Raw genomic sequence first — 122,353 nt, forward strand, 5'->3', positions numbered from 1 at the left:
AAGAAGAAGAAACTACAATGAGTCAATATTATTTTAGAAACAAAGCACACATAAATTTTGATCAGCTTACGTTTCTGAACACATTCAAATCACGTTTGTTACTTAACCACCTCACCAAAAACTACAGCGGGGTCGCACAGTGGGGCCTGACAGCACTGTGAGCTCTGTCAAGTTAGTTACACTAGAATAAAAGATTATATGATTGTAAGAAAATAAAAGTGTTTTATTTCCAATATGCAGACAAAAAAAATGAAGACTGAAGGTCTAATTAATATTTTTATGCAAAATCGGCTTACATGTAAAAAGGTTTCTGTCGGCTGGCCCCAAAGGTGTGACTTCCGGGCTTGATTGGCAAACTGAGGAGATGTGCATTAAACGGAGGTGGTGATTTATATATATATATATTTTTTATTTTCTTAGCGGTGCAGAGCATCTTCTGTATTTTATTACCAATGAAATAGTTATTGTTATAAAGATAAACTAAATTATTTGATAATTTATTTATTCTTAAGGAAACTCTAACAGCAACGGCCACTATATATTATTTTGAAACGCCCAACCGGAACTTATTTAAGCAATTACCTCGTTTGCTAAGAAAACGCTGTTTTTTTAAAGGGAAACCAAGGTTGTTGAGGTCTGTGGTGGGCATAGCAGGTGGAAGGTAGGTGTAAACTAATTTTTGCACTATAGCTGTCCAGTTACCACAGATGTTCTCAGTCTTTAATTTTTTCTTGTTTCGGAGCTTATCGCTGGGGTTAGCGGAAACCGAGATGCGTGCAGGTGTCAAGTCAAACGAACTGGTAAAGTGCGAGCTAACTAGCTAGCTAGGCTGAAGCTAGCGAGGCTAACGGTTGGATTTCCGCGGTTTGCAAAGAAGGCTGCCGTGCTCCGGGATCTTACTGCCTTTGGTTGGCCGGAGTAGACAGTGGAAAAGTTAGTGTTGTTGGCTGTTCGCAAAAAACATACTGTCACGGTTGTATTTTGCCTTTTATAAGTACAGTGGCGAATATTTGCTGTGAGTGGCTGCGGGCGGTAAGGGGGGCATTTCCTTTACATAGACGGTTCTGTTCAGTATGCTAAAGTCCTTCTCCGTAGAGGCGAGGTAAGAATAATAAAAGGCCAGTCATCCTCTTCATTACAGCATATTTTACGATGTTACATTTATAAATGCTAACTTTTAGTAGTTTTTCATAATTAAAATTACTTGTATGAGTAAGTATGTATGTTGTGAAGCCAATTGGTCTCGTCAAACAAACAGGCAAGTTGTGTTTGGCAAATGCTAAAAGATAGGAAACCTAAATGAGTGATTTGGGATTTTTTTTAATTTATTTTTTTAAGTTGTAGAGTTTTGTAATTGCAAATGGTAGGGTGTAGTCACTGTGGGAAGTTTTATTATTATTGTTGTTGTTGTTGTTACATTACATAGTAGAAAAAGAACAATCATTTTAACACTGCTTCATTTGTGGGTTCAACCCTTCTTTGGGTACAAGAGCTTCTACTCCATCTAATGCCACTGTATAGTCCCTCTGAGCTAAGGGCACACTTGTAACTGTACCCTGTGTAAAGTGATACACATCTGTGTTGGGGCATGCTTTCCTCCACCACACAGCTGACCTTGACCAAGTCTACATTCTCAAAAGGGTACACCTTTCCCAGACAGTTTAACAGCTTCATGTTGCTGCTCATTTCTTTTCTAGAGGTGCAGTCAGTTTTTGCGTCATGTGGGGAACAGATGCCGTTACAAATGGACATTGGTAATGGTGACATAGGGCAGTCTTACGGAAGATATTTAGTGAATGCAGTGAGGTTTTATTGCTGAATGTGTGTTTTGTTTACTGTAAATGGAACAGTCTTGCATGTAAACTTTATTTTGCGCTGAGGTTCATCAAGAATCTAAGAGTCCCTAAAAGAGTTTGATAGGCTGGCCATCCTCCATTGTTTTGTTTGTTTTGTTTTGTCTTTTTTTTTTCTTTCTTATCAGCATGCTGGGGACCTTCAAGTTACTATAAGAGTACGCACAGTCACTGCTTATTTTGTCCCTCGTGCCACACAAGCACAGTGTGTATGTGCTTAACAGTTGGCCGCTTGCATTTATGTCTTAAAATGCAACCATTAACAGAGCATGTGAGGGAACTGAGCTTTTTTTTTTTTCTGTGATATGCATGCCAAGGCAAGATTTTTCCAGATGATATAACACTGAAGATGTGTCTGTAAAAAATCTATCTGAATGCTTCATCTGTTTAATAAAATTGTCCTTCTACTCCTCACCTTCTTTAGGGTTGCTGCTGTTTGCAGGAACGTGTGGAGCAGAAGAGCTGTGCCATTCCCCCTTTTGCCCTCTCATGCCCCCCTTTCCCCCGTGTGTCTCCCTGTGTGTTAGTGCCCCCACACCCCACCCACCCCCAACCTGATCCGTTGCTGCTCCAGCCCAAAGTCGCCCTCTCACCCCATGCTTGGGACAAAGGTTGCTCACTGCCAGCCCAATGACTGCCTGGATTGTACTACCTGTCAGCTTGTCTGCCTTCTCCATCACAGGAATATGGATAGTGTGAGTCACAGTGCCTGGGTCTTGTATGCTGTCACATTTAAATGTGTTACATGATGGGTCGATTAATTGAAGGGTTTGTGGGAAAGGACGGAGCAAATGGGCTTTTGTCATTGGGGATTTGTTTCTTTCTTTAAATTATGGTGGGTTTTTTACTCTACAGGTATGCCATGGCTGTGATGAATCACCATGTGTGTCCTGTGGAGAACTGGTATGTGATTTTTCTTCTATGAAGGTGATGAAATGGGCTAAAATATCTAATGGGTTACAAAAATAAACCAGAGCTAACTCCATAGCTATGAGCAGGGAATAAACAGAGCTTTTTGTGTCACTCCTACAGGTCTTACAATGTAACATGCATAGAAGAGCTGCCCCGGCCAGGCTTCCCGAAGTCATGCTGCACCATCCAGGACATCCCCCTCATCAGGTCCCTTTGCTACACTTAATGTCTTTGTTTCAGAGTACAAAAGCTATTTTGTGTTAGCAAAGGCCTCGAAGCATGAATTATCATCTTGTTATGTCATCGTTTTGCATAAATTGCATTTGTTTAATTTGCAAATACGCCACTTACCACAGGCGAGTACAATAGCGCTCTTGTAAAAACTAATCACTCCAAACAAGTTTTTGCAGTCCGTACGTTTAGATGATTTCTCATCTAAGTTTCAGGCCGTGTAAGCCGACATTTGGTGTCATACTTGAATTTATTAGAGAAGCTTCCCTTGGCAGAAGCATACTGTTAAACAGTGTCAGGTAAAATACATGCGTAGTCCTTTTAAAGTAAGTCTCACTATTCAGCAGCCATCTTGTCATCACCTCAGGGAAGTTATTTGGGCATTTATCTTAAAGATCCTATCTAAATGAATGGGGAAGGGGCCATGGCTAGTCTTATAAATAACTGCTTAAGACAGTGTTTCCTCCTTCTCACACCAGATCATTGAACAAATGGATGCAGTTAACAAAAAACAATAAGTACACTTTTCCATGTTTTTAGTATATCGAGTGGTTTGAGAACGGTTTAGTTTTGAATCTCAGTATGTGACACTGCAACAACATGATTAACTCATGTTTTTCAGTTCATTACATTGTTGATTTGCTCTTTAAGGGTAGAGGCAGGACAGCTGCCATCTTTGGCGTTTCAGAAATTAGAATAATTTATGTAATTTTTGTTGTGTGTGTGTGTCTTTGTAAATACTGTCTATATCTTGTCTTCACAGTAAATGTGGCTCCTACCCTCCTGAAAGCTGTCTGTTCAGCCTGATAGGCAATGTTGGAGCCTTCATGGGTAAGCCTAACTAAACGCAGTATGCATGCATATCTTTACAGTGTGAATAGATGTCGATGTAGCTTGCAGTGAGTTGGCTGAGTGTGACATGTAGTCTGTAAACAATGGGGAAAATCTGTTCCTCATTATGTTTTATGTTCTATTGTTATGTTAAGTTTTAGCAACACCCAACGACAGGGTTTTAGTGTTTATGTACTAGTGTTAGCCAATGTATCACCAATTGAAGACACCAGGAAGCGACTGTACCCAAGTTTTACTTCCTGTAAAACTACCAGTTGACATTTTAACACTTCCTTTTTTTGTTGTTGTAATGATTACATAATCATTTTAAGCTACTTTCTGTTTCAAGTCTTAATGTTAAACTGAGATAATCATCTGTAAGAACATCAAACTTATTCGACTAGCAAGAATGATACCCTCTGTAATTGATTACCAAAGTATGACTTGGTGTATTTTTTTTATTTTATTTTTTTAGTCTTTAGTGTCTTAAAACATTTAAGAGCATCTTAAATGACACACAGAAGAAAGGTGTGGGGTCATTTCATAAGGAATAAAAGGTGGACTGGTTAAATTTCTAATCTGTCTTTATATTCATTACCAACACTTGAGTGAAAAGCCTGTTGGCTTCTGTTTGTTAAACAAAATTAGGCAGTAGACACCTTTCATCTCAACACTGTCTCCACAGTCCACTCTGTATATTTTATTAATTCTCCACAGTTTCCCACAGGCACAGACGTTAGCCACAAGAGTTATGCAGGGGCTGGAAATAGCCTGTGCTCTCTAATCAATAATGAATACAGCTTTCCTTCCCCCTCTGTCCCTTCCCCTTCATTCACCTTCTGTGGCTTTCCTCCATTCCTTCTCCTCCCCCTCTCTTGTTTTATCACCACTCACTTCTGTCCCAGTTTTCCCACAGCTGCTTGATTGCTTCTCTCCTGCAGCTCTACTTCATTATTCACGTCACCTTTACTTCTCATATGTCTTTCCTTTATATTCCAGCTGTCATGGTTTTATTTTGTTTCCTTGCATTTTTAGTAAATAATGCATTTCTGCAATTCCTCAGTAGACCAGAAGCCATTTTAGACCCTCCAATTCCTTCCTGTTGGTAGCTTGTGATGTTGGGCTCTGTTTTACTGACTTGCAACCTGGGTTTTTAAGCCTGCTGAGAAAATTGACCCTTATGCAAGCAGAGATGTCAGTATTTGAAAGCCAGCATCCTGTCTAGGGCAGCAGTTACATGAATCACATAGTCTAACCTTTGGAAGAATGCGTGAAGCTACTTCCCAGCTGCCTTTCTCATGATGCAGAACAGCGAGTGTCCAAATCTCAGGCGTTCAAGTTTATTCTAAAAAATTAGGAAAACAAAAGCATACTTTTCATACTAAGACCGCTTCGTTCCAATTTCAAATCAAAAAGATTATAGATTATTAATACTTGTTAAATTTGTTTCCAACAGTTGTGATGGTGTGCTTTTTGCGCTACGCCCAAGTGATCGAACACAGCCACAGATGCTGGGTCAACACCAGCGCTCTGGTGTCTGGCTGCACCAATGCCATTGGTCTTGTCATGGTGGGCAACTTTCAGGTAAGTAAAGAAAGGAATATAATGATTGGCAGATATCATAAACCTGTTTTTATTCACAATAGAAACCCATCTAATGTTTAAAATGAGAAAATGTACCACTTTTAAGAAAAAAACCCCATATTTGCTCATTTGAATGTGGCGCACAAAAGCGCCCTCGTGTTTTTCCACGATAGTCTGTAAATATCTGAGAACCGAGGAGAGCAGCTGCTGAACTTGAACAGCAGTATTCTCTCATTCTTGTCTGAAATAGATTTTTCTTCTGTTTCATGATCCGTCAGATGTTTTTTAGTTGAAGGGTCTGGACTGCAAGCAGGCCAGTTCAGCACCTACATTCTTCTGTTCTCATGTAAAAATGGCTGCAGTCGGTGGTTTAACAGTCTCCGCTCAAATTTGCATGGCCTTCTCTTTTAAAATAAACAAAACAAAAGCCATCGCCTGAATGGGAGGATAAGTTTCTCTAAAACCAGTGTACATATCATTCAGTATTGATGGGATCTTTCTGTTTGTACAAGCTGTTTATTTCACAGGCACTGATGTGCCTCAATACAATCTAGATGCAGACTTTTGAACTGAGTGCTGCTGATAAGCTGGATTGTCGTCAGTTTGTCTGACCACAGAGCATTTTTTGTTACCAGGGTCAATTTTATATCATCTTTAGCCAGAGAAGACGGCTATGTGTTTACTCACATGTTGCTGCCATCAAATTTAAAATGACCTTAATTTCTAAAATGATACATTTTCTCAGTTTAAACATTTGATGTTTCAGTGTTGTGAATAAAATGAGCTTATGAGACTTGCAAATCATTGCATTCTATTTTTATTTTCATTTTATAGTGATGCTGATCACAATAAGTGAAGACCTCGTGGATGTCACAGTTCAAACGGCTCTTCTGACATTGTTTCCATCTGACAGGTTGATCATGCCAAATCTCTTCACTATGTGGGAGCGGGTGTGGCCTTTCCAGCAGGGCTGCTGTTTGTGTGCCTGCAGTGTGTGTTGACCTACCGTCTGGCTGTCACGGCCCTCGACTACTGGATGGCTCATTTCCGAGTGGCTCTGGCACTGGGAGCCATGATCTCCCTCGTCTTCAGTATCCTTTCCTTACTGGAGTGAGATCCTTGTTATTATGCAGATAAACGTATGAATGTGGTTCCAGCTCTTATAAGCTTTTTTTCAGTTCCTTTAAAGCCACACTGATGATTTTGTCATTTAAAGGCATGGTGGCTCTGTGCCTTACAGTAAGACCGTCCTGGGTTCAAACTTAGACGAGGCCTTTGTGTGCTCCATGGATGCTCTTGCTCCAGTTGGACCTCGTGGTGACCTGAGCAGGGTGTAACCTGCTTTTCTCGCCACCTCACCTGGGACAGGAACAATCTATGAACTAAATAAGAAAAATAGCCTTTGATGTCAAACTGCCTACCTGCCTACTCATTGGCTGATTGGCAACAGAAATTAGAACCGTTCAGCTCCGTCCTCATCAATCCTCTAAGCTGCACGTGTGCGCACTGCTGGCACGGTCTCTGCGCACAGAAAAAAAAAATCTAACCTGAATTAAAATTAAAACTATTTTTCTTGTAAAACAACGGGGGGGCCTGGCAAAAAAAAAAAATGGGAACGACTGGATTAGAAGATGCCACCTTATCCCATAGTCCAGCCAATAATGTGATTCACATTCGTATACACGCAGCTAATCAACGTGGCTGACAGGCTATGACAGCGTCCTTATGTGCCGACACCGGTGTTTTAGCTAGCAAAGCGGCGTGGCTGATGTGGAGTGAAGCCACGTTAATGACAACGTGCACAACCATTGGAGCAGGACAGACGGAACAATTGACGGAAAAAGTGTGGACTTTATAACAGTTTTTAACTCTGTGTAAAACCAGAGTTATGATAAAAATATCTGCAATGTTTGTTTTTCTTCCTGAATACTGTCGTTGTTTATATTTACTGTGGGAAGAAACGGTAAAAACTGCGTTTTATAAGGAAAACGCTCAAAAGCCTGTGAGCAAAAACACCAAAAAAACCCCACCCTTTCCTATTGGTGGAAAAATGTACCGTGTCGACCAATCAAAAAACGATATAGCAACATAGCATTTAGTTGTTTAGGAAGGGGGGAAGTTTTAAGAGTGACGGCGTGTTTTGAGATGTGAGAGATTTGCGAAGTTTAGGTGTAGTTAGTGTGTAGTTAGTGTGTAGTTAGTGTGTAGTTAGTGTGTAGTTAGTGTGTAGTTAGTGTGTAGTTAGTGTGAGTGTAGTCATTAGTTTTGTTGTGTGTCAGAACAATGAGGCAACTGCTGAGTGTTACAGGTGTTACAGCAGTGATACATCTCCTGTTGTCAGGCCTGCAGGTATCAGGCTGTTGTTCTCCTTCATCTCATAGTGGACAGAAATTATTTTTTGCAGCGGCACAAATAATTTGTGTGGCATCAAATTTAATGCAGAACAGCTGATTGTTCTGTAAATAGTTTAAAATGTTTATTTAAAAAAAAAACAAAAAAACGCCTTGGCTGCATTTTTAGGTAAACAGCTGCAAAAAACTTTGTTTGCATAACTCAGTTACTTTTTTGAAGAAGTAACTATATAATTAATTGCCCATCATTGGTCTTTATATGCTGTATTTTGCAGACAGAGTTACAGGACTCTCTCCCAGACCACAGACTCATAATACAAGTCAAGAGTTTTATTTAAAAAAAATTTTGTTGTTTTCAAAATTGGAGTTCAAGTTATTTTTACTTCAATAGTGTTAACATCCTACACAGGTCATGAACAAGATTTTTTTTTTTTTTTTTTTTAATTTCATTGTAAGTGGGCTAAAGCAGTTAAATAAAGTTGTCTAACATAAGTGTAAATGCTGTAATTTGATTATTTTAATAAACCATGTAACTTTGATTCGATGCTGGCGTGACCACAGTGCACACGTGTGCTGTTGCTCACAGTGGTCCAAGGGACGCTCAGGGAGTTTGTGTGTTCACTCAGATACATGAAATATTGGAGGGAACATTGGTCATTATAAGTAAGCCTACTGTGGGTGAAGAAAAAATGAAGACACCAATCATTTAATACTTTAAGTCCATCTGTTTGGTAGAGATTTGAATGTTCTGTCTGCTTCAGTGAGGATAAATGCTCTGTTCTCTCTACAAGAGCCGTTTGTCATCCTTAACTTGTCCTCCAAGGCGGCATCTTCTTCATTCACGAGAGCTTTACCCTGCAGCACGCCGCAGCCATCTGCGAGTGGGTCTTCACGGTGGACATCCTGGTTTTCTACGGGACCTTCACCTATGAGTTTGGCACAGTCACCAGTGAGACCATGATGGCAGGCTTGCAGCAGAGCCACCACGGCTCAGGGGTGATCATGGGTTCCAGGGGCCAGGGCTCAACATTAGGAGGGGCAACCAAAGGCCTCAAGTCCCCTGGGGGAAGCAGCACATCGACACATCTCAACTGTACCCCAGAGAGCACAGCCATGTTGTAGCTGTGCAGCCCAGCCGAAAGGTCTGAAACATCACCGCAGAGGTGCTTCACGGGCTCCCACAGGAAGCCAAGCTGACAGAGGCAGCACGTGGAGGAAGAGGAGGCGTTTGGATATCCTCAACCTGTTTTTGTTTTTAAATCTCCACTGTTGGCGTGACCTGCTGCAGTTGTTTCCTGTAGTGTTGTTGAAAGTTTGGAGCCATGAATGTTCCTCGGAGGCTGTTGATCTGGGCACTTCTGCATTAGGTAGGGTGTTGCCTGACTGGGAGAGAAGTTTTTATTTTTTATTTTACTTTCTCCAAAAGTTGATTCTGTTCATCTGGCCGTAGCAAAGTCCAGATGAACAGAATCAACTTTTGGAGATTTACTTTCCTGGATGATTGAGGATGCATCAAGACGTTTATTTTATTTTATTTTTTACTCTGCATAGCTGATCTCTTGTTGGTTTTCTCCTTCTCCCCAGACTCCTACACAAAACCTTGCGTGGCCGACCTGCTTCGGCCTTTTGCTTCTCTGCATGGCACGCTTTTCTTTCTTTCTGTCTTTTTCTTTTAACAGAAGAGCATTTCATGTTTGATTTCTGAGTTTGTGTAGTAGGTAGGAACCACTGAATGTCTGAGAAATGAATAGTTATGTTTTACAGTTTGAGAGCGCACAAGCTTTTTTTAATCAATCAGGCATAAATTAATTATCGCACCTGCCTTTGGTTTGGTTGCACAGATAATTTGAATGCAGATGGTGAAGGTAGTTTTTAAATAATTAAAAAAAAAAAAAACGTGTAAATGTGTATGTTGGGCCTGCGTCCCTCGTGTGACAGCAGCATGGAAATGAATCAATCACCCTTAGCTGATAATCGTCATCTCCTGTATGTCGTTCCATAAATGTGTTGACAGTTTCTTTGAAATGCTAACATTTCATGTCACCCTTTATTTCACCGATGTCCACGCAATAACTGCCATCAGTCATGTGATAATGAGTTTAACGCAAACCCTCTCTTTGCTTCTGACAGATATTTAAAGCCCATTTTATGATAAAACAAGAATCGACTTTGGCGTTTGAGGGTTCTTGTTTGCACATTGATTCCAAGCTGGACCCTTGGAAGCCTTATTTGAGTTCATAGACCAGCGTTTTGTTTCAGTAAGAAGTGATGTGAAGCCCGAGGTAGTGTGATTTATTCACAGGAGAGGTACATATGATACAGGCTGTAGACTGGTGTCAAAGTGCTTTATGTGATGCGTTTTTGTTTTAAATTGTGTTGCCAATTTCTCTTAAGTTATCTTTGTAGTAGCTCAACACCAGACTGCCACACATCACCACTGGTCAAACTGCAGCTGGCTAATGCCGCCTGTTTAGGTTACATTTCTTTATGTTGGAGTGAGTGAGGTGTGTTTCACAGATGCACAGTATTCTGCCCTCTGCATAGTGTTGAGTCATTTTAAACTGTCTGAAACACTGGATGCCAGCAATATATTTTATTTTTATTTTTTATTTTTTTAAAAGGTCACCTACCTCTCTTATTTTTTATTTTATTTTTTATTTTTTGTCAGTTGGATGTTACTAGAAGGTGAAAGCTTCTGGTACAGAATACAGTTGTGAAACATTTTCCATCTGGCAGCGTTTGAGGTATTTAATGTGATGGCGAGTGGGCAGTGTGCGACTCTGTCTGCAAGTGTCTGTCCTAAAAAGTGTCAGCATCCTGTGTAACGGCACAGTGGATGCAGTTACACAGGATGCACAATCATGTGTCTGTTTTGTCAATCCTGTTTGTCCTGCAAAACTTGCCAAAAAGACTAAAATCTACTCCAGGTTGAGTTAATTTTTTTGTGTCTTTTCCGTTTTAGCATTACATCTTGTACTTTTTTTTTTTTTTTTTCTTTCTTCTCATGTGTTCACCTGTAACCTGTTTCGCCATACTGTTACTGAGTCATGCAGTTTGACTCCCAATGGCAGCTTCTTTGAGTCCTCACATTGGGGTTGGGATTATTCTGTTACAGCATCTATACCATAATGCCATCTTCCACAGGCCAAATATTAAATTAGTGGATTTCATTAGTTTGTTTTTTGTTTTGTTTTTTTCTTTCTATCCAAATGTGCACTTCAATAAGCAGTCAGATCATTGGGTTGTTTGTGTAGGAACACTGTATTACAAAAAGCTGCCTGAACTGTACGTCTTGAACTTTAGCAACACAGAAAAACTTTACTGGTCCTGTTTTCCTTTTGAATTTGAAGAGTATGTAAATGAATGGTAATCACGGAGTCTGACAAATCCCTGAAATCAAGTCAACACAAATTGTTTGTTTTTTTTTATAAATTCTGTAAATATGTATGATTTTTGTCTATCATTTAGGTATTTTCATTTGACAGAGATTTATATTCAAATATGAAATAAAAATGATAAATTATTAGCACGTGGCTTTCATGGACTATTTTAAACGCACAGATTTCCCTTTGTTTCCTCAACGTTACTTTCAGCTGCTGTGTCTTTGATTTAGAAGATTATATTTCTTCTGTGTGGGATGGCCTTCCTGACACAACCCCGAAGGAATTCAGATCTCCTCCTCGGATCAGACCGGGGCTCTTGTTGGGTGAATGTGTAAACTACAACATTATATAAATATAAATGAGGAGGAAGCATAGTCCTAAACAGAAGCCCCAGGTACACCACCAACCCGTTCATGTGTCTAACCGTTTTTCCCCACTCGGCGACACACCCGCCGGGGGTCAAACTCTGGTAATTGGCGATTCTGTTCTCAGACATGTGAAGCTAGAGACACCGGCAACCATAGTCAATTGTCTTCCAGGGGCCAGAGCAGGCGACATTGAAGGAAATTTAAAACTGCTGGCTAAGGGTAAACGTAAATTCAGTAAAATCATAATTCACGTCGGCAGTAATGACACCCGGTTACGCCAATCGGAGGTCACTAAAATCAATATTGAATCGGTGTGCAACTTTGCCAAAACAATGTCGGACTCTGTAGTTTTCTCTGGTCCCCTCCCCAATCAGACCAGGAGTGACATGTTTAGCCGCATGTTCTCCTTAAATTGCTGGCTGTCTGAGTGGTGTCCCAGAAACGATGTGGGCTTCATAGATAATTGGCAAACCTTCTGGAGGAAACCTGGTCTTGTTAGGAGAGACGGCATCCATCCCACTTTGGATGGAGCAGCTCTCATTTCTAGAAATATGGACAAATTTATTAAACCCCCCAAAATATGACTATCCAGAGTTGGGACCAGGAAGCAGAGTTGCAGTCTTACACGCTTCTCTGCAGCTTCTCTCCTCCTGCTACCCCCCCAAAAACCCATCTCCATAGAGACTGTGTCAGCTTCCAAAAAGACAAAAAACAAACTAAAAACCAGCAACAAACAACTTAAACATAAACAATCACAAAGAAAGAACAATACAGTATCCACATCTGAACCAAAGAGTAAAACAGTGAAATGTGGATTATTAAATATTAGGTCTCTCTCCTCCAAGTCTCTGTTAGTACATGACTTAATAATTGATCAACAAATTGATTTACTCTGCCTTACAGAAACCTGGTTGCAGCAGGATGATTATGTTAGTTTAAATGAATCAACACCCCCGAGTCATTCTAACTACCAGAAATCTCGAAGCACAGGCCGAGGGGGCGGTGTGGCAGCAATTTTTCACACCAGCCTATTAATTAATGAAAGACCAAGACAGACTTTTAATTCATTTGAAAGCCTGATGCTTAACATTGTCCACCCCAGCTGTGAAACTCAGAAACCAGTCTTACTTGTTATCATCTATCGTCCACCTGGGCCTTACACAGAGTTTCTGTCTGATTTCTCAGACTTTTTATCTAATTTAGTTCTGAGCTCAGATAAAATAATTATTGTGGGTGATTTTAACATCCATGTAGATGCTAAAAATGACAGCCTCAACATGGCATTTAATCTGTTATTAGACTCAATTGGTTTCTCTCAAAATGTAAAAGAACCCACCCACCACTTTAACCACACTCTAGATCTTGTTCTAACATATGGCATCGAACCTGAACATTTAACAGTGTTTCCTGAAAACCCTCTCCTGTCTGATCATTTCCTGATAACATTTACTTTTACAATAATTGATTACACAGCGGTGAAGAGTAGACTTTATCAAAGTAGATGTCTTTCTGAAAGCACTGTAACTAAGTTTAAGAATATAATCCACCCACTGTTATCATCTTCAATGCCCTGTACCAACACAGAGCAGAGTAGCTATCTGAACGCTACCCCAACAGAGGTCGATTATCTTGTTAATAATTTCACCTCCTCACTACGTACGACTCTGGATACTGTAGCTCCTGTGAAAACTAAGGCCTCAAATCAGAAGTACCTGACTCCGTGGTATAATTCTGAAACACGTACCCTAAAGCAGATGACTCGTAATCTGGAGAGGAAATGGCGTGTCACAAATCTAGAGGATCATCATTTAGCCTGGAGAAATAGTTTGCTGCTTTATAAGAAAGCCCTCCGCAAAGCCAGAACATCTTACTATTCATCACTGATTGAAGAAAATAAGAACAACCCTAGGTTTCTCTTCAGCACTGTAGCCAGGCTGACAAAAAGTCAGAGCTCTTTTGAGCCAACCATCCCTTTAACGTTAACTAGTAATGACTTCATGAACTTCTTCACAAATAAAATTTTTATCATTAGAGAAAAAATTACCAATAATCATCCCACAGATGTAATATTATCTACAGCTACTCTTAGTACCATTGATATTCATTTAGACTCTTTTTCTCCAATTGATCTTTCTGAGTTAACTTCAATAATTACTTCCTCCAAACCATCAACGTGTCTTTTAGACCCCATTCCTACAAAACTGCTCAAAGAAGTCCTGCCATTAATTAATTCTTCGATCTTAAATATGATCAACCTATCTCTAATAATCGGCTATGTACCACAGGCCTTCAAGCTGGCTGTAGTTAAACCTTTACTCAAAAAGCCATCTCTAGACCCAGCAGTCTTAGCTAATTATAGGCCAATCTCCAACCTTCCTTTCATATCAAAAATCCTTGAAAGAGTAGTTGTCAAACAGCTAACAGATCATCTGCAGAGGAATGGTTTATTTGAAGAGTTTCAGTCAGGTTTCAGAGCTCAGCACAGCACAGAAACAGCTTTAGTGAAGGTTACAAATGATCTTCTTATGGCCTCTGACAGTGGACTCATCTCTGTGCTTGTCCTGCTAGACCTCAGTGCAGCGTTCGATACTGTTGATCATAATATCCTATTAGAGCGATTAGAACATGCTGTAGGTATTACAGGTACTGCGCTGCAGTGGTTTGTATCATATCTATCTAATAGACTCCAATTCGTGCATGTAAATGGAGAGTCCTCTTCACACACTGAGGTTAATTATGGAGTTCCACAGGGTTCAGTGCTAGGACCAATTCTGTTTACATTATACATGCTTCCCTTAGGCAGCATCATTAGAAGACATAGCATACATTTTCACTGCTATGCAGATGACACCCAGCTCTATCTGTCCATGAAGCCAGATAACACACACCAATTAGTTAAACTGCAGGAATGTCTTAAAGACATAAAGACCTGGATGGCCCCTAACTTTCTGCTTCTTAATTCAGATAAAACTGAGGTTATTGTACTCGGCCCTGAAAATCTTAGAAATATGGTATCTAATCAGATTCTTACTCTGGATAGCATTACCTTGGCCTCCAGTAACGCGGTGAGGAACCTTGGAGTCATTTTTGACCAGGATATGTCCTTCAACGCACATATTAAACAAATATGTAAGACTGCTTTCTTCCATTTGCGCAACATCTCTAAAATTAGAAATATCCTGTCTCAGAGTGACGCTGAAAAACTAGTTCATGCATTTATTACTTCCAGGCTGGACTACTGTAATTCATTATTATCAGGATGTCCAAAAAACTCACTGAAAAGCCTTCAGCTAATCCAAAATGCTGCAGCAAGAGTCCTGACAGGGACTAGAAAGAGAGAGCATATTTCTCCTGTTTTGGCTTCCCTTCATTGGCTTCCTGTTAAATCCAGAATTGAATTCAAAATCCTGCTCCTCACATACAAGGTCTTAAATAATCAGGCCCCATCTTATCTTAATGACCTTGTAGTACCATATCACCCTATTAGAGCGCTCCGCTCTCGCTCTGCAGGCCTACTTGTTGTTCCTAGAGTATTTAAAAGTAGAATGGGAGGCAGAGCCTTCAGTTTTCAGGCCCCTCTTCTGTGGAACCAGCTTCCAGTTTGGATTCAGGAGACAGACACTATCTCTACTTTTAAGATTAGGCTTAAAACTTTCCTTTTTTCTAAAGCATATAGTTAGGGCTGGACCAGGTGACCCTGAATCCTCCCTTTGTTATGCTGCAATAGATGTAGGCTGCCGGGGGATTCCCATGATGCATTGAGTTTTTCCTTTCCAGTCACCTTTCTCACTCACTATGTATTAATAGACCTCTCTGCATTGAATCATATCTGTTATTAACCTCTGTCTCTCTTCCACAGCATGTCTTTATCCTGTCTTCCTTCTCTCACCCCAACCGGTCGCAGCAGATGGCCGCCCCTCCCTGAGCCTGGTTCTGCCGGAGGTTTCTTCCTGTTAAAAGGGAGTTTTTCCTTCCCACTGTTGCCAAAGTGCTTGCTCATAGGGGGTCATATGATTGTTGGGTTTTTCTCTGTATCTATGAAGCGCCTTGAGGCGACTTTTGTTGTGATTTGGCGCTATATAAATAAAATTGAATTGAATTGAATTGAATTGAATATAAACGGCAAAATTAGTTCAACTCTACAAATCAGCTTCTATTTTCATTTCACTTTTGGTCTTAGGTGCTTCACACTGTGGAAAATGTCAGGTGGAGTATTTTTAGGACTCCCCTGTTCTTTAATGCGGCCGTTCACACCAAATGCTGAATGAATTTGTGGCAGTTATTGCTTTTTTTTTTTTTTTTTTTTTTGCATTTGGCAAAAGAGCTTGTAACCCAAATTGTGCACAGTTACTGAATATACACAGACACTGTTCCTGGTCAGTTGACTCTCAAATCATTTCTCTCCCTTCTCATTTTTTACTTTTTTTTTTTTTTTTTTTTCTAAGGATGAATTTTTCACAAAATGCATCGTGTTGTAACACATTTGGTGTGTAATGGCCTTTATAGAGTGGCTTTGCTTGATTTACAGCTCAAAGCCTTATATATCTCATAATGAGCTTTGATACAGCCAAGACTCATGAGATAATGACACGAGCTTTATTTACCATCTGAAACAAGCAGTTTTAGATTGCCTTTCATCAAGGCAACTGTCTTCTGATTGGCTGCCCCTCGCAAACAGATATTCGGACAGCAGGTGGGTGGGGCTTCTGTCTTCACATAGCTGTGATCGAGATGACTGTAATGAGATCTGTTCTCTTTGTCATACCGAGCCAAGAGTAAAACCAGAACGTCAGTGACGTAGTAGCTCAGCTGGCTCATGATCCATCATAATTCACAGGTTACTGTAATGTATAAAGTGCAGAAAGACAGTGAAGAGTTTTGTCATTGCTTGGATGCACAAACCAATGAAAAGTTAGAGAAGCTTTAAGTCCGTCATATCCACGACACATTCATCTCATGTCACTAAAGTCTGACCGCCAGTCTAAGACTCATTACGTCACTGTGTACTTGCTAATAGTGGAGGGACATATGGACAGCTGATGAACTTCTCAGCACTCCATGAGTTCACTGATCCTTTTGTCTGAGATGGTGTTTAGAGCAGTCTGAGCTTTTGGCTCACAGGAAATACTTGTACATACACCGACCTCACAATTTAAAACTTTAAAACAAAGACCAACATGGCTTCCTAATCATAGCACGCCGTACTTGTTAGATAATAACAGCATCACTCTAACTATGGTTAGTGTTCTATACGTTCTAACGTTTTTAAAAATGGGCCAGCTACTTATTTGCAAGCATAAATAGAAACAACTTTGGACAGAGCAGCTGACACAAATAGCTTCATAATTGGTTAAAAAAGAAAAGAGAAAGCCTGTTTAAATGTTTCCCAGATTATCACTGTGACGTGGACGCAGTTTGAAGATTGTCATATGATTCAGGAGCATTAAAACCAATTCTGTGCAGATTGTGTTATTAATATTCGCTCCAGATAGGCTACAGGACAGCCAGTGTTTTTTCTAAAATCAAAACATCATGGGACCAGCTGAAGGGGAACTCCACAAATCTTCCCAATTACAGATCAAATTACTCAGCATGAGGAACAGACAGAAAAATCTGCTGAGACCGCAAATGTACAAAAAAGCCCGTTCTCTACTGCGAACATGGAGTTTGAAAGGTGCGGGCATTTATCAGTGAACAATGGGCAACCCAGAATTTGACGTCCGCTAAGCTTGTTGGCGATTCTTTTAAAATTAAGCTTTTGATTAAAAAAAACAAACAAAATAAAATCAATTTTTTCAATTTTTATTTTTATGAAGAAGTAAGAACAGCAGCAGACAGATCTTAAAATCATAAATTACAAATCATAACTTCATGGTCGTTGAACAAATACAGACGAACAGATTTTGTCCATTTATAGCCTACAAAGTTGTTGTTTTGTTTGTTTTTTTTAAAGGAAAGGAAAAAGCAGCTGCTGTGTCTGAGAGCGCTCTGCTGGCAACAGGATGTGGAAGTATAATGGTCCTAGCTAGTGAGAAAAAGAGCATTTTAAATGTTTAATGACCTTGTTGCTTCCACTGCATTCACACCACGTCAACAGAGTGGGGAGAACAGGAGCCTGTTTACATTAATCCTCGACAGTCATCCCGATTGCCCGACATTAAGTCATTCCAGATAACCCGATGTGTTTTTTTTACTGTGGTCCATTTTTTCATTATTACAATTTATGTAGGATTTGCTGATATTTTGCCAAATATTTCACACTGTTTCCCCATCCTTGAGCGTGAAACTACACTCTGTTTGAAATGGTGTGCGAATGCAGCTTTATGCACTTCTCAAGCTTTCATTAAACTAAAATGTCAACGTGCCACAACCTTGCCCAACAGCACTGCAGCGTCATGTGTACATGGCTCCATGCAGGCCCTCCAGCCGATGCTCGCTCTGTTTCCTTCTCTCCTGCAGATCAGAAAAATAAATAAAAAAACAACAATATAGAGCTAATGCCACGATAAATGTACGGTTAAACGTTAGGACACACTCAAACACACCCACCTTGTCTTTTTTAAACTGCTCGTAGTCTGCATTATCGGTGGGTAATTCAAGTCGGCAGAGCGGACAGGAGTTGGTCTAAAGTTTAAAGACGACAAAGAAGCAAAAAGGATTTGTAAGAGGTCACGCTCGTGTGTTTTCTATTTCAAAGAGAAGCACAAACACGGGAGCGTTACCTTGTCCAACCATGGCAGTATACATCCTGAGTGGAAAAGGTGTTTGCAAGGCATTTCTCGAGCCGTTTGCTGCTCCTCAAACTCCAGCAGACACACAGGACACTTGAGACCTCTGCCTGTGAGAACGAAAAACAAAAAGCCACATCAAAATCTCAGGTGATATGCACGCTTACGTAGATTTTACATAGATCATGGGCTGATCATCAACCTAAATGTCAGGGCAGTTAATTCTCATGGTTCTGTCTACCTGCTTGTTCAGCAGTTATAACGATCACAGTGAGGGTCTGAACGGCAGTTTTGGCAGCCGGAGGAGGAAGCCTCTGGTCCCAGCTTGACATGCCAGCATAGCGTGCATCGATCCAGTCCAAGCCCTGTATCAAATACCTGTAAACACCAACGCAGGCACCAACAGTCAGTCAGAGCACTGCACACATGAGAATAAAGCCTCTCTGTTTGCTAGCCCTCACCTGGCCATCTCAAGGAGAGCATTCTGGCGGTACTGCTCCTCGGGGTCGGTGGGCTCGCAGTTGTGTTCATCAAAGTAGGATGCCATTTCCGCCCAGTACGTCCTGTTCACAACAAAAGAAATCAGGCATGAATGAGACGTGCTGAACGAGAGCTTGGCTCTACAACAGACAGTGAAAGTGAAAAGCTGAGGAATGCGATTGGTGAGTGAGCACCGTGCAGGAAAGTACGAGAAACACAGCTATGCCAATCATACTGCAAAAGCAGATATATGTGCTGCCTTGATGGCAGGGACTGATGTTGTTTTGTAACAGTTTTGTTCTGGATAAACATTCAAAGAGAGTGTGATGGGGATCTGAAAGATAGTCCAGTCATGTTTTACAATACAGGCTTTTCTTGGGAACACAATAGAGGGGGAGGGGGGCAGATAACAACAACAACACGAGCCAGCGCAGATACCATCGACCTGCGCTACTTGCTTTATTTCGTGAAAACAAAAGAGAAAAGCGCTCAACTTTAGCAAATTCCGTTCACGTATTAAGGATATAAATAAAACTTCAAAATATAAAACTGAGACCATCGCAAAAAGCGTTTTCCAGCCGAACTGTGTAAACAGTGAGCCAGCCGCTTCGACGTTAACGACCAACAATGGCTCAAAGGCTCTTCCACATTACAAATAGCCTCCACACGGAACTACCGTAAACACCAACCCTTACACGAGCTTTGTACAATCATAAGATACAAAAAGAATTTGTTGTCTTAAAACTATTCTAAACCTGATAAATTTGGTCGACTCACCTGAAATCTTGCAAAGAAACATTTGTCATCTTTCCGGGTACGAAGATAGCCACGTGACTCCTCGTCCAATCACAGTCGAGGTTTGGTTTTCCTCGTCTTCTGTTTTGTTTGTCTACGTAAGCGTGCAAAATGTCTCACTAGCGCCCACAACCGGTGAAAGACGTTCCCAAAACTTTCAAAGGGTTTCTGTACGAAAACGAATCATTTATTCATCATTTTTCTTATCTGAAGGTTATGAATAATACGGGCCTTCTGCCTAGACTCTGTAGAATTTCTTAAATAAAAAGGGCTAACTTATCATAGTGAGTAGGGACAGCAGGGTGCTGTGAAGGTTGTGGGTTTGAATCCTCTGTTCCTGCGTGTCTTGATCCCCATTGGTGATTTTATATTTGCTGAAGGTGTAAACGTGAGCATGAATAATCTATGCATTAGCTCTGTGACCTCTCCAGGATGTACTCTGCCTATCACCCAGCTGTGACCCTGAAGTGGATAAGCAGAAGAAGAGGGCTCTTACCTCATCCTGAAAGAGGTGCTCTACAGCTGGACTAATGTCTGATTAAAGTGGACCTATGATGATTTTCCTTATTTTATATTATCCATGTAACTGTGATGAATTAAACTTTACATAATGAAGTCGTCGCGTGTACAAACAATCTCTGAGTGTTTTTGATGATTTTAGTGAGAGCAGGTATCCTTAGTAAAGCCACACTCATCTTCTCTTTAAACCTTTTGTCTGCACTATTCAGCCAATCAGAAGATGGCTAGCTTAAAGGGAAGGACTAGAAAGCTAAAACAGCTTGTGTAAGACAGTGGATGCTCTGAGGGACTGTACCAAGATAAATAAGGGTCATTTTTACCTGTGAATCATGCAAAGCTTCTCTAGAAGCTGAGAATAAAATTATAGCATTGGAAATTGCAAAGCTTAAGGGTAACAGCTGCACACAAAGTAAAAGCTTAGCATAAATTAGACCCTTGGATGACATTTTGATACCAAAACTGAATTTATTGGCATAATCAGGCTAGAACAGAGGAATCTCACTATTTGTATCTATTGACATTCAAAGTGAAAAGAAAAAACAAAGTGAACAGACAAGAAAAACTGAAAGAAGGTATGGCTTTGGTTAAATAACCTCTACGAAAGTCATTTTGAAAAGACGACTGTTACAGGATATCTTAAATACAGTGAGAAAAAAAAAAAAAAGAATTAAGGCTCTAGAATTCCCTGAACAAGACAAAAAGCCAAATCTGTCTGCTGTGTATGAATAACCATGTACAGAACCCCAACCTGGTGGTCATACAGTAGATGCTACTCAGACGCTGAGGGAGACAAGTCATCCTAGTCCTACCAGTTATTCTAGCAGACCACCAGGCTCTCATTTTTACAAACTCACAGACTAATAACATGAAAACAGAACAGCGGACTCTTGACCTGCTCTCAGTATTTTTTGCTGAATTTGCCAGTGTTATTAGACATGATACAATGGCACAGACAGCCTAAGAAATAGATGCTGATGCTGAAATACAAAGCTGTTAATCCACAGTTGCATAGTTATCGGAATATCACAGGCAAATTGTGTGTACGGTTTGCATTCTCTCAAAAACAAACATTCATCAGCTTCTCGATACAGTAATATCAGCAAAGACATCCAAATATCTCCGCTATGCCTTCCAAGCAGCCCTTTCCTTCTTTTAACGAGTGGTTATTAAACACATGTACATGCTTACAATGTAGCTGCATTGGACATGTACAAAAAACAACAACAAAAATTCTCAGGATGTACTCAGAAACAGTAAGGGTAGTGTAGCACAAAAACACTGTACACCCAATATCTCTGTGCAGCTTCACTTTACTGTACGAGGCAAATCCAACAAACTGCTTTTAGACTCGCTTTAATTCAGAGGAACCAAAAGGAATGATTTGGCAGCACATGTAATGAAGAGTGAACACCGCAGTGACTGCTGAGTCAAATATTAATCCATGCTCAGTTTGCCCTTGACTGCTTTGTAACACAGTATGCACCTTTAATTAAAATATGACATACTAGAAAGGGGTTTCTGGTCAAGGGACACTAAAGATGCATTTCACCATAAAACACAACTCTATCAGTTATATAAAGATGTGCCTTATCTGACTTTATACTAGGGAGGAGAGAACGTAAAAGGCCTTTTATCCTGATCATTTGTTAAAAAAAAGGTTTATATTGTGTAAAAACAACAGGTCACCTGTTCCCTGCCATATGTTCATTGTTTTGATTTCTAAAATGACGCACTCAACCAGTGAGTAACTTTACCACACACCGAGCATTTCATAGATCAGAGTTTCAGTGTGCTTAGTAACAATTTATCACCTTCTAAAAAGATAAAAAATAAAACGATTTGAGGGTTACACACATACACATACATACACACTCAAAACAAACAAGACAGCTGCTTGTTTCAGCACATCTAAGTAGACTGGGAGAAAAGTTGCTGTCTTGGAGGGGGGGGAAAAAGATTTTCCTTTAAAGACCGAATATACCTTCATCCGATATAGTCACCCGCTCACAACACATAAAAAGCTTCACAAATAAACTGCTGTCAATCTAAAAATAATAATAATTCTGAATGACATGAAAAACATTTAGTCTGGCCGAAGCAGCACACCGCTTCAACCACATGCACATACTTAGCCCATACACACTTCCAACGCCATCATCCAGAGACGGCTTCCTGCGATACAAACTAAACCCGTTCTCACTCTCCCTGTGCTAGAAATGCTTCAGACTCTCATTTTAGCCCTGACCCAAGTGTGCCAGTGTTAAACGTTCCCCCTAACTCTCTAACTGAACAGCTTGATGAAGCAGCCGTGGCAGTAGGGTTTGTCGTTTTGCTCTTTAAAGGTGCCTTTGTTGAGCTGTTTCAGGCAGAAGGCACAGACAAAATGCTCCGGGTGAAACTTCTTGGACATGGCTGTGATGCAGCGCCCCGTGATGGGCTTCTGGCAGCCGGAGCAGAGGGAGCCGCGGCGCTCGTGGTAGTGCACTTCACAGTAGGGTTGGCCATCGTGCTCAAAAAAGCTTCCATTCACAAATGGGGTGAAGCACTCCTGCAGAAACACACACACACGTTATTATTTTAGTACTCTTTTTCTTACAAGGCATGCAAACTATTATAGAAAAGTTCCTGACTAAAGCATAACACTAACCCTGCAAACAAAACACTCGGGATGCCAAAGACAGTTCAGAGCTGAGATGTAATTTTCCAGAATGGCTCTGGCACAGCCACCGCATTTCGGTGCAAACATGTCAAAGTAATCTTTCCTGCAGTATGCCTTTCCATCCTTTTCATGAAAACCTGAAAGTAGAACGAGACAAGAGATTATATCCACTCTAAAGTAGAGAGAAACTGCTAAGCAGTATGATTCAAAACATATACTTGTATCACTTTACCCTCAGGGCCAAAGAAAGAGCCACACTGAGCGCAGAAGAAGTGTTCGGGATGCCATGTCCTATCCAGCGCCGTCACAACTTTCTGAATGGACATTGAAGACATTTATAGGCTGACACGTCTACAGCAGAGACCACATGTGTGGAGAGCAGTGACTCACATCCAGTATGGGCCCGTTGCAGTAGTAGCACCGCGGAGAGAACAGATTGTGGTAATCCTTCTCACAGTAGGGCTGTCCTTCACGTTCAAAAAAGTTCCTGGAGCCGATTTCCTCTTGACAGTGTGTGCACACAAAGTGTTCGGGGTGCCATGTGCGGCCCATGGCGGTCACCACCTAAAAAATAATTGACAAAAAACAGATAACCAAAGCATGATTAGAAAACATCTATTTATGTTACAGACAAAAGATTACCTTAACCGAACCATCTCACCTGTCCCACAATCGGCTTACAGCAGGCTCCGCAAACTCCTTTAGCGACTGTCTGCACGCCCAGTTTGTTGAGGTCAGACTGCAGGCTGCCAAGCATGTTGTCCAGCTTGTTGACCTGTGTCGGGGGTCCACCGGAGACACCACCCTTCCCTTGGGCCATAATCTGAAATGGTTCAGTATGAAAATAGTTATTTACTGTTGAAATGTAACAAAAATATTTAAGTTTAGGGTTACTTAACTTTAAAATAAGTGTGAAAAACAGAAGGAATAAAAGAGGGAGGGGTTCATGCCTGCATTGGAGGGAAGATGGGGTCATACTCAGTTTGGCAGCCTACAGAGACCAGGACTTTGGGTGCAACTGGGGGAACCGAGTCCACTGTTGGTGGCTGGGTTGGGGTTTTTAGGACAGGAGGAGGCGGCTCTGGTTTAGGCGTAGAAGGGTTCTGAACTGGAGCCGGTGGAGGTGAGGCTTTTATGAACTGCCGAGGTGGAGCAGGAACTGGTTCGTGAATGTGGTGGGTACGTTGTGGAGGTGGTGAAGGAGGTGGAGGAGGTGGGGGTGGTATTGGGACAGGGGGGTGCTGTACAGGGAGGGGTCGCTTAGGTTCTTCTATGACAGGGGGGCGACGAGGGGTAGGGGGAGAGGGAGGTGGCAGCACCTTCCTCACAGGGACAGGAGACTCGGGGGGAATTATGATCTGAAGAAAAGAGGAAAAACAGAAGGAAGGAGACAGGAAATGTGCAGAAAAGGGAAACAAAAAGTGAAATAATTGCGAAAGGAGAATTTGTGGAAACTGTCAAGCACACTGAAGCCAACCTTGTCGACCTCACTGCCCGCCCCATCGGGACGATATCGCTGAGGTTTGGACGTGACGATGACACCCTCCGTCAGCCAATCATCGGACTGTTTGCGCCTCCGTTCTGAGCGGCCGATCCCAAGCTTACCCTGAAGCTCTTCTATGAGACGGTCCTGGGAAGAGTTCTTGTTTACAATGATGGGTCCCATCTTCCTGCGCAGGTGAGCCTCTCGGTACATGGGGTGCACATTGGGAGTCTCCTTAGTGCGCCTAATAACTGATTTTATCTAAGAGCAGGGAGGGAGGGAGCGAACACCTTATCATATGTCCACTCCAATTTACAAGCTCAAGCACTTACAGCAGAGCACTGAGGCAGCAGGTCAGTCACACCAGCCGTTTTCAAGTCACTGACGTGCCGGCAAAGCAGTGGTCACGAGCTCGGAGTCCCATATTAGGAACTTCATGCATGCTTTCAGCAGAAGCCACTGCTATCGATGATCTAACTCTCATCCTTCAGTTTCTCAAGCAGCCACATAAACATCAGGTCTCAGTTTGGTCCTTCACACAAATGCAGTGGTGCCATGCAGAGTGCTGGTGCTGCCAAACAGCAGGTTAGTTGTAAGAGTAGTTTCCAAGCAAAATCTATTAATTAGCTTGCTTCAACTCCTTCAGCCTCTTCCTTACAAGGCATTTTCTTCTAAATAAATACATGTAGTTTCTACATATCGATCAAAGCTTAAAAATTTAGCGTTTTTCTGCCTGGTTTATTTGCCTGGCTAAAGTAACTGGGCGCGTCTCCTCCAAGGTCTGTTTACAGGGATGAAAAGAATCGAGCTCAAGCCAATCACAGCCCTGATGATACTGAAAGCTAACAAGTCAATCATAATCGTATCTGATGTAAGGATCATAGTAGTGGTCAAAATAGCAGATAAAATATTAGATGCCATGTTTTAGTTTTTCAAAAAACATGCAAGATAAACCCTTGCAGCAGAGGCTGGGATTTAAAGGCGCATCAGTCTCATTAGCTAGCAAAGCAACATTTTAAAATCAGGCAGGGCCGGCGAAGCGTACATGTCCAGACGCTGAGACTCTGTCTATAGTGGGAGTCTGAAGCAGGGGCAGGTCCAGGGTGACGTCAGGGGTCCCGGGGCATGATGACGGGGTCATGGACTCATCCATCCAGCTGGCCTCTGTCAGTGGGGTCATGCTGCCATCTGTATAGAGCCTCTCAGTGTAAGGGGTCATGGTGCCATCCAGACCGTCATGTAAGGACATGGACAGCTCTTCGTCTGCCCAGTCCAGGTCTCCATTCCCATCTGTGCCTCCGTCCACTGAATCGTCTGTAAAAGTGTTGGTGAAAGTGTCTGGCTGGACGCTGCTTCTGTCCAAGGGTAGGATGAGCTCCTCGTGCACCTCCTGCATTCCTCTGCCAAGACACTCTGCATCATTCTTCAGCTGAGGTCCATCCACATTCGCCATTGTGTGATTTTGTGAAAAACTCATTGCTAGAAGCTTGTCTAGTGCCTCATCCAGGGATGGCTCTACCACAGGGGGTTGCTGTACAGTGAAGTTGGTGGTTGTATGGGTTGCAGGTGGTGTCTCCAGCAACTGTCTGTTGTGGTTATTAAAGGCCATTGGAGAAGAGACTATTAGTGGCGAGACTGGAGATGGTGAGGATGTTTTTGAAGGTGAAGACAGAGAGACAAAAACGGGGAGGGGTGAGGGGGCTGAGACCTGAGGGGTGAAGTTTTGGGTTGTAGGTAAAGACGAAGAGGAGAAACTGACATCGAGATCATAAAAACAAGGAGAACCCTTGCTTACACTCTCAGGAGCACAGGAGGATTTACCTCCAGAAGCTGAGGGTGAGACCCGTTCTACAGATGGACTTGGGGACTTGGAGGACTTGTGATCCAGGACAGTGATAACTGAGGTAAGTGAAGGGGTAGTGGTATTGGAAGGACTTGGGCTACTTCTTAGCAGGTTGGAGTTCGAGGAAGCAGACTGAGAGAGGACTAGCAGAGACTTGGTTTGAGATGATAGCATGATGGCAGAGACATCTATGACAGAGTCCAGGTCTAGCTCACTGGTTGCAGAATATGAGGATGTAGGACTGTGTGGAGAGAGATGGCTAGGGTGGGGTCTCAACATGCCACCATCTCCTCCATCCTCATCTATATGTAGCTCTAGCCCAGCAGGTAAAGAGAAGAGAGGAGAGGCACAGGCAGACGGATGAGACAGACTCAAGGAAGGAGAAGCCATGGGGGAAATGGAAGAGGACATTGGAGTGTGGCAAGAGCTGGAAGATGCTCCTGCTGGTTCAAGCAGAGAGCCTAAAGAGCTAGGCTAGAGGAACAGAGAAGCACAAGTGAGAGAAGAAGAAGAAGAAGAAGAAGGCAATCATGAAGAACATGACAGGAGAAGCTTGGGATTTGTTGTTTAAATAAAGCCTTTCCAATGCTCCCTCATACCTTGAAGTCAGACAAAGAGGCCATCAACTCATCGAGCTCTCTGGTGGCACAGGAAGCTGAAATTCTGGCCTGCTGTTGAGAGGATGTGTCCAAGTCACTGTGACGAGTGGGGGGGCTGGAAAACACAAGTCATTGTGATTATTAAATCCATGCAAACACTGACTTTTGTTTTTAATAGTGAAGCTCAAAATTGTGTAAGTTGATGATTTCTAATTATCAAAGCAAAACAGGTGCTGTGTTGCTCCACAATGTCTCAGTCTCCCCACGGCAGCTGTCACACACAAAGCAATACAGCTACCATTTAATGCTGCTGTAAACTTACTTAATCTTTTACTGCGCATGGAAAATGCATGTATTTGTTAAGAAGCTGTAAATGCTAATACACATTCAGAAACCTCAGATGTTTCCATTTGCTCATACCAGACCCAATATCAACACTCTCACATACATTTTAAGTATATATACCTCCCTGTGTGGAACTTTTCTGGAATCCTTTTCAATAAGGTCGCATGAGGGGAGAAATTGCACACAAAAAAAAAGAGCCCAACATCTGCAAATATTTTTTCTACTCTTAAGTCCTACACAATGACAAAATGTCATTTTGTCATTGTGTAGGACATTTTAGTTTAGCGCATTTTAGTTCTCTCCCTCAAATATCTTGAGACAGTGGATGAACTGAAGGGGCTACACAAAGACTCTGTATCAGATATATTAGGATTAATTTAATCTGCAAATCATGCAAAGCTATTCTAGTAGAGTCTAGGGATAAAAATACAGAACTGCAAATGAACACACAGGTCTACTCTGCCAGGTCTCAGAAACTTTCTGCTGAAGAATATAAAGACCGTTTTTAGTGTCCAACTCTGAACTAGTATAGTGAATCAAACACAAAACAAAAAGGAACAAAGTCTGCAACACTGATTAGAGGGGACTTTAATGCCAAGTTAGACCCCAGCTGTAGTGGAGATACCTGGGTGAAGGCACCGAGCCTTCCAGCTCATCCAGCAGACTTTCCACAGTAGGTCGGGCGTCCTCCATCCTCCCATTCCTCTTTGGTTTCTCCTGAGGTGGTGGGCTTACCAAGATGTCAGGTGTGCCGCCGTTCTCGTAGTGAGTGATGCTGCAGGATGGCAAGGGAGGAGCTGCCTCCTCTGTGGACACATAACATTGAAACTAATGATGCTCAATCCCATTAGAACCGATAAATCTGAAGCCTTTGTCTCTACCTGTAGTGGGAAATGAAGGGGAGCTCTGTTGCACAGCATTAAGTTCCAGCAGAAGCCTGTCAAGCTCTGACAGATTACTGCCCAACGCAGAAGTCATGGCTGTTGTAGAGGAATCTGATGTCTTCTGTTTGTTTGGGAAACTAAAGAGACAGAGATAACTTACCGAAAGAAACTAAAAGTTAAAGAAAATGCCAGATGACGCAATCAGGTTTATATACACAACATCCTGAGTGTGTGGAAGTTACCTGTAAACGTGGTCCTCTTCAATGTGAGATAATGGAGAACTGCTACTGTCCCTTGACCATGAGCTCTTCTGTGCCGAACCCAGTGACTGCAGAGAATACACCAACCAGTAACTGCTGAGGTTTTTTTTAAATTAATGTAACATTTACTGTTTCTCATTTGAAGAGTCTGATATACTAAGTGAGATCAGATCACAAACATTGCAGAGATCTACCTGCTGAGAGGAGTGGTGGGAATCAGGCTGATCTCTCAGGGACCCGTTCAGAGCTTCAGCTGAAGGTGGAGGAGGGACCGGAGGTGGAAGTGTAACATCTTGGTAGGGCTGTCCTCCTGTAGGGATGGAGTAGGGCGTCTCGTCGGGCAAGAATACAGGTCGCTTTGAGATGTGGGATGTAGTAGATTCCAGGTCTGCCAGCAACGCGTCTGAAAGATGCAATTCATTCATGTTTCAAGGCACAGTGAGAACATAAAAAATGATCTGTCCAACCAAAACAACAATCAGAATAGATCTATTTGTCTAAGGTAAACAAATTCTAAAGGTCTTTTTCCAAGACGTTTTAGCCTGCAAACATAAAAACCAATCACACCTTCAGTGGGATCTCCCTTCTGTGTGAAGAGCAAACATAATCTCCCAGTGTCTGTGTAGGTTTCCTCCCACAGCTCAGAGAATATCAGAGTAACCGGTGATTTTATACTGGCCTTAGCTGTGGATGATATAGTGTGTTATCCTTGTAAGCCCTTGCAGCTCTTGCTGAATAACTGGTTAACAAAATGGGTGGACAGACGGATGGATGGGCACTCTGAGGTCACTACTGATGTTGGCGTCAGGCTGTAACAGACAATGCCAGCGAGTCTGAGCCCTTCATTCCAGCCTGTTAACAAAACTGGTTTCTCCTCACAGGTCATCCATGCTGTGGTGGGTACATGGCCAAATGTGACCACCACAGCATGGCACACTACAACACCTACACCCAATTTCTAAATCATAAAACATCCCCCAGAAACTGGCAATGTGTTTTTCCCACAGTCCACATTAAGATACAAACTTGAAGTCAATGAGAGCAACCATGCATTTGATCTGCCAGCTCCGTGTGCCATGCATCCAGTTCATGTCTATGATTAGTCTTAGTTTCAAGAGCCTGAGTGTGAACTTCGTGAGACAGACTGATAAAACAAAGAAGCAGAGAGACAGAAAATGTTTCTGAATCCGGTCCAGGGTTGAGGGGGTACAGTGTTACCCTGGCGAGTGTTTGGTGGAACGCAGGAACAAAATAGACTCTTACATCACACAATCCATCCATCTGCAGCATGTCTAGAATAGACCGCAATCCCTGGCTGCATAGTGTTACACTACAGAGGCTTGGCCCTGTTACAAAGAATAATATCTTTGAAAGGCAGGATGGAAAACTGTCCAAATATCCAGGAAACAGGGAGCTCTTACCACCTGTCTGTCTAGCACAGACTGGCTCTCTAGATTTGGATTTGTTAAGTTTTATTTCCTGCCTCTTCTGAGTTTATATTTTAATCTCTTAACATCAAACCAAGTCACTGGTGAGATAGGATTAAAACTTGCGCCTGTTTAGAGCAACCAAAGGGAAAATATCTAACTCTAAAGTATTTGAGAGCTGACAAGTTAAAAAAAAAAATGTTAAAGAAGTTAAGAAACAAGATTCATCTGATTACATATCATTCTGGAAAACTTCCTAAAAGTTTATATTTTACAAAATAATTCAAATTCTCAAAATATTCCACCACTAAATCCCAACTTCATCCCGAATGAAGTCAATGGAGAAACCTCCAGCATAAAATACACAAACACAGAGAGAAACGCATACATGCAACACAACCATATAGTTTTGAAATCCTGACAAAGTTCAGTATCTGTACTTACATTCTTTCCACCTGTATCTGTAATATCCTTCATGAAGGACTGTGACTGTGTGGGTGCCAATGTGTGAGTGTGAGCAGCGTGAAGCGATAACAGGCTGCCAGTCTAATGGGGGAGTGGTTTAAGGGCCAAACAGTATCCTCTCAGTGCCCTCTTATCTCAACACAAACGCTGAAATGAACTTTGAGAGAGAGAATGCATTAACAAAATATGACCAACAGATCTGAGCTTCACAGGTGTTTGGTCAAGAGCAAGAATAATGTGTGACAAAAGTTTAAATCTTGTACATCTTCTAGCAACAGAGCGGTCTATATCGCAAAAAGAAAACTCACACCTGTCTCCATCTTTCAAATTTCATATATACTCTCTCTCAACCCTTCATCACAGCCCTCAATCCACAGACACTGCCACAAGCCCTGAAAAGTTTGACATAAACCACATGGGAGCTCTAATCTATTTAAAGCGGGAAGCTCTGTGAGTAGCCCATGTCTGTGCAAATGTGCTGAAATATCATGACCAGCCCAAAATAATCTGCACCTGGTGCTGACATGCTGAGCAAGGTCTCACTGAAGTTGACTTTGTCACTCATGAAACAAAGCCGCTAGATTAAAAAAAGAATACCACAACTGTGTTTTGGGACAAAGGTGAGTCATGTGAAATATAGCGCATTTAGGTACTGATCTACATTTCTCATGAAGCAGCAGCTTAGAGCCTTTCAAATCAAAATAAATGAATAAATAAATGCCTTAGGTTACTAATTATGGCCATGTATTCCTAGAAAGTTCTTCACAGCCTTGACAGAGAGGGCAGCCATGCTGCCTCAGGCCCTCTGAGCCAAGTTTATAAGACAACTCCTTTCACAGCAACTCTGCACTTATTATTCCTTTTCCCAGCTGGTGATACTACACATGTATGCCTGACACAGGACCATGATCTCCAGGATAAATATACACAGAGTATCCATAATAGGAAATACATTTTAGTACATTTTACTGTGATAAGCCAATATTGATACATCAGAGTTTGTTTTCTGAATGTGACACTAGTTCAATTATCAGTACAGTAGTATCTTTTCAGGAAACTACAGGGTATAACGATTCTCTAAAACCTGAGGCTCTATTGCTCTTTACAAGGGAGCATTCATTTTTTAAAAACCTATCGATTAGTCACAGACTGGATAACATATAAACTCCATTATTATGATGCATGGGCCTTAATGATACACAGTTCTCTTTCAACCCTCATTTGCTTTTCAAAGAACTGGGGTTATGCTAAATGTTTGCACCTGAGTAGCATGCTCCTCGTGTTGTCATTTTGGTCCCAGTTCCAAACTTGTTACACCCATAAAGGAAAAATAGGCACAGCAGCTCAGCTAGACTGCTCCTATCCATATATGCAACGTATCATAGCTACTCTAGATCTGATAAGTTTGTGTTTCTTTCATATGACAGAGTTCAGTGCATGTGTGTGGTTGCATGTAGGTCACAGGTTACTGTCAGAAAATATAGGTATAGCCGTTGCCATAATGTAGACACTTTTTGGATAGTACAAGTCATGATGGCTATTTAAAAAAACAAAAACAAAAAAAAAACAAAAGAAGAAGAAGAAGAAGTTTTTTTTTTAACATTATGGATTAACGCTATAAGTGGGACACAGACTTCCTCTAACTACACAGACAGATGGTGTTACAGAACATGGGCAAACATATCGAATGTCTTTCATTATTTATAAAGCTGCTTTGATATCAGATTTATTATACACATCCTCAAGCAATCAGTCCCAATAAATCACATTTTTTCTTCTTTTTGGCCATGGACACAGACCAGTGTTTTCATATCACTTCTGTCTGATGTTTTCTCCATTGCATATGTGTTTGTGTGCATAGCCAGGGAAACAGTCCAGCAGATAGTCACTAGGGGAATGGAGTTCTGCAGGTAAGAACCTCCATGCAGCTGTACTTAAACATAAATGTACATTTTATTATACCGGTCAAATTTTCATAATATGTTATTCTGTGAAACCAGTATAGCCAGAAACCAGAGCAAAAACGATTGCCTAGTAAACTGACTGACAGAATGATTCTGTTTTAGATTCAAGTTAACAATTATTTATATTATAGAATAATCTCAACTATTTATCTTCTCTTTTAATCTGTTGTTTGGTTTGTAAATATTCTGATGCCTGTAATTTAAAACATTTACAAAAAACAGTTGACAGTTTATATAAACTGCTAGAGAAGAATTTTTGACACGAAACATTTATGTGCTTTAGGTTAAAAACTTGAATTTGTAAACAATAAGTAACAATAGATGTGAGATCATTCTAGGGAAGTAAACAATATTTCCATCTGACATGTTACAGAGTAGAAGTAGAAAGTATGTCTGAGGAAAAGAAAAGTACCTTAAATTTGCTCTGACAGTGAAAACAGAACATTAGGAAAGAAAATCCAAAATTTCCATCACACATCCTTTTGTGGCTTTTGACTAAGCAGCCTGTAATCCACACACATCATTCTCAGTGGGTGGCCTGTAAGCACATCTCTGATGTCTGTTACTGCAGCTCATAAAAGGAGAAAGAATGAAAATGGGAGTTAAACTTGCTTGCTGCTCCTCATTTCCCTGACGAGGGCAGCATTGACTGTCATGAGGACAGACAACAAGCCTTCGCCAGCCTCAGAAAACTTAAGTCCACAAAGAGTTAGAAACACCGAGAATCCAAACATGCACTGTAAGCCAAGCAACAGGCTAATCTTTTCCATTCCAGACAGGGGGTAGGAGCCACAATGGACAAAGTCCAATTCTGCTCTAACAGCATCCTGACTCAATGGTCCATTGTGCAAGATCTGGAGAATGAAGCTGTCATCTAAAAGGGTGTCTGCAAAAGTCGTGAGCTATGATTTAAACGCTGTGTTTCACAGTGAATACAGAAACAGGTTCGACATCCAACAGTTTAAAGATTAAACCATGTCATTACTCCTCTCTCACAAAGAAGATGGAGAAGAAAGAGACTCAGGCAATTTATTATACAGCATATCGTGTTTTACCTGTTGCTCTGCAGGTATTAGGTTTGCCTGCTTCATGTCTCTGAATAGATGAGAATGATTAAAGCAGCGATACACCAGTGTGCAACCTGAAAAGAAAGCAGGACAGAGGTGTAACGTGCACCAACTGCTTCACTCGTACAATGTGCTGATTTAAACCAACAGCAGCGCTTTCAGGGGATTCAACTGCGGCCACACTGTGCCAACTAATCTTTATTATGTTCAACAAACAACTGAAGTCATGTGGACACTGTACACATTCTTGTGGCAGTGGGCGCATGTACAGTCTTGTCTGCACCCCTATCCACCCACCCAAAGCCATGCCATCGTCCTGCTGTGTTTATCAGATGGGAGTGAAGGTGCAGGGGGAATTCCACACATTCCTCTGTCCACTTGGCAAAAAGCAAGCAGATCAGGCAGGGACGCAGGCAGAGAAGGTGGCTCAGGAACAGGAGCATACAGTCACCCTAATCCAATGAAAACTCATTTTAAAAACCCAACCAGTCTCAACTGGAATCTAAATGACGCTTTGTGATCAAAGCTACTTAAGCAGGACATTCCTTCAATGCTGCGGGATCCTAGGTAGTGAGCCTGTGAAGAATGTGCTCCGATACAAAACACCATCTGTCAGTACAGAAAATGAAATAATGTGTTGACAATTACAGGATGGATTCCACTAACTGCAGCATGCCTTGAATTCCAGGATAAGGGAGATGTCAAAATTTCTACTGCCCATTGCCCACAGAGTACCGTGCAGGGTGGAAACCAAGGCTGCCTAATGTTTTCTATTAACATGTGGGCAATGGTGATGGGCCGCTGAGGTCTACAGCTCACCTGTTTATAGCCAGGGAGCAAAAGAGCAGAACTGGCCACAATCCCAGGGTGAAACCCTACCCCATCAGGCCAACCCAACATGATATTTATATCAAACAAGACAGGCAGGGGCCACGGAGAGGGGGTGGAGGGTTAGATGCCAGCGAGACAGACAAGGAAGGCTGTGTAGAAACCACAGAGCGGGAATGTGGGTGAGAATGAAAGAAAATGGACCAAAAGCAAACTTGATTAAATAGTGGACCAGGGGAAAAATAAAGGTCAAACCTTGCAGGGGCTCGCACCCTGTCTATACAGTACAACACACGATCCCAAACAGACAATGGATGAATGAATGGATCAGAATGACTAAAGCATTGTAGGGTGATTACTATCTAAAAATATCCTGCCAAGCAATCCCATATCCGAAAGATGACACTCCTCTTGGAGGGAACGCCAAACCAAAATAAAAGAACTTCCCCACAGACCAGTAAATCAGATGACATGGCACCATGTGGAGACTGATGTAACACCCCAGTCACTGAGGACACATTCATAGCCATGAATGTAGATAAATTGCATGTCAGTGAGCAGCCTTTTGTGCTATAAGAGTGTAATTGGGTAGGATGAGAAGAACGGTCAAAGAAAGACCGTCTTGTCCCTCTTAAACACCGACTGAAACCAGTCACCCAAGCTTCAAACTAACAGGGCTTAATGCTTTGAGTTAAACACTAAGAATGTACAGTTGGGACAAAAGAAAGTGTCATAATGTGAACAATTATTTAAATATGGAAAGTGTACCACCTGTTCCAACTGAATTTTTGTGAATAAGTAATTATTATATTACTTTAACCTCATATGTACACTTGGTGGTTTTCTCATCTTCCCATATAATCAAGTTGTAGTTGCAAGTCAGCTTTTGTGTATGAATATAATCCTACTACCGTTTCATTCACACTAGTTTTTTAATAACATTTATAACTAATAAAAAAAATTAAATTAAACTTAGCTGTAAAAGTAATAATTACAGCAGTAAAGTTACTCTAAATGTTATGATGTATTTCACTTTAAATGTCTACATGAGACAGAACTGTTGAGCTGAGCCTCATATCAGTTTTTTAAAATCACAAACACTAGTGAAACTCTGACACACTCTGGTTTAAGCTTCAGTAGGTGAAGCGTCTCCACATCACCTGATCTGGGACCATATTCCTAAAACTGTGCATATAGAGGTTCATGTTTTCAAACTGTACAATTGTGACGATTTTGCATGCAGGGAAAACCCTGATGACGATGAAACCATGAAACTCAGACACTCACTGGAGAAGTGGAGAAAAAAGGAAATGTGCAAAAAAAAAAAGAAAGAAAAAAGATCAAGTTTTAAAGAAAAACTACTGAATGGAGAAAAATAGCAGTTCAAAGAAAAGAGTCCCAGCAGAGATATAAAGAAAATTGACTACAATTTACTGATAATCTTATCAGTTCATACAAGAAAAGCTTGTATATAAATGACACAGCATTTATAGAACTCAAATTATCATCATCATCATCATTATTATTATGCTACACGTCGTCTTTTCCTTCTTTGCCAACACCTCTTCACTTCATCAGGTTTGAGCAGCTCTCAAACTCATGTGTCGACATTTGCTGAAGGCAGCATGTTTACTACAGACTGCAGCTCTTAGTTTGGAACCAAGAAAGCTGGAAATCATTTTGTCACCGTCAGAGTATCAGTGTTTGTTTCAGTCTTAGTAACAAAATATGGACTAAAACAAAACGTAATGACAGCATAATTACTCTTTAGAAAAGAAGTGAGATTCCCTGCTCCGCTTAAGGAAACACATTCCCCTCTCCAGAGACTTACTGACAGCTAACCCCTGAATAAGCAAGCTTATTCCCCCCAAAGGAATAACAACAGGACAGTAATATTTTTTTAGCTGGGATTTCATTTACTTAAGTAGAAAATACATTTTTGTTGATCACATAGGCAGGAATAACAGAAAAATGCACCCGCTTCCCTTACATAAGGCAGTAGAAGCTCTTTGCCTTTACTATAGACAGATCAATTATTCCTAGGTGCGCTGCCACCCCCAAAAGGCCCATTTTTTCCAAAGCCAGGAAACCCCCGATATGCCCCGGAGGTCCCCGGCTTCAGTAATGTTGGAAGAATACAGCAGAATCCCACTACATTACCCAGACCTGTTAGGAAAATAATCAGCATTATTCTCCGAGAGAAGTTACAAGAGTGGGGAACAGTGAAGGCATGGAAACAGTATGGCAGGGAGGGAAGAGGAAGGGACTGAAGGCTGCTGTGAGTGGAAAGAACAGTATCGTACAACAGCATTTAATAGTGGAAAGGCTGTTCGAGCAGCAGGATCACAGACTGAAGGCCCCCCAGCTGCCCCCAGTGCTGACTCTGCTCATTGTTTTTCTCCTCTGTTTCCTGAGGATGTGGGGCAGGCTCTGTTGCCCAAGCGATGAGGTCAGCCACGCAGCTCTTCCCCAGACCCAGAACAGGATGGGTGTGGAGCTCGGGAACAAGGCTGATTTACAGTCGGGAGCTTCTCTCTAGCCTAGCAGGCAAGCCCACTGGTTAGGGATGGTATGCACCAACCTTGCAGCTCTCAAGGGGTGATGATAGCTAGTCTGGTAACACTAACTCTGCTGTGGAATTACTAGGACACAGAAACCACTAAAGACCTAAGAGTTTTTGGTATGCTGCGTAAACATTTAAGACAGCTGCCTCACATCTCATCCTATGATTGTCTCAAGAATAAGACGTTCCTCTTCAAGGTGATCAACAGTTATTGTTACAGTAAATCTTACAGGACTACTGTGTGTTTACCAAAGGCATTCTTATAAGGTGTCGCTGTGTTTCATTCCACAGAGCAACCACATGGCCCTCATTATGTCTGCGAAACGAAGCCGAGTGGCTCCCACTTTTTTAAAGTCTGCCTTTAAGCAATAAAGAGCACCTCTCCTCTGCAGCTTCTTTGCAAAGATAGCCAATGTTTATCCTTCCTTTAAAGTGGCCATATAATGCTCTGAGGGCTTTCCCCTTTCATTTAAGTTTTCACATGGCTTTTCACGCATGTAGACGATCTTCAAAGTTACAAAACCCAAAGCTTTGGTTTCCTATAGAAAACCGCTGTCTCTCTGTGACTTATTCAATTCTATTTTTTTATACAGCACCAAATCACAACAACAGTAACCTCAAGTCACTTTACATTGGAAGATTAAGGCCCTACAATAATATATAGAAAACCCCAACAATCTGACGACCCCCTATGAGCAAGCACTTGGCAACATTGGGAAAGAAGAAAAATCAAATTTGATTCTGGATTATACGGGGCACCAATGAAGACAAGTCAACAGTCACTTGATGTCAAGTCAAGTCCTGCTATGAAGCCTCTGAATGAGTGTTTTTGTCAGCTCCAGCTTGTGTGTTTTGAAATAGGTTGTGATGAGTTGGATCTGACAGTGAAACCACATGCTCAGTGGGAACGGACATGTAACTCACACACTGAGCCAATAAGCATATCCTGCATAATTCTCCTTTCTTACTCTAATCATGAACACATTAGGCTTCTTTTTTTTATTCAACATGACTTGAAACTGGCAATTAGGCCACAAAGACATCAGGAAAGTGTTTACTGAGGTCACAGAGTAATTGAGAAAAATGTGAAGCAAGGACTAGATGTATGTTCCTGTATTTTCATGTCACCTTCAGTACTGTTGTGGTACCCTCACCGCAACTAGCTTTTTTTTAAGCATTACCTTAAGCTACATGGCTAAACTATAGACCGTGCATTTAAAAACAAAAAACAAAAGGAAAAATAAACCACACACAAAAACAAAGAAAACTGCTCCACCGCCACAGTAAGGTTAAAGAAGTTCAACTTGGTTCTCAAATTTGTGGAGGAATGAAGTAAGCAGTTTCAAAAATAGTAACATCGTTGCAAGAAAGTGTTGTGCACTGTGTAACAGAGAAACTTCTCTCATAAGTCTCTCTTTGGCTTGTTACAAACAGTGACTTTATTTTTGCAAGGTGCGGATTACGCAGGCATCCTTCAGGTGGATTTCAGAGAAATACCAGTAGAATCCCTGGTTTCTACAGCTGCCTACTTCAGTTGTCTATTATCAATCAGTCATTCAATCAATCACTTCAGAGGAATCCTTCACCTACTGACCAGTTGTGGACTGTGTGACTGGGGCCTTCGTCACATGGTCTTACATATGAAAAATGGTAGACAAGGTAACATCACACAGTTATTTGTCATGTCTACAAAACCTCAAGACCTATACATTATGTAACCAGTCTTGCAGTTTTTCCAAGGACTGAACTGATCAATCAGCACAAGCTGGGATTTCAGGATGCGATGCCTCAAGAAGTCCGTCTTTGGTCCCGTCTTCCTCCCGTCTCCACGAACGTGCTCGCAGCACATGGCTGCCCCTCCCAGAGCCTGGTCCTGCTGGATCGTCTCTCTGTCTCCCAGCGCTTGCTCATAGGGAGTCATTTGATATTTGGGGGTTTCTTTGTATCACCGTAGGTCTTTATCTTACAATATAAAGCTCCTTCAGGTGACTGCTGTTGTAACTTGCCGTTATGTAAATAAAGTAAAACTGAACTGAAAAGCTTTACACAGGGGATGAAGTGATCTCTCGGAAATTTAAAAAAAAGTGTTGTTTTTTTAAAAGTTAAATATTATTAAGCTTTACTAGAAGGACCTGTAAATGAAAATTAGAATCATAAGAAACTGCGTCAATGTTTTACTTGGTCAGCCCTGGATTAAGAAAACAAGGTTTTATATGGGAGTGTACACATACTGACATTATCTGTGGACGAACAAACAAAAGGACTCCTACTGATCCTGGTTGCCAACATTAGTTTGGTTTCAATTTGAGTAAGTGGACATATATTCAAAAAAGCTATGATGAGTACTAACAGCTTTGGGGAGTGACCCTAGATTTTGCAAAACAAAGTCTAAAAATGAAGAAGCTGCCTTTAGGCCCTTGGAATTATAGTTTCTGTTGTACTTTAAAATAATATATTTAACAAGAATGCAGTATATAGGAGAAGTTCCCTTCTGTGTCCAGTCACTAATCTTTCAGTTTGATTCTCTAGTAATTAACAAAGAAACCATTCAATGGGAAACTGCAAGCAAAAAGTACATTCTGTTACTCAATATTATTCTCACTTTGTTTGTGACCATTGAGCATACTGCATGCGTGCGTATTAGGTCAGTATGCGCATTCTTAACATGCAGAGGTGGAACAGGGGGTTTTCAGCTCACTGAGTGAGGTCAGTGTGCCTGAATGTCACACAATCGTCAGGAATTCACAGAGAGCTGAATGTTAGCTGCACACACCCCACAAACATGAAATGCAGCACAACAGAGCCAACAGAGAGGACACTACGTCACATGTGGTTTAAGAGCCACATCTGCATGAGTCGCCGCCCCCTTGGCCACATCAGAAGTGAAGGCTAAGCCTGGCTGCCACCTGGCTGCCACCTGGTAACCAGCCACAACAGTATGACTGTGTTTGTCTGTTATCATGGCCAAACACGACCCCTGATTCACCTACTCCAGCAGTAATTACAACCGAGATGGCTATGAACACCCTGGCAGGTGTTTATGTGTGTTTACGCCCCCGTCACACAGCCTTTTGCATTGTTAATGTATTTGTAACTCCCCTTAAGGATCTACATCTGGTGTATAAACAACATTTTCCATTATGGGTGTAGTCCGGGAAATCTTTGGCCTCATGGTTGTTGTGATCCCATCTCTAGTTTGTGCTGTATGATCTGTGCTAACTCACAGATCAAGCAGGTCCTCTGGAAAAATCTGACTCAGAGGAACAAATGGGAAGAATGCTTACAATCTGTTGATGGAATTCTCTACCTCGAGCAGTGAGCAACACCAGATCACTATACACAAACATAGTATTCAAACAGTGACCCTGAATATCAGGACCTGCAGGTGCAGGTAAATAGCAGTAGAGTAAACCTCAGTGATGTGATATTTAAAAATATTTACACTGACTTGTTTTTGTGTATTTAGGGAGGATGTGGGATGACTGCGATTGACCCCAAAGGTCAAATTTTTTAAACAGTGCCTGCAATTACTAGGGTACCCATATTCTAATGAGACACGTGTGAAACCAACATCCCTCTCTCAGATAGTAGCGACAGGAGGCGAGTCGTGACCCAGAGAGTTTTCGGCCTTGGACCGTGTCAGAAAGTGATGGTCGAAATTCCTCAGCAGCCTCGCCCCCTCCGTCAGCCCTTCAGCGAGCCTACAGGCTCCCTCTCAACCAACAATCAATCCTTTCAGCCTCATAAGGCAGCGAGAGTGTCTAATGGCTCCTTGAGGTATTCTCACAACAGACAAATGGGAAATGCGGCCCATCATCTCTCCACTTAAACAATTCGCAAATCCATTTCACTGCTGGTCTACTTTCAGAGATCAGAAGATTCCTACAGATATTTGACTGGTGAAACAAGTTTTTCACAAGTACTGAATTAGTAATGCAAATATAGAAACCTGCCAGCTGCTAAAAGTGTAACATAATTAGAAACTCAGACGTTGCGCGTCAAAGGTTAAAAGTGGGGCCAAAGTAGAACAAGAAGAAAAAAAAAAGATGACGCTGGCAACGTCAGGAGAACTGGCGTTGATAAAAGGCAGATAAAACCTGTAGTACCGATGAAAGGATTCATAAAACTGATTAAATTATTAAAAGAAATAAAATTAACCAGTTAAAGTCATCCACAAGCTATCTGATGACATCACTGTTTTTTCATGACTTGTGATGATCAAATTAGTAATACAAGGGGATGCCACACCAGTCCAGAAATAAGTTATATTAACAGACACTGAAAAAAGCCTCAGCTACAAGTTACAGTCTCTATTAAGAGACAGTGTCTCCCAACACAAAACAAAAACAGAAAATGCACAAAGAGTCATGACAGACATGTGAAGCAGCTAAGAGAAAATGACATTCGGCCATTAACAAACATGTTGTATATTTTCCTGTGCAAAATTGTCAGGGATACATCAAGATATCAGCCTAATGGTAGAGGGCAGTTTGATCTGGTGTGTGACAAATGTTTAAAGACAGTTTAAAGTCTCCATCAGCACAGAGTTATTTCTTATGATGAAGGTTTGTTTGCTAGGTAAATAAACACATGTTTGAATATGAGCTCATTATCAGTATCAGCACAGAATTTCCCAATCAGGAGATCCCTAAAGATGTACTGATTGTCCAACTCTTACAGCATTTCTCAACTTGCACATGTCTAATCAAACAGTTTTCAGACCTGATCTTTCCGCTTCCTATACCTCAGTTTTTAGTTTTTGATATAAAACGATAAAGTGTACCAGTATACCAAGTAATTATACATCCCTGCAAGTTAAGTTTGTCACACTGGAGGATCACTAGAAGTCAGCCAGGCCAGGGCTGAGCACACATTGTACAGGGAGGCCTGTTGACTCTACCACTTCAAAGCTGGAATGAGTAGCCTTGGGGCAAAAGTTGAGAAGGTAATGTTAAGGCTTAATGTCAAAATGTCATTAAATAACTCCTCCCTCCGGCACACATACTGATAAAAAAAAGACCTTGATTTAGACGAGCAGGGCGGCGTGGTATTGCCAGAGACGTTCGCTTCACCTCGGAGAGGGAGAGTTAAAAAGTAGGTAGAGTTAAAGGCTAGCGATGTCCAGCTGCTAACCTACTAGGCTGCTTATTTTACAACAGTGTGAGGAGAAAGTCAAGTCGGTACAACATTCACTCTTTCGCTCGTCACTGTAACATTTCTGTCAGGTATTCGCAAGTTTCCCTGGATAAGAAAGCTACATTGGACAAACAGCCAGCATAAAATCTCTTCGTAACGTTGACTACCCCTCCACCCTGCTATCCGCTCCAAACTGGGGGCAGAAAACCCACATATGGGGAAAAAAAAACCCTCATAACTTACCTAAATCGTCCATAGCTGCTGCCTAGTTGTGGACTGCGTCAGTTTTTTGTTTGGCGACCTTCCGGATGGTTTGTGAAATCTGACTTTTCCCCCTTCAAACTTCACCAGCACTGCTGCCCTGGAAGTTGGTCAGTCAGGATGGCTCTCGTGAACGCGCGGCAGTTTGTGTGTACCACTGTGTGTACTTTTCCAGGGCGCGCGCCGACTGAATGGCGGTGATGAGGGACATCTAGCGGCCAAACACCGGAATTACACGTTTAAAATAAATATCTCCAAATATCCAAATAATGTCATGGCTGTATAAGCAACCGTGATTTTTTTTATAAACCTTCTAGATCATGTAGTGCATATCTGTTCACATAACCTCAGAGAAGAATAAACTTTATACCATTAGAATCATGAAAGGCACAACAAATCAGACTGCATACTCAAGTTTTTGGGACAAGTTTGAAGATAAAGATCAATGCATTTATTATAGATCATAAAATACTTTGAAGTATGACCATAACTGTTATCAGACCCTTCCCCAAAGGTTGGTACACTGGGACATACAAAAATAAAGTAAATGCACCTTCAAATGTCTTTTTTTAGATGGCAAATGACAACAAAAGCAGCTGGTCACACTCTTTTGTATAAAGTGTAAAAAGTCTACATAGCATTTCAAATTAAAATTCCATATAAACAGTCAATAAATACTTCAATGATATGAAATGGAAAGATAAGATTTGATCGCTCTCCTATAAAAGACAACAAATGTCATTTATTCTAAAGAAAAAAAAAAACATTATTTATGATTCAAAAGTCTACTGCTTTCAGCTTTCTCTCCTCCTCCTCTGTAAGAGGCTGCTGGGAGAGGATTTTATCATGGAAGCGGTGATGTTTGCCTATTCCCAGCTTTGGCAGACCTCGGTTCAGCCCCTCCAACAGCACACATGCCTTACACAGTTTCTGACTGGAGATGTAGCCACACCGGCTGCAGGTTCCCTGGACAGGCATCTTTACCCCCTCGCGCACAGACAGGTTCTCACCGGAGTGAATAACGTCCATGATCGAACTGGGCCTCACACTCTCCAGATCCTTTAAATAGGTTCTTGCATAGCCACGGTAAGCATTAGGAGAGTAGATACACTCAGTAGAAAAGTAGTCTAATTTCTTGAAGTAAGCATACAGAACAATCTCTTTTTCATAAGCGTATTTAAGGGGCTTGCAGCGTGGCACGACCCCTTCGTTCTCGCTGTCCGTTGAGATGGTGGTGCAGCGGCGCAGCCGAGCTATGTCCCCTCGCAAGACGTTCATCAAAACAGTTTCTGCCACATCATCAGCATTGTGACCTGTGCAGAGGGGAAAAAAAGAAAACAAAACAGAGACATCTCGTTATTCAAAACAACACATTAAAGCTAACACTGCTCACATTTTCAGTCATTTGAATCTACCTGTACATATCTTGTCCACTTTAAGCATGATGGCTCCTCTGTCCAACGCCTGCCTCCTGAACACGCCACAGAAGGTGCAGTTATTTTTCAGCCCAACCTGCTTCACTATAGCATCCATTGTCCAGCCATACAGCTCCTCATAGGACACAATCTTCAGAGGCAGCTCATACTGTTGCTGGTTCCTCTTCACAGTCTCCAAGGAGTCATCTCGATAACCCGTGATTCCCTCATCCACCGAGAGAAGCATGAGCTCAAGGCCGTAGCTGTATCGCTCATTCAGGACCTTCATTACATGTGCAAGCACAGTGGAATCTTTTCCCCCGGAGGCAGCGATTCCCACAGACTCCCCGGTTTTGAACAGCTTTGCTGACACTATGGTCTGATGAATCTCCTCTTCAAAGGCCCAGAAGAAGCACTCCTTACACAGAGAGTGGCCGGTTTTTGGACGTTTAAGCACAGCACGCTTTTCAGAGCAGCTGCTACACTGGACAGGCATCTTGACTGTTGGAAAGGTGGTTTATTAAAAGAACAATAATGTCCAAAATTAATATAACAAATACTTTAAATATTTCATGTCAAAGCCATACAAATCTACAAAGCTCAACTTCTTCGTTGCTGATCTCCTTAAAGTGATCTTTATCATGTTCGTTTTGTAACCTGAAAATCCCAATTTAAAGTTTGGCTTTAGTCTAATGGTCTAGTAAGTGCTTTAAAAACACTTTTACAGCTCCTTACATAGCCAGGTAGGTGAGATGTCAGCCCTGAAGAATAAGAAACTTTACTTCATACGCTGGATTCTTACTACATTAGCTTCATTTTTATCGACATAAAAGTCGATAAAACACCCCGTTACTTCAATCAAAGAAATAAGCGGATAACTTAGTCACAACTTCAGTCATATTAGTGGATTATCAGGCTATATTTTCAAGACATGCCAAATTTAAGAGTAGTACAACACATACAAAACCTAAACGTGGTCTAACATTAGCTAGCTAAGCTAAGCTAACTCGTGAGCTGTAACATTTTCTTACCAAAGTATCCGGGGAATGTGGGGATAATATATGCAGTTACTATAATAGCTTTTAAAAATTAAACCGTTAGCACGCTAAAGCAGGAGAATATTTTTCATCTTGTAATGTTGCCTCTTCTTTACTGGGACAACAGGAAGTGACGTCTCCAGTAAACACCCTACAGCGCAGCCTATTGGTCGGAGTGGGCCAGTGCACAAACCAACCCATGTAATGCCTTCACAATACCCATATATACTCTGGTGGTTTAAGCACAGTTTAGATGCATTGGTGGTGTCTGTTTTTCAGGTGTTGCAGTCTGAAGGACTTGTGTGGAGGGGAAAAACAGAAGACAATCCCATGATTGAGTCAAATGTAAGCAATGAGGATTTATTAGTTTGCTTCAAAGATTGTTACTACTGCCTCAGCTGATATCAAAATGCTGCATGGTGGTGGTAAATGAAGGTCAAAGGGTTTGTTGCCAGAAAGGGAGCAGAGGATGCTGAGGTCAGGATTCCTGACAGGAGAGAGTCACAAGCTTAGTTGACGGGATGAAAGGCACCCCTCTGATGCCACTGCATGTCTCTGATGCGCCGGACTGATTGGATCTGAGGGATCTGGGCTCCGAAATCAGTGGTGTCCTTGTACTCCCCCTTCTCAAACAGGTACTGATAGCCTCTGTAGCCTGGATACTGGTAGCCCACCCAGCTGGTGCACCACAAGCAAAGAGAGGGGAAACAAATGTTAGCCAATTAGAGGTCAAAGGGCATGTGGCAGCTATTTCTATGATATACAGCACCTGCTGAGAGGATGGACTCACGTGCCACTCTGGACCCGAACAGAAGAGACCTTCTCCTGGTAGCCGTGTGCGTGAAAGCTGGGGACATCATCATCTATGATTTCTATCTTCTTCCCTGCAAAGCTGGGGTTTTCGTAAAGGACAATCTTGTGCTCCTGGCTGTCCTGATGAATCAGAAGAAAAAAAAATCAAGCCAAGGGTGAGATGTGAAGCAGCTGATTATGGGATGGAGGTATAAATTTGTAAATCTCTCTTACCACTTTAATGGGGCGGAATGCAACAATGGTGTCACTACGCCTGCTGTTGGTCCAGGAATCCCAGCGAGGATACTCGCCCTTCTCAAACACATACTGCTCCCCCTTACAGTTGGCCTGCTCATATCCCACCCATCTGAGAAGACAGAAAACAACAACAACAACCACAACAACAAATGGGGCTGTGATTGATGCAGGGGCTCAGCTGGAAAGATGGTTGGTTGTCTGCTTATCACACATTAAATTTGATTGCTTTTCTCTATTCCATTCCCTCTTTTTTTAGTCATTTGCTAGTTTTCTCTGTCTGTCTCTGACCCACACTCACGGTCCACACAGCACCAGTATGGAGCCCACTTTCTCCACGCCTGCTTCCTGAAGGTTGTTACAGGGACCAGTCAGCTCATGGCAGCGTCCCTGGAAGTTTTCCTGCTCATAGATAACCAGCTGGAAAAGAGGAAAAATTTCTTCTTCTTTTTTAGCTCTTGAAAGGAGTTGTGTTTTTTTGGAAGATAAACAATTGCAAATACGGAGTGCACAGATTTCATGTGAACTTATGTGAACTGGTCTCGCTGCCAGTGTGCGCCTGTCCTCCCTCACCTTAAACGCACTGGTGCCTGGCTGCTGCTGCTTGGATGCAGGACTCTGGTGGTCTGTGGCCATATTGAATGGATAAGGATGATGCTGAAAAGAAACAGGTAAAAGTATAATTCTGAATAATTTTGAGGTATTTCTGTAATTTTTTTTTTTTGGTAGCTTTTTCTAAAATCTGAGAAGCTGTTGATTGATTCTGTTTGCTGTTATTGTTCTAAGTTTCTAAGATTTAACCTAAATTACAGTGGCAAAAAGAAGACAAATACTGATAAATATATATATTAAATTTTTTTTTATAAAATACAGCGTGACGGACATGATCCCCTTACCAGTACCTGTCTGTGCCAGTGTGTTTGTGATGGCACAATGAGCTCAATATATACGGGACGCCCAGGGGTGGAAACTTTGCCAACAGCACCGAGAGTGTCCAAGCTGGCCGGCAGATCGGCCTGCCATAGGCCCAGCAGAATGAAATCAGGGGTCACTGTGCACCCCCACCCAACCCCACCCAACCCCACCCCACCCCACCCCGGAGTGTCACACTCCCACAAAGTTATTTCATTAGTTGTCAGTTTTGTCCAGCCAGTCATTGTTTGATGTCCTCATGATTCAGCACAAACAGTGCCAAGAGACCCACACCTACAATGAGCAGGGAGAGTGAGAGAGAGAAGGACGGTAAAAGATGGGTTTTACCGTGCTGGAGGGATGTGAATAACAGAAGAGATGCTGCTGAACATTTCCATATGTTTGAGTTGATTTTATTTTATTTTTTTACTGTATGGTGTTAAAAAATCAAATCAAATAAAGGCAGATGGTAATGCTGCTGGCTGCAAAGAAAGACAGCAGCTCTAAAGAATGGATTTATGACTTAAACCTGCTGACCATCTACTGGGAGCAATAAAACAGCTCCATAACAATCCATCTTTAACATTTTTATACTTTGGGACAAAGTTTTTAGACACTTCTATTTATACTCTATACTCGTATTTATTTATTTTTTTACATCTACTTTATATTGTTCACAGTGATTCAGATGAAACTAGAGTGATTTCCTACTAAAAATGTGCTCTTATTAGGTGTGTTTGTTATTATTATCATTAAGATCGGTACTTTCACCACAGTAGGATTTCAAATGGATGCTTGAAATGAAGCATCATGCTATCGAGGTGATCTTTTTATTGTTAGTGTTGCTAAAAGGAAACATTTTAATGAGATCATAATGTGCATGCATCACCACGGACAACAGATGAACTGGAGCTGAGATTTTTGGGTTTGAGGTTTTGTGGTGTTGCCTGATGGTCTGTTTCAGCGGTGGCCAAGAGCCTTTGCAGAATTACAATACCAAGCTGCAGCTTTTCAGGGACCTTAAAGGGACATATGAGGCTGAACCAAGACACGGTATATGATAAATAAGGATTATTTTGAACTGCGAATCATTCTAAGCAACTTTATTAGTGTCCAAGAATAAAGAAGAAGAAATTGAATTTGAATTGCTTATAAGTTCCCTACTGAGAGAGACCTCTGTTGTTGTGCGTGAAATCTGTTGAAGTCACTCTTTTAGTATTGTTGTTACAGCTCCCAATGCTCCTGTTACCAGGAACATTTTGGACCATTTTAGAATTTACCTTCCAATTCTGCTCCTGTTGCTCCCTCATGCTGCTTCTTCCTGATGTTCTTGTCTGCTGTGATTGCAACATCTATCACAACTGCAGTCTTCTGCTTTTTATTAACCACCACTGTGTCTGGTTGGTTGACCAGCAGCTGCTGGTCCCACAGGACTTTAGCCCTGTTGTTCTCAACCAGCTTTGATGGTGTCTCGAATTAGAACTTGGGAACTTTGACACTATATGTGGAGTTTTTCTTGGTCCATAACGTTGCAGTCCATTCCTGTGCAGGCTTCTAGTGATTGCCCTCTTTCAGAGTACAATTGCTGGTTTGGCTAAGTCATTCACTAGAGTCTTGGCAGTTGTTCTGGGGTTTTTAGGTACATCTTCGATAGTTTTCTTTCCAGAGTCTTTGAAATTGTTTGGTTCCTACTTCTGCCAGACTTTTTCTGTACTGTGTGGCAAATAATTCTGTCCTCATCTGTATGCAAATTGTCTTTGCCAACATAAAAAGGATTTATTTGACAGCACTCATTGGACTGACAATGCTCAGAACAATGGAAAAGTCCAAGGAGCTCAGTGAAGATCTAAGAAAGAAAGCTAGATTTACACAAGCTGGGAAGATCTCTTGGAGCTAACAGTTAATCAGGTGTGACACCACTTTGCCAAGGTCTGAAAGAACACCAAAACTGTCACCCTCAGATGAGAGGAAATTGTTCACAATGGCCTAGAACAATTCAGAAACCACAAAGGATCAAATCTGTCATGAACCGGAAACTGCTGAAACCCCAGCGTCACTGTCTACAGGAAGCCAGTTTTACCTCGCCATGGACTGAGTGGTAACCAACCAAAGAAGAAGGCCCTGCTCCAAAATCAACACCATCAAGCTCAACTGTAATTTGCAGCTGCCCAAATGTACAAACGAAATGCCTTCTGGAAGTTTTATGGTCAGTCAAGACAAAGACAGAGAGCTTTTCTGCCACAATAACAAAAGGTATGGTTATGGGAGCAAAAGTCAGTCTTTCAAATGCTCTACCCAAAGTCAAGCATGGTGATAGCATCATCCTGTGGTACAGCATGACTCTGCTGCCAGTGGTACTGGTACATTGCACAAAGTGGATGGAATATATTCAAAGTCAATAAAGATGTATGCTGTACAAACGTTCCACCCTTGAAAATATTGTATACGACTTGTATTTCCAAAACACAAAACACGACTCTTTCAGGGAACACATTACACAGACAGATAATGTAACACAGTTACATCCAATCATTAGAACCGAAGGAGTCCTGCAATCAAATCCAGTGACTGGCTGCTTTTATGAGCCAGATGGTCCGTCTGAGAAACAGTCAACGACTTTGTCGATTAAAGACATGCTGACTGCGACTGTTTTGTTGGGATGTTATGTTCACTTGACTACACTTGATGTAGTCAAGTGTAGTCAAGTACACTCAGGAAATGATTGTATGACTAATCAATAGTTAATTTGTTTTTCATGCGATTATGGGCAGTAAATCTGGGCTCAATATCCGGTTGCACACTCACAGGATTGACAAATCCTTGAGTAAAATTGCTTGCTTTCTGACAACAGTGAGGTTGTTTGTGGCTCATTTCAGATGTGTTTTGTGTGTGTGTGTGCGTGTTTGAAAGCCTCATGTTTAAGTGAAAATTCTAGTCCAGGGAAACGATGCTGAGGCAGAAATTGCCAGAATCTTCTCATGATCGCGTATGATTGAGTTATTGATGATCAGCTGCATGTTTTCTGCAAGTATTATGCATAAACTTCAGGTCTGTGTCTCTTATCTCTGCTCTCCCTCTTTTACATGATTAAAACTTTGCACTTTGTAGAAAAATAGAGAAAATGCTCCAGTCAGTGTTGTGAGGGAAAAGTGTGCTTTGTTTTAAAAACCGCATGCATGTGTGCTTTTACATTTGGACTGATTTTTTTTCTCTTATTATGCTAAACCTGAACTTAACACTAGTATAATAGTGTTAAATAGGTACACTGGAGTAACTGCATGCTCTCAGTGTTCACCTTGTGACCATTAACCACCAAATGCACAATGAAGACTAAGGGAAGGGAATGCAGCGCACTCTGTTTTAATAGCAAGCATACATACAGCATGACATCATTTCCATTTCTGTTAGGCAAACGCGTATCCACATATGCATTGAATAAGTCATGTGTTCCTAATGCTCGATGAGGTTTTCAGCTGTCTGACTAGAATAGGAAAACACATGCAATGAAAGCGGCACACATCTGCAGCTTATCTCGAGGAAAACTATCTGCCAGATGTAGGCTGCATTATCTCCACATAGATGTCAGTGTGACATCTCTGATAGTGTTTTTATTTTGTTTCCAAACCTTTAGTTAAAGCCATCTCCACCTTGACTTGAAGTACAACATCACCAATAAACTCCAGGTCAAACAACTTTTATTCGCCACTGATACATACATGGCACTCCTCACTGGGCACAAGCAGCGTTTGCCGTGGTTAGGTTAAGGCAGAGGGCAGGCACTGTCGGCAGCGTGGGGAAGGCTGTGGGAGGCAGGCGAGGGTCCTGCTCAGCTGGCTCCAGCTGTAGCAGGAGGGGCAGGAGGTGCTGGGGCAGGGTCGGGATCAGGAGCCGGAGCTGGATCGGGAACGATGAAACAGCCCCTCTTGTGCCACTGCATGTCTCGCACACGTCGGACAGACTGGATCTGGGGAGCGGGGGCCTCCCAGTCATTCCAATGCTTGAAATCTCCTCGCTCAAAGACAAACTGCCGACCCCTGTAGCCTGGGTACATGTAGCCAACCCATCTGGAGGAAGGAGAAACAGACAAAATGTGAGGTGTGTCGCAGAAAAACACCCAGAAGGCAGTGCGATGTGGTTTAGATAAGGGTGCGCTGAGGATCTTACGTTCCATTGAGAGCTTTGATGCTTGCTACACGGTCCTGAAAACCATGGCCCCACAAACTGGGCACATCATCGTCAACGATCTCCATCTTTCTGCCAGTAAAACTTGGATTCTCATACAGGTGCAGCTTGTGTTCAGCACCATCCTGAACACAAAAATTACACAAATGTCACCAGGGTGTAGTCTGAATGTGTGCGTGTGTTTGTAGACACTGATTCAGTAAAGCAATCATTTAAAATGTGTCAGGAGGTAAAAATACAACGGGCAAAGGTTACGTGTAAACAGCTCGTGTCAAATATTCTTCACATATCTGTGTGACTGCATCATGAGCTTTGTATGTAAACTAGTCACGCACCACTTTGAGTGGCCTTAGAGACAAGAGGGAGTAGCTGTTCTGACTGTTGGTCCAGGTGTCCCAGCGTGGATACTCTCCTTTCTCCAGAATAAACTGCTCCCCTGTGAACCCATGCCGATCATAACCCACCCAGCTGAGGGGAAAAGAGAAGATCCGAGTTTACCAGCATGACAAGCTTGCCTAACAAGTTATCTTCTACATTTTCTTATATGAATAATCTCACATGCGGCATTACTTACGGTCCTGACTCAACAATCACAGAGCTGACCTTCTGCAGTCCCTTCTCTGTCACATCTTTACACTCTGCAGAAAACTCTGCCTTGCAGCCCTGAAAATTTTCAAACTCAAACAGCACCACCTGGAAACACAGAAACAAAAGGCATTCCATAAACTAACACAGACTCCTTTCAGTTTCCCCTGGGAGCTTAAGATAACAGCCTCCATATAGAAAATAGACATGACATAGGCTGAGCTTAAAAATAACTCAAACTGTCAGGTTCAGCAGATGATGCAGGTACATCTGTGACCAATAGCTGGGCAGCGAAATACACCTGTATAAAGGTGAACCCTGGGAGCAGTTCTTCTATGAGCAAACCAAGTTGTTCCAGTACCTTGTATGTGGCTCCAGCTCCACCCTGGCTCTTCCCAGCAGCTAGCTGCTCCGGGGCACTTTGCTGCTCCGACATCCTCCTGATCCACTGCTCCTCCACTTTTTGGCAGCAGCACACACATAGAAAAAGCACCGTCCGTCACACATTCATACATGGACACACACACACACACACACACACACACACACACGAGAGAAGCTTAATGTCTAAGCTGCAATTGTAGAATACATCCTTGAGCAGGAGGACTTTTTTTAAGCCTCAGCAGTAATAATTTACCTGATAAGAGTTTGTTTTTCGAGTATGAACACACATTTTCTTCATCACGTGCAATACTTAATAACAAACTCCACCAAACCTGAGTCTTCCCCGGTGCAGCACCACTGAACTCCTTTGCAATGGCATTATTACACCATGGTGATTGATAAGTATGTGTCCAGTAGGAGGCTTTTACCTGGGTATGCCTGCTAGGAAGCTGTAGTGTCCCTCTTTTTTCGCTGCCACTTGGTGTTTGGTGGGGTTGAGCCATTAGACCGCAGGGATGGTGGGGGGGGGGTATTTATGGTTTATTTCTGGCCACAACAGCAGAAAAGGGGGAGCTGTTGATACAGCAAGTCTGTCGCTCACATTGTGTCCGTAACGCTGCCTCTCAATAGGCAGCTGTGTTGGCACACGCTGCCCTGCCTATCTGCCTGGCTGCCAGCAGGCGTTGTGTGTGGGCACACAGAGAGAGAGCCAAGAGGATTCAGCAAACGGCCCTACTCAGCATAAACACACACACACACACACACACACTCATTCACCCAATCTCAACTACACAAGAGTTCCTCGTGCCTTTTTTGTGTACTAAAAATAAGTAACTTGATTCAAGAAATACCCAGAACAATGCAGTTTTTCATGTTACATGAGGCTGTGACACAAGTCAAGTATATTTTATTAAGAATTTATTCACTTTAGGACACTGGCCAGTACAACACAGTGCAATATAGACCTTTCCTTTTGAATTAAAAAAAAAAAAAAAAAAAAAGGGCATAAAAATTAACCCTTGAATTTTATGACAAAGTAAAACATCCATGTACATACACACCAGGGACAATCACTCTGAAGCCTCGATCAACACATTCACTTGCATTGCACGAGCAGGCCGACGATACAGAAGATGAGACCAGAGGGGAAGGGGTGGTGGTGGGTGGGTGTCTGTGCTGTAGTGCGTCAAGTGACAAAGTGCTTTACTGAAGCGTGGAGAAAGTAGGGAGATGGCAAATGTGGAGAGGAAGACGGAGATGAGGCGTAGCTGAAGTTCAAATGTTCACATTAGTTTGGTGCATTACAGGACTCGTTTACATTGTAGTGAATGAACCGTCCCCTTCCCTGGAGTAGTGTAAGTCAACATCTAGGTCCTCTGAACCAGTCAGCGAGAGCCAAGCCTGATGTGACAGCAAAGATTGTACATGCATGGATAATGAGTGACAAAAACGAAAGGGAAATTGCACATACTGGGAAATAAAAACAGTATTGTCAGGACATGATCGAGAAGTAGGTGAGTATGGCTTAAATTAGATGCTCGCAGCTACAATCTACTAAAGAAGGGGAAGATGGGCTGATTAGTGTTTTTATAAAAGACTGAGGAGTGTGTTTGTGCTGATTAGGAGTGTGCATGATTGACAGATACAAAGCTGCTTGTCCCATCCCTCTTACACATTGACAAAAAGATAAATCACAAAAAAATATATACACAGTATGCAGCAACTGCACCCCTGTTAGGTTGTGTAACTGTATCAAAGTGAACAGCTCTGCTGTAGTGATGCATCCTTTCCAAAACGAGTTCTCCACCTTTGTTAAATCAATGAGGATACAAATATAACATCTCCTGATTACAGATACTAACATGAGCAGCACCCCCGTGGACGATCAAGACCGTGGAGGTTTGTTCTCAATACGCAGAAATCATTAGTGTCTGAAATGTCATCCTATGGCAAAGTTTGTGTGACTCCAATCAGCAACCTCTGCAGATAACACATACATGGCTAGCCTGTACATTAGCTCAGTAAAGAGGAAACTGGATGCAAAGGATTGGCTGGATTGTCCTCCAGCATGCGATGAAGCTCGTCCAGGAAAAGGAGGTGCTGTGTCTTCCCGACTCCTCCTGGTCCCTCTTTAAAGTGTTCGTGTGAAGTTCGTTTTGGAGCCCCTGTGTTCAAGCATGAAATGGAGTAAGCAGACCAGCCTGATGTTTTTCCTCCATGCTCGTTTTTCTTTTTCCATAGGACAGAGACTTCCCCCCCAAAAAGGCACCATGCACATTTACCGACCCAGATGAGAAGAGAGAGAGAGAGAGAGAAAAAAAAGTGGGGGGGTTTAAAAAAAAACCAAAAAAAAAAATCATCAGCAGCTGTAGATTCAACCTCCTCCTACTCTCTGGGTCAAACGTTAAGGCTTCTGTTTCACACAGATTCATCTGTTAAGGCAACCTTCAGGAGACAGACAGAGATAAGTATGAGAACCGCTGCTGTTTATTTGTTACAAAACAAGAAGACACACAGAAGAGCCAAAAACCTAGCTCACCTTATTATTTACTTAGCTCTCACTTTCATACTGACTCAGGCGTTTCTTGGATTTCAGCTCTTTCAACCACTGGGGTGAATCCTCCTGGCTACAAAGTAAGATAAACGATGAGTCGACAAATTCTCGCAAGTATAAAATAAACGTTTTGTGTTCAGCTGATGTTGCTTACCCATTTTCTTTCCCGCCAGAGGGGGGCAGCACACGCGCTGCCCTGGGGAGAAAAGGGGACTTGGGAGAGCGAGACAGCTGGGAGGGAGAGGGAGCAGGTCCATCAGTTTGATTGTCAGAGTCCCCCCTCTTCTTCAGCTGTGCCTGACAGAAAAAGCGATGCATTACAAAGAGTTTGCTAAAAAGTCAGTGCGAGTTTAAAATAAGAGAAGGCTCTGTGAAATAAAACTGCAACATGACAAACAATGCCAGGAGGTGAACGCACAGTTCCTGGCTCACCTTTAAAGCTGAAGGGTCCATGCCAGGGAACAGGGCGACCCTCTGTGGCTGTGACGCAACAGCCGGTGCAGCATCAGCTCCTCTGGGCTTCTCCTCAGAGTCTGAGTCATCGTCTTTACTCTCAGCCTTTGCCTCTGTCGAACGGTGAGCACATATTAACAGGTACTTTCCACCAAATGTCCTGTAATCTCCCCCTAGAGCTTATGTGCAGCAAGTGTAGAAGCTCCTCCAGGGATTTTTAAATTTGCATTTCCACAACAGGGCTTCAGCTTTGGGAGGTTTAAGCAAATTAATTAAAACAAACAAGTAAAGATCTCAAATTCCCTTGGTTATTGTTCGCAACAAAAATGAACCAACCCTGGTCGTCATGTTAATTTATTAGCCCGAGTATTTCCACCACAAAATACAAGGAAACCAACTTGCACCGAAATGCTGGTAGAAATATTAAATGGTTCCTGTTTCAAACTGAAACTTCCTGAAACTTCAACTACCCAGTGAGGACTTATGAATCAGATTCCTGGAATAAATGAAATTGATGTTCCTGGAACTGAATTCAGTCCACGGTCTATCTGGAAAAATTGCATTTAGGGGAACATCATAAGCCTTCTATTCCCTGGGAAAAGTTGTTGTGGTTGGAAAAGTTCTTTGTGTGATTTGGGAGCCAGTTAAGAGAGTGCAGGGAGGGAGTAGGGCTGCCACAAATTTTGATAGACGACTAGTCACCGATTATTTTTGCGATTAGTCGACTAATCAGATCATCATCCATTGGACGTAAAACGTACAGCTTATTGCACCAGCAGCATCTGCTCTTATATAACTATCATTAGCTTACAGCTTTAAGTGTTTAAGGTCTGTGCTAACTAAAAATAAAGACAAGATGATAGTTTATTAAATTTTAATGAAATTTGCAGATTGTTTCGGTGAAGTTTAATAAACTCCTTGCTATCTAAAATATAACAGGACACCGGAGTAAATTCTCCAGCATCTCACACTTCTGATAATCAGCTGTCTGCTTGACGTTTATTCACCTGTGTAAAAACTATAACTTTAATCTCAGACAAACCGTTTTACTCAGGAACAACTAAAATACTGAAAAAAGCCAAACAATAACATTTTAAGTTATCTAAGTGACTTATATATCATGTTTAACCTGAGTAGCGAAAGACGGCGGTGGGTTTGAAAACGATTTGCCAGGAGTCCGGTGTTCTCACGGCTCTAGTGAGCCTTGCCCCCGGCTAACTATCGAGCTAGTGGGTAACAGACGTCTCTGAAAATGTCGGGGCGCTTTTGAGAATATGTGGTGTCTTGATAAACTGAGCAGATATTTGAGGTTTACACAGCTACATTCTCGCCTGAAATATGTTAAACATTTATTTTGTGACCCAGAAAGAATAATAAGAGTAATATTAAAACTAACCAGCTGCCGCCATTGTTGGAAACTGAGCATGTCACTACCCGATCCGTACCGGAAACCCGATCGGTACCCCGCATGCGCGAAAGGTTTCTACTTCCGGTCGTAGCGTTTTACGATAGTTATGGGTCAGAGTATCTGTTAAGAATAACAAGTATATCTTAAAATGTTTGCAATAATGAAGCATTTCAGTACAATGTAGACAAAATCGAAAAATAAAAATAAAGTTACGGATCAGGACTCTCCGATCCTTACTGCGCATGTGCAGATGTTTTCTTCTTCTTCTTCTGTTCGTTTAATGGCAGTTTACTCCCCAGTGAACGAGGATACCGCCACCTGCTGACCGAGCGAATAAACCCTATTATAAACTGAATTAGCGTCATTACAAACGTGTGTTAAATCTGATTTAGCGATAGTCGAGTGTGTTTATGCTTGTCTGTGAGGAGAGGATTGTTGGAATAGTGATGATGATGTGCGCTATCACTGTCAATTGTCAGTAAACACTTAATCTGGCTGATGAATCTACACGTGAGATATTACAAAGTCTGCATTATTAACTCTGTCATTAGGCGCCATTCTTCTTATTTTACGGCGCTGTTGCTCAATCGGGGGACGCTCTCTGTTGAGGAGAAAAGCATGAATTTCTTTGTATACGGATTATCCATTGTTTAAATGTCCCGGGCAGTCGAAAAGGAGGCAGAGCTGTTGAGAAATGCTAGGAGCTAACTGGCCGCTAACCGTATCATTCAAATATATTGAATGACGCAATGTTGGCAAAGAGAGGAAGTGACGTAAGATTTGCGCATGCGGGGTACCGATCGGGTTTCCGGTACGGATCAGGTAGTGACAGAGCAGGGCTGCCCTATGAATTCTGGGACACAGCTTCTTCTTCGGGGTTTAACGGCAGCTGGCATCCTTGTACATGCAGTGCTGCCATCTTCTGTTTCAGTCCGTTATTACACTCTTAAATCCTACTACTTATTCCTGTGTCTTTTGGGATCTTACAAAGCTTCAAACGACGCGTCGACTATTAAATCAGTCGTCGACGATTTTGATAGTCGACGTAATCGTGACTAGTCGACTAATCGTGGCAGCCCTAGGAGGGAGGTGAACTTTTGAGAGACTCTAGATTAAAGGCATGTATGGACAACAGAACTGCACTTTGGAGTCTGCATATCTAGAACCTTATTCATTCATGAGCATTAATGAGTAGTAACCTGTGGAGTCTCTGTAGAGCCAGTCCTCAGTGGTTCCTCCCTCACCCTCTGCTTGTGCAGCACTCTGACGTGTAGCCCTGGTGGGTCGTGTCCGCGGCGCTCGTTTCTTCCCCAGCTGGGCTCTAGAGCGGAGCACGCTGGTATCTAACAGGGTGGTCGGAGCCTGGATATCAAAACACAAAAAGAAAACACGAGACAAAATGTATAAACACAGCATAATAAAGAAGACGTGTGTCACCATAGTGAAGACAGAGCAGACTTTACTGACTTAAACCGGCTCATTTGGTAACGTTCAAAAGGATTGAGCTGTGTTTAGCACTTACGTCAGGGAAAGAGAGCGGCTGGCTCTCAGGTGGGGATGAGGGAGGGAGGCCATCCAGACTGCTGCTTTCAAACGGTGAAGCAACATCACCTGGTGTGTGTGCTGGAGTTGGCTTTTTCGGTGAAGGACTGAGATTACTTTCTGAGCTGGGAGTCGCAGGTGTCAGACTGTCGATGATTAGCATAAACAAGATCTTTGAAACGTCTGAAAACAGCTGCGTGGATTAAGTAACCACAGGATCTCATCATTTCATCAAAACCATGACAACAGTGAAAACAGTGAACCCTAGTAAAGTGAACTGTGTAGAGTGTGTGTTCAGACTTTTAAGAACTTACTCTCCTTTATTATTATCATCAGTGCTCAGTATTTTTGTGATGTTATGTTCTGACCACATGAGGTCAGTAATGGATCGCAAAGTAATGCAATGAAGCGAGAAGAACAATCTGTTGTTCCACCTGAAGTTATTTCAGCTCCGCTGTGGGTTTCTATTAAACCTTTACACACATTTCACTCCTGCATGCTGTTGCTACATAGGCAATATTTATTGGATTACATCATGTTTGGATTTCGTCTTTTTTAAGGTAAACGATCTTTTGTGTTGTTGAATGGGCCGCTGATTTTCTGGTCTTCTTCAAACATTATCACCATAGTATTTAATCATTTTGGATCAACTTGTTTGATTTTATTTAAGATCTTTAATAAACTTTTTATTGTGCTATTATGCTAACTAAAGTTCTTCTTTCATCAGGCTTTAATCATTTATAAACAAAAATGACACTGATTTGTCAGAGTCGAACATTTTATAGATTGTGACTTATTAAACATCTCAGCTCAGGCGGTGCAATGTCAGCAAACATATGAAGAGATTAATGCGTCAGGGTTTAAAAAAAAATCACTCTGCCTTTCATTCTAATCCGCTGGTCTCGCAATGGCAGCCGTTTGTCTTTGGGTGGTGTGTGGCCTTCAGTCTCAAAAGGCCACGCCTTTTCAGGTGTGGATAAAGCTTGTGCCTGTGGAGACTTGACTGGTCATCACTCTATTGCCGCTTGAACTCTTGACTCCTGGTTTTAATGTAGGATTATTAATAATTAAAAATAAAACTCCCTTTTGTCTGATGCTGATCTTAAAGCACATGTCTGTTAATAAAAATCATCTTTCCCATTTCACTGCTTCCAAAGTGTTTTGAATTAACATTTTACAGTGCAGTCTCACACAGTCGTACAAGTATTGGCCATATCTTTGTTTGTTTGTTTTAAATCAGGGATGTCATGTACACATTTACTCCTTCTGATACCTTAATATGAGAAGGAGAAGAGCAATTTCAGCAGGACATCTCAGTATTTTGAACATGATAAAGTAATGCTGATGTAGGAAACAAAAGAAATTTATCTGAATGACTTCAATTGTAAGAAATACATGTTCTGGTAGCTGTAGCTCATCACAGAAAATGTCATTTCTAAAAAATGTGTGTATCCATTGTAACAACAGAAATTTCTGTAATAAAATAGTGATATTATAATGCAGTTAAAAGTTCAAAATGTATGTCTTCCTTCACATTTTCCAAAGCTGTGTAGTGAGGCAGGAGTAGGGATGGGTACCGGTGTCCGGTGTTCTGACATAAATGGTAGTAACCAGACCGAAAAGCAGCGCACATTTCGGTGCTTTTTTTTCCTGAGCTGTGATACACTTCTAGCCAATCATTTTACGTTTCCGAGGATAGTAGGCGGGGCCAGGTACGTACGTTCTGTTAGAGCAGAGCTACAGATTAAAAATGTCCAAGGTGAAGCGGTCAAAAGTCTGGCTGTACTTCACAGCAAAATATGCAAACTCAGCAGCCTGCAACAAGTGCTTTAAGCTGATACTGTGATACTGTCAAAGGAGGTAACTCCTCAAATCCGATGAAACACCTGGCGACGCATAGCGTTTTTTTTAAAAGCCCAGAAATGCGCCGTATTTGATAGCTTGCTGCGAGACCTCACACCGAGCACATCTACTGTGGGTGGGTTGCCTGTTATGCAACATCCTCCAAAAACACGAAGAGGAGAGTCCTGGCCCCTAGCCCTGCCAGTGTAGCAGAAATGATGACGGATGATGGTGGCAGCAGCCGTTCTTCTCTGCGTGAGTAGCTAATTTACGTTGAGTAGGCTAACCACGTTATTACATTAATGCATGTAAGGTGAACTAGCAAACATCATCATAGCTACATGCTGTCCTCTTGTTTGATGGCAGATGCTCCCTTCACCCTGGCCAAAAAGGCTAAAATGACCAAAGAAAAAGTGGAAAACAGTTAAACATGAGAGGTTTTGGACAAAGTTTGTGTTTTTTCCATTGTTTAAGCACTGCTTCCAGCCAAGAGTGATACCATATATGCCCCATAGCTGCAGAAAAGGCTAACATTGTTATCTTTTTACAAAAAACAGCTGAACATGAGAGGTTTTTGGACCAATTTGTGTTCTCCATTCTTTAAGCACCGGTTTGAGCACCGGCACCGTTTCAAAAGTACCGATTTGGCACCGGTATCGGATAAAACCTAAACGATACCCATCCCTAGGCAGGAGTGTTGGCCAGCCCAACCCTGGCCTCTCTTCTAAGTTAGTTGTTTTGAAGTAGCCTAGACATTTTTAATTTACCTAGTTTAGTTGTATTTGCATGTCATTTTTATTGTATATTTACCTATCATCAGTGCGTAGTCCCGTCTCCCAGGTCCCATACTGACTGTCAGTCTCACGGACCGGTGTTTCTGAGCCCTTCACCTCCTCTTCACCACTGACACTTTGCTTCTGCTGTACCTAGGGGAAAAAACAGAAGAGCAATGAATGATGACAACCAGCTTGAGAGACATGAATAGCTAAAAATCAGTGGGGTGCAGTGAACAAGTCTTTAATATCTGTGGACCATTCACATCCCTAATAGGAAGCCAAGCAACAAAACATTAATGAATGATAAAGTGTAATAGTAGCTAATTGACATCATAACTAAAATTACTTCTGAAGAGCACACAGTGTTGCTGATAGAGCAGCATGCTGCTGAGCTTGAGCAGCCACCAGTGGTAAGACGGGTAATGGAAGGTGAAGGGATGAGTTAATGGAGACAGAACCAGAGTGGGGACAGAGATGGTGGTGGGCGGCTGGGTGATCGAGTGTGTTTTTTCTGCCTACTGAACCATGCCTCTTTTAATGAGGCGGGCACAGAGGACATACTGTCTCAAACCCACACGGAGCTCACAGAGGCAGAAGAACTGATAAGCCTGGCCTATATAGAACAAAACAATAGAAAATCATTCTGTCCTCAGATGTTGCCTAAGGGCTGGACAAAGAAATCTGATACACCTGGCTCTGTAATTGCCCAGGCCCCTTAACAGCGAGAGCAGCTCAGTAGTTGTGCTTATATGAGCACGGAGGGCAGATTAGAGCACTCGTACTTGAAGCTTTGTGAATGTTTTCTTTGTGTATATAAGAGCAGAGACGCAGGGGTGCTGCAAAACAGGTGTAAGAATGAGCACATGAGGAAGAGTGTGACTGTGTGAAATTCTGATTGAGGGAAAACAAAACAGCTGAAGAAAGTGTGAGAGTGAGGAAAAAACACAGGACATCATTCATCAGCGAAGCCCTTCCCAACAGGAAAAGTGAAAACAGCCAGAATGGCATTCAACAATACTCCCTGCATCTGAGAAAGCACTTGGTACTTCAGCATAACCTCTTCTCAAGGACTTACAGCACCAACACTTAACCTTAAAAACTGCATATCTGAGTCCTGAGTGACTCTGATACAGAAGCAAAGATAAAAAATGCACACACTGCCTGGGCAGAGCCAGTAAAATGTTTCACTTCTCTGGTCTACAACGATCATAATCCAGCATGTGAAGCTACAAATATGGAGATTCTGGAGTTTTGATTGTGAAAGCTTCCAGCTACACTTGCTGATATTATGTCATCTTTCAGTTTTACCCTCACATGTTGCTGTACACTGCTATCACTGCAGGCAAATAGGCCTTGTAAAGTTCTGGTGATAAAAATTCCAATCCAATGTGTACATGTGTGCTATTCAACCTAAACACGCCCAGAACACTCCCTCAGCAGATCAGTGCAGAGGACGAACACTGCCTTTGCTGGAACATGTTGTAGTGAGCAGTCTTTACACAGGTACTTATGGCAGGGTGCTCAAAGCAGAGGTTGTAAAGCTGTTTAGAGGCTCATTCATAATCTCTTAGCTTTTATTATTCAGTACAATAGCAGCTTTCAACCAGCCTTGGTAACTGAACTTTAGCTGGAGTCTTTCTGTGTCTTTTTCTGACTTAAATCTCCATCAATCAACAGACAGTGCCAGGTTAGACAGATGTACTGGTTAAACACCCAAAACAAACAATGCCACATATATAAAAAAAAGGAAAAAAAATATCCACTATGGCTGTTAATTACCTTTGCTGAATGAACACTCACAGGTGCAACCTTTGCAGTAATCGTGGAAAAGATGAAGGAAACCGACTGAACTGACAGGTCTAGCAGCTATAGCTCTCAGGAGGAAGGCTTTTCCTTAATAACATTAGCAATAGCCAACTTCCTCTGGACAGGAAGGGTGTGTCAGGGGAAACAACATAACAAAGCCCGGATGAATGGATGGATGAAGGAAAGAAAAGGCTGATCACTAAATATGTCTGACTGACAATCTGCGGAGGAAGGGGCTGGAGCAGGGCCTTGGAAACTTTTTGATAGTGCACCGGCTGCCGATTGCAGCAGTGACTGTTACGTCCTCAGCAGTTAACTGAAAGGCGAGTAGCTGCAGTGCTGTTTCTTGAAAAGGGAAGGGCTCTGTTACCTCATGGTCTGACATCAGGGGCAGAGATCTTTCGATATAGTCATTCTATTTACATAAACAGTGTCTAAGATACAAGCTTGTACCACAATTTGATGCTATCGAGGAATGTGTATGTGTATTTCAGGATGACTATCATTGTCCATCTTATATATGTCAGGGTAATAAAAGCCCTAAAAACACATTCAATCACACTTACAGCACTCACCGCTCCATTCTCATCTGCTTCAATCCCTCTGGCCTTGGTGGAGTGGGAAAATATGCCTGGCGGGCACTCATGTACACCCCAGCAATCAATATCAATATCCTAAAAGATATTCAAAACAACTGCTCCCGTGAGCACTAATCTCATGCCAGCAAATGGGCTTTAGCCGCATGTCAGAAGTTTTACATTACGAGAAACCCTACAAGGAAAACAGAACAGTGCTGTATATATTTTTCATTACACAAGTGTTGCATACAGACGAGGTCTCGCCGTCGTACAAAGCAGTTCGTAAGAACAGAGAGAAGAATGTAAGAAACCTGACTTGGCTTAAGATTTCAGCTCAGAGTGTGCTGAACCTGACTTAGAGGATTACTTTCAGTCTGGGGTTTGTTTTTCTGGTTTGCAAACAGGAAGATTGTTTGAGATCAAATGTGTTTCCCTTCAGCGTGTATACATGCTTACATCTTGTAAATTTCAGAATTTGAGTTTCCTGAATAGGCCTTTGTGTCTGCCTCTTAAAGGGAATCCTCCCGTATATACAAAAAAACAACCAACTTTCTTCCTTTGTGAAAAGTGTACTTGAAGTGTTAATGTACTTTTTTTTTTTAAATATTTCGCCCTTTCAAACTTTATTACTGCTTAAAGGTTGCATTATTACAGGTGTGGCTACTCTGAGTGACAGGTGGGTGCCAACAGATTCAGTTAGCACTGCTAGCTGTCTGCCAAGAGTCACCTGAGATGTTATGAGTCACTGAACTGGTTGTCTCAACCATGTTGGCTTTTTAGAGCTATTTTATTGCAGTCAATAAATAAAAAAATGTTGTTTATGAAGCAGTTAACTGCACCAACAGCCCACACAAGTGATTGAAGCGATTGAAATTCTGGCAGTAATTTCCATGTATCTATTACGGTGCAGTTCTTGCTTGACAGATAAAGGGTTTTAAGGACAGATGTTGTCTTAAAAATCCACTATTCTGATTATAAAAATAAATAAACTGGTCATACTCTATTGGTAACCAGCCTTAGTTAGTGGGTGATAACTCATTAGATGGTCACTTCAGGCTCCTAAACACCTACACGGGAAAGACCATAATGTCTAACATCAAGGCAAAGCAATGGGTGATGTGGTTACATTCAACTCTCCAATTACAGTCTGTGGTGGCCACATTCGTACCACTTTGGTATAAAACATACCATGTTTTCACAAATCACAATTTTAACTCAGAGCAGTTTATATTTACATAAAATCTGTTATAACAGAAATTGCATATCAGAGTACTTAGTCAGGGGATTTGGAAACCGATCATTTTGGGAAGTCATCTGAGATTACAAGTGACTTCTAGCTATGAGATGTCAGAGCAGAACCGTTTGTTTATACTACCACAGCTATTCTGAAAATCATGGAGCACTGATTCAACTCCTTATAATGAGACCTGCAAAGAAATCACTCTCAAAATAGGAGAATGAAAAGTTTAAAAAAAATAAAAAAAATAAAACTTTACTTTCTGATTAACCAGTTGGCCGGTTTTCTGGATGAGTATATCAACAATAAACATTATATTGGTATCATTTCTGCTATTGATTTGAACTGGCAAAAATAAATGAATAGATCAAAACAACAATTACGTATAACTGTAATATGCAGCTCACACCTCAGACAACGGACCAAAAACGGGTCACAAACAGCAGAGACAGCTTGAATAGGGCACGAAACTAAAGCCTTGTGTCTAGATGTGCTAGTGGTAATGGCTTTTTCAACCGTCTTCAGTTTCTCTGTGCTCTGGGAGAAATGTGTAGTTCCAGTTTTCAAATCCACTGCCTCCTCTCATCAATTCAATAGCTTTCAATCATTAGGGATCATTTACTGTCATTTACTGAGTCAGTGGGAGCGGACGCCGGACGCTACTCCCACAGACCACAAAAACAGTTGCTGATGTGTAGAACTAACTTTAGACATGGTAACACAACTAATAGCAACACAGATCTCATGAAAACACCTCTTATCTTTAGGTGCTGTGACTCATGAGGTGTTGGACAGCAGTTGAGCAAACAGGCGTCGACATGAATATAGGAACAACTTCACTGCAAGGCACACGTCCCTCAGGGACTTTTAAATCTGTCCTTCACGCAGACCAGGTTACAAGGGACAGAAATTATGTACAAATAAATAAACAATTATAAAATATAGACATATTTTACAATTTCAGTGTTTATCAGCCCCTTTCTCAGTTCTTGTGTCTAATTATATCACTTGAAGAACAGGTAGCACAACGGATTTGCTAATCAAAGAGAGACAAACACTACGCTGTTCCAAAGAAAACAAGATGGAGATGAGAATAATCCACAAAAATCGACAGATGAGAAGCAGCAGGGCTGTGCATCAGGCAGCATGTGGTTAAGTTCTTCACATGTTTGGCTAGAGACCAAATACTTGATGAAGGAGCAGCAGTTAATACAGTGACATGGACATAGCTATGAAATGACTTGAATGCCACTTGTGCTTTATTTATCACCAACAGATGTAAAAGTAAAACTTATGAGTCACATTAGTGCCTCATCTCTAGATACACCGATTCACTGTTTGCAAAACCATCAGCGATGAAAGTTGGAATCAGTGCTTCCCTGCTATGTTTCTGTACTTAAAGTGTGTGTGTATGTGTGGCGTCTTACAGCAGTGGGGGTGTTGGGTGCCGTGCGTCTGCGTAAGGACAGGCGTTGCTGGCTGCGCAGAGAAAACCTGCGGAAGGACTCCCTGCTGCGGGAGGCCAGGGAGCGCAGGGAGTTGGTTCTCTTGAAGTCCCCAGTATCGTCCTCTCCCCTGCCTCCCCTCTCCGCCGAGGTGGACAAAAAGCTGAGTGCCCCGTGAAGGGAGCGACGCACATTTCCCACCCATCCTGACACCTGAGATTGAGCTACTGACAGCTTGCCCCCGAGATACTCCATCACAACCAACCAACGAGGGGACCTGCTGTGTCTGAACGGAGCCCGTGAGCTAAGCTGGGACTCTTGTTGTTGCAGCAGGAGCAGCAGCAGGGAATCATTAGAGTCTAGTTATGCTGGAGAGGTGGCAGTCCAGGGATGGTGGCCTATGTATTCAGTGACGCATGTTGCAGGGTCAGTACTGCAGCAGTGTATAAGGTGACAGAGAAAATGACAGAGCTCAGCAGGCTTAATGTAATGATGCTGCTGCTTACAGCACTGTAGCACAGATGATGTCTGAATGTTACAGGAGAGAAAATCTACCCAGTTTCTTTACTCAGTGTCCTTTCTGCAGTGCAGTCCCACTTTAGATGTCAGCACTCTTGTTTCAAGGCTCCAGGCTGTCGGCATTAAGTGGATTGTGAAGCTTTCTAATGTCTATTTCGATGCTTACAAGATATGTCTGCTGTGATATTCCTAGCACAACACCCAAGTGGGCATATAAAGGTTAGGAAAGGTCACCACTTAATATAAGTTTTACTGAAACACTGCTACACTGTCTTCCAACAGGTTCTCTAGCTTAAAGAACACAAATCACTACTAAAAATAATCAAGTACAAAAACAATGAGCACTAATGATAAAATCACCTCAATATACTCTGTTTGGCCAAACGTTCACTTATCTCAGTGCTCTGCGAGACCTCTGCCAATTCACCGGGTGAGAGCTTCTCTGTCCTCATGTGAGCCTAAATTATAGCCGACCTGACGCACACTCTCGCAGCTGGCGTTGAGCTTTTTCTCCCGAAACATGGCTCTGATTAAAAGTTGTTAAATCCACCCACCCTTCCAACAAGGCTACATCTTCATACTGCACACAACTATTGTATCTTCCGGCAAAAAGCTGCAAGCAGAAATGGTGCAGGGCAGCTGGTGGCAAAAAGAAAGCTGCTGTAGTCATTCGTATTCCATGAGGAAAACTAGAGGGCAACCAATGCACCGCCGCAAAGAGGAAACTGAAGAGAGAGCTGTGGTAGAGAGGTCAGATCCAGAGAAAGGAATTTTTTTTTCTTCCCTCCCCTCGCCTTTTTCTGCAGGTATGGGCAGGTAGGAGAAAATGCGTCAGCCAAGCTGCTCTCTATAGTGAGTGTTACAGGACTCACCGTCAAGGAGAAACTGGGTGGAGAGAGGGAGTGTGGGACAGAGCCAAAGACAGCGAGACAGAGAGCAAGAGCGAGGCAAAGAGAGGGAATGGGAGGTCCGTGATTCAGAACAGAGGGGGGAGAAGGGAGGGTGATATATGTTCTGCGGTGCTCTGTCGCTCCAGCTTGATTCAGCTGCAGGAAACATAAGTGGAGTGACACAGCCAGGACAGCAAGCATGCAGACAACATGTAGAAGGAAAGAAAAAATAGAGACGAGGTTGAGTGTGTGAGCAGAGAGAGAAAGCTGCAGAGAAAGTAAGGTTTGTGATACAATCAGACAGGAATGAGGACAAGTGTATGTATTACATTAAGAGAAAGCTATCAGTAGATAAATTGGACGGGCACAAAAGAGACGAGACAAAAGACAGGTGTGGCTCCAGGCAAGTGGGATTGCACTGTATGCACATCAACCAGTTTGTCTGCGCAACGTGGCCAAAACCACCAATCACAACAGGCAACTCAGTGTTTGTTTAAATCTCACCCAGAGTCGGAGTCATGCAAACACCACAACAGACAAGGAAAGAATAACACTTCCTGACACATGCTGCTCACTTCAGCCACCTTCTGCCAGTGAACTTGTACCTTAAATAAAGACATAGTGGGCCACTCTGACACACTTCAGAGACTTAACCTGGGAGCAAACTGAGGCAGAGGGGTTCCTAAAATCTGGATCTCTGTCCACATGTGCCCCCTACAGGTAATCTGATTAACAATTCTTTGAAGTGCTCTGCTAAAGATTTCAATAGCATAGAAACTCTCACATACCTTTCCCTTCCAATTTACTGCCACACACGAGTATTTCAACAAAAAAAACCTTTAACCTTCTATCTCCTTTAATACTTTATTAATATTTAGTCCTCACACCTTAATTACCATATCTTCAAAATTACATGTACACCTAAGGAAAATACTCAATACTGAGTACCATTTTCATTTTATCATTAGCTGTAGCCACTACCTGCTACCTAATGATAACAAGTGGCTAATCAAGCTGCTAACCCTTGATTAGCTGCTTGATAACAAGTGGCTAATCAAGTGTGGCTTAAGTAGAAGTACAGCTACTTCTACTAATAGTGTTAAAAATACTCTGGTGAAAGCACCAATTCAACTTTACTTAAGTAAGAGTGAAAAAGTACAAGCTCTGAAATATATTCGGTGTAAAAAGTAGCTCGCTTGTATTGTTTACAAGGCTTCTATGTATTATTTTTCCCTCTATTTATGTTCAAATCACTTTAATGTCGTGAGGACATGCAGTGACTTTCCCCTAAAGTAATGAGCCTGTTTTGAAAGTGTAAGGAGTAGAAAGTCAAAAGTTACGGATTAAAAAGCAAAACGTTGTCAGAAAAATAACAGACAACTTTTTTCAAGTACACATAGAGTCCTAAAAAATTCTACTTAAGTACTGTAACAAAGTATTTGCACTTTGTTATTTTCCACAATGCTAATAGTTAAGTTGTTTAAATATTAATAGTCAATATTCTCTTAATATTTAAGTAAAATTATAATATTTATAGTTTTTATCTATTTCTCCAAGATAAAGTATTACATTAAGTATTTTGGTGATACCAGCAAATTTATAATGAAAAGCACACAGTTTTAATATTTGAAGCTTCCTTGATTGATATTATTCAGACTATTAGTTTTAAAAGAAAGATTTAAAGACAAGGAAGTGATACAATAAAACATGAAACATCTAACAATCAACATATTATTGATGTCTTTTTGACCAAATATTCCTCATCGTAGTACTGAAAACGATCTGCTAGGAAGTGACTCATCTCTTCCCCTCTTCTGACCTCATCGGTCTTTACTCAGCCAGGAACCCAACCAGCAACAACAGGAAGAAGGTGAAATAGGATGCGGCTAATGTACATACAGTCTACTGTATATGATATGAACCAAGAGTTCCTACAGCCCTATACGAGAAGACGCGCACGGCTGATGGAGACACATTCAACATGAGTGGTGCTGTCACTTACCCAGAGGCAGTAAGGAGTGAGACAACATGACCACATGTACAACACAGCTCTCTGCCCGGTGCCCATCTCCGCTCTGCTGCACTCACCAGCCTCAGACCCTCACACTTAAACCAGTGATGTCACCACCCTACTATTACTTCATGTCTCTGAGTCTATGGTGAATACAATTTGAGGAAAGTAGTCATTTCAGATGTCCAGCAACGCCCACATATTTGGCTTTAAACACTATCTGTGATATTTTACATATGCTAAACATCTTAACTAGATTTAAGAATCTGCCTATGGGTTTTTTTTATCATTACTAAATACTTTTTTTTTTTTAAGTCATGCTCCTGCATGTAAGCCTTAGTATTTGTGTTAATGATGCTCTGCTCATATTCTGATGCTGAATGTTGACATGTTGAATTCTTGCTACCTTGAATAAAATATCACTACTGAGTAGAAATATTGAATTTATTAACAAACAGAAAAAATGATCCAGAACTGAGCAATTGTGTAATTTTATCATTATCATTTCTTACTTTTGAGTAAGAAGAAAATGACAGAGCTTTTGATTTGATGCCGTTTTGTCTAAAGTGAAATTAAACTGGATGACAGTGAGTTTTAGAGCCAATAATGATGAATACATTGTTAGCTGGAGCCTTATTCCAGTGTAATATTCCGTTTTATTACTTTTGGAAAGCTTTATTTTTACACCAATTCACTGACAAAATGAGCAGCGACAGATGGCAAATATTCTCATTATTAGTTAGAAATCTGTATTAACACAAGCAGCAGGTTTGTGTAGTGTCTGTGGCCTACTGACAGAGACAAATGCATTCAGACTGTACGATTTTTTAGAACTATTTTTAACAATTTAAAAATCTAATCTAATTCAGCGGTTCTTCTACTATGTGTAAAGTTGTCTGAGCTAAAATGTAAATCTGTGCACTTTTTTATTTACATAGGGTCATTTGAAAAGCTTTTTTTTCAAACAAGCACTGGAAATGGCAACAAGGAGTAATTCAGATACCCAGAACACTTGACTCTTGCAAACTAAAACACAACCACTAGATGGTGGTAATGACCTTGACCTTTGTGGTGACTTAATCTGATCTCCCTGTGTAATGTTAAGGCACAACAGACTGTACTTCAACCTGAGCCTACAATTACAGTGTCAGTGACAAAGCGCAACCTGAACCCAACCCTGTATCGTTAATAAACACTGTCCACCCTTAAATGTAATAATAATATGAGTGTGCATGTAATTTGTAGAGTCGATAACATGCAGACACATTTGTTTACATGTTTAAAAATATAAAACCAGAATAACCACCTTGAAGTTGCTTCCACCAACCAGTCAAGCAGCAGCTTACATTGATGTCTGTCCACATTTCACCGCCAATCTTTTGAAATCAAAACATTTTGTCTTACTAGACATTTTTGTTAAATTTAGCATACAAATTAGGCAAAATTTCTAGAGTTATGGCCAAAAAGGTGTTTTATGAGGTCAAAGAGACCTTTGATCACCAAAAATCCCAATAAGTGCATCCCTGAAACTAAAAAAAATCTTTTGTTTTTGAACAAATCCCATCAAGTCTTCCAAGAAATATCAACTACATATACAGACAGCATTATCACTCCCAGCAAAAGCTATTCCATTCACAGTGGTATAAAAACAGAGGTGAACTACAAGTTTATAACCAAATATAACTTCTAACCAATCAAAATCAAGTAGCAAGGTTACACAAATACCTGCAGAACACATAATCATTACATGCCATTTCACTTCACAGGTTTCTCTGAGCCCTGCTGTCAGGTTTCTGATAAATCAGCAGTGAAAATCTTTACTTAATCATTTGCCTGATCCAAACCTGACGTACAGGCCTGAGAAGGTGTTTGAGCACCACTTCCCTAGAATGTAATGTGGGATGGGCAGAGGTGAGTCTAGGACGTCCATGCTTTCAACATTAGTCACTAGCTCTTTACTATGTGAGGCCAGCAGCATTTTCATGTCAAGTGAGCAAGCTGCATTCCAATACAGTCTTCAGTGCATGAGGCACCGCATACTACGCTCTCTGTTTCCACAGAGCTGAGTGAAAACAGTCATTTGTAATAAAATGGTGCAGAAAATGAGCAGCAGCCTGACTCACCCTGCTCTGCAGGTCCTGCTCTCTGTGGGCGCTGCGACTCCTCATCCTGGAAGGGCTTCCATCCACGGCACTACCTGCAGGAACCGATCGTCGTGACACACTCCGAGACCGCAATCTGTTCAACTCCTGAGCAGCATAGAGGACCCAAAGTGAACACCGCGATCCAACTGCATCACCTCATAACAGTAAAAAGCTGCTCATTGTCATGCTGGAAGCTGGACAGAATAAAGTGAACTTCAGTCCACTCACGTTTAAACACTGCTTAGGTGTCAGTTTGTTACTTTCTTGTGAAGTGTGACTGTAATTTGGCCACGTTTTTGTAAGGAGTGTGGCTAACTGGAACTAACAACAAATTGATTTTTGTTTCTAAAACCAAAACATGTTATGGTTTATAATGTAATAATTAGCATGCATGGCCATGTCTACATCATTATGATCTAGACATGGCCTGAGGAATCAGCTTTTTTGCTTTAACCCATTCTTGTGAACACAGTATCTCAGGAGCACCTAAAATATGGGACTCAAGAAATGCAAGTGATAATAATTCAGTGGTGAAAGGTTAAATGTTGCCCCCACAGTCACAAATACCTTTTGTCACAAACACCTAATGCGTTTAACTTTAATTACTTCAAAGTCTTCACTACATGTATTATACGAGTCTGAACAGACACAGATACACTGCAATCTAACTGGATGCAAGAGGCATCTTACTACATTATAGTTGTAAATACTTTATATCAAATCTAAGTACTCCTTAGATATCTTGCAGACATGAGGATAATACTAAGGAATCATGAAAGAGAAGCAGCAGTGCTGAATCAATATTCCTTTTTTCACTTGAATTTCATTTGCATTTTTCTTGATGGTGACACAGCCTGTTGTAGTTATTAAGAAGCAAGAATTAGACTAATTTAGCCACTACGTCACTTAGCTCGACTACAATATGGCAACTCAGCTGGAGCCTCTTTTCTCCAACCAATTTAATCAGGGAATGATGGCACACAAATTAATGCACGCTAAAAATAAAACAATATTAAAAAGAATTTTGCGTATGCTTTTGCTTTCGGAACTTGGTGAGCTTTTAAAATGACAGGGTGAAGAATATATGATACCACCTACATCATGAGAAGCTATATTTATGTTTTAGATGGTTTGTACGTCTACAAGAACAGATTGTTCTGTAAGATATCACAAAATGACCTGTATTTTCACAAGACTGCATGTCTCTGTGTGATAATCTGACTCCATCTGCACTGACAAACTAAGAAAATGACAACCTGATTTCTACAATAATCACAAAATAAAGTGTGGTAGAAAGGGGGGCGGGTAGTTCATTGGCACCTCTGGAACTGATCAATTGATTTATGTCACTCACCTTGGACCCCTGTGATCTCCTCTGGCCCTGTGCTTCTCCCCTGATCTTCTGTGGCTGTAGCTCTCTGGGCAACCAGATCTGCTCTGCAGGAGTGATGGTGGGGAGTCCACCTGGGGAGTTCACACTTTTAACCTCTGAACCAGGAAAAGGGCCCAAAGGGGGTGGCTCATCCAGGAAAGCAGACCAAGGCCTTTGTTGAGTTGGGATGCGTTCCCCATGATCGAGAAGGAGCTGTTCTGGACTGTGTTTGTTGGCGTGTTTTCTAGATTCAGCCTTAGGCTGGTCCACAGACATCTCAACTGACCGCAGCTCCCAGGGGTCCTGAGGAGGCGTCGTCCATACTGGGTTTGAGAAACCTACTGAAGTCTGTGATGGTATCTTCCAGCTAACGTCACTTTCAGATGTAGGCTGTAATTTACCCCCAAAGTCAGCATTTAGTCCCTGCATTCCCAATGAAGGAAACAAGTCATTATTAGAGGAGAGCTGAGCTTGAGATGTAAAGGAGTCTATGTCAAGAATGTTAGGCTTGTAAGGCTCCTTCCAGCGGGTTGCAGCATCGCTGCGCTGAGAAGTAGACTTAGACACTGGTTCATTTCTGAGCACAGAGTCCAGATCAAGAATTTTGGGTTTCAGACGTGATGGCTCCAAGTTTAGCCTCTCTTGCTCCTCTTTTTTCTGCTTCTCTTTTAGTCGCTGTCTCTCTGCTTCTTGTTGCTTGGCTATGACTCGCATCCGTTCTGCTTCCTCCCTTTCCATCTTTTCCCTCAGTCTGTGTTTCTCAAACTCCGCAATTTGTTGTTTTTCCCTCGCTGCCTGCTTTTGCTTTTCAAATTCCAGGAGCTGTAATCTCTCAAGCTCTTTAAGTCTCTCTACATCCTCCTTCCTCTTCCTTTCCTTCTCCAGTTCCTGTTGTCTCAGCTTCTGGGTTTCTAATTCCTGTCTCTCAATGTCTAGTTGCCTCTGTTTCTCAAGCTCCTGAAATTGTTGTCTTTCCCTCGCTGCCTGCTTTTGCTTTTCAAATTCCAAGAGCTGTAATCTCTCAAGCTCTTTAAGTCTCTCTACATCCTCCTTCCTCTTCCTTTCCTTCTCCAGTTCCTGTTGTCTCAGCTTCTGGTTTTCTAATTTCTGTCGCTCAATGTCTAGTTGCCTCAGTTTTTCAAGCTCCTGAAGTTGTTGTCTCTCCCTCTCTGCCTGTTTTTGTTTTTCAAATTCCAGGAGCTGTAATCTTTCCAGCTCTTTAAGTCTCTCTACATCCTCCTTCCTTTCCTTCTCCAGTTCCTGTTGTCTCAGCTTCTGGTTTTCTAATTTCTGTCGCTCAATGTCTAGTTGCCTCAGTTTTTCGAGCTCCTGAAGTTGTTGTCTCTCCCTCTCTGCCTGTTTTTGTTTTTCAAACTCCAAGAGCTGTAATCTTTCCAGCTCTTTGAGTCTCTCTACATCCTCCTTCCTCTTCCTTTCCTTCTCCAGTTCCTGTTGCTCATTGTCTAGCTGTCTCTGTATCTCCCTTTCTAAATCTTGTTGTCGCCGTTTCTCCAGCTCCCTCTGTATCTCTTTCTGACGCTCCTTCTCCATCTCCTTTTCTCTTTCCCGCTCTTTTTCAAGCTCTTTTATTCTTAACATTTCTTGCTCTAATGCGATCTGTCTCATCTTGTCTGCCTCTTCTTTTTCCTTTTTTTCTTTTAGCTGCTGCATTTCCTTTTCTTTCTGCTTCTGTCTTTGAAGCTCTAAGAGCTGCAGTCGCTCTAACTGTTTTAGCCGCTCTTCCTCCTTTTGTTTTTGCTGTTCCTTTTCACGCTGTCTCTCCTTTTGTCTCTCTAGTTCTTGCCTTTTTTCTTTCTCAAGTTTCCTTTGCTTCTCTCTTTCAAGTCTCTGTTTCTCCTCTAATTCTTGTGCTTTCTCAAGCGCAATCTGTTTCTGCCTTTCCAGGACACGTTGTTTCTCCTCAAATTCTTGTTTCTCCTTTTCAAATGACTTACGTCTTTGCCTTTCAAATTCTCTTTGCATCTCCCACTCTTTCATTCGTGTAAATTCTAAATGTGCTTGTTTCTCCATTTCCAGCTGTGTCTGTTTTTCACCTTCAATTTCTTTTATCTTAGTCCTGTGCCTTTCTTTCTCCTTCCTTTGCTCCCTTTTCTTTTCAGCTTCTAGCCTTTCCTCTTTACTCTGTCCATCTGAGGCTAAACTGCTCTCCCTGGGTGACTTGTGGCTTCTTATCATCAAATCTTTAACTTGCTCTTGCGATGGAGTTGTTTTTCCAAAAGGATCATCGTTTAAAGACGGGCTCCCCCTTACTGGAAGACTCTTCCCTTGAGGGCCACTAAGGAGAGAAATCCCTAAGAAGTCATCAAAGGGGCTAGTCATGTCCCCAGTGTTTGTCCCTGCACCCCCAAGAGAAACTGGCTCCTGTATTTGTCCGGTTAAAGCAAAGTAGGTTGCCTTGGGTTTTGCCATTTCGTCTGCCTGCAGCATCTTCAAGCGTTTAGGTGCTGCAGACACTTCTTCCTGTTCTGCCACTCTTTGTCTCTCCTTGTCTTTATCTAAAGCCACTTGTCCTTCCCTTTGTGATTCCTTTAGCATCCCTGTCTCCATATCTACGTCTTGGTCGAGACCTGTAGTGGTCCACTTCTGTAAGGCTCCTATCCTCAGATATCGTGGCTGTGTTTGAGGCATCAAAGGTGCCAAAGGTGGCTGTTCTTGTGCAGGACTGGTCCATTCTGGAAGAGGCCTGCTCCCTTCTGAGCGTCTGGAACGGAGGGTCATGGCTTTATCCTCCCACTGAGCTGATGGGACGCTCACACTCACTGCCCGACTCTTTTCGACAGCCTGCACTGTGTCAAAGGCATGTAATACGGGTTGAAAACATGATGGCGATAAAGGCTGGCTGTAGTTAGCGGTGACTGAAGCCCCGTTATATTCAGTAACTGTTCTATCGAATGGAGACGTGCTGCTGAGCAAATCCTTGGCCGTGTCAACAGATGAGCCATCATCCATCAACACCACGCTGTGCCTCTCCACGACATTATCAAACAAGGATGCTCGCACTGTTTGGACTCCACTGCCTGCACCAATTTCCTTGGAAACAGCAACAAACGTCTGTCCTGCTTCAGGCCCTTCAGGCGTGGAGACCTTTTTGAGCTGCTCTTGGGAATCTTTTAAATCCAAAAATGTCTTCTGGTCACTGGGAGTGATAGCTGATTCTTCAGCCTGGGAAAATTAAGAGATATACTGAGAATTCTTAAGTTCATGCTCACAACTTACTGCCTAGTTATGGAACTGATAAGCTATTACAGAATTTCTTTCAGCTGGAATCTTCTGAAGGAACTAAAAGCTTTTTTAAAAAGTTATGAATTTAGGTACCATTTATTGCTATAAAACCATAAGCCAGAATAAATGGGACTTGGCAATGGAACATTCAACAGTACAGCACACAGAGGAGTTCAAGAGAACAATTGGCAGGGCACAAACAGCATCCTCTTCTACGTAGGGCTCATTGGGTGTGGTGCAGAGGTGGTAATCAAAGTCTCTCAGCATTGACCTTTCCTATTTGATCTCTTCTTTGTGTGTTTCATAACTGGCAGTCACTGGGGATGTTTAATGTATCAGCAGTATTAGGTTTCACAGCTTTGCATGTCTATGGCAGCAATTCATTTTACTGTAATGTCCTATTTCTTTGAAAGAAATTTCCTCATGAATGCAGAGGCGCTTTGGTCCACTGGAAATGCAAGTGCTTTTCAACAGGTAAATAAAGATGAATTTCCCAGTCGTGTATACAGTTATAGAGTACCTATAGCTCTAAAGCGTGAGTTGAATTTGTGTCTCCCTACTTCACTTCTAGTTTAAACTGCGTCAGAGGCTTCACCTCTATTTGCACACTGCTCATTCTCCTGTGCTTCTTTTGTATTTTCCGTCTTTATGTTATATTGCATGGGTTTCAATCAAACAGGAAATGGTAACAAACACACTAAAATCAAACTCTGCTGAGCAACACCATATGAAAAACTTTCCAAGCACCACACGGTGACACAGTTTCTCATTGTTACCCTCATTTGCCTGTTAAACACAGACCGAGCCCAACAGAAACCAGTTCCTACAAAGCTCACGCCCTCTCTTACCCTCTTCTGAGGATCTTTGCTGATGTAATGACGGTCCTCTGCCTCAGTGAGGGAAACAGGGTCAGGTGACCTCTCGGCTGAAAACCTATTGAACATACATCACACAAGACAAAAGCCATGCATGACAGTGGAACACAGAACAAAAAGCAAAGCACATGGACAGTATGAGCAGCTCTTACCTTTTGGTTAGGTCAAGGGGCAAGGGACGGGGCTTCAGTGCTGGTTTAAGGACAGGGCTCTGAGTCGGTGTTGTATCCTCTGTCAGCTGCTTGATGAGCTGTTTAACACCAACTGCTGGTTCACCTTCAGGGGTTGGCTGCAATGGAGAACGAAGATCTGAACCATGGCCGTTGGCAGCTACCCCAGGAGAAGACGGCAAATCGAGCAAAAGACTTATTCGCGACTTGACGCTAACCCTGCGCTTGTCTTCATCGGTCTCTTTTGCAGCCATTTCTTCTTTGTTTTTGTTGCTTTGGTCTGAGAGGATAGGATTACAGACATCATCAGTACTTTGTGGTGTGGTACTCGTAAAGGTTTTATCTTCCTCTTTGCTTTGTGGTAGTGCTTTTCCCTCTGGAGTGTTGTCTACTGTATTTCCTTCAGGAAATTTCCGGTGCAGTGAAAGACCAATAGACCCAAATTTGGAAGTGAGATCAGCTGAAAGGGGTCGTCTCCCAGCCGAGCGAGGAGCAGGAACCGGGGTCTCCGTCTTCGTTGTACTGCCGGGGAAAATGGCTGATACAGGTCTGGGCTTGGAGCCTCTAGGATGTGGTCGCAGAGGCACAGATGTTTCAGGCTGAGCCTTTTCTTTTCCTTCATTTTCTTCCCCTGCATCAAGAAGAAAGCCCATGGACTTTGCTCTAGTAAGGGAGGTTCCAACTTTACCTTGTGCATTGTGGCCTTTTTCGTCTTCTTTTTTAGTGGTTCCAGACCACTCTGCTGCTGGTAGTTTTTTAAAGCTCTTTGAGTAGGCCAAGCTTGATGTTGAGGGTTTCTGCCTCTGTGCTGGCACAGGAGGAGGGGTGGGTCTGCTAGGGCCTCCAGTGTCATGTGGAGGAGCTGGTTTAAATGGCTGGGCTACTAGCTTTGTTGTCTGTCCAGTGTTCAACTTAGTGGGTGATCGAAAGGAGGTAGAGGCAGGACGGTTGGGGTTGGTTAAAAGTGGTCTGGGTTTGCTGCTGGAAACCGGCTGCTGTGGTTTTGGATTGCTTGGAAGCTCTGGTTTGTATCCAGCAAGGCGAGTGGACTCAGGTCTGGGTTTAGTTTGAGGCTTTGGGGCAAGTATGGGCTTAATTGTAGGATTTTTCTCCACAGAAAAAGGTTTGGGAGTAAGTCGCGGCTTGGCGCTTGGGGCAGGCTTGTTTGGTTCAGCTGCGATGAGCTGCGGCTGATTGGCAGACGGGATGTCAATGAGGCTCTTATTGCTGGAGTCTGTCAGGGGAGTCAGGTGATGTCGTCCTCCTGCCACTGTCCTTCCTACCTCCGTAGTCTGAACCTCCACCTGAGCAGCCATCCTGTTGAACAACACCTTTTGTTAAGCATAAAGATAAAATACCCCATCAGAGAGAAAATAAAAAATAATATTACTTACTGAGATCCTCAACAAAAAAGTACCTGCACAAAATCTAAAAATGTAAGGATTTAAACAATCCCCTAATCTAGCCGTTACTATAAACTTGGGAGTGCCTGATATTCCATCACAAGTTTATTGTTCAAAAGTCTTGAGCCATCTTTATTTAAAATTTTCTATGAAAACAATTGAAGTCATTTATTGAAATGTAAAAAAAACAACAACAAAAAAAAAAAAAACACAGGCAGAAGTCTCTCAAGCTTTCTTGTAATTTCTTATAAATCTTCAGAAACAGTTCTCCAGGTTTCTTGAAGGACATTCAAAGCTCGTCTTTGGATTTTGGCTGCATTTTGTTCTGTTCTCTATCGAGAGGATTTGACACTGCTTCAATAATGTTGAAGTCTGGGCTCTGGGGAGGCCAATGCATGACTGATAGAAAAACCCAAAGTAGAACACTATCCATGTAAGGTGTAAGCGCAGAAGCGGTGTGTTTGGGATCACTATCATGCTGAAAATCAGGTTTGTTGTCAAGTTGTCTGACATGTGAAGACACAAAACTGGTTCATATGAGTTACAGGCAGCTTTTGTTACTCTTAAATGATTCATAGGTCAGTGCTGATGCAAAAAAAAAAAAAAAAAAATTGAGGAAATCATTCTTTGGAAAATACAAAGCACTAGACTGAAAATTAGTGAAAAAGCAGCCAAAGTCCAAAGAAGAACTTTGAAATACCTTCAACAAAAACTACTGCTTTAAAAAAAATAAAAAAATAAAGTCTAACTCATTGCAAGCAAAATCTAAAGAACTGATGAGTGGCTCAAGACTTTTGCACAGTAATGTATATTATTTTGCCAAAGGTTATTGATTGTTAGGTTAAAGCAGGACATATTTAGTGCTAAAAAAGAGCGGACACCAATAAAAGGTGAGTGTTTGTCTTGTACATTTACACGACACAGGTCATTTAATAATGGCTTAGCACACAGCAGCACAGGTGGGACTAATAACATCAACTTTGATTATGATGCATTGAACATTCACGCTTCCATGAGCCCAAAAGCAGTATCACTGTGCCTGTGCTTTTTCTGCAGTGACATATGAAAATGCCTGATGTGAAAAAAGCAGCAGCCGTGTCAGAGAAAAGTTACAACATATTTCCAATGGCTATTTAAATGTATTTTATTGTATTTTAAGACACATTAAACATTAGTTTATCTACTTAATGTTTTGATTTAAATGTTTTAATGTTACTTGTACTTAAAACCTGTAACCTGCACAATTGTTGCCTTTGTTTGACCTGTTGGTCGACTCTAACAACTGACATTAACGTTATCTCCTTGGCTGTCGTTATCAGTGCAATCAAACTAGCTTGTAAAATGTGTTGAGATACTGGTGTAGTGGTGATCAGGACTGCATACTTTTCATGTGGCAACTGACACAAGGAGGAACCGGACAACTGTACAATGTCATTGTTTTTTGCTTCAGGTTTTAACACACGCACATCATTCTTAGGCAGTAAATGGGAGATTCCAGTGCAAACTCACACCAGACCACCATCCATCAAACATTCAGCTCCACCCCTAATGAACTTCTGCATGTCTATTTTGAAATGCTTATTCAGTCAAAAGGAGGTTTAGTGATAAATATGAGATGACTAAAGATCGACTTACTAATCTCTGACACAATATGCTGGTAAACAGCTTTATCTGTTGTTATAAAGCAATAATGAAGATAGAAAAGAGCACAAAGGCCCTTTAAGAAACTCCTTCTCCACATCTGATAATGCTTTCCACGTGTTGTGCTGAGTTACTCTGCTATGCAGAAACTGAATTTTCTTTTTATATAAATAATGGCACGCTTGATCAAAATCCTGAATATAATATCCTACCTGACCAGATGTCAACCGTCTGCTGTAGAGCTCGAGCTTCTCTTGTAACCGAGTCGTGATGTCATATCACACGGGAGGAAGGAGTCGAAGGAGCCTAAGAGATACACACTTTGCGTCATCAAAGCAGACAGGCTGTTCACTAGTTAAGACTGTCGTGCTGAAGGCTACGGTAGAGAAATCACAGCAGGGATACAACAGGGCGGTCCAAATGCGTTGCTGTGGTGTTCTCACGCCTTCAAAAAGCAGCAAATAGATGATATGTTTTCACTGACACAGACTTCAGTAAACACAGGCACACCCATATATATTTAGTGCACAACAAAGGTCATCGACTCTGCTCTCGTATATGCTTGTTATTTCCTGTTCTTACATTTGCATTATGTCCTCGATCAGTACAAGCACGCCATCGCCAATGCAGTCCTCACACTACTGCATCTAAATGCCTTCAATCAGCAAATGTTGGAAGTATAAACATTGCTGTTTGGTGTCCTTTTCTGTGCCAGTCACGTCTTTACATGATCGCCCCTGTCGTTGTGCTTCTTAGCTGATAAGCTCCAAATACTCAGTGGGCAAGTCCATGATTCATAAAAGAAAAAGAAAAAAATATATACAAACATAAAAACTGGACAGACAAGGAAGCAGAGCCACGAAGGCTTGCGCTTGACTAACAGAGACTGTTGAAAATGCTGAAAACGTGAACTTTAGATAGTGGCAGGAAACACCTTCGCTGAGATGGAATGCCAAACATCCACTGTGATGGTGGGACGAGCAGCACAGCGGAGATTAAGGAGCCGTCTGCCTTATATAGGCTTAGACACACCACTGAGTATCCTACGCCGACTCATTACTGCAAGCCTCACATAACAATTGAAAAGAGCATTTCTTCAAGCCGAAGATGTTAAATAGTCAACTTTGAAGAGATCCTGCGAATGTTAGAGACATATTTCAGAGTATACGTGCAGGACAGTAGGGCACAGGGCATGGAGGCATTTTGTTTTGTTTTAGCCCTGACTCACTTACTGTCTTTAACTTTTTAAAGACAATGAGTCAATAACCCGGCTAAGCCAGTTATGCAGAGGAAATTTCCTTATGCAGACAACAGAACAACTAAAAGAAGATGAGCATTACCGCAATTTAGTTCTCACCTATGGTAAAGTCACATAAAATATACATCACAATCCACAGGCTTTCACTGGACTTTAACAGTGAAATATGCGATACTGTTCTCTAAGAAAACTTTAGACTGAGTTTAGCCTGGCTGTAATATTTTGCTGTATTATTATGGACATAATGTAGTAGGCTCAGGTTTTTAGGTGATCTTGACATTTAAAAGTAACTTACAACAGTGAAGCAGGTAACCACAGTTTTATATCACAGTAAACCATAACCCAGATTTAATGTGGACCTACTGGATGCTACAGAAAACCAAGCATCCCAACCACTTACACACACACACAATGATACAACTAAATCTAAACAACAATGCTAATAAATGAGCTTTCTAAGTTTTGTAGTTTTCCATCTCAGCAACAAGTGTTAATGCTTCCTCATGTCGTGTCTGCTCACCTAAATTACCTCGACAGTGCCCGGTCCAGTTTACCGACAGATAAGAGTTGGCTTGCTCCCAACAGCAGGGAGGCACATTTAACGTACAGAAGGAGAACGGGAAAAAAACAGAAGTGTGCAGACGTGTTGAACGAGCGTGTTGCATTCAGCTGTTTGGGAATTCCCACAGACTTCAAACAAGAGGGAAGACAAACGCTTAAGCAGCTCGCTGGCTAGCAACCGTAAGCTAACAACTCAAGAAGCTGGACTCACAAAATGGAAACACTGTCTGAACCTGTCTTTCGCTGCCTGTTTGATCCCAACTGCAGACAACTTACCAAACCATAAAGTCAGCTTTCCCTCCACGCTTGTCGAAACAACTTCTAACACAGTGTATCCCGCCAACTTAAGGGAAAAATTACGAGTCGTGACAGTTGGTTAGCAGAGCAGCTAACTTAGCTGGTTTACTTAGCTAGCCAACTGGCTGGCTGGCTATCCCGTCTCAGGTTGCAGTATTGTTGACAGGGATAGACTACACAGGCAACTAGCCGCCTGAGTACTTTCCGCACAATCCAGCTCCACATAGCACTTCCGGCTATTGCTTTCAAAATAAAGTGCAACTAAAACATAAAATAGGATTTTGCTACATAAACTTGTGTCGTTCCAGTAAGAGACAATGACAGTTTGTGCATACAGTATACAAACACTAAGGAATCATTTTTGCTATATAGCACAACTCATCAGGTGTAACGCATACATACATACATACACACACACACACACACACACACACATACATATATATGCATTACTTAAACTTCCGGGATGAATGTGGATAACTTAACTGGATACGAACCTGAGTATAGGATGTGCTCGGGAAAATATTATTCCATCCCAACTTTATGGCATTAATTACCCGTTCCCATGTTTAAAAGCACAAATCATCAGTTTGTTTGTTTTAAAAAGCTGACTGGTTATTTTCTGTTTGAATGGCGACACCTATTTGAATAAAGAAATCTGCATAATTCATGAACTTCAGATGCATTATGCATTTATTTGATCTCAGACTATTCTTAACCAAGCTTTGACTGCAGTCAGTATACAAAAACTTAAATTTTATTACACAGATCAGGTGGACTAAGACTGCCCTCTTGTGGAGAAAAAAGGTGCTGCGTTAATAAGATCGTGTGAACTGACCTAATTTGATAGTCACCTTCAGAGTTTCACTTCAGACAGGGGGGTAAAGAAGTGTCGCAAACAACCAGTTCTTTGATTGTGCATCTTTTTATTATTATTTGCAACAGACTAGTTATGCTTACCAGTCTATAAACTTGGACAAAATTAAAGGTGAATTAAAGAACCCTCGGGAAAAAAAAAAAAAAAAAGAAAAAAAAATCAAATCCACTTGTTCTCATTTCACCAGCACTCATTAAGCCAATAATTCTCTAACTTCACACATTTCCAACACTGAAATAAAAGTTGGGGAAATAATGTTAAAAGTGAGTAAACATCCTACAACAGAAGATGAAATTAAGAAGAAACTGAATGACAAGAAAAGTGCTATTCATGTTTATCCAGGCAGAATATATCAAGAGTCCTGTTGAACCTACAGAACTAATATCTTTTACACAATACTGTGTTTTCACTTCCTGACATTAGAACTTAATGTGTAGGCATAATGTTGGCATTACCAAATACTAGAGCTTTGACTCTGGCAATCCAACAAATCTATACATATGAAGAGCTATCCCAAGACTGACCTGTGATAAACACTGAAAGATTTACTCACTTGCTGCCTTCTGTATTTAAGTTCCAGACTGATAATGTGTAGGTGCTGAGTATCCTGGAAAGTTTTAAAGGTGTAACGTACCTGCAGCTGGCTGACTGCTATTCTAGTATGAAGCACCCTCAAATTACCCTGTCTATATTAGTAATGGGTCTAATGGCTTGCACATGCATACATCTTGGGTACACGTTGCACTCTTAGCACCGCATGTGTGAACACACATACTCAGGCAGCCAACTTGTGATTGGATCACCAAAAACACATGTTAATGCCATGAACAAGGACAAAGACGCAACACTATGGGGCAGTTTCCTACAATAGACCCCATGATGCACTCAAGTACATGGAACTTACATAAGCCTGAAGCATGTGTAATACTTAGAATGTTAACTTAAATTGACTCATAAGGCTTTCATTGTGACACGAGCATGATGGTGCAAAGCTTTGGCCTTGTTGTACAACAGAAATGCAAGTTAAACCGATGGAAAGACAAACAGCTCGAACAGGTGATGAAGCCAGTGGAACAATGTTTGAAGCAGCATGAACTCAAATCCTTTTCCATAGCTTATAGTTCCAGAAAGATCTGCGTGAAACTGAAAACACAAGCAGTGGGGGAGAAACAATATGATTAAATGAACTTCAGTGTTGTCTACTTTGTGTGAACCATGGATGTGCTGAATAGAAGCTTCTGCTTTTTCTTCTTCTTTTTTCCTCCTTTTTCATCTGAAAGAGAAAAATCCCAGACGGGAGTGAGCGTGTGATCGTCTCTGAACAAACAATGAGTCTAGTCAGAAATATCAGGCTTCGGCTAAGTAGATGTGAGGGATCAGAGGTTCCTGACCTGGTTCAACCACAGGTTGTTGAGAAGAAACTGGACCACTGTCCAACTGCATAAGTGCCTTCCCTAAAGCCTGACTGAAGGAGTTCTGAAAGTTGGGCACTGGGACACGGTCTGAGCCGTCGCTCTCGCCATCGCTGTCTGCTGCTGGGGGAGCGAGCAGCTTATCTGCATGGTACAAGGCACAACATTGAGTTCAGGAAACCTCTGGGTGTTGCAGTTCCAAAAACTGGTTTTACCAGAAAGGCACAATAACACAAAAAGCTTTGCTTATTTTCACCCACTCGGTACGTGCAATTTGTAACAACTGATATAACCACATAGACAGGAAGCACAAACAGAAATGATGAGGCTGGGGTTTTATTCTGAGCCAAGGTTCAATATATCAGATTTTACTCCTATGACAAGTTGGGTTTAAATAAAAGTAGCAAAAACTGTGTGACTCTATTATTCCACCTTGTAAGCGGATGTAGGCAGACAAACCCTTTGATGACAACATGGGTACATTATCTGGCTCTTTGCTCAAGTATTATCAGTTTATAAAGCAGACTAAAACTGCACCCCATAAATACAAGCTTACTGCTGTAGCTACTATCACGAGCCAACCAGGCACCTCTAATCAATTTCATTTTAACAGGAGTTGGCATTTTAACTGTGAGATTTCACATTATTCACATTTACAGCTTAACTGTAACAAACAAGGCACCATAACATCGACACTCCTGCATTACCTTTCTTTGGAGTGATCCTGGGCCCAGCATCAGCTCTTGCTTTCCCATCTCTTAGCATCTACACAGGAAACAGTCTTATTAAAGCACTGCTGAGCTATGCCAACCACTTAAGTCACAAAGAATACTGTTCCCACACACACCTGTGCAAAGGACATGCAGTGGGACTCATCCTCCACACTACCCACGACAGGTGACGGCGTATTCAGACTTGGGAATTTTATTCCATCTGAATTGACAGACGTTTAAAAAAAAAAAAAAGAAAAAAAATTTATGTGTGTCATGGCGTTTATCACCAAAAGCCACACAGGCAGCTGACAGGAGGAAACTCTTATCAAAAAATGGCAGATGGAAGGGGTGATCTTACCAGAGGAAGGGCTGCTGCTGAGGGGCGAAGGAGGCGCAAAGGTGAAGTCAGGCTGGATCGGGGGGCTGCTGTTGTGAGGTGGAGAGCCGAATGCTGGGAAATGCTGAAGGTTCTCCAGTCCAATATGCACCTCAGGATCTGGGGAATGAAAATGCAAGTACTATGGACCTCAATTTCAAAATATGAGGTATATAAAAGGTGTAATTTTCAGGTATACTTACATTTACCCTGCTTCTTGTTCTCCTCAATCTCAATTCGCTTCTCTCTGCGTTTCTCATCTCTCGCCTTCTTCTGCCTCAGGCGTTTTCTTTTCTCCAAGTCATCTAAAAGGTTTAAAGGACGATTTATTTCATCTGAGAAACCTTTACAGTAAAACCCTTAAAACAAGTTTTAAGTGTTCTAACCTGCAAACATGTCCAGAGTTTCCTGGGACAGGACTGGTGGTTGCAGTGCTAGCTCACAGATGCTGAACTCGCACGTGAGTGGCAGATGAGCCAGATAGCGATGCCGGCGGCGGATCTCCTGCAAGAAGGAAAGGGGGATAAATAAACTAAATGTGTTGACTTAAATTAAAACTACATTAAACAACAGAACGTCAGTCTTTTGTTTCTTTGTTTGCTGACCTCTGTGACTGTCTGCCCCACTATCTCCACCACTGTGGCGGTGATGGATTCAGGACTGGCCTCCAAGCTGCCGTATTCACGTAGCAGGCAGCGCACGTTCACGGGATGCAGGAACATCTGCTGGCAGTCGTCAGCTTGACGGAGAAAAATGGAAAGCAGGAAAAAAATAGGGATGAGGAAATTTTACATATTACGGCAGGAATTTTATCCTGGGTAGATGGGTGGAGCAGAGGATCACCAACCTTGGTAGAAATAGTAATAAGGTCCAGGCACCACACTGGCTGAGGGCCGGCCTGACTCTGCCTGGATGGCCGGGCTCTCCTCTTCAAGCTGGAGCTCTGAGGTGGAATCCCCTGTAGCTGCAGGAGGCTCCTCCAGCACACTCTCTAGAATCGCTTCGGGAAAGCCTGGCAGCTCTACATCAGCATCTTCCGGAAACTCTGCCACCTCGTCATCAAATGCTGAGGCGTACTGCAGCACGGGCTAAAGATGAAACAAGACAGAGGCGATAAAAAACCATAACCAGGACCACGCAAATAGGATACATTTGATCCCATCACCAGAGATACAACAATGTGAAAAAGGGTAAAGAAGGTTTAGACTCACCTTGGCACTGCTGATGTTAGTCACCCCTTCTTCCACAGGAGAAGAAGGTTCTTTCATAGTCAGAGAGGACAAGTCGAGGCTGTCTGCATTCTCCTTCTGCTGCTCCAGAAGCTTCTCCTCTTGCTCCTAATCACAAACACATACAGATAAAGACATCATCAGTTAACTGCTTATTTGGCTTCCTTAGACAAAACAAACAAACAAACAAAACACCCAAGAGAAAATGGATTTAGCGGCATAGCAAAAAAACTTTTATTCATACAAATTAAATGCGCTTATTTCACTTTATTTTGTCTATTGCATTATTTATGTCTATGTTGTTATGTCTTAGTTGCCAAAGATGTGCACGTAGCTTTACCTGTAAAAGACAAAGGGCGCTCTGGATGAAGCACCCTTGAGCGTCCTCTTCCTGGCTAAGCTGAGCCTGAAGAATTCCCTTCTCCTCTGCCACCAGGTTCAGGACCTGTGCCGGGGAGGTCAGCAGCAGCTTGGAATATGGACTCAAACATGCATCTATGAAATAAATGTGAACAGAGTTTAAAAATACCTTTAAACTTATATGAAGTCTTATATGAATTTAAAAGTGAAAAATGATCTTGTCCATAAAACTGGCACAGACTTGCCTCCAAAACGAACAGGCTCCTCCACCTTCACCCACTGAGAGCTAGGCAGGGCCACCAGAGCCCCCTTCTCTCTTCGCATCAAGCGCATGGTGATCTTGTCACCAGCCACATACTGTCTGGTCTCCATAGCAACCACACTGCAACAACACAAGCAAGTGGTTAAAAACCAAACAAACCGAAAAACCCTGCGCAAACTAAATGAACCTGTTTTAATATCTCCATGTAGCAGGAGAACTTGTGAGGGCACAGGGCTCACAGGTAAGCAAGCAGCAAAGAACTCATTTGTATATACTAAGAATTATGATGTCTAAATGAGCCATGGGGGGGGGGGGGGAGTAACTCCTCTTCTCCTTTAGACCGATAGCAATGTTTTGCTTCCTTCTGTTTTACCTCTTCAGGTCAGCTGTGTGCACTGCCTCATAGCAGATGGGGCACTTGGACCAGCTCTTGTCACTAAGAGACAGGTAGTGCAGCATGCACGGCCAGCAGAAGATGTGTCCACACCGGGTGATGCGGGCTGCCACAGGAGGGTACAGGCAGATGGGGCACGATGGCACCTCGTGGCTATAGATGCGCTGCAGAATGAGCAGAAATGGCTTGTCAAGACACGTGCTTTCATTTGATTAAATATTGGTAGTTAAGTAAACACTTCCCCGTCAAAACGCGGAGGATAACTCACCACTTGTTGCACACAGTCCCAGTTGACCAGGGTGTCTGGATCAGTGAAGTGAGCCTTGTAATCCTGGTCATCAGTCACCACAAACTGACAACTGCAACACACACAAAGGTGAGATGAATCCCAAACATCGAGTCTCTGCATTCAGAATCATTTTCGTTTGGGAGGCCGCTTACTTGGCCTGCAGAAAAAGCTCCTTGTTGAAGGGCTTGTGCTTGTGGCCCCATTTGTTTCGACGGCCCCAACAGGAGTGGCCTCCGTCTCCGACGCCACCGTTACCTCCACGGGGTTCAAAAGTGAAGTTCAGCAGGTGGTTCAGGCTTATTTTTTTCGGTCCTGCCAACTGAGCCGGGCTGAACTCGGCCCGGCGCGTCTCTGCTACCTGGTGACACGAGGATTGATCGCAATTGACCAAATGAATGTCAACAAGGAACTGCTGAAGTTTTCTCACCACTAAATGAGGTCAGTACAACATCAGCCTTTGGAAACACGCACCTCCTCACGTCGTCCTCCACCTGTAACTCCATACTGTCGTCCTCCACCTCTCTGAGGGGGTCTCTTGTCAAAATTCTTGCTTTTCTGTGAATTGGTGCGGCGAGGGCCGGGGAAACTGTCGGCTTTAGGAAAGGAGGGCTCACGCTTGCGGCTGTAACGCTTGGAGCCTCCATTATTTTTACCTTCTGAAATCCAAATAAAATTTTTTTTTTTTTTAAAAAGCCTTAGGGGGGAAACATTTATAAACATCACAATTCAAGCTGATTTGTAATGTGAAAGACCCGATGTCTAAAAACAGTAGATTAAGTCTCCTGTAATTGAGTCTGTAGGTAAAAACTAAGCCTTTTGCACATTTCCACCCCATATAAAGAAAGTGCAAATACAGTTTCTTACAGAGTTCAATGGTGTTTGTTTAGGGCACATCTTAATTCGTGTGTTTTGGATTTTCAGTGCATTTTTTTCAGGATTTAGCAAACAAAATACCAGTTTTCATGCATCTGAAAACACAATAGTTTTGTGAAAACTATACAACTAAATATTTATTTACGTACATTAGTAGCTTTTGATTGGTAGCGGAAATGTGTCATCATGTCATAAAAAAATAAGTAAAACAATGCTGGATGGAAATATCGGGTACTTTTGTGACAGCTGGTGGGTCAAATGTTTTGACAGCTACGTCAGGTCCTTAGCCATACAAGGTAAACAACCTCTGCAGTACGGCTAGGCCCCAACAGGCCACAGGGCAATGGGTGTTTAGCTACAAGAGCACACAATGTGTTTGGCAACCTCATGTGATATTTATGCCGTTTCCTGATATGTGTTCACCTGTTTTGGGTTTAGATTCGCTCGGTGCCGGGCCTGTGGAGCTGGAACGGGGCGGAACCTTGGTGCTGCTGCTGCTGTTGGGGTTTTTCTCCATGTTTGTCTCCGTGCAGTGAACGGTGTTGAGGCCGAGCTCCGGGCAGAGAGCCGCCGAGCTCTCTAGCATAAAACGGAAAAACGGAGAAGGAAAGCGGGCTGCAGTGAGTGCGGGTCAGGCGACGAAGGCCCTGATTCATTTCTGTCAAACGCGGAGACCCCATCACGGCGACATCTTGACCATAAAACAAACCCGAGAAAAAATAAGAGACACGGTTTCGGCGTCTCAAGTTATCGGAGCAGTTGGAAGTGAGGACGAAAAATCGTCACGCGGGGCCAAGACCCCCCGAATTTAGGATTTTTTCTCGCTAAGGGAAACAATATGCCCTTAACAAGGCGATAAATGTTTTCCAAAAGCTGGAAAACCTAAAAATTCCGAGATTTTAGCCAAAAAAAATATATCCTTCAAAACGAGCTTGCACTAATGGCGACGGGTCGCCAGACAGGAACCTGAGAGACCCGGATGTTTCTTGTACTGCCTGCCGATTTGTTTAGTAGTGATGTGTCGGTCGCGAACGAAACGGCTCTTAGAGCCGCCTCTTTGAAGTGAACGACAAGACCCGACTCCTTATTGGGAGCCATGGGTTATTTTTTTCTTTCTCTCACCCTCTCTCTTGCCCTTTTTTCCGCTTCACTCCGCACGCGAGGCTTGTGCTTTGCGCTGGGAAGAGTGGGGAGAGGCGGTAGTTGCACTCGCAGTAGCACAGGAACAGAGCCAGGGACAACAACGTCACATTAGAAAGGTATAATAATCATCCACAACTATTTTCATTTGCAGATGATAAAGGATTCAGATAGTTTATTCATGTAGGCCCATATGACAGAGAATGTGCATCTTCTTTTTGTTTTCATATTTTAATTTATATTTAATTGTGTTGTGGTTTGCAGTGTTTTGTGTTGTTTCACTTTATCAAATCAAATCAAATCACTTTTATTGTCACATCACATGTGCAGGCACACTGGCACAGCACATGCGAGTGAAATTCTTGTGTGCGAGCCCCACAAGCAACAGAGATGTGCAAACACAACAACACAAACGAGCAAAATACAAGAATGGCCAACCTGAAACTAATAAATATATGTACAATATATAATAGTGTATGCATTTCTGGATGTGTATACTAAATATTTTCCTACGTGTGTGTGTGTGTGTGTGTGTGTGTGTGTGTGTGTGTATACACATTTTTACAAATTAAATAGTAAAAAAATAAAATAAAATAATAATAATAATAATAATAATAAAATATATAAAATATACAGAGTTGAATATGTGCAAAACAAGTGGCATTTATATACAGTGTGGAGTGCATAATGTTGAAGTTCCAGTAGTGAAGCTGAGGTGTCTATGACGTGTTCAGCAGTCTGATGGCCTGATGGAAAAAGCTGTCTCTCAGTCTGCTGGTACGGGACCGGATGCTGCAGAACCTCCTTCCTGATGGAAGCAGTCTGAACAGTTTATGGCTGGGGTGACTGGAGTCCTTGATGATCCTCCCCGCTTTCCTCAGGCACCGCTTCCTGTAGATGTCTTGGAGGGAGGGAAGCTCACCTCCAATTATCCGTTCAGAGCACCGCACTACTCGCTGGAGAGCTTTGCAGTTGTAGGCGGTGCTGTTGCCATACCAGGTGGTGATGCATCCAGTGAGGATGCTCTCAATGGCACAGTGATAGAAGGTCCTGAGGATGCGGGGGCTCATGCCGAATCTTTTCAGTCTCCTGAGAAAGAAGAGGCGCTGCTGGGCCTTCTTCACTGTTTTGTTTGTGTGTACTGACCACGTAAGATCCTCAGCCAGGTGTACGCCAAGGAACCGGAAGCTGCTCACTCTCTCCACAGCAGCGCTGTTGATGGTGATGGGGGTGTGTACTTCTCTGCACCTCCGGAAGTCCACTATCAACTCCTTTGTCTTTGCGACGTTGAGGGTGAGATGGTTGTCTTGACACCAGTGGGTCAGGGCGCTGACCTCCTCCCTGTAAGCCGTCTCATCACCGTTGGTGATAAGACCCACCACTGTAGTGTCGTCCGCAAACTTCACAATGATGTTGGAGTTGTTAGTGGCTGTGCAGTCGTAGGTGTAGAGTGAGTACAGGAGAGGGCTCAGTACACACCCCTGTGGAGCACCAGTGTTCAGTGTGATGGGGGATGAGGTGATGCTGCCCAGTCTGACCACCTGGCGTCTGTCAGACAGGAAGCTAAGGATCCAGCTGCAGAGGGAGCTGCTCAGTCCTAGATCCTGCAGTTTCCTGTCCAGCTTCGAGGGAACGATGGTATTGAATGCTGAGCTGTAATCTACAAACAGCATCCTCACATACGTGTCTCTCTTTAAATTTGTTTAAAAGGAAAAAGCTGAAATTTTAAATAGTTAAAAGTTTAAAATGTGAATAGTTTGGTTTTGTATTATATGATTTATTTATTTATTACATTTTATGTGGAGTGAATAAATAAAATTATATTTACGGTGGCCCCTAGAGACAAAGCACGTAAAAACTCCGAAGCACGTACAAACTCCAAAACACGTACAAACCCCGAAGCACGTACAAAACACAACAGAAGTGCTCCAGGATGCTAGGCGCAGTGTTGAGCTTTTGTTACCTAGTGGCTACACAAGCCAGGAAGTACCAGCGACTGGATTCGGTGTGTGGTAGTAACAGGTAAATGAACTTTTTTTTTTATTATTATTTGAATATATATATGAGTGCTTGTGTATAAATACACAAACAATACACATATGCTTTCAATTGTGTAATTTAAGTGATCTAGGTAGCTCTGTTTTGGAAATTCAGTTAACGCTAGAAATGTGTTTGAGTTTGTACTTGCTTTGGAGTTTGTACGTGCTTTGTCTCTAGGGGCCACCATATATATTTATATATAAACATATATAAATAAAACCACAGGGTTTTTTTTACATTAGGAATTCATTTTGTGCACAATTTTATATTATTGTTAATAATAAATTAATTAAAGCAACAAAACAACCTGAAGAGCCGGTTGGGAGCCAAAAGAGCCGGCTCTTTTTAGTGAGTTGAGCCAAAAGAGCCGGTTCTCAAAAAAAAGAGGGGGAAATCCCATCACTATTGTTTAGTAAAGAGGCCCGTGCGAGGGATCATGGGAGACGTAGTAATAACGTCCATGTCAGATTATGATTAGTTTATTGGATTTGGGGTGATAAAATAAGTTTAGTATACTTTTGTTTTCTTCATACTTCGTGTTTTTTAAATAGTTTGTTTGTTTTGGGTTCTTTTTTTTTAATGGAGTCAGCTGGAGTAGCTGAGCCAGATGGTGTAAATAATTGGTGTTACCTTTATACTGGGCCTTGGTGCAGACCCTCAATTTAACTAGGGCCTCAAACTAGTCATAGCCTTTGTTTCTGCCCCTCTCCAAAAAAGTTAAATTTTAAAATGAAGACACATTAACCAAGTAAAATAAACCAGAACCCAAAAACATTACCCAAATGCCTGTCTGAAAAGTTTAGTTTAAGTGTTTAATGCCACAAAGTTTTGGCATTAAGATTTTCAATGTACAAAACCCTTCCTAGTTTTCAGATGGGTACATGGGATCACAGGAAGACCTTGTCTACAAATCTAAGTATGCAGCTTGGATACTGCACAGGGGTAAAAGTGGGGGCCTCACCTCATAAGACCATAAATGTAGAAACTAAGATTTAGGAAACAATAAGTTAATTTTATAAGTCATGGTCAGTTTTGGAGTTGGATATTTAGCCCAAGCTTGTTCACTGGTTAATGACTTACCAGTTACAAGGCATTAGCCTAACAGCATGCTCCGTCCACAGTTTGCATTCAGCCCCAGCATTCGCTCTTCAAAACACTAAGATGACCTTTGCGCTGCTGAAATTGCAGCTACTAGAACACAGAACACACACCAAGAATACCTGTTCAGTCTAGTCTTCGTGTTTTCTTCATCAGGCAATGGAAACTTTTATTTTTAAATAGATCCAGTTTTAAGCTTCAGAGCTCTAACTTGCAGCCGTCACCTTCGAAATAAACAGCAGGGCAGAGAGCGTACTCAGGATCAAAATAATGAACTCAAATTAAAATGTTTAACCTCCTAAGACCTGAACTCTTCCACGACATGCATTTTTAATTTCTCTTTGATATTTGGGCTGCTTGGGACCTGATGAATGTAAAAACAACGAATTACCAGATTATTATTTTTTTTTACCTAATTTTTGTTTCTAAGAAAAATGAGAGCCACATACGAGGATATTCGTTTAAAATTTCGATAGAACAGTAGCAGTATAATGTCCTCGTAAGTGGATATCAGGCCCTTGTAGAGCAAAATTGAGTATTTTGGTCTAAATAACCCAAAATGTGATGTCCACATATGTGGACGCCAGGTCCTAGGAGGTTAATCTACCTCTCTGTGCACTAAATTTCAAACCTAACAATTTTCTGCAGCATTAAGCTCATTGTTTTTGCAAGTCTTGTATTTTACTGTATTTTTCATGTTCTTTTACATTTTATCACTATTTTTCCCCCATCATCATCATCTGACCACATCTCTTTTTAGAATAGGCGGCGCTCACAGGGATCATTTTGTGCACCGTCACGACACATTGAATGCACCTTTTTGTTTAAGTTTGCACAGAGCCCGAGGCAGAAAACGCACCATAACCTAGACAGCTGATAGCCATCATTGTGATACCCGATCTCTTCCACTGCGGTTTTTAGCTAATGCAAAGCATTGTGTTGAACTTTTGTAGTATATCTTTCTGGACGTCACTAACCAGTGGGTGATGTCATGATTTACATACAGCCTGCTGTATGTATCTGTATCCATAATTTTGTATACGTACTACAGAACATCTTTCTATATAATGAATGGTATATTCTTAATAAAATTATGAAAGTGCGTATTTGATTGCCTATATGACCCAGATGATCTATGTGAGCATGTGAAGTACATGGAACAGCATCACAAACACTGTATCTTCAAACTATGGCTTTAATTTACAAATATGACAAAAAAGGAACCAATACAAATTAAACACACAAAATTAAATGTCTGACTCTTCAGAAGGAGAGCATAGTACTGTGTCGCACTGTGTAAATGCAGTTTTATTTAACTATCTAACTTATGATCATGTGATCAAACACATGACTTTGCTGATGAAAGACACTCAAGACAGTCCATCAGACCACTCTGCAACCCAAAGTTATCCATGTAAACCGTCCCTCCAGTGCAGAGAATTATCTAAAGGAGGTGGAGGGGTTAAAAGTAACAAAAGCACTGAGAACCTGCTGCAAGGTACTCTTGCAGTTGTGAATCTATTTCTTCAAATGCTTCATACAGACTTCTCTTTCAGTCACAACAAAAAACAAGCACAACCAGGCATCCTACTTGAACCTGAGCACAGGCCCCAGCATGTAGTCAAGTCACTCCTCTTCTTCCTCTTCCTCCTCACTCTCTGAATCCTCTTCAAATGCTTCCTTGCTTTCTGTTAGGGAACAGCTTAGAATTGCTTTGCGAACCTGCCGTTTTTCTTCTGCAAATGAAACGAGGAGAACTCCGTCAAATTGCTTTTTTTTTTGTTCATTTTGTGTTTGTTGTCCCAAGATCAAATGTTTGTTGTCTTCAGTGAACTACAAGATCTACAACTGAAGAGCTTGATCACATCCTATATGATTTAAGACGAAAGTTAAAATGTAGAACATTACAACTTTATGAGGATAATATTAGTGTAGTGTTAAGAAACACACTGACCAAAACTGCAAAATTTAGTGTTCAAATCAATTCTTTACCTTCGCTTTTACATTTAGGCAGCATTCGATGGAGCTGCTGGGTGTTGTATCGGATCAGAAACTTCTGACATGTTCTAATTGTCCCTGAAACAAACAAAAAACTCACCTTAAATTATATGTAGTTAAAATGTATGGTTCTGTGCAAAAGTCTTGAGCAACCCCTAATTTCTTTCTATTTTCCTTCCAAGGAGCCAGACCTCCTTATAATTGTTTAAAATCGTCGTGAGCAATAATTTTCCAGGCTTTCTGAAGGTCTTTCAAAGTTTTTTGTTGTTGGCTTTTCTTGGTTGCTTTTTCACTTATTGTGAATTCAGTCTTTCTACCTGACCATTTTCAGAGCAATGCTTATTTGTTTCTTAACCCCGACTGATGATTCATTCAAGTATTAAAAAAAAGCACTTGTGGTGGGGCGTTGTCTGCGGGGCCGTGCGGATGCACCTGCATGGTATCCGTAATCATGCCCGCCGAGTTTAAAACATGGGGAACTGGGGTTTGTTGTGAGTTTTTGTGGTGTGATGCATGTATGGCTGACAGCCGAGAGCTGCAGCTGGAATGAATAAAATGGCTCAAAACTGTGATCTCTGGACCCGCCGTGTCTCATTCACACCACAGCACTTAACTCAAGGTATTCACCAGTGGCGTACACATAAATGTTAACTTAGCAAAGAACCAGTTTTAAACTGTACATAATTTGCTTCCACTTCTTCTGTTTAATCTATGAAAAAATACCAACGATAACAATGTGACGGGTGGGAAATAGTATTTTTTCCACTAAGAGGACGATTCCTAAAGAGTTGTAAGATGGAAACTAGGTATATCTCAGCATGGTCTGCAGTCCATTGTTAAAAAACTGAGAGAACTGGGTGACAAAAAAAGGAAGTGGCACACCTAAAAGACTATCTACAGCAGATTAACTATCTGCTGTATATGAAAGTCATGTCCTTAAGAAATAGTAAAAAAAAAAAATCCAGCAAAGACCTCACACAGAATCTGAAAGATGCATCTGAACCTTCAGCTGATGCACCTACTGTTCACTGCCTCATTAGAAATGATTTAAGTGGAAGAGTGGCTGTCAAGAAGCAGTTCTTAATGAAGGGAAACAACCAGAAGTCTGTCAACTTACACACGAACTGAAAGTCAGTGGCAACAGGTCTTATGGAGTGATGAATCAAACGTAGATTTTTTTCCCCCCCAAACTGTCTCCAATAAGTACAGAGGAGGTTAGGAGAGGGGTACAACAGTGAGTGTCTACAGCCATCTGTAAAACATGATGGAGTCTATCTTGGTTTGTGGTGTGAGGGATCTTCTGAACACAGGAGATTAAGCATTAGATTTTGATAAACCATGCAATACCATCTGGAAAGTGTCTTCCTCGTGATCAACGATCTCAAACACATTGCCGGTGCAGTAAAAGCATACTTGGATTAAAACAAAACAAAACAAAAAAAAAAAACAAGTCATGGACTGACCTCCAGTCAACATCATTGAAGCAGTGTGGGATCACCTTGACAAAGAAAGGAAAAATAGGCAGCCAACAACCAAAGAACAGCTTTGGATGTGCATGAAGAAGCCTGGAGAACTATTCCTGAAGACTACTTAATGAAATGACAGATAGTTCAGACTGTGTTGAACAATAAAGGTGGTCAAACCCTGTATTGATTTTCAAACTCATTTGAATTGTACAAACTCTGTTTTTGCCCTATATGCAGTATTTAAATTTATGATTGCACACTTTTCAATAAATCAGTGTAACTATTTCAGATTTTTTGAAGAAACAATGAGTGGCTCAACACCTTTGCACAGTACTGTATGTATTTTTCATTCTGGAATATTAGTTTACAGTTTTTTCTTACCTCCTACATGCAAACAGTTTAGAAAGCAGGGAATTTTTTGCCCACGAGTTTCAATACTGGTAATGAAAGGCAATGCAGACCACAGGAGTTTGTAACACCTTTTGGGAAAACGTAGAAATACTATTCCAGTGTGAGCGTTCAGATATTTAACTAAAAGGGGGGAAAAGACAAAAAAATTAAAAGTCAAACGACATTCCAGCAACATTTAGCACGATGTCAAGAAGAATGTCGTCACCCCAGAAGCCAAAGGGCTGGGACTATTATTATTTCGTTTAACTTTGCTTGACCAGCTTCCACAGGCAAACATTACGAACAGCTAAATACATTTTAAAATTTACTTTAGTGCTGATGCTTATTTGAACAACTTTCACTGGTATTTTCAAGTGTTGTCGCTTGATCCTTGGAAAGTATCTAAAACTTCTTACCACAAAATCTAATGCTACACATAGCGGCCCCATAGTCCCCATGTGTGCGGGCTACCGCTGCCTTCACTGCCACCATAATTGCTCGGTCGTCGAGCAGCAACAGCTGGCTCCTGTCCGACACGTTGACTTCGCATAGTAAATACCTGCGGTAGAATATGTAGCGTCAGAAACTAGGAGCACACACGCTAGAGGAAACAGTATACGAATGGCACGTTTTACCTCGTCTTCAGCCGCACCATCGCTGCTTTACTCTACTTCCGTCGGAACTTCCGTCAACAAAACTCGGACAAGCGCACTAGCGCCACACGCTGGAAAGATGTAATGTATATTCGACACTTACATGGGCCCAACAACACATCCGAACAAAAAAAATTAAAGGGTAATATATTTCAAAAGCGGAAGAACTGGTAGATAGGTGGCTTTCAGAAAAGATAAAACGGTCGTCAAATCAGATCACTCCAGTGTGTTAAAAGCTAAACAACGCAAGCAGCTCATAAGGAAACGGAAAGGCCCGGAAATTAAACCATTCACACCCCTGGGGTAACTATGGCAACCTCCATCGATCTTAGCCAATCACAGCCTCGCGTTACCATCTCCCTAACACGTTTCACGCCATCTTGAGATTACCTCCTAGTTTGTTAAATCGCTCCCAAATTCATAGGCTCCGCTCCTCATTTCATTGTTGCCGCGCTGTCCGAAATGAACGGTTCCCGAAACAAACCTTTACAAACAGTCAGCAAGGGCCCGAAGGACGCAGACACCGGCACGGAGAGCAACCACAGGGACAGAAAGAGTGGCGGAGGAATGCTGAAGAAGCTGAAGTCGAGGCGCAGCCAAACGGAGAAGTGGCCTGTGGTCACAGAGGATGAACTCCGGGCTCTAGGAAGAGATATCACCCCGGACCATGTCCTCGGGCTCCGGGCTGTTACGGAAGGTAATGTTATGGCAACGTAAAGTTGCGCATTGCTGAAAGCGGCGAAATTTGATCGCCTAACTAGCTACGCACTATGCTAATTGTGGCTAACGTTAAGAAAAGAAGTTTGAGAGCAGTCGACCAAAGGGTACGTTTTCTAAATGTGTTCATAAGGTAAATACTACATGTGTTACTTTGGTGATTCTGCGAGCACGAGTTCATTGGGGGTTTTGGGGGTTTTGCAAGGGTGCAAGTAGGACTTTGAAGCCCCAAAGCGAGCATTGTTTAGGGCACCCCACGCTGGCTTGGGGAGGTCAAACAGCTAAAAGCCTATTATTATCTTAACAACTTGTTTTAGTAAGTGTGTTTGGCAGATACGTGTACTGTTGTGTTTCTTCTCATTTCTTCCCAATTGGAGGTGTAGTGACTAAACTTTTAGGTTTAGAATCTTCTACTCACCCACGTTTATTAAGTAAGTTATTATAAAGCACACAGTTTCGGTTCTGACACGGCTGTTAATGAGTTAATGATCAGTTGAACCTTTGTTTTGATTTTAGTTTATTATGTGTAAAGTATACACAAGTGGATGATTTCATATTAAGAAAACAAAAACAAAGTGGGAAGTGTAATTACAACACTTTGGCTTTATGTACAGTATGTAAAAACGATATGAAATAATCTTAAATTCTACATATAATGTAGATACTGTACCTGAACAGCAGTAGGTAGAAGTTTACGTTTCTCGGGCTGTACTCCTTTTTCACAAAAAGGAGAATCTTACTGAATACATTCAGCTTGGGTTTCCTGCCTTGATTTTTAAAAAAGAAAATTAAGACAAGGCTTCATTAGAACATAAGGAGACAACTCGATCTCTGGGAGGAGCATTCATTTCCTATATTTATGCAGTTTGTTGTTTTGAACAAACTTGTGTAATTATGTATTGATGTGCTTTTTTTTTGTTCGTCTGTGCAGTTGTTCCACACACTGTAATGCTGTGATATTTTACATTAGTCCTTACTACCGGCTTCCTAAACATAAGGATTCCTCTCCCAGGTCATGTCTTATTTGGAACAAATTCTGAATGTTATGGTGCCTGTTGTGTGTTCATCAATATAAAGGACCAACTTCCCACACAGTTATTTAATGAGTAATTCATTTGGATTGCTGGCTTCTTTCATTTTCTCCCCTAACCATCATCACCTTCACCCATGTAGTAACCTGCTTGAACCCTATCCCATGGTTTGTCATCGGACACCCAGTTGACTACAGCTGCAGCTAGTGACTAATGTTGTTTTTTAGCTTTTTTTCTCACCCAGACAACAATGACATTACTTCTGCTCTATCTCACTGCCATTGTTTGAACACTAGAACCTTTTTCTATAGCATTAGTCACCATTACTGAAGTTTGCAGGAGCCAGAAAAACAGATACTGAAAGCCTGACTGCTCCTTAAGTGCTGTCTCAGTTCTCTAAGTAAAGGTCAGTCTTTGTGCTCCAAACAGTTGTGTGACTTTCACAAAGTTGTTATATTGAGGTTTTTCAGTTGCGCAACCACATGTCGTTAACGTGTTCACTATTTTGGATGTGTGACAATCATGGTGACAATGCAGACTCCAGTCATGATGTGAAAAAATGGTATTCCCTGATCTGTTGCTGGAGGTTGGTGGTAGTATCTGATTAAGTAATTACTAAAGCCCCAGTCACACATACCAAGAGACTGATCATTGAGGCCTTGCAAGCAACGGTCGGGTTCTCTCTGAGCTGTAGTAAAACTGAAAAAAGTCCAATCCAAATTGCCTCCAGAGCCACATGCTTTTACTTTGAAATCCAATCGTCTCCATTTCCATTTGCGTCATACTTTTACTACTGCTTTGCTAGTAGTTTGCAAGTGTTTGCAGACAAATTTGAAAAACGTCAGGCAGCTATGACAGTCTGCTAGAAACCAAAGCAATCACTAGGAGGTTTTTGGTGCAGCACCTTCTTTGCATCGAATTTAGCAAACATAGCTTGTAATCACATCCAATGAGGCGGATAAATCTCTTAAAATGTGAACATGACATCAAATGAGAAACCTCAATACAGAAGAATTTAAATAAGGGGACCTCTATTTTCTAGTAGTTGTTTGCTAGTTGACGTCTAAGCTCACAAACGGTGATAACACTAATCTTAATTCTAGGCAATGAGAATGTGCTTTTTTTTTTTCTCATTAAATTTTTCACCAAATCTTGTCAATCAGCAATGAAATTAAATAACCATTCAAACTGTCACACATCAAAAACTATTTACCTTTTTTTTCTCCAAAAGTCTGTTTACCCCACTCTGGAACAAGGCAAAAGTTAACATCAGTGTTACTAAACACGATCACTTTGACTGCAGAGGGTTAAACTCCCTCACGTTTACTGCATAAGTTGATTGTCTTGGCTTAACTTGCTTTTTTTCCCTTCCACATTCCAGACTATCTTTGCAGACCTGAAGATAATATCTACAACATTGACTTCACACGTTTCAAAATCAGAGATCTTGAGACAGGAACAGTGCTCTTTGAAATCGCCAAACCTCCTAACAGCGGTAAGTGATACACTCAAAATTTGCCTGCATGTTACCAAGCTTAAAATTGTTTAAAAATATAGAACACACCTGAATGAATAACAGAAATGATCATACATCCATGCAAACATGTTAAAGCTGTTTAGTTATCATGCATTTAAAAAGATGAATTGTCACCAAGCACGAGAGCTGCAGCCCAGCTGTGTATTGGTATCCTTACTTTTATCTCAAATGTAAATCTATCAAAACACATGAAGTCTAAAAAGAAGGACCCACGATTAAGCACTATTGCTTCCCCTTTTCACTAGTAACGCATCCTCTGCATGTATTTAGATTTTTGTTTGTTTCTTTAAATGCCGATTTGATTTGACGCCACCATCTCAAACTGTGCTCATTCAGTTGTATCAGAGCCTTTTGATGGATGATCATAACTTGAAAAGAGACACCCTATGTATATTTCAAGCACTACAGTAAAGCATGTATGCCAGTCAGCTGAATTAGTCTTCTGTGTCAGGACCCGTGGAGAGTGAAGAGGAGGGTGGCGATCCAGACACCAGTGCGGGGCGTTTTGTCAGATACCAGTTTACACCAGCCTTCCTAAAACTCCGCACGGTTGGTGCGACGTGAGTAAATGGACTACAACAGTGTGACTGCATCACGATCAGCCTCGGGTGTCTATTTAGTTTCTTAATTTGTCTCTTTTCCCCTCTCTGCAGAGTGGAGTTCACAGTGGGTGACCGCCCCATTAACAGCTTCCGTATGATTGAGCGGCATTACTTTCAGGGACGCCTTCTGAAGAATTTCGACTTTGACTTCGGTTTTTGCATTCCTAACAGCTGCAACACATGTGAACACATTTACGAGTTCCCGCAGCTTCCTGACGACCTCAGTAAGTTCTGCTCCTTTTTGTTCATATTAGCAGATCTGTATATCTTTATTTCTTAATTGATGGTGTGCTCTTCTCCTTTTCTAGTTCGTCAAATGGTGGCACACCCTTATGAGACCAGATCAGACAGTTTCTACTTTGTGGATAATAAACTCATCATGCACAACAAAGCAGACTATGCCTACAATGGTGGTCTGTAATACCTGAAGGGGGGGCGTGTTTAAAAAGGATGCAGTAGCTCCCAGGAGACCGATTTTCTGGATTGTGCCCCTCAATAAATGGGGCAGAGACAGAAGTATTCACTCTTTATCGGAATAAAGCACCATAGTTTAAAAAAAGGAACAGAAGCAGGAAAAAACCCAACCATATCTGCCTTCATATGAAATCATGGATCAATTCATCAGTACCGAACAGAGCTCAGTTTCTGGGAGTCCGAGAGAATGTTTAATTCAGTATTTCGCTGTTATATCTGACTGAAACCTTTCTGTTCTCCTTTTGGATTGTCATACATGTGTAATGTAACTGCTTGAACACTTTTGCCTTAATTTCCTGCTGTCTCTGCTGGAAAGGGACAGTTTTGAGTAACACATCTATAGTGGTAACGTCTGTAGACTACGTTAGTTTTTCATTTAATTACTGATGTAATAAGTTTGTTTATTTTTGAGCTGAACTACCTTTTGCAAGTGACAATTGTGTTTCCTTTATGGAAAAACAAGCATTATGTAGGTGTTTCGGTCTTGTTTTATCAATAGCTGTAGCATTAGTATTTGTTTGATTCTTCCTCAGATGTGAGTTGAGAGCAGTTGCTACTGTTTGTCAGATATTTAAGCTTGGTGTCCGTTTTATGAAGTACAAGATGACCAGTTTCTTCTTTGGTAGAATATCCCTTAATTCGAAAATGGTCTTCTCCCTTTTCCTGTTTTGTTTTTGTTTGTTTGTTGTTGTTTTTTTAAATAATTCCAGGTGTGATGTTCATTCTGCTACAATCGGTTAGATTGTTATAACAAAAGTTTTCCCATGTCTTTGTTCTATGAAAACTGTGGGATAGATCTAGTTACTAGACTTTAAATGTTTTTCTTTTATGTGCCGTCCATGTTTAGAAGTGTTTTTCTGCCTTCTTTGTACAATTGCATAGTTCTTTCATCCTTTGTTTATTTGTCACAGCAGTGCTGTGAATCCCACTCTTTAGCAGCGTTTGGCCAAACATGTGGTATACCTATTGAACTGTTAGTACGCTCTTCTCCTTTGAGATTGCCTTCTCAGTTTACTAATGAAATACCACAGTAGCACACAACTTGACAGTACAGAGGGAGGTAACTTGGTAGTTGGATCTATTTTTAATGAGGCACTGGGGTAGATGCAGTCATTGACCTGTTTGACCGATGATACTGGTGACTGTGCAAATTTTAACCCATCTGTATACGAATGTCTTTTTCAAATTTTACACCAGTTTTCCAGTGTGCACAATTTCATGTGATGCCAGTCCTGCTAGAAGGAATACCTTACTTACTGTGATGCTCTGAATTGCATTATGCTGAAAAGTTGTCTGTAATTTATTCAAAACGGCAGCAGTTAAGAGTTTGAAATTGGGCTCCACTTGCAGAGTGATTTCCAGGTGAAACGTGGATTTCTCTTCATAGTTGGGTTTTGTTTGAATTTATGTTACTGAAATGAAAACCTGCAAGGCAGGAGATAGTAATGAAACCTTGCAAATGGTTGTTTAAAGTGTATTTGTTAATTTGCATTTCAGTCATGCATACACACATCAGGACTTCTTCCTACTGTACTGTTATTGACTCTATGTGCCTTGAATCCAGTTTTTTTTTTTTCACCTTTAATGTGCAGAAGTCTCCTTTTCTTGTCCACTCGTGGCAGAAAGCTGAAGGGATGTAAAATTGCCTCCTGATGTTCTTTTTCTGTATTCTTGTAGCATTACCTTCTATAAAACAGGATGATTACAGTGAGGAAGAGTCAGTGACAACATATTATGCAGTCCGTTAATACCCACAACAAATGGGATATCACATTAGGCACCCTTTTGTCAACTGTGCCCTTCTCTTTTTTTCCTATGTTGGACTCTGTCACCTGCTGCATGGTCACCAGTTTTTATATTGGCTAATTTTGCTAATGTTCATCTTATCCAATTTGTTGTAAATAAATAAAAAAATGGGTGAATGAATGAGATGGAAAGTACTTTATTTACCCTATGTTTTGGAAATTCTTTAAAATTAATATTTTATTAATATCTGACAGATGTCTCTGTGCCAGGCAGATGTATTGTGTTACAAGAGATCATAACATGTGGTGGGAAAGTTTAACTGTTTCTGTCCTCTTGGCAGTAGAGCTGAATCAGTCTGTTAGAGAAAGTGCCCGTGCTCCAGTAGGGCAGATGCTAAGCCCATCACCATCTCTCTGGTTTTATTCACATTCAGGAGACAGTTCCTTCCAGATCACTCTATGAAATCATCAAGTAGTGCTCTGTACTACTCCCCCCCCCTGCTGCCATCACTACTAGAGCTAAACACTGCACAGTCTTTGTAGGTGGCATCACAGGGTTGTACTGAAAGTCTGAAATATGAGCAATGACAAAGTCCTCTGTGGAGCTCCTATACTGCACATCACCAAATCAGACACAGCACTGCCCAGTCTCACATATCGCAACCTCTCTTGTCAGATTGTCACTAATCCATGCTAGATTACTGATGGTGGATATGCTTACTGACATTTCCTGGAGCTTCTCTTTCTGAGTCGTGTTAATTGCACTTGAGAAATTAAAGGAGCAGCTTTGTCTAAATTGCAGTAAACTCTCTGTATCATGTTGTCGATTTATCCACTACATGATACATGATTAAGTTCTATGCAACCTGCAGGGTAAAGTGATGTTTTCACATTTGTTCTGAGGTGTGCCAAGACTAGTCTCTCTCTTAGTCTCAATATAAATGAGTTATAAGGGATGTTGTTTTTCCACCTTGAAACTTGAATATCACATTGTAAGTTTGCTGAACAAAATGCATACAAGGTGATGTGCTTGTGAGACCTGTCCAAGTTAGAGTGACCATGTGTCCTACTTAATGTGGGTCTGCACAGAATTCCCAAATATTGAGACAAAAATAAACACACCTCATAAAACCCCAAACATGCCATGACCCACTGAATAGTTTTGATAGTGACTCTAGGAAAAAGGAAGAAAACAGGACCCAGAAATGTAACTCTGATTTCCATTTGAAAAGTAATTTGAAAATAATATTTAACCTTGATTTACCACCGTTTCTTAAAACGGAATGAAAGTAGTGATGAGTCTGAGAACGCTTTGGGGTTTTTTCTCACCTGGGTAACAAAATACATTACCCAGAATCCTCTGCTGAAAACAACACTAGTAGCTGCACATGTGTTTCATCATGGCGGCCCCCGTTAAAAAGATGGTTGGGGTTTCGGACGACTCCAGCAGCAGTGACGACGAAGTACTTAAAAGATGTCAGGAGGCGGTTTGGGAGACGAAGGCTGTCAAAAGCAAAGGTTAGTGTTTGCCTCCTCTGTTTGAACCGAGGGGCCAAGCTAGCATACGTGCACCGCTAGCCGTTCCCAACAGGTACCCCGGAGAAGTTTCCACAATATTTATAGTCCATGCATAAAGAGCTGTCGGTCAGTAACATTTTCTAATGAAATTTATTTAATTGGTTACAAATAAACATTACGGTAAGACTCTAAGAGCATAGCGCAGCTTTAGCTAGCCCCCGAGCTTGCTAAATCAACACAGTGCGCGGGTTTAATCAGCTGCAGTGTAGCTCTGTTAAAGACACTAACTCTCTGTGTTTTAAGATGCGGATGCCAGTGTGAAAGAGTCAAAGCGGTAAGTGTTACCTTTAAAAATATCCATTTGCTTCTTTTAGTGTTAAATATCCGTCCAAGTGTGAAAACTGCTTCAATGTTCCAACAGAATACATTGTTGTTCCTTTCACTATTGCACAGGAGGGAAAATGTATGAAAGGTTTAGAGTATTTCCAGATTTGGTTGTTTGACCCACAAAGATGTAACACGCTGTTGTTGTTTCACGCACAAAAGCGCTGTATGTGAACTTTGTGTCTTTCCAATGTGAGCAGTAAATTGTAATGATATTAGATTCAATTAATGTGAAAAAAAAAACCCCAGATGTACTTAAAATTAGTTTTTGTAAGCTATGACTATCCATCTGTTCTGCAAATTAATCTCGCATTGCGTAATAATAATTTGTTGGTTCAAGTTAATGTTTTTAACTCGAACCAACCCTGATTTCTTTATATTTTGCTTAGAATTGTTTAAAGTAGTCTTGAGCAATAGTTCTTCGGGCTTTTCAGAAGGTCTTTCAGTGTTTCTTTGGACATCGGTTACTTTTTCACTCACTTTCAGTTCAGTCATTGTGCCTGATCATTTTCAAAGGAATGTTGTCTTTCCTTGTTTGTTTGTTGAGCCACTTAACACTGATTAACACAACATTGTGTCTTTAGGCACTTTAATAGCAGCCTGTCACAAAAACACATTACTTGTTACCATTTCTTTAGTTGAAACTATGAAAAATCCCCAAGAAAACACAGTTTGGCAGCCACAAAATAATATTTTTACGCCAACAAAGTGATTACTAAAAAGTTATTGGCCAAAAACTTGGCATGGTTCATAGCGTGTCTTTAAAAAATACGAGTAGATGAAACAAATGGAGAACTAAAAATATCTACAACAGATGAACAGTATCTGAAAGTTATGCCCTTAAAAACAGGAAAACGTTTAGCAAAGACCTGACCTGAGTGATGCCCCTCTGTTGATCCATCTGTTGTTCATGAAGCCTTATAACAAATGGTCTCAGTGGAAGTGTGGCTATCAAGAACCCATGCTAAATTACACAAGAACTGGACTGAAAATCGTTGGCAACAGATCTGATGGAGGGAAGAATCCAAATTTGAATTTTATTGTTCAAATAATTGTTAATATGTACGGAGGAGGTCAGGAGAGAGGTACAGCAGTGAGTGTCTATACAGAGGATTTGGGGGTTTTGGGCAGTGGTGTTGGGGATCTTGTCAAAATTGGCAATGAAGTAAAACTTACATAATTAAGAAAACACACAATGGGATACTATCAGTCGTAGATTGAGGCCAGACCATAACATTAGTGAAAGAGTGTGAGAGAATCTTGCAGAAACATCCAAAAAGCTTTAAATGTCCTCCAAGAAGCCTGGAGAAATATTCCTGCAGATTACTGAAAGAAAGGGCAGAAAAATCTGCCTGAGAGTTCAGAGTCAGAGGCTCGAGACTTTTGCAAAAGGCTGTAGATCCTTTATCTCAGTAGGCAAGTACAGAGGTATCTGTTTTTTGTTTTGTTTTTTTATATGAATGTCAGAAATAAAATAAGCTTCATAAAGTTTTTTTGTATAACAGTCTCGTTGTCGCTGACCATGAACATGATGGCAACGAGCTCCAGGTCACGCCAGGATTCCAGACGCATGTTGCCAGAAAGTTAGGACACTTTCTTGACAGGTAACGACTCTGGCTACAAAAAAAACAAAAAAAAACCCTTTTGTTTATAATAATTGATAATCATAAGATTATCTTATTAACCATTATATTTGCCTGTCAGTTGTATTTCAGAGATAAAGCCTCAAACTTCATCCTGTTTAGAACCAGCTAAATGTAACAAAGATGATGATGAGGAGGAGGAAGGTAAAGTTTCTGGCTCTTTAAGAAGATTTTGTTTCTATGGGAACTTATGTTCATCTCTTTAAACCTGACAGTTTTCTTCTTCTAGGATTTCGTCTGTTTTCTACATCAGTCCCAGGAAAGAAAGCTGAAGATCCTCCCGCCCCCGTAAGGCGTCGGCCTGCTCCCAGCTCAAGGTTCTTCATCTCTATTAATGTTTTCTTCCTTGTGTTATTGATTCATTTTTATTTCCCTCCGTATGACATTCTTTCTCTCTCTGCCCTTCAGCGACAGCGATGATGAGATGGAAATGAGGCTGAAAGAGGCAGCGGTGTCTGTCAAAGATCTGTTACCCTCGTTGGTGCTCTCACCCCCTTCGATGGAGTCTCCTTGCTCGGTAAAAATGACAAAGACGAAGAAGAAAGATACAGAGGGAGAAGAGAGCCGCGTTAAGAAGAAGAAGAATCAGGAGGATGGGGAACAGGTGGACTCCGATTCTACTCCTGATGCTCAGAGTAATGGTGAGCTCACAAACTCAGAACAGGAACACATGCAAGTCAAAGTAAAACGGAAAAAGAAGAAGAAGAGGCAAGAAGAAAACGCAGAGGAAGAAGCATTGCACTGATTTTTAATTATTTTTTAAATGACTTTCTGCCACGGTGAATTCAAAGATTTAAAATATTTTTATTCAAAAGCTGGGATTGGTCTTTACTTTGTCATTAATTATGTTAAAACAAAAAAGTGAAAATATTTCAAGGTGAGTTAAAAAAATGCAGGTAACATGCTGATGACAAGTTTCAGATCAGTTTACATTTTGTTTAAATTCTAAAACATTTACAAATATTTGAATAAAAAAATACACGTCAGTGTTAATCTTCCGTTGATTTTCTGTGTCCTCGTTTCAGTGACAGTTTGACGTTTGAGTCAAACAGTGTCATCGCTCAGGTGCAACTCTGGGTTTTCAGTGTTACGACGGCGACCTGCTTCTTACTTTGGTACATCTTCATGGTAACCTACACTGTAGACCTTACCTGCTCGTGTTTCTGTTTCTGTAGTTTTATCTTCTTTTGTAAAATTAGTTGCACTGCTTGTCCACGTTTCTGATTGGTCAGATCTAGATTGGAAAGACCCTGGTTTGACGCATCAAGTTCATAACAGCTTTCGGGTGACTACTTATTCTGAATGCTGATCTTGGGGTGGATGAAGCCAGTATTTTGGGTATTTTGAACTTGCTTTGTAGTACTGGCCCCAAGCTTACATGGCATACGTCCCGATTCACTCCTGAATCCAGCTGACAGTCAGGAGACTCTTTTACTGTGCTGTGGAAACCATTTGTGCAGGGATGTAGGAGCTGATTTCTGTCGGAGACGGTGAGAGGAGGTGAGATTGATGGCTTTCTGTCGCCTGAGAGGAAGGATACAGCTCGAGGCTCTCGGATGAAACTGTTAATTTAAAAAAGAAAAGAAAAGAGGCTTCAGATTGTTTGAAAACAGTGTTTGTGTTGGGACATTTATGAGGATCAGGCTACAAAGACATCTGAGAGTCTATTATCTTTGGGTTCTTTTCTGTGAAGGTGTAGAAGGTAAAAAAAGAGTTGCTGATATCAGTCAATTGATGTACACATGATAAGAAGTAAATAATGAAACATCTCTGATGGACTAGCTAACCACCCTGTTGGCTTATGCGCCGTAGCCAGCCTTGCTCTATGCACCATGTAATGGGTAAATGTCAGCTTTTGGCTTTGTGCAGTGTTTGAACCAGTCGTCTGCTTTCATGGTCTCCTCTCAGCTGCTCCTTTTAGGGGTTTCTACAGCAGATCATATGCCTCCATCTCACCTCTAGCACCCTCCTCTGTCACACCAACCCTCTGCACGTCCTCCTTCGCTACATCCATGAACCTTCTTTGTGCTCTTTGTCTTTTCCTCCTCCCTGGCAGCTCCATCTTCAACATCTAATCAGCGTCTAATCTTGTCCATCCTGCTCACTCCCAATGAAAATCTTAACACCAGCTCGGCCTCCTGTTATTTTGTCAAAACCATCTTCTCCAAAGCATTAGCATCACCCCTTCGATTTCCAGCTTCAAACTCGTGAGCCTGTCTGACACTCTTCACATAATCTTCCTTCAGGATCACCCCTAATCCATTTTTCTTCCTGTCTACAGCACGGTAGAACATCTTGAATCCACCTCCAATACTCATGGCCTTGGTTTGCTTCCACCTGAGGCCTGTACTATGAAGCCAGATTTTGGCTTATCCAGATAACTTCAGGGTTAACTCTGGGTGTTCTGTACTGCATGTGGTTCACTTTTTGCCATGGTAACTTATGCTTATATCCTTACTCTCATTCCCCATTATTGTATCTGTAACACGCAACTTCTGTCGCTGCTGTGCTACTGGAAACTGAATTTCCCGAAGTAACCCACCCAAGGGATTAATAAAGTTTCATCTAATCTAATCTTATGCCGTGAACCTTACCTGGACCACCTGACCAACCAAATCTCCCAAAAATAGCATCACTATCCCTGGAATCAGGCAGATCTCCATGCATGAACAAGTTCATGGAGCATCGGTAATAATGAATATGTAAATATAGATTTTTACATGCAACTTTATTCCTGTCGGCGCTAAACAATTTTACAACAATTTTATTTTTTCAAGACCTCATATCAAATTTCCACTAAGGTTGAATTCTATTTTTATATTTAGTCTTTACTCTCAAGCTGTAAACGGCACCCAGTCTCCAGCTGAAGGAATAAAACTCGAACTGTCAGGAGCCGGTTATGTTTTGAGTTTCAGTTTCACATTTTTACTGATGCTTTTATTCGCAGCATGTTTTATTCTGCTGGATGAATAAGTTTTAAATGTTCGGCGTGTTAAGCCGTGCCTTATTAAACCCACCGAATGAAGTGCAAACTGCATCACATTGTGACGGGAATGAGAAAGGTATCAAATGGTGATTAAAGATCTATAAATATAAATACGACTGTTATTAAAAGGATCAGATGAATGCTGCAGAAAATTGATAATCTGGTGATTTATAGCACAATCAGTCTTAATTCCAGTGAATCATTTTTTTGTGGAAGTCATGATTTGTAAAACGCCCCTTTCAGTTTGCTCAGACCCTGCCAACATCACCCCTTTCATATGAACCCTTGATCAACTCGTGGGACCGTTTCTCCTGATTGTCAGTGAATCCAGGTGACAGAAAGAGCTCTGGTCTCCTGCAATATATCCAACTTTCCTGTCAACATCATATCATCAATCTCTATCCCTTTATCAGTCCCTACATTTACATGCTGTTTACATCTTTGTACCTGGTGCAGGTGAGTGTGGTTGCATGTTTAGAGAGTCTTCCTGTAAAGGTGCGTCTTCCTGCTCCTCAGGGTCTGTGGTCAGAATCTGCCCGAAACAAAAATCAATGATTTAGGTTTTAAAACTAGATGCTCTGAACAGACTGAGCTCTGGTCAGTCCCAGTACCTGTCTGACAGCAGTGAGGCTGGTCAGGCTGCTGCTGTCTGCGATGACCATGGCTTGCGAGAGCAAACTGGACGGGTGGTACTGGGGCGAATCCGATTTGCTGTACACTGGAACGACAAACAGATGAATGAATCTTTACTCGGGGATGACATGTTGAGCTCTAGTCTTCATGTTACTGCAGTCTTACTGTGACATGGCAGCTGTGCCATGGTTGCCATGAACGGACTGGCAGCCATGTGACTCTGAAGCTGCTGTGGTATTGGCGGCTGAGGAGAGGCGTGAAGCTGCTGCTGGAATGAGATGGGCTGCAAGGTTGTGAAACCGCCTCCCATGTTGTTTATGACAGGCACCGTCTGAGGTTGCGTGGAGGCTAAACCTGTGAAACAGCATTGACGTTGGTCTGAGAATTTTTCCCCTTATTACAAAATGGGAAATAAAGGGAACCAATGTTACCAATGAGAAGGGAGGACTCCCCCAGACTCATGACGCTGGGCACTGAGGCCATGATGAGGCTCTGTGAGGATGCAGGTGAGGCAGACAGACTGTGCAGGGAGGTTAGAGTGCTTACTGGGGGTAGTGGCCCACCACTGGACACCTGAAACCAGAGGATGGCATGAGGATGGCAGCTGGTAATTTAGCATATTGAACCACGAGGGATCCGGACACAAGCTCTCACCAGCTTGGGGTTATGGGTCTCGAGGAGTGTGTGGCTTGGTTCCAGTTGGACTGGACTCACCATGAGATGCCCCACTCTCTCCCCTCCGCTGCCTCTGGCTGAGCTCACAGTGTCGCATGGGATGTGCTGGCTGTATTTCACACCTGGGGAAACAACAATCATCCAGTCAGTCCCAGAACATTTATAAGGTTCGTGGTTTACACACATCACAGCTGACTTTGGTCGATTGCTCCAAGTCTAAATAGAATAAAGGTAAATATGGGCATCCAGCAGCACAACCAGTAGAGTCATGTCTCTAAGCCATTCTGATTTCCCTCTCAAATTTCCATACATGAGGATGGGTTATTACCGTGCTCGGGACTGGGTGGAAGGTTGGCGTTGGAGGATGAGGCAGTCTGACTGCCGAAAGGCGTGTCGAGGGCCAGTTTGTGACGAAAAGCCTCCTCTTTCCGACGGTTAGCGAACCAGTTGTACACTCGGACTTCAGTGACCAGGTTAGAGCCGAGGCCAGCAAGCTGGGAGGGAGACACGCCCCTCTGGAGGCATTCTGCCCTGAAAGAGGAAATCAGACTCTCTTTATTACAATCTTTATTACAAGTGTTAATTGTTATAAATCTATAGAAATATATGATCAGATGCCAAGAATTTAGATCAATCACAGCAACCCTATAAAAACAAGATAAATGAACACAAAATCAAAATCCCGTCTCACCTGTTACATTCCTCCACCAGCCCCTCTCTTTCCTCCTTGCTTGGGTTCTTCTGTCGTTCGTAGGCGTGGAAGAGGATCTGCAGGGATGCTGGACCCCACTTGAACCTGTTCCTCCGTCCTTTCTTGGTGTCCTCCCCTTGGTCCTTCACAGTTGCAAGGCCATGTTTGGCATTGGTAAATTCTACATTTAAAAAGTTAGCATGGTTTTTGTTGTTGTTTTTAAACACCTCACATTTTTCTTTTATTTTTGCACTCTTGGAGCTCCAGCACGGCTTGTGTACTCACGCTGGCTGATCTCGCACTGCTTCTTGACATACCAGGTGTACAGAGAAGCTCTTTTTTGGTTCTTCATGGGCGTGCCTTTGTTGAGGTGCTGGGAGAGGTGAGACTGGTTGAGTCCCGTGGACTCCACCACCTCCCGCTGAGGTAGGTTATGCTGCTGCATGTAGCTTTTTACCATTTTTGCAACATGCCAGGGATCCTCACTGTCAGACAGACAGACACCTGAGCTTAAAAACGGCCCACCTTATAGTTTTGTGCATTTTTATTTAGTGGACTTTTCCTTAACAGATACCAGTATATGTAGAAGTGCTAACCAGGCAGTTTGTCACATCAGTAGGGATGTAAAATATGACCACACAAAGAGAGGTTTGTTGACAAAGAGAGATAAGAGAGAGCACGGGGGAACAAAGTCCAGCCCTTTCAGATCACTGGAATGGAAAACATGTAAAAGATTTATGAAGCCTAATTTAACACTTCCTAATTATCAAGTTGAAAACGTCATTAAAGACACACCAAATTATTTTGAAAGTCTCAAACAGCTTCCAAACATTTTGGTAAAGGTATCGGCAAAAATTAGTTGGGTTTTTTTTTTAACAATCCTATTTAGAGCGAGCTTTTCCCCCACTTTTTTAAACATTTAATGTTTATGACAGAATGTCCAATGTTTATATGTCTGTGTTCCATATTTTCAGGATCAGGCCTTAAAACTGAACGGACAAAAATCACTCATGCGTTGCGCAAACACAGTCTCACATGACTAGCTCTGCTCTATTAATCTTCACCTCAGGCTCTTGGCTTATTTATTAAGAAATGGTCAGGGAATAATGATGAGGGTGGGTAATTAGTAACTAGCAAAGGAGGAACCCTCTTTATATTCGCCCAAGAGCCAGACTGCAGAGAGAGAGTCAGAGAAGCATGGCAAGGAGGGAGGATTTGGTAAAGACATGGGGACAGAGTGTAAGAAGACAATAGGAATAGTGGTGTTAACAGGTAAATGCGTAAAGTATTGCTTCGACTCTCAAGTGTGTGGTTTTGACACACGGGAAGTAACACAAAGACGAGGAGAATCAGAAGCGGTGGCAAGGATGTTGTCAATTTTCAGAATTTATCCGACCGGGTCCTACTGGAAAAGCTGCTGAGTGAGAATAGCAGTTACCGAGACATTAGGATGATTGTCGCTGTTGCCATTAAGCTTCCAGAGAAGTGCCAGGATCTACTTACTGCAGTAGGTGCTCGACTTCAGTCCTCAATTTGGACGCCTCCTCTGGAGGGAGCTTCTCCAGTTCTCGGAATATAGGTGGCGGGAAATCCATTTCTCCCTCCTCTGAGCTCTCTCCATCCCCCCTTTCTCCCTTCTCGTTGCCAGCACTTGCCCTGTTTCGTTCCAGTTCCCCCATGGCTTGGATCAGAACCTCCCGGGACAGTCCAGATTCCAGCAGGGCCCAGATCAGCTGCTCCTGCAGGGCCGTCAAACGACTCGGCCCCGCTTTGGCTGCCTCAGCCCTCTCCTCTACCTCCATTAGTCTTATGTCTTACCTCACTACTGCCTCGCAAACAAACTGCTCTCATGTGCACTACCACGCTCAAACGACAGCCACACAGCCAGTGCCAGGCCCCATTATTTTATATCTGCAGTCCCTCTTCAGCTCATGAGAAAGTAAACTTTCATTTTCCTTTGCTGAATCCTCCCGATGTGTCCAGAGCTGTCCGGTTTTAGCTTTTCACTTGTTGTTTTTGCTTTCAAAGGTCAATTTTCTTTTAATCTAACCTTCCTCCTATTCACCCCCTCCTCCTTACGTGCGCCCTGTGAACTTTGTCCCTTCTCCCTCAGTCCTCAGCAGGGACCAAAGTTCATCTTAAAAACAATAAATAAAAATGAGGGGTGTTGCACTGGCAGAGTCCACAGTCTACTTCTCAGAGCAGAAAACTGATAAGACAGTGGGGGGAAAACATGACTTGGAAAGTTGGGAGCTTTTTACGTATAGCTTTTTCTCACACGGAAAGGACATTTTAGAAAAATAGTTTTGGGCTTTTTTCTTTCTTATTTTTCATTCTTATTTTTTCTTATTCCATACATTTTATTTGTTAATGCATATGTAAAATATAAAGAAATAAATAAATCAATAATACACGGAGGAGCAGGAGATCAGCTAAGCAGGAGCAAAGTTTGATTTGTCTTTTCTGCCAGGAGAGGGCGCTGCTGTGTTATCTTTACATTAAACTTTCAGGAAGTTGCTTCATGTTAGGGGCCTTGGTGGAGTGTTTTCTGTCATGAACATGAGTTCAAGACAAGAAAGGACAAAGAATAAGAAAGGAATAAGTTGGCACATCAGTTTCCTAAAACATTTCCACATTTACTGAGAGAGTGCTTTAAGGTCGACCTCTAACACTGTGCTTTCTCTCCCCCCCCCCCCCCCCCCCTTTTTTTAAATCAATGTGCACAAGTCAAACACTTTGGACATCATCGACTACTTGTGACTATTTCACAAATTAAACTTTAAAAAAAGGAGCAAGATTTTCTCTTTTTTTTCCCTTGTTTGAAATACATGTGCTTATTTCTAATCTGATTCCAGCAGCACATCCCAGAAAGAGCTAAGAAAAGTGCAACAAGAAATTGGACAAGTGTAATGCAAAAAGCCCCAGACGCCTGTTTTAATATCTTACATTTAATTATGTTAGTTAGCAAAATTTCCAAAGAGCACCCCAGTGATGAATCTTGTAGAAGTAAATATGGGAAGGGGTTTAGACCACATGTATTTTATTCCGTGTTTTAACTATGTAATAATCCAACTTACTTTAAACTCTTCAGTGAAATTGGGAAAAATCTCTGCTTTCTTTGTGCATAAGGACAAAGACTGATGTCGAGTGTCTGTGATTAAAATAGACATAATTATGTAGTGAAAAATCACTGCATGGGCTCAGAAACACTTCTGAAAACCACCGCCAGTGAACACAGTCATCATGCATCCACAAATAAAAGTTCAACTCTGCCATGCATCTAAAAACAAGACCCAGAAACACTGCTGCCTTCTCTGGGCCTTACTGCTTTTAAGACAGCCTCAAGTGAAGTGGAAAACCTTCCTGTGGGCTGTGAAATTCAAAACTGAGGAGAGAGACCACCTGGTGTGTTTTCAGCGTGCAGTTCAGTACAGGGAGCACATGACTGCACATGGCATGAGGTAACCAAGAGCACCTGTGAGGGCACCATTAATGCTGAACGATGTATACAAATCTACAGCTTTTAGAGCATCAACTGCTGCCATCGTGATTATTTTAGCACGACAGTGCAACCCTGCACATCTGCAGGGTGCTGCTAAACCAGGCTGCTTGCATATTTGGCACATTATGAAATGAAACAAAGAAAACGTGCACGTCAGCTGCAAAGCTGAAATTCTATGCAAAGCATGCAAAACATTTTTTTTAAAATACAGCAGTAGGCCTATGCAAATTCTGCATTTTGCATTTCTGATATGAATATAATCTTATTGATTTTTGACTATAGATCTGATTCTTTATTGAGTCCCTTATTAATTCTTGATCAGTTTTCTTTGTGGAAATTATAGATGGACAAAGGCTTGGAAATCACTGCTGAGTTTGACATCTGTGCGTTGATAAAGAAATTTATATGCTTGGAGAAATATGATTCCGGTATACTGGACAACTTGAAAGTGGTTCACCATTCCCATCTCTAATGTTTAAACTTTAAACTGTTCGGCTGTTGAATTCGAATAATATTATTGTTTCCATAGATTTGCCTTCCCCCTGTCTCTCCCGCTCTCTCCCTCTCTTTTTTTTAATCCACCCTCTTGTTTTTTGACAACATAAGTTGGCAGGAAGACTAAGTTGGAACTGAACTGGAAAGGAAAGAGGGCAAACTGAATAGGAGAAAACCTTTGAGAGTTAATGTAGTCTTTTATCTTTCCTCTTTTCTCTTTACACTGTAAAATGCTCACTTTCTCTGCCTGGATCACCTAATACTATTCTCAGGTTCGGCCTATCAGCACCTTTTTGTGTTGAGCTCCTGTTACCCCACCCCACCCTTGGGAAGATGGCATTATACTGTATTTGGAAGGGTAACAGAGCTGCCTCTATCTCCCTGAGACATGCCAGTGACCTGTAATTAAGTCCCATTGTACTATTCAGAGGAAACTCCTCACCAAAACGGACAGAGGGCAGTTGTGTGTGGATTTCCAGCAGCTCAGATACCGCTGTGACTAATACCCCACCACACAAGCTGGGTTTATCAAAAAGGAACACATGCAGCACACATTAGAGCTTGCATTTTCCCTCTCTGGAGAACTCAAAGCTATGTTGATTGGTAATGAGATACAATCCACGCTGTCCCATCTCTCATTAGTGAGCCATTGCTCGCTAGCTCTCTCTCTCCCCCTCGGTTTCTGTTTCTGCCTCTGCCTAGCGTTAGCCCCCACCCACCACCAACCCCACCATTCAACCCCATTGATCATGCATGCAGAAATTTAACACACCCCTTAATTCCTGTCCAAATAGCCCCTGTCCCACTTCCAGAGCTTCATCTGTTCATCTGCAGAGGGTAGAGTAGGCCTGTTTGCAGGCAGGACACTGACTGCAGCACTCAATGAGGATAAACTGTGCTGGAGAGGACAATCGCAAACCTAAATCAGTGTCTGTGTAACATAGGATGTGTGCTGGGTTGTGCGCTCTGGGCTCGAAGTGTTTCTATAAGGCATGGAAACACTGTGGAGGCATGATCTGGAGGCTGTGTTTTTACTTGTTTTAAAGCAGTTTGGTAGAAACCAACAGAGACCATGCTAGCAGAAACCACCTAGAAACTTTGCTTCAAACCATAACGATTGCATAGGACCGCATGCATGTATACCTACTGCGAGTCAAAGCTGACATTGTCTTTGTTTGAATTGCTCAGGCTATTGATTGGCCTTAACATTACCAGGTCACATGTTGAGTCAGTGTTGAGAAGATTAGCCAGAGCTGGCTTTGGTACTAATTAAATACTTAAACCCCAGCACTGAATGAGCACACAGCACACAAACCTCCTGTTATACCCCGTTGCATAAGCCAGTTTACAGCCTGGAAGGTGCATCAAAATAGACGAACACATTTTTAACTCTACCTGCAAATAAGGACACTGACACACATCACATTTCCACAGACATATTTGAATCCACAGTTATTAGATGAAGCAAGAACAGGAATACTGTATGGTATTGATTGTATTAATAGCACACAAAGTTAATTTCCTGAAGACAAAAGTATGTACATGTGTTGTGGAACTGATGACATGACTCACAGTGTTCTGGGAGACTTTATTTTAGTCTATCACCTCTCATATCTGATGTTTGGACCTTTTTAGAACCACACTAAACCAGACCGAGAACAGCAGATAAGTTCCTGTGTCTGTAAACTGGAAATTTCGACAAGTCAGTCAAACTTAGCCAGACTGTGACAGGAAGTTGAAACTCTTCCTTCATAATAAAGGGTTAACGCTCACAAAAAAGCAGGAAGACTAAAGGTCTGCAGTCTAAAACACTTGGTTTACTCTGGTTTGACTGTAACATAACATGGTTGGAGTGTGATACTCCTAAATGAGTGTCTTTATTACTTATTCTGTTATTTCCAAAATACACATCTAGTCTCCAACTATGGTGGTAAATAATTCTGATGCATGAAATTACAGTGCAGTGAAAAAGTATTTGCACCCTTCCTGATTTCTTAGCTTTTTGCATATTTGTCACATTTAAATGTTTCAGATCGTCAAACTAATTAGACAAAGATTATACGAGTAAAAACAAAATGCAGTTTTTAAATTATGATTTCATTTATTAAGGGGAAAAGTTATGCAAACCTACACGGGCCTGTTTGAAAAGGTAATTACCCCCTAAACCTAATAACTGGTTGTGCCACCCTTGGCAGCAAGAACTGCAATCAAGCATTTCTGATAACTGACAATGAGTCTTTCACATTGCTGTGGATGAATTTTGGCCCACTCCTCTTTGCAGAATTGTTTCAACTGAACCACATTAGAGGGTTTTCAAACATGAGCCGCATATTTTCTTCACTTTGTTTCTATTGACCCAAAGTTTATTTTGGGTCATTGTCCTGCTCCATAACCCAAATACACTTCAGCGTCAGGGCATGAACTGACAGCCAGATGTTCTTCCTCAGGACTTTCTGGTAGAGAGCAGAATTCATGGTAACGTCAATTAGTGATCCAGGTCCTGAATCAGCAAAGCAGCCTCAGACCATCACACTACCACCCCCATGATTGGCTGCTCCTATGATCTTTTTCTGAAATGCTGTGTAAGTTTTACAACACATGTAACTGGACTAAAACCTTCCAAAAAGTTCACCTTTTGAGTCATCAATTCACAGAATATTTTCTTCATTCAGCAGGTCTGACAATAATAAGAGCCGGGTGTGGCTCGTGAAACTGAACTCGGTAGTTAATCACAGTTAATTTAGCATTTAGTTTTTCACACAGGACCAGGTAGGTTTGGATCACTTTTTTCCTGTAAGAAATGACATCATCATTTAAAAACTGAATTTTCTATTCATTTCATCAAATATTAAAATTTGTTTTATGATCTGAAACATGTAAGTGCAACAAATATGCAAAAAAAGTCATAAAGGGTGGGCGAATACTTTTTCACTACACTGTATTCCAAAATATGAATGTAAGAATTTTTTTAGCACACGCAGTCAGAGTGCAGATTACCTATTACTAAAACACTAATCATGGCTCTGTTAATCAATTTATAGTATTAAAAGGGCAATTTCTTTATTTCCATGGGGCTGTAATTGGCTACCTGGTGACAGAGAAAAATTGCGCTAGTTGGATACAATCAGGGGTTATACGGGTAGGGAATGTGAGTGTAAGCTATTCTTATTAATCACCGACCAGTCCTATTAATAATAATACTTTTAAAAAAGTAAATAACATTTTGCAATATTAAACTACATGCATACATTTTCCTTTTCTAGCCATGCTGTAATTTTAGCGGCTTTGATATTCTCCTCGAGGCAGCAAGCTTAATTGAGGTGCTTATCTGTATAGGCCAACCTCTTATTAAATGGTATTAAGTAAAAATAGACATGTAGATTATTTAAGCAGAATAACAGAAACAAAATGAAGTCTCCCTGTGAGTTTCTGGCTTATTCCTTCCCCTACCTTTTCATCCAGCCACACCACCTGCTCCATTTGACTGACAGAAGTGGTGCTTGAACTGCAGAGTGGCTTTTGGAGGAACCGGGGCCCCTTTCGATCTGAAACACGTGCGCAACCATTTGCTGATCTTTCAGGGACAAACAGCAAACTGCTTTAATGAAAAGGCACAGTTGTGGGCAATGGGGCTTTAAGGTAAGCTTTCTTTTTTTGTGGGTGTGTCAGAAGTGTTACCCCTATCAGGAGCAACCCGTATAGCGATAAACCCCACTATCTTTAAAAAGTCAGTGCAGATGGTGAATCAGCGGCCATAGATGCAGGGCTTGCGTAACTTAACACTTTCCTCAGTGCACCAGAGTCTCTATTAAACACGTTTTTCAACTTTTGTCTGGGATCCCAGTTGATTTATTGCAAGCTGCTACATTTTTATATAATCTACAACTACAATCAGTCTAGACCAGGGGTGTGAAATAAGCCAGAATCATCCTCTAGGTGGTCAAACGTGAGATGTATAGAATAATTTTAAATATCGGATGCCATTTTTGCCCAAAAAAATGCTCTCCTGTTCTTGATGTGCTGATGCGATGCATGCATTACTGCATTTAAGGGACTGACCACATGAAAATACAAGCACAGGTGTAATTTTCAAAAAGTGGGTTTAATTTGACCAAAATGTCCAAAAAACAAAACACTGAAAGTAAGCGTTACTCAAAAACACTAGTTAACAAAAAACACTAACTCATCAAACTAATCTTCATTGTTTACTAAAATTCATTTAAATGTTTAGCAAAAAGTTTTGTTTTTTAGTTTGTTGTCCAAAAAACCCTCAACTTATTAAGGAACATTGTACATGTATTCAAATTATTGTGCATTTAAACAGTTCTAATATATAATTATTATACTATATAAAATATGTTACTGTCATGTACATAACAAGATAAAATAACATGATATTTACAATCCCCATATATCATTCTCTATTTGTTGTCAATACAAACAAAGGCAGTAAGAAACAGTTTTAAATACCTGTACACAGCATTATTATCACTTTGACTTTATTATTCTATTGACCTTGAAGGAGAGGTCAGAAGTCAAATGTAACATGATATTTTAAATCTTTGTGCAGTACTTTCTATATGTTGACAGTACACACAGTAAGTTATGAGGCTTTTTGTCAGCTTTGAGTTGGCCGTGAACACTAAATTTGAATAAATAGTTAACATGACCCCACTCTAGACCCCTACAATTTTTATCAGAAATCATTCCAAACTTTTCAAGCTATCCTGTTTCAGACAGAATGATACGCATGCATGCAAATGCTAACCTCTTTGGTGGAGGTAATGAGAACTTCATGCCGTTACAGCAGATGGTTCAGTCCATGTGGGTGGCCTTTGCATTTCAACCATTTCCACCCTGTGCCTCCTCTTTGCTCAGACCAGCAAGGACTGTACTAGCTGACACATAACTCAAAAAGCTAGGGAAAAAATTAATAATCAGTCCAGGACACGTTGGAGAGATTATAACTCTCGGCTGGCCTGGGAACTCCTTGTTGTTCCCCCAGACAAGCTGGAGGAGGTGGCTGGGGAGAGGGAGGTCTGGGCTTCTCTCCTTGGGCTGCTGCCCCCGGGACCCGGCCCCGGATAAGCAGAAGAAGATGGATGGATGGAAAAATGATTAATTATTCATGCAACTTCTATAAATCAGAGTCAAAACAGTGTAAACCAAACGTGTTCCATCATTTTGAATGCAGTGTAGTATGATACAGTGTAATGAGAGAAATGAACCAAATTAACTCAATCAAAGAAACATTTTTTTTTTGCTGTGTAAATGACTGCTAATTAACTTAACTATGGGACTTATAATATAATATAATAGTCTATAATGATCTGTTAATGGCATCTGATGCAGGGAATTATTCTGTGATCATTTTGCTTGATCTTAGCGCTGCCTATGACACCATCGACCACAAAATCCTACTTAACAGGCTCAAGGTTTTGGCTCTGCCCTAGACTGGTTTTCTTCCTATTTATCAGACAGGACCTTTTCTGTTAGGACTGACAGGTTCACCCCTGACATTGCTGCCCTGACCTGTGGGGTCCCACAGAGTTCAGTTTTAGGTCCATTATTATTTTCTTTTTATATGCTTCCTTTAGCTGGTATCATTCAATCTTTTAGCGACCTGTCTTATCATTTTTATGCTGATGACATTCAGCTCCATATGTCCTTTAAGCCTCATCAGCAGGATAGGCTGTCCACCCTAGTCCAGTGCTTAACCGAGGTTTCTGATTGGCTTTCAAGCAACTACCTCGTTCTAAATACTAACAAGACCGAGACCATGATCATAGCTCCTCCTGAGCTACATTCTAAAATTAGTCAGGTCCATCTGTCAAGCCAAATATTCGAAATCTTGGAGTAATATTTGGCTCTTCTCTGGGTTTTGACTCTCATGTAAAATCTTTGTCCTGTTACTATCATTTAAGAAACATATCTAAACTGCGACATATGGTTTCTTCAGCTGAACTGGAAAAACTCATTCATGCATTTCTGTCATCACGCTTAGATTACTGTAATTCCCTGTTTACTAGTTTGGATAAATCATCCCTCTCTCGCCTCCAGACAATACAAAACGCAGCAGCCAGACTACTAACTCGCTCTACCAAGCGTGTTCACATCACTCCCATCTTATATTCTTTACATTGGCTCCCAATAGAGTTTAGAATTCGCTTTAAAATTCTTGTTTTAACATACAGAGCACTGAATGGCTCCAGATTATTTATCCAAGCTTTTTATAAAATACACTGCTGCTCGTCATCTCCGCTCACAGACTCAGAGTGTGTTGGTTCCCGTACACGACTGAAGACAAAAGGGGACAGAGCCTTTCAGTCTGTTGCACCAAGGCTGTGGAACAGTTTACCACAATTACGTTTGCTTGACTCTGTGGATTCTTTTAAAAAGCAGTTAAAAACTTTTCTGTTCAAACAAGCCTTTTGTTGATCTACATATTTTATATTTTTTACATTATTTACATTTGATCTTTTACATTGTGTATAATGTCTGTTGATTGTATTGTTTATTTTAATACTTGTGTACAGCGCTTTGTGACTGTTTGTCTGTGAAAAGCGCTTAATAAATAAATTTTATTTACTTACTTACTATGGGACTTATGAGGGATTCAGAAACCTTAAATGTGCTATCTGTGGTTGTAGATACACAGTAGAGTAAATGTGTGCAAGGTTAAGAATTTGTAGCTCTTGACAAATAGTTTGAATCGAGGACTGCTTCCACTTATTTCTTGGCTAG

The 122,353-nt window shown here is 41.6% G+C and overlaps 12 protein-coding genes across 23 annotated transcripts; 3 read left to right on the top strand and 9 right to left on the bottom strand.

The window, feature by feature from the left end:
- Positions 1-525: 525 nt before the first annotated feature.
- LOC146561915 (transmembrane protein 150A-like) lies at positions 526-11,288 on the top strand. 4 transcript variants are annotated; one of them, XR_014894582.1, is made up of 9 exons: positions 526-661; positions 2,278-2,548; positions 2,709-2,756; positions 2,886-2,972; positions 3,760-3,827; positions 5,284-5,411; positions 6,325-6,502; positions 8,586-9,129; positions 9,347-11,288. XR_014894582.1 is itself a non-coding variant. In XM_085293355.1 (8 exons), the coding sequence occupies exons 2-8, from the start codon at positions 2,484-2,486 to the stop codon at positions 8,882-8,884; spliced, it is 873 nt and encodes a 290-aa protein (XP_085149481.1). In that variant the 5' UTR covers positions 526-661; positions 2,278-2,483; the 3' UTR covers positions 8,885-11,288. The 4 variants fall into 4 exon arrangements, 3 of the variants coding, with proteins under 3 accessions (XP_085149481.1, XP_085149483.1, XP_085149482.1); XM_085293355.1 differs by having other exon boundaries at positions 8,586-11,288; XM_085293357.1 differs by lacking the exon at positions 526-661 and adding an exon at positions 682-933 and having other exon boundaries at positions 8,586-11,288.
- A 6,011-nt stretch (positions 11,289-17,299) lies between these two features.
- Positions 17,300-19,567, bottom strand: rnf181 (ring finger protein 181). Its single transcript, XM_085293358.1, has 6 exons — positions 19,499-19,567; positions 18,703-18,804; positions 18,483-18,619; positions 18,236-18,351; positions 18,063-18,137; positions 17,300-17,966 (listed from the first exon to the last, which is right to left on the bottom strand). The coding sequence occupies exons 1-6, from the start codon at positions 19,525-19,527 to the stop codon at positions 17,907-17,909; spliced, it is 519 nt and encodes a 172-aa protein (XP_085149484.1). The 5' UTR covers positions 19,528-19,567; the 3' UTR covers positions 17,300-17,906.
- Positions 19,568-20,480: 913 nt separating this feature from the next.
- Positions 20,481-41,943, bottom strand: pxnb (paxillin b). Of its 4 annotated transcripts, XM_085293360.1 has the most exons (14): positions 41,802-41,943; positions 28,303-28,511; positions 28,091-28,176; positions 27,846-27,985; positions 27,590-27,770; positions 26,620-26,734; positions 25,223-26,494; positions 24,172-24,438; positions 23,645-24,052; positions 23,356-23,517; positions 23,085-23,258; positions 22,927-23,008; positions 22,683-22,831; positions 20,481-22,583 (listed from the first exon to the last, which is right to left on the bottom strand). In XM_085293360.1, the coding sequence occupies exons 1-14, from the start codon at positions 41,812-41,814 to the stop codon at positions 22,317-22,319; spliced, it is 3,525 nt and encodes a 1,174-aa protein (XP_085149486.1). In that variant the 5' UTR covers positions 41,815-41,943; the 3' UTR covers positions 20,481-22,316. The 4 variants fall into 4 exon arrangements, with proteins under 4 accessions (XP_085149486.1, XP_085149485.1, XP_085149487.1 ...); XM_085293359.1 differs by lacking the exon at positions 41,802-41,943 and having other exon boundaries at positions 28,303-28,533; XM_085293361.1 differs by lacking the exons at positions 23,645-24,052; positions 41,802-41,943 and having other exon boundaries at positions 28,303-28,533.
- A 291-nt stretch (positions 41,944-42,234) lies between these two features.
- On the bottom strand, positions 42,235-44,451 carry ctu1 (cytosolic thiouridylase subunit 1 homolog (S. pombe)). The gene is made up of 3 exons (XM_085293068.1): positions 44,266-44,451; positions 43,235-43,735; positions 42,235-43,132 (listed from the first exon to the last, which is right to left on the bottom strand). The coding sequence occupies exons 2-3, from the start codon at positions 43,728-43,730 to the stop codon at positions 42,597-42,599; spliced, it is 1,032 nt and encodes a 343-aa protein (XP_085149194.1). The 5' UTR covers positions 43,731-43,735; positions 44,266-44,451; the 3' UTR covers positions 42,235-42,596.
- Positions 44,452-44,780: 329 nt separating this feature from the next.
- crybb2 (crystallin, beta B2) lies at positions 44,781-45,954 on the bottom strand. The gene is made up of 5 exons (XM_085293069.1): positions 45,892-45,954; positions 45,620-45,738; positions 45,298-45,430; positions 45,062-45,204; positions 44,781-44,949 (listed from the first exon to the last, which is right to left on the bottom strand). The coding sequence occupies exons 1-5, from the start codon at positions 45,952-45,954 to the stop codon at positions 44,781-44,783; spliced, it is 627 nt and encodes a 208-aa protein (XP_085149195.1).
- A 3,620-nt stretch (positions 45,955-49,574) lies between these two features.
- Positions 49,575-52,162, bottom strand: LOC146561920 (beta-crystallin B3-like). Of its 3 annotated transcripts, none has more exons than XM_085293367.1 (6): positions 51,810-52,162; positions 51,359-51,456; positions 50,987-51,105; positions 50,748-50,880; positions 50,395-50,537; positions 49,575-50,294 (listed from the first exon to the last, which is right to left on the bottom strand). In XM_085293367.1, exons 2-6 carry the CDS (start codon positions 51,431-51,433, stop codon positions 50,057-50,059), a joined length of 708 nt encoding a protein of 235 aa, XP_085149493.1. In that variant the 5' UTR covers positions 51,434-51,456; positions 51,810-52,162; the 3' UTR covers positions 49,575-50,056. The 3 variants fall into 3 exon arrangements, with proteins under 3 accessions (XP_085149493.1, XP_085149495.1, XP_085149494.1); XM_085293369.1 differs by lacking the exon at positions 51,810-52,162 and adding an exon at positions 51,714-51,779; XM_085293368.1 differs by lacking the exon at positions 51,810-52,162 and having other exon boundaries at positions 51,359-51,471.
- A 120-nt stretch (positions 52,163-52,282) lies between these two features.
- Positions 52,283-81,922, bottom strand: LOC146561921 (uncharacterized). Of its 2 annotated transcripts, none has more exons than XM_085293366.1 (13): positions 81,904-81,922; positions 79,503-79,596; positions 76,229-77,563; positions 76,050-76,134; positions 71,941-75,141; positions 70,566-70,691; positions 59,991-60,106; positions 57,319-57,484; positions 56,996-57,158; positions 54,368-54,501; positions 54,090-54,232; positions 53,921-54,008; positions 52,283-53,826 (listed from the first exon to the last, which is right to left on the bottom strand). In XM_085293366.1, exons 3-12 carry the CDS (start codon positions 77,560-77,562, stop codon positions 53,933-53,935), a joined length of 5,544 nt encoding a protein of 1,847 aa, XP_085149492.1. In that variant the 5' UTR covers position 77,563; positions 79,503-79,596; positions 81,904-81,922; the 3' UTR covers positions 52,283-53,826; positions 53,921-53,932. The 2 variants fall into 2 exon arrangements, with proteins under 2 accessions (XP_085149492.1, XP_085149491.1); XM_085293365.1 differs by lacking the exon at positions 81,904-81,922 and adding an exon at positions 81,386-81,610.
- Positions 81,923-82,312: 390 nt separating this feature from the next.
- Positions 82,313-89,127, bottom strand: rnf10 (ring finger protein 10). Its single transcript, XM_085293370.1, has 17 exons — positions 88,615-89,127; positions 87,790-87,974; positions 87,471-87,676; positions 87,298-87,388; positions 87,009-87,193; positions 86,619-86,755; positions 86,354-86,508; positions 85,996-86,121; positions 85,632-85,872; positions 85,390-85,523; positions 85,171-85,288; positions 84,988-85,089; positions 84,767-84,904; positions 84,543-84,628; positions 84,403-84,460; positions 83,675-83,839; positions 82,313-83,556 (listed from the first exon to the last, which is right to left on the bottom strand). The coding sequence occupies exons 1-17, from the start codon at positions 88,775-88,777 to the stop codon at positions 83,483-83,485; spliced, it is 2,364 nt and encodes a 787-aa protein (XP_085149496.1). The 5' UTR covers positions 88,778-89,127; the 3' UTR covers positions 82,313-83,482.
- A 4,519-nt stretch (positions 89,128-93,646) lies between these two features.
- pop5 (POP5 homolog, ribonuclease P/MRP subunit) lies at positions 93,647-97,671 on the bottom strand. Of its 2 annotated transcripts, XM_085293373.1 has the most exons (6): positions 97,461-97,671; positions 96,959-97,047; positions 96,740-96,882; positions 96,315-96,464; positions 94,462-94,545; positions 93,647-94,205 (listed from the first exon to the last, which is right to left on the bottom strand). In XM_085293373.1, exons 2-6 carry the CDS (start codon positions 96,976-96,978, stop codon positions 94,096-94,098), a joined length of 507 nt encoding a protein of 168 aa, XP_085149499.1. In that variant the 5' UTR covers positions 96,979-97,047; positions 97,461-97,671; the 3' UTR covers positions 93,647-94,095. The 2 variants fall into 2 exon arrangements, with proteins under 2 accessions (XP_085149499.1, XP_085149498.1); XM_085293372.1 differs by having other exon boundaries at positions 96,959-97,670.
- Positions 97,252-103,263, top strand: unc119b (unc-119 lipid binding chaperone B). Its single transcript, XM_085293371.1, has 5 exons — positions 97,252-97,673; positions 100,106-100,219; positions 100,713-100,821; positions 100,915-101,087; positions 101,172-103,263. Exons 1-5 carry the CDS (start codon positions 97,439-97,441, stop codon positions 101,282-101,284), a joined length of 744 nt encoding a protein of 247 aa, XP_085149497.1. The 5' UTR covers positions 97,252-97,438; the 3' UTR covers positions 101,285-103,263.
- Positions 103,264-104,439: 1,176 nt separating this feature from the next.
- lg12h12orf43 (linkage group 12 C12orf43 homolog) lies at positions 104,440-107,620 on the top strand. Its single transcript, XM_085293376.1, has 6 exons — positions 104,440-104,600; positions 104,904-104,934; positions 106,490-106,588; positions 106,689-106,771; positions 106,857-106,944; positions 107,036-107,620. Exons 1-6 carry the CDS (start codon positions 104,471-104,473, stop codon positions 107,370-107,372), a joined length of 768 nt encoding a protein of 255 aa, XP_085149502.1. The 5' UTR covers positions 104,440-104,470; the 3' UTR covers positions 107,373-107,620.
- On the bottom strand, positions 107,617-113,855 carry hnf1a (HNF1 homeobox a). Of its 2 annotated transcripts, none has more exons than XM_085293375.1 (10): positions 113,116-113,855; positions 111,898-112,097; positions 111,613-111,793; positions 111,250-111,452; positions 110,961-111,043; positions 110,678-110,819; positions 110,412-110,600; positions 110,225-110,331; positions 110,061-110,145; positions 107,617-108,189 (listed from the first exon to the last, which is right to left on the bottom strand). In XM_085293375.1, the coding sequence occupies exons 1-10, from the start codon at positions 113,412-113,414 to the stop codon at positions 108,059-108,061; spliced, it is 1,620 nt and encodes a 539-aa protein (XP_085149501.1). In that variant the 5' UTR covers positions 113,415-113,855; the 3' UTR covers positions 107,617-108,058. The 2 variants fall into 2 exon arrangements, with proteins under 2 accessions (XP_085149501.1, XP_085149500.1); XM_085293374.1 differs by having other exon boundaries at positions 110,901-111,043; positions 113,116-113,849.
- Positions 113,856-122,353: the final 8,498 nt, after the last annotated feature.

The sequence above is a fragment of the Mchenga conophoros genome, linkage group LG12, assembly GCF_057382185.1.
Source record: "Mchenga conophoros isolate Kocher_MC1m ecotype Shallow Benthic linkage group LG12, M_conophoros_male_GT1.1, whole genome shotgun sequence".
Taxonomy (NCBI): Eukaryota; Metazoa; Chordata; class Actinopteri; order Cichliformes; family Cichlidae; genus Mchenga; species Mchenga conophoros.

Bases quoted from the DNA above. Each gene is read 5' to 3' on its own strand.
- LOC146561915 (XM_085293355.1), top strand. From the start codon at position 2,484: ATGACTGCCTGGATTGTACTACCTGTCAGCTTGTCTGCCTTCTCCATC. The intron at 2,757-2,885 runs GTATGTGATTTT...TCACTCCTACAG, and splicing joins GTGTGTCCTGTGGAGAACTG to GTCTTACAATGTAACATGCA. The intron at 5,412-6,324 runs GTAAGTAAAGAA...TCCATCTGACAG, and splicing joins TCATGGTGGGCAACTTTCAG to GTTGATCATGCCAAATCTCT.
- rnf181 (XM_085293358.1), bottom strand. From the start codon at position 19,527: ATGACAAATGTTTCTTTGCAAGATTTCAG. The intron at 18,620-18,702 runs GTGAGGGCTAGC...TGGTGTTTACAG, and splicing joins GCTCTCCTTGAGATGGCCAG to GTATTTGATACAGGGCTTGG. The intron at 18,138-18,235 runs GTAACGCTCCCG...TTTAAACTTTAG, and splicing joins TACTGCCATGGTTGGACAAG to ACCAACTCCTGTCCGCTCTG.
- pxnb (XM_085293359.1), bottom strand. From the start codon at position 28,533: ATGAATGAATTGCATCTTTCAGACGCGTTGCTGGCAGACCTGGAATCT. The intron at 24,439-25,222 runs GTACGCTTCGCC...CCCTGCTCTTAG, and splicing joins GAGTCTCAGCGTCTGGACAT to ATAAAATCAGTTATTAGGCG. The intron at 23,518-23,644 runs GCATGAACCCCT...GAACCATTTCAG, and splicing joins CCATCTTCCCTCCAATGCAG to ATTATGGCCCAAGGGAAGGG.
- ctu1 (XM_085293068.1), bottom strand. From the start codon at position 43,730: ATGCCTGTCCAGTGTAGCAGCTGCTCTGAAAAGCGTGCTGTGCTTAAA. The intron at 43,133-43,234 runs GTAGATTCAAAT...CCCTCTGCACAG, and splicing joins AGTGGACAAGATATGTACAG to GTCACAATGCTGATGATGTG.
- crybb2 (XM_085293069.1), bottom strand. From the start codon at position 45,954: ATGGCCACAGACCACCAGAGTCCTGCATCCAAGCAGCAGCAGCCAGGC. The intron at 45,431-45,619 runs GTGAGTGTGGGT...CTGTCTTCTCAG, and splicing joins ATACTGGTGCTGTGTGGACC to ATGGGTGGGATATGAGCAGG. The intron at 44,950-45,061 runs GTGAGTCCATCC...GTGGTGCACCAG, and splicing joins GTTCGGGTCCAGAGTGGCAC to CTGGGTGGGCTACCAGTATC.
- LOC146561920 (XM_085293367.1), bottom strand. From the start codon at position 51,433: ATGTCGGAGCAGCAAAGTGCCCCGGAGCAGCTAGCTGCTGGGAAGAGC. The intron at 50,881-50,986 runs GTAAGTAATGCC...TTTTCCCCTCAG, and splicing joins GTGATTGTTGAGTCAGGACC to CTGGGTGGGTTATGATCGGC. The intron at 50,538-50,747 runs GTGCGTGACTAG...TTTTGTGTTCAG, and splicing joins CTCTAAGGCCACTCAAAGTG to GATGGTGCTGAACACAAGCT.
- LOC146561921 (XM_085293366.1), bottom strand. From the start codon at position 77,562: ATGGCTGCTCAGGTGGAGGTTCAGACTACGGAGGTAGGAAGGACAGTG. The intron at 75,142-76,049 runs GTAAGAGAGGGC...TAATTTTCCCAG, and splicing joins GCAAAGATCCTCAGAAGAGG to GCTGAAGAATCAGCTATCAC. The intron at 57,485-59,990 runs GTAAATATACAA...AATCATCGACAG, and splicing joins GGACTACGCACTGATGATAG to TCTGACACCTGCGACTCCCA.
- rnf10 (XM_085293370.1), bottom strand. From the start codon at position 88,777: ATGCTAGAGAGCTCGGCGGCTCTCTGCCCGGAGCTCGGCCTCAACACC. The intron at 85,524-85,631 runs GTTGGTGATCCT...TTCTCCGTCAAG, and splicing joins TTATTACTATTTCTACCAAG to CTGACGACTGCCAGCAGATG. The intron at 84,905-84,987 runs GTAAGTATACCT...TTCATTCCCCAG, and splicing joins GAACAAGAAGCAGGGTAAAT to ATCCTGAGGTGCATATTGGA.
- pop5 (XM_085293373.1), bottom strand. From the start codon at position 96,978: ATGGTGCGGCTGAAGACGAG. The intron at 96,883-96,958 runs GTAAAACGTGCC...ATTCTACCGCAG, and splicing joins ATGGTGCGGCTGAAGACGAG to GTATTTACTATGCGAAGTCA. The intron at 94,546-96,314 runs GTAAGAAAAAAC...TGTTTGTTTCAG, and splicing joins AAACTGTTTGCATGTAGGAG to GGACAATTAGAACATGTCAG.
- unc119b (XM_085293371.1), top strand. From the start codon at position 97,439: ATGAACGGTTCCCGAAACAAACCTTTACAAACAGTCAGCAAGGGCCCG. The intron at 100,822-100,914 runs GTGAGTAAATGG...CCCTCTCTGCAG, and splicing joins CTCCGCACGGTTGGTGCGAC to AGTGGAGTTCACAGTGGGTG. The intron at 101,088-101,171 runs GTAAGTTCTGCT...CTCCTTTTCTAG, and splicing joins GCAGCTTCCTGACGACCTCA to TTCGTCAAATGGTGGCACAC.
- lg12h12orf43 (XM_085293376.1), top strand. From the start codon at position 104,471: ATGTGTTTCATCATGGCGGCCCCCGTTAAAAAGATGGTTGGGGTTTCG. The intron at 104,601-104,903 runs GTTAGTGTTTGC...CTGTGTTTTAAG, and splicing joins GAAGGCTGTCAAAAGCAAAG to ATGCGGATGCCAGTGTGAAA. The intron at 106,772-106,856 runs GTAAAGTTTCTG...TTCTTCTTCTAG, and splicing joins TGATGATGAGGAGGAGGAAG to GATTTCGTCTGTTTTCTACA.
- hnf1a (XM_085293374.1), bottom strand. From the start codon at position 113,414: ATGGAGGTAGAGGAGAGGGCTGAGGCAGCCAAAGCGGGGCCGAGTCGT. The intron at 111,453-111,612 runs GTGAGACGGGAT...TTCCTCTTTCAG, and splicing joins CTGGTGGAGGAATGTAACAG to GGCAGAATGCCTCCAGAGGG. The intron at 110,146-110,224 runs GTACTGGGACTG...TGTTTCGGGCAG, and splicing joins GCCTCACTGCTGTCAGACAG to ATTCTGACCACAGACCCTGA.